Here is a 144179-nt window from a genome sequence, read left to right as displayed (position 1 = left end):
GTTGTGTCACACTTTGACATTCTTGTTGCAACATTGCTTCTTTATAGGAGATTCTACTTTGAGGGGGGCTTCATGGTCTTCTCTTCTTATCTCTTTTTTGGAGGATAGTTTTTTTCCCATTGGGTTTTGTATCTTTAACCTTTTATGAGAGATTTCATTGTACATGGGTACCTCACCAGGCTTAGTAGTTGGGACCCATTCTCTTCTTATCCTCCTAAGTTATTCTTAAAGGGGGGTGTTAGTGTATTTATTTCATTTAATTACACTGAGCTTACTTAAGACTACTTGTCATCCATTTCCTACTTGACACTTGTTCATGCAAGTTGTCAAGATCATTTAGGAGTCAATTAGAGGTGTCAACTTAGTTTCGACACCTCATGCTAGTTTATTGGGAGGCAACTCGCCACCACTCATTGAGTGTTGGGTTCGACTTTTGATTCGACCCAATTACTCTTTCTATATGTTCTCTTCTTCTTCATCTTATTTTAATGGTCAACTATGCTCATTTTTAGGTTAATCTTGTGCTTGATTTTTCTTCATTAGATCTTGGTTATTTCACACACTTACATAGACAAGTAGTTGGGATTGAGTCCATTTGAGCCTATTTTAAATCCAAAGGTCAAAATCACACTTATGCCTATTTAACTTGAGATAAGAATCAAAAAATATAAGAATCATTTTCATATCCTTCTAATATATGAAGTTGGTTTCACTAGAGGCTCTGGTCAATGGCTAACTTTTACACAAATATGTCAATTGGATGCTAGTCTTAATATTGAGAACAAAAGGGCCAAAGTGAGTCTAAAATGAATGGAAAATGTGTGCGCACATTTCACTCTTACAAGTATATTTTTTCATCAAATATACCTTTGTACTTGAGTCTTCCAAAATTTTATAAATCTCAATCATCCAATTTAACCTCTAAACAAACCAACCAAATTTATGTGATGTAAAGTTCAATAATAATTAATTTTAAAAAATGTAAACCATGAAAAAAACTAAATGATATATAAGAATATAAAGTACTTTTCAAGAAAGTTTTACTTAAACATCCAAAGATATAATAATCCAATGATCAACAATAATTTTACCTCTTATTCACATAAAAATGACAAATAAGTATCCAATTAAGGACGGTTTACTATTTGTGATAAGCACACAAAGGGTGTCCAATACATTTTCTATGATCGTTTACATCAATTTGTAGCGTGACACAATTGTAGTATCTGTGACCACAGCGACGTTGTCACCAGCAACATCAATATGAGACGAGAAAACTATTAGACATACGCCTTCAATTGTCTCTTTGCATTTGTCTTTTGTATGCCAAGTCTTTCAATCGTGCTATGACCTAATCTCACTCACTTTTCCTGTATTCTAGAGGCCTACCCTGTCTCTTCATTATCCGTTTGTTCTTGGATTTACTTCTGTATGTATCGATTTAGTTCAAACATCGAATCGTTTGCTTTCGATTAACTCAACCACCACCAGTAATGGTTTTTTTTTTAAGACTCCGAGTTGTATGCCCGAGTCTAAGCCGGTCGAACACATATTCCTGAGGTTTGCTCCTCTGAATAACAAGATTGAAATGAGCTGGTTGAAATTATTGTTGACAGTGCTTGCAATACTTGTGCATCTGCACAGGTTCAATTCCCAGGATGTTTATGTTTATGGAGCAGATACCATTCCGCTGGGAGGCTCGCTCAGTGGAAATCAAACCATTATATCAAAGAACGGAACTTTTGAATTGGGATTTTTAAGTCCCACCGGAACCAATAATTGGTATGTTGGTATCTGGTATGCCCAGATTCCAGAGAAGACCATTATCTGGGTAGCCAATAGGGAGATTCCTCTCAGAAACATGCCAGGAGTATTAAAACTGTCTACTGACGGGAATCTCAGACTGTTTGATTTAGATGGGCGATCAATTTGGTCATCCGACAACATGGTGGAAGCCTCTCGGGCAAGGATGTTGGATTCTGGCAATTTCGTCCTGGTAGGGGCGCACGATACTTCTGTGTTTGTTTGGGAAAGTTTCAAGCATCCGACGGATACGTGGTTGCCAGGGATAAAGCAGTGGAAAGGCCTTCAACTGACGTCTTGGAGAAGTAGTTGGGATCCAGCGCCTGGATATTTCTCTTTCGGAATGGATCCATCTCCACAAAGTAAGCAGATTCTGCTGCTTTATAACGAGAGCATTACATACTGGTACAGCGGACAGTGGACTGGTGACCATTTCAGTGATCTTCCGGAATTGGTAGATCAAAAGATGGTGTCCTTGTCTTTTGTGACCGTTTCTCCTTTAAAATCATACTTGATCTTCACATTGAATCCACAGATTGCAAGTGCCAAGGCGCGGTTTGTTTTGGACAAGAGTGGGCAACTGAGAATGTACTTTTGGGTTCAAGAGATTGGGTGGAACTTGGTGTGGTCAGCACCAGCAGATGGATGTAATGTGTATGGCGTCTGTGGGGATTACGGAGCATGCAACAGCAACAATATGCAATTTTGCAGCTGTCTTCAGGGCTTCATCACTAAAAACAATCGTGCCTGGAATTCCCAACAGTGGTGGGCGAGTGGCTGCGTTCGACGAGATCCCCTGCAATGCACTGTCAATGGCTCCACTGACGGTTTTCTGCAAGTGACAGACAAATTCTTGAGCAACGAACAATCTGTTTCTTACCCACAAGAAGTAATGCTTGAGGGATGTCAGGCCGCCTGTCTGAACAATTGCTCCTGCACCGCTTTCGCTATCACTGGTTCTAGTCCTCCTGTTTGTCAATTATGGTTCGGAGAGTTATTAAATGTTCGCGATTCATCTGATAACAGTTCTGTTTACATTCGGTTGGCTGCTTCCGATTTCGGGGAGCCGTCATCCATGCGAGCACGTAGAATCCGTGAGATTTATATTTCAGTTGCTGCAATTGCATTTTTCATTGCTGTTTTGGCCCTTGTGTTCGCAGCATGGAGACTTCGCCGTTCAAATCTACAGCCGCAGAAATTAGTCGAGGATGACACGCCAGCGTTCCTGAGGATGTTCACCTACAAAGAGCTGCAAACTGCGACAGAGAATTTCAAGCATAAGCTGGGAAGCGGAGCCTTCGGCTCCGTCTACAAAGGATCTCTACCAGACAATACACTTGTAGCCGTTAAAAAATTAGAGGTTTCAGGGCACGCAGAGAAGCAATTCCGTGCGGAAATAAGCACAATTGGAAGCATACAACATGTGAATTTGGTCAGCCTTCGTGGGTTCTGTGCAGAGAAGCGTAAAAGGCTACTGGTTTATGAGTACATGGCCTATGGCTCTTTGGATTCCTTCTTATTCCCGCGAGATTCAGAAGAGAAGGTGTTGAACTGGAATGCCAGATTTCAAATAGCAGTGGGTGCTGCTCGAGGATTAGTTTATCTTCACGAGGAATGCAGAGATCGCATAATTCACTGCGATATCAAGCCCGAAAACATTCTCCTGGATGTGGATTTCAGCCCCAAAGTGGCTGATTTCGGCATGGCAAAGATAGTGGGCAGAGATTTCAGCCGTGTATTGACAACTGCGAGAGGAACGAGAGGGTATGTGGCTCCAGAGTGGATCTACGGTCTGCCCATAACTCCCAAGGCGGACGTATACAGTTTTGGCATGATGCTGCTCGAAATCATTTCTGGGCGAAGAAATGTCGACTTACATCTGCAAATGAGCATGCAATTCTTTCCCACATGGGCGGCAGCTCAATTGGAGAGTGGAAACATAGTGGGTATTGTGGATGAAAGGATAGCTCATATTGTAGATATTGAAGAGGTAAGGAGAACTTTTGTAGTAGGGCGGCTATGTATTAAAGAAGATGAAAATGACAGGCCAAGCATGTCTCAAGTTCTGCAAATGTTGGAAGGGACGATGAGGTCTGAAATTGTATAAATTGTTAGATGCTCATCGACCCCAATGCTACCTTCACAATTTAGATGCTTGCTCAACTTTTTGTAATCTGCTCATAGATGATGTCTTCTAGTTTTAAAACTTTATGTAATCTGCTTATAGACGAGGTCTTACATTTTTAAATATTATCATGTTAATTTTTTTCTTTTTTCTTCTTCCTATGATAGATTGTTAAATTGATAATAGATTGTTAAAGTGCAATCTGTAATGTTGATTAAAAAATATACACAATTTTTTTCAGAAATTTATGTGCATAATTATATAGACTGTAGAAAGTTCATGCCTACTAAATTTTATTTATCATCTTTTTTATTTAAGGTAAAGAGTAATTTATTGAAATAACAAAAATAGATTATATTTTATTTTTTAGATTTTTAAATGGCGAGAGTCATAATTAAAGTAAAAGGAGAATTTTAAGAAGGTTTTTCATTATCTTGAATCTAGAGTAACAAAAATAATCAATTTTTTTGTAATAATCAAATTATGAATAAGTTTGAGAAGTTGAGAAGATTTATCAAAAAACAATGACCCTAACTTGGAAACATGTCAGTGTTTTCCCATTTGACAAGGCAATCTACTACAATGTTCCATTCCATGAAAATACGGACAAAGAAGATAGCCTCAAAATTCAAAGAGAGATAGACTATTTGTTCCATTAAAGAAACTATCATTTAAAAGGGCTCATGAAAACTTTGTAGCATAAAGATCCTTTGGAAACTCATCTTTACCCTTTGATAAAAAAGAAAATTTGCATCTTTTAAAATAAAAATATTTATAAATACATCTTTTTAGCAATAGTTAACTTAAAGCACCAATAAAATTCACGCTTAAGATATAATTTTGTATGAAATCATAGAATACTTAACATATGATTTTGATTTTTTATTTATTTTTATTGTTTTTGGAACTTCCACCTTCTTAAATCTAAACCAAGACATTTGGGTGGAATCCACATTTAAATAAAAAATATTAACAATTTGACTATCCAATCTAAACATTACCACCTTTCCATCAAGCATGTTTTTTTCATTGTCATTATTTGCCCTATCATTATCTTACAACCACTTAAGAAATATTTAACACATTTAAGTAAATTGGTTGTTACTGTTTGTACTTAAATTTAGGATTGTGACTATCTCCCAGGGAAGAATGCACTAGTTTCATTGTCATTATTTGCCCTATCATTATCTTCCAACCACTTAAGAAATATTTAACACATTTAAGTAACTTGGTTGTTACTATTTGTACTTAAATTTATTGTTGTCACTATCTCCCAAGGAAGAATGCACTAGTTTCATTGTCATTATTCTCCCTATCATTATCTTACAACCACTTAAGAAATATTTAACACATTTAAGTAAATTGGTTGTTACTATTTGTACTTAAATTTATGATTGTGACTATCTCCTAAAGAAGAATACACTAGTTCCAAGTAGTAACTGATCAAACTTTAAAATTAATCTCATTTTTTTTTATAATAATATGGATTTTGAATTAAAAAAATATTTTTAGAAGTATAAAGATTTGTTATAAGACTTATTTTGTTTTAAATTATTTACTAGTGTATTTATAACTTGTAGTTTATAAATTTCTTAAAGATGTGTGGCTAGGTAGAATCACAAAAGCTAGCATAAAAAGGAATTAGTAACAAACAAATTGGGTTCAATATATGTGTCATTCAATTTTCACTTTTGCTTCTAATACAATTCAAAATAATTATTTTTAATTATTCTATGTGAACTAAAGGGATTTCCCACTCAAGCTTGGTGAAGATAAAAATATAGAAGAGTTGTACATGTTCTTGTCTATTGGTTTAAACTAAGTATATTTTAGTTCTAAAACTCACTTAGCCATTTAATTCAACTTTGTATACCTAATGATTATTATTGAGGTTGATTATCTTTCTAACAATAATGATTTTGCTTTTCCTATCAACAAAAAAAAAGGATATTGTTGGTGTAGTAAAGAATTTCCATGGGATAACGTCTAGGTTCCTTCAGAAATGGCTATCCAACCCCTAGAATGTACCAAGGTATCATTATCCTTTACACATTATATATACATTATAATATATGTTTAGTACATTCTAGGGACTGGATAGGCATTCCTGATTCCTTCCTTCCCCATGTGAGATGGGTAAGGAGTTGTGTGTGGTTCCCCTTCTCTTTGGCCATGACTATTTTGATATTCTATACTAGTACATTTCTTATTAGGATGTTTTAAAATGCTAGACAAAACATGGATGTGATTAGAAGATGGGTTGAGAAGGAATAGAAACCAAGTACAGCCAAGTTCATGTCTCTAATATGATAAATAGTTTCCTTTGAATCTCATTCTTGAATCATGAGTACTATGTTAGGACTCTCTTATGTAGTCCTTTGTTTCTCAGTAGATATGGGCTCTTCTCAAGAAATTGGAAATCATTTTTTTTATTTAAAGAAGTAAAGCATTACCAAGTCCCTTTTAGTTTAGAATTTATAGACTTCCATTGGAATTCTAAGAGGGTAATTTATGATGGATAGTTCTGATTTATTCTCTTGAACAACTCATTACTTTTGGTATAGTGATAAAATCTAGAAAATGACTACTATTTTGTAGATTATGTGTGAACGTTTATGTGGATAAGGATCTTCCAAATATAGTAACCCTGTCCTTAAAAGTGGATACTAGGTGTAGTAGATTGAGGATAAGGATGTCTCATTTGTTTTCTACAAGTTCCATGAATTTGTTTACATTAAATTGTTACTTTCCACTTGTCAATAGAAGAAGAAACATTTAAGGAGAATGAAACAAAAATGAGATTTTCTTGCCTCAAGAAAATTAAGGGGTATTTTCCACAAAAAAGGGATAAAGAAATTAACCATATAGAAAAAATAAAGGCATTAAGAATCCCTTCAATGGGTGGGATTCGCTGTGAAGAAATCTTGTTTTCTTAAAATATTAAGACTATGAAGGCGGTTAGTTAAAAAGCAATTGAAAAATGAAAATGGTCAATTTGAGCCCAAGCGACCAATCTAGCTTAAGATTTTCAAAAATCCCTATGAAGTATCTTGATTTAGATTCAGTTGTTAAGAAAGATAGAACAACCAAGAAGGAAATGTCCTTCAATAATTCAATGGATAATATTATAGTAAGTAATTAGGGATCTCTAGAGATCTATGGTTTTAAGCCACCTAATTAACCTTATTATGGATGATACTTATTGAACTATTTGTTTTAGTAACATTCGGTGAATTTTAAGATGTTAGTGAGTTGTTTCTAAGATGTCTATAGTTTTAGCTATAGTATTGTTGATATTTGTGATCTTGTTTATTATTAGGATTCAAGGTCAGATATAATTCTATTTTTATATAAGAGTTTGGTCCCTTTGAAAATCCTTTTTACCCTTAATAAAAAAGGGAACTTCCTATCCTCAAAAAATTTTAAAATTTTAAATACATGCATTTTCTAGAAAGATTAGGAATATTCAACTTCAAACACCAACAAAATACATAATTAATATAAAAGTTTTCATAAATGATTTTGAATTTTAATTTTTTAAATAATTATATGATTACTAGGAGAATGTCACTATAGAAAAAATCTACCAATTACTACACAACTATAAAAAATATTTCAATAAGAATAAGTATTTCATATTTATTTAGTATTTTCACTATAATTTAATTGCTCTTAAGATCTCTATGTGAAAAGGAAAAGAGGCAAGACTAATACCAAAAAGTGATTGAAGTAAATAATCATTCACAATTTTCTTCATAACTCATGCTTGAAATGTAGAAGATGTGTACATGTTCTTGTTTATTAGCCTAAGTTTACTATGTTTTAGTTATAAATCTCACTTAACCATTTAATCCAACTTTTTATCCCTAATTACTACATGTGAGGTCAATTCTAGTTTTAGCAATGAAGATATTGCATGTCCTATCAACAAAAAGGAGGAGGTTATTGGTGTATTTTTTAATAAATTTCATAAGATAGCATAGGAGTTGGACTTCCTTCTTCTTGTTATGTGGGTAAGGATTTATTTGTGGTTCCCTTTCTCTTTGATGAAGACTATGTTGGTATTTCTAGTGCTTTGTGTGTAGAAACTAGGATAGTTAATTAAGGTGTTTTCCTTTGGATTTTCTAGATATTAGGGGAGCTATCAAAACAAATACATTATAGGATGAGATCCATGGATCTAATGTTAGAATTCATAAGTAGATTCTTGGCCCCAAACTTGACTTGGCTTACCCTCTAGAACTAGCAATAGATTTTGAGTTCCTTCATCTTAGGGCTCTTAATTCAATTATAATCAGATTGTCTTCTAGGATAAAAGGTGTCTTATTGAGCTAGATCAAACATTAATGTGGTTACAAGATTGGATTATGAGAAATGGAAACCAAGTCCAGCCAAGTTCAAAACTCAACTATGATAAGTCTTTCTTTTTTATCTCCTTCTCAAGTTATGAAGATATGTTAAGACCCCTTAGATGGTCCTTTATTTCTTGGCAAATATGGGCTTGTATTAAGAATCTGGAAGGTGGGTTTTAATTTAAAAGATAGTTTCATTATCAGGAGATCTTATTCAATTCAGTTCATTGATCCTCTGCACCTATCAAAAGAAGGTGTATTCCTTTTGGCAATTTGTGCAACCCTTGTATCTTTCCCTAAGGTTGTGCACCTTAGTCTTGTGAGTCCTTTCAGAGGCCATGAGCTCCTTAGCCTTGAGCCTAAACTTTGTAATTTATTTATTCATATTGTGAGTGCAATTCTCACCATGGTTTTTCCCTATTTAGGGTTTTCCACATAAATATGGTGTTCATGTGTTTGTTGTGTTATGTGCTTTCTTGTTTCATAATTGTAATGATAAGCTAATTGTGGTTTAAAGTTTAAAAAATCAAAAGTGAAGTGTTTTGAGTTCTAGACTAATTCATGCCCCCTCTCAATCTTATTGTGTGTTCAACAGTTCATTGTCGATCGTTGGCAATCTGAAAGAATGGTTCAACCATTCAACCCCACTTTTGTGAGTTAAGCTCACAAATGCCTAACCTGAAGTGTCTAATGCAGGATCATCTAGGCAAAAAATGTAATCAACATCACCTATGTCTAGTTGTTCAAATTAGCGGTTTGGTGGTTTTTATTTTTTTTTAGTTTTGTTTTGATTTTTCTCTAGCAAAGGGATAGTATATTTGATTTCTAATTTGTTATAAAAATCAAAGTTTAATAATGTTATATGTGGTATTGTTAATATCCAAATTTTATATATTTAAAAAAAAAACATAAGAAGAAGGTTGCATAGTTGGGCATATGATAAGACAAGTCAATATTTTAGAAACAAATTAAAATTGTCTAAGTTGCACCAAACCTAGAATTGAAAATGATGCATTGAAATGGGAGAGAAGGGGAAATATAAGGGTGACTTGGTGAGAGAGAATGAAGGGTGAAAAGAACAAAAATATTGTTGCGGGAAGAATTGAAGAGGAACAATCAACAAGCAAATTTTGTGCTTAAGGGAAGGTAATATGCGAAAGGGAGAAGCGTGAGAACTATTGTATCATGGGAAAGAAGAGTTGGTTGTGTGGGAAAAGGACAGTCAAGGGATTAGGGTAGAATTCAGGTAGAATAAAAGAAAAATGAATTGTTGCACAAGGAAACATAGAGGATTTTGTTGCATACAATAAGAAGAGATTAGGATAGGTGTTGGAAATACAAAGTCTGAGATAGTAAACAAACTACTACGCAAAAACTAAGAGGAATGTGGAGAATGTGAGGGGAGGTTGTAGAGTTGAAGAATAATAAATTAAAACAAACACTTATAATGAGAATGTGTTGTGAGAAGAGGAGTTTAATATTGTTAATTTATATTAAATTGCCTAGCGGTTTCTAGTGAAATATGAAATAATTTCAAGTTTATGTTTGATTATATTGTGTTTGGGGTTATTTGGATACAAAATTTCTCAATTTAGAAAGACTCAAAATTTTGATCTTCATAAAAATTTGGTGTTCCGCTAAAATTCTGAGAGGATGAGGCTATGATAAGCATTGTTAATTCTTTTGGACATCTAATTTATTTTGATGTGGTGACCAAATCTAAAAATGACTACTTTTTGCTATATCATGTGCGAATGTTGATGTGATAAGGATATTCCAACTATATTCACCTTGTCCTCAAAATATAGAGATTAGGTGCAACAAATTGAGTATGACAACTCTAGAGTTGTTTGCCAAAAGTGTGAGATGGTTTTTTCACATTGATTTTATTTGCCAAGTCAATAGGAGGAATCAACTTTTATATAGAAAAAGGAAAAAATGAGCTTTTCCTACCTTAGGTAAATCAAGAGGTGTTTTTTTATGAAAATAGGTAAAGTGATTAACCATATATAAAAAAACAAAGGTGTTGAGGATTTCCCTTCAATGGGTAGGATTAAATTTGAAGAATTTTTGTTTCTTTGAATATGAAGAGCGTGAAGGTGAATAGTGAAGAATAAAGGGAAAAATATAAAAGCAGAATTCAAGCCCAAGCAATCATTCTATATAAAATTCTACATTAATCCCTATGAAACCTCTTGATTTAGATTTTGTTTATAAAAGTGGGAGAACAACCAAGTTAACCTTACTCTAGTTAATATTTAGTACTATTTGTTTTAGTTCCATTTGATGAGTTATTTCTGAGCTATTTGTTTTCTAAATTGTTTGTATTTTAAGCTTTAGTGATTTTGATCTGATCTTATTTTTGTTAAAAAAAATTAAACTCCGTGAAACTAAAAAGTTTATAAATGCATCTTTCTTTTAAACAATTAATAATTATAAGAAGAATCTGCCAATTATCACAAAACTGTAAAAAAAATTGTCAAGCAGAATAAATTAATGTTTAGGGTTGTCTTTAAAGGCTTTTAAGATCTCTTTGTGAAAAGGAAAAAGAGGCAAGCAAGTTATTTTTGTAAAGAATCACTCATAATTTTCTCCGTAGCACGTGCTTTTAATAGGAAGATCTAAAACACCATTCAATTATAGCAATCCTATAACCCATTTAATTCCAATTTCATGGCGCTCCGTGAACTTTCAATGTTTTATTTTAATGACCACCACTGTATTTTATAATTAGCGTTTTCAATTTTTTAATGAAATCAGAAGTTCACTCTAATGCGACGCTTCGAAAAGGTCCCTCCTTATGGATTTTTTTAAATACCTTTCAAATTCGCCTACGAGAACCACAAAATGTTCTGTTCTATGTGATTGTTTCCCATTTCGAAGCTTTGGTTGAGATTTTTGCCTACTGGTTCGAAATCATTTCATTAATCATTTATCCTCTAATTTTGCGAGCAGTGAAAATGGTGAGGGTCAAGTTCAGCTCAAAGAATGAGCGTATATCCATGGTGGGATCTCTTCCTCGCCCCACAACGCCAGTCGAGGAAGATAAAAAGCAAGCTCAATTAAGTACCCTGTTAGATGAAGATCAGGAAAAGAACACATCATCATCTCCCCAGGCAGATGACGAGGAGGACGATATCCAAGCTCAATTTGAAGCCCATTTGGATGAGTCGCGCCTTAGAATGGAGCCAATGCTAGCAGATGGAAACTGTTTTTTTAGAGCTCTCGCAGATCAGATTGAAGGTGACCAAGAACAGCATTCAAAGTATCGTCAGATGGTGGTGGAATACATTATGAACCATCGTTCACACTTTGAGCCTTTCTTTTCTCAAGAAGACGACTTTACTTTTGAAGAATACTGTGAAACTTTGGCAAAAGATGGAACATGGGCTGATCATTGCGAGCTTCAGGCAGCCTCCATGCTCACTCGCACCAACATTCGTGTCCACCGCCTTAAGGACCAACCATCTGATATATACAATTTTCATCCTGCAGAAGTTCCCACCCTAAATCTCTCATACCATGATGGAAACCATTACAACAGTCTGCGCTCCATTGATGACAATGCTGCTCCACCTATTCTTATTGAGGAGGACAAGAGTACAGGCCACTCTCACAACGAGTCAGTGAAGTTTGTTGTGGATCGAACAGGGTGTGCAGATGATGAAACTCGCGTAGAAAACAATTTTCTTAAAAAAAAGGATGAACCTCAGCGAAGGAAGAGTCTATCCGAGTGGCTTCCATGGGTACCCAGGAAGAAGAAATGTGATGGCCGAAAAACAAGCAATAGTGAGTTCAACGCAGTGAATTCTGAGGATTCACCACGTAAGCATAAGGTTAAGAAATCAAGCTCTCTGAAATAACAAGATGAAACAGTTCTGAGATTGACTGAACTAATACCGATCGATGTAGAGCATAATACCAAAATTACAATGGAAGATTTGCATTCTATTTGATTTTCAGATTGTTAAAACTCGGAGGAATCGACATGTCCAGAAATGGTTATGACGAGGTTGTATTACTCTGCAATTTTAAAGAATGTCACATGTTTTGTTTCTAAGCTTTGGATTGTGTCCTGATATTCAAATGCAAGACACACGTTTAATTCAGGAGCGATATTATTGACAAGTGATGCAGTATGCTACATGATTCACTTGTCACTTGGTTTATGCATTCTCATTAATGTTTATAATTTTGAATTTTTAAATGTTAGTGATTAATTTGCAAACACTTACCAACTATATTTAATGAGAATTTATTTCTAATATATACATGATGTTTAAATTAGATATTGATTTTTTTTAGGGTTCTTTTATTATTTATAAAAAGTTGAAAGTAAATTAAAGAGTTTTATTAAATTGTGTATGACTTTTTTTTGTCTTTCAGATGAGCAATCGTAATGATTATATTTTTTATTTTAGATTAATGAATTGAATTGCCCATGAAAAAGTAATAATAAGATTTCATACATTTTAATTTATTAAAAGAAAATCATTTTTAAATATTATTCTATCATGATACAAATTAAAATCTATTTATGTATATAAAATGTTAAGAGTTCTATTTTTCATTATTTTTTAGTTCTTTAAAGTTGTGTATATAATTGTTTAAGATATTTAGATATACTAAATTTTATTAATTTATTGAAATATAATCATCTCTAATTGTTAAAACTCTAATTTTTAAATTTTTTTTTAGAAAGGGATCCAGTTATAAACATCAACATTTAGAGAACATTAAAATATAAAGAACTAGTAAATTTCTAAACTATTAACAAATAAAAAGAGAAAAAATATAAAATGACACCAACCAATAAAATAAATAAATCTATTTAGAGCACATAAAATAATCATATACCAAACCACCTGATTGTAAAAACTTGGATGGATGATAAGCAACTCCTATCATTACCACCTAAAACACCAACAACACCAACCCCAAACTTATGTACTAGTTCTATAATGTTATGTACCTAATTAGAGAGAGAGAGAGAGAGAGAGAGAGAGAGAGAGAGAGAGAGAGAGAGAGAGAGAGAGAGAGAGAGAGAGAGAGAGAGAGAGAGAGAGATAATAATAAAAAATGAATAGAGGCAATCCAGTTACCAACTAAAATTAGTGTTATGTCATTAATATTCATCTTCCTAAGTATAGTAAAGTTTAGCACTTATAGCATGTTCAACATTAATATTTTCAATTATTAGGTTTAGGGAATTCCTTACGTCAACCTAATTAGAATGAAGGGTTGTGTCCTTACTTAATTATGCCTATAAAAACGAAAAAAGATCAAATTCATAATCTCATGTTCTAATTTTTTTGAGGTCAACCCCTCAAAGTGCTATGATGTTTAATTGATTTAAGAGGTGGCATCAAATAAACAATTAGGATGTTTAATTATTAATTCTGAAGATTTGGAGCTACCCTCGTCTATTATAGAAACTTCTCTCTCATTGGACCTGGTGTGTCCCCTCCTATTTAATTGGATAATAAAATGGATGTAAATTTATGGCCTTCAACTTTTGAAGTTTAGCTTCTTGACAAGGTACTTTCTTCTCTACTTTGTTTTATAGATGTTGTTCCTTTATATAGGCCTTCTCAAGGGGCTTCTCTCTGCTCTATTCTTAAGGATGTAGATTTTGTTGACTCTTTTTGAACAATTGTTCACAAGAGGAAGAAATTTATGTCATTGTGAGGATCAGGTTATTACTGAGAGGGGGCTGAATCAGTAAGAAGCAATAAACTAAAACTTTTCACCAATCTGCAAAATACTTCACAAAACAGTTCATAACTAGTACTGGTAGCTAATCGAACAATCACTTAATGCAAATTCACCATAACATTACCGGTAGAAACTTAAGTGTTCATCATTAAGCAAATATAGTAATGACATCAAATGCATAACTCAACAATTCATCCACAACATGAACACAAGGATTTTTCAAGTGGAAACCAAAATGGAAAAAACCACGGTGGGAATTGGTACCCACAAAATATGCACTCTTTCGGAATGCGTCATGTTAGGATCCTAGCCCAGTTAGGAGCTTTACGACAATACCTGGTTAAGAGCAAACCCTGTTAGGAGTCACCTGGTCAAGGGATTTTACAACTTAGCTCTATTAGGAGCTTTACCCTATTAGGAGTAACCTCGCTAGAGGATTTAAACCCAAATTAATGAGCCACCCAATGAAGGGATTTACAAGATCAGGCCTCTTAGGACCTACCCGGTTAAGGATTTTAGTGTTGCTGCAATTGTTAGGAAACAACAGATAAATGATCTGGACTCAGCACTTCATAGCTTGCTATTACAGATTCTTGTCAGCTCCAATTTGCTTCTCTCATGCAAATATCTCAATCTAATTCGGCACATACACACTTCTCTGATCACTGACACAAATAGACTTATATATACTTTACAATTAGGTCGGTTACATAACCCTAACCTACAATTAATCTACATCATAGATCACATCAGATCATTACAAATCATTAGAACAAATTACAAGACAATTACAGTCGTTGAATGATCATAACTCATCACTGCACATCGATCTGATAAGTTGTCAAACCCTTAACACATTCTGCTAAGCACTTCGTTGCTTCCCAATAAATTTGCTCCTTGTATGCATGCCAAAACAACATCTTATCTCTTCACACAGATTTTGACACGTCATCATCAATTTATGAACATGAAAAGAATCACTGCCAAACCATAAAACATCACCGATCAAAGATCTTGTTACCGGTTCTCAAACCCTAGCTAATTATACAAGAGGCAATTACAAACATGACTTCCGGTTCTCCAAACATGATGTGGTACATGTCATAGACTCATTATGATGTCATAAACACACATTCCAAACCGCAACACCGGACTCAACATGGATCACTACCGCAACCATATCCTTCTTTGTTCCTGCTTATCGGTTCACTGTCACTTGGTTTTCCAACTCAATTAGATTCAATCCATTACCAAATAGACTTAGATGACATACCAAACATAAATAAACATGGACAAATATGGTTGCCATCAATGACAACACAAATAACTAATCATCAAGCATCATATCATAATTATATCATCACCAACAGTCCACCAATATATCATCACCAACAATCCTTTACCGGTACAGCATCATCTCCATTAGTTATGCCAACAAGTTATTCCTAAGTTGACTCTTCTTAGACATGTTCATAAGAGGAAGAAATTTATTTCTAAGTGATGCAGAGCATCTATCACAAACCATAAAACCTTCAAGGGTATTATTGACCCAAAACTAATACAAGACCTTTTGTTGGCAATTGACACTCAATTGGTTGGTTTCAATATGTTGTCATTGATGGCAACATGGCAACTTGTTTCAGCTTCATATTTTGGGTTAGTTGTGTACCGGCAGACACTTCACCAGCACCGGCGGGTTGAATAGAATTATTTGGTTACCAACAATGCAGGCCGACATGGTTTAGAATCAGGTTATCGATATTGGATACCGCCATCATTTGGAGATTCGACATCGACAATTGTTTTTGATATTCATGTATTTATGTTATCTAGTCGACATGTATGCTCATATTGTAATTATCTTTGTAAGCCGACATAAGGCATGATAATTTGTAAGGGTGTATAGGTCAGTTGGTTAGATTATTTTGTAACAGAGATGGATAGATGAATATGATAATGTTATGTAATGTGAAATATATACGAGATATCATGTATGTCAGGATATTTATGTAAAGGGAATTCCGATAAAGGGTTTAGGGTTTCAGACCGAAACAGACAAAGCTTAATCGGAACTGTATTCAAACATAGAAGATGTTATCTTGGCAATTCAATCATTTTCTCTGGATTGTAGTCTAGATTTGTATGTAGTCAATGAGGCTCCTTTTTTGATTGAGCAGTGTGCTCTAGGCTGTAAGCCTTCCTGCAAGTGCAAGCCCCTATATTTTGTAATATCTTTTCATATGGTCAGTGGATTGATATTGTGGGTCACAAATCCCACCGTGGTTTTTCCTCTTTGAGGTTTTCCACGTATAAATCTCTGTGTTATGGTATTCATTTGTGTGATTGGCTTATTGGTTGATTTACTTCTTTCAGTTCTATATGAACCAGTATACCGGTTGGTGTTTGCATGTTTTAATAAGGTTAAAATTAGTTATCCCAGTAGAACACTAATTCAACCCCCCCCCCTCTCTCAGTGTTCTTGGATTCCAACACCTTCAACTTAACTCGAGAGGAATATAACAAGATAAACCACTCTTCTCAACTCCGAAACTCACAATCTGATCATTAAGTGACAATACAAATGGTATTCATCCATTCTACAAGCCAATCACAACATAATCTTTACACAAGGAGTGTCTACCAAGTACTTCCACCATATGCCACCAATCAACCCCAAACCACTTTCAAAGGTTAGATCTCATCCCTACAGACCTTCATTCAAGATTTCAAATCATAACATTCACCACAACATGAGAGAAAAAATTATTTATTGCTATGGAATACCCTAGTTCAGGGTTTCATCATTAAAAAAACAATTTTCACAAAAACAATCACAACTTCTTCAAATCTTAACCAAATTAAGTCAGACAAAAAGCACTGGAGAGAGGATTTTGAGACCTTTCCAATGCATATAGCCTTTCTTCATTGTGATTTATCACATGGCCATACTAAACGCTGCAACAGGATTGTTCCTGCCTTTACTAGACTTCTTTTTACCATGAACTGTAACAAATAGTCATTAATAACTTTTGAAATATTGATCATGAAGCCAATCGCTCTAGTCAGACTTTAGATTGCATAGCTATAGAACGTTTCTCAAATTTATAGCCAGATCCAATAGTTAAAGAAAAATTTAGGAGGATTTTTCCAAAATGGGTACCCTTGGTAGGGTTTTGACAATTTTTTGAAAAACAAACAAATCTTGCCAAATACTCCACAAAAATAAATAAGAAAGGATTCATATGAAACCTATTTCATTAATCTATCATTCAATTAACATCTACATATAAAAATTACACCAAATGTAAGCCTCTGTGGCTCTGTGATAGTCACTGATTCCTTAAAACCTTGATAGTTTGAGGGTTTGAAGGATAACCTTTGTCGAATCCCCTCCAAACTGCTCAACCCCTTTGATCTCCATCAAACATGGTTTTATAAATCATTATAAACCATTTCCAACTCCTCCTAACTACTCTAACCACATCATGACTGATGGATTTCATTCTTACACTTTTGTTGCACTTTTTGGCAATGTTGCAACTTCGCAATTTTTACAATTTTTGACAAATTACCACTGCACTTGACCCTAGCCTTCATGAACACCCCTAACATGTTATAATGGATTAAATTTTCTCAATTACAATATTTCAAATCTTTCTAGATGTTCTTCACACTTAGACCACAATTGACCCTATCGGGACCTATTACATCTCTTGGCACAAAATGACCCATCAAGCCTTACAACATGAATTGTTTTGATACAGATGGTCTTTTGTGACCTTACAATCATTAATGCAATATTAAAAATAAATAAAAATGTGGTTTTTCTTCATGATACATCTCCATGGCCAGGTGCCCCTACACCACTAAGTTAGACTCTCTCTCGCACTTGAAGTCTTTGGATGTGAAGTTGCATTTCTCGTTTTTTCTTTAGTAAAATGTTTGCTACATCTTGTGGTTCATTTTTTTTATTTTGTTATAAGGTTGGAGCCATATCAAAGTCCAAAACTATCTTTGAACGCTCTTAGTGGTGTGTTTCCCACATGTGCAAACTGCACTCTTGCTGTAATTTAACTATGAAAAGTTGTTTTAACTTTTTTCCCTCTTGTGGGCCTAGTGATGAATTGATTTCCCCAAGATATGGAACTAGTCATAGTTGGATGTTCTTGTCACTTGTGAGATGTGAAGCGAATGGCCATGATATGGATGTGACGGGCTCTCGAGCTTAGTTGGGTTGGGTAGTTTATTGGTGTCCTTTCGAGTTCCCTACCGAACTAAGCAATGATTGGTTATAGAATAATTAGCTAGTCATAATGCTTATCATAATATGCTTATTCACTAAATGTTCATTATTTCATGTTCATGTGTATACTTCATGTCTTCATGTGTATGCTCTATGTTTGTATGTGTATACTTCATGTTTGTTATGTCTACTCCATGAATATCTATGATTACTATAAGTATATTCCTATCATTATGAGATTCCTATTTTGAGAATAACAAAAGCGAACCAAAAGGGATATGAATTCATTTAGGAAAGAACATTGTATTTAGGGTAATAGATATGTGCCATGCCCCTAACCCTCATCTTAATATATGCTAAGATCGCCCATGCTTTAAATGCAAATAGATATCCATACTTTGATGCAAGTGTCGGGTCAAGCAAATTAATGAAGAAATACCAATCTCCAAAGGTTCATTTATTCAGTTCTTAGAAACCTAGACATTGCTTGAGGACAAGCAATTTTGGGAAGGGTGCATTGTAATGTCCCCTTGTGGAAATAGGATTAATTAATAAATTAAAAAAAAATTAAAATATAAAAGAATAAAATAAAATTTAATATAATTAAAATTTAGTTAAGTTCAATAAATTGTCAAAAGGTACGAAATGAAAAGTTGTGACTTCTTCAAACATGAGATATAAAAGGGAGAAAAGAGAACTTCATTTGGGGAAAAAAGGAATGAGGGAAGTAAGAAGGGAGCAAAGGAATTAAGGAAGCATTTATGGGAAGATGATAAGGAAGTGACTCTTTCAAAGGGGCAGCAATGATGAAGGGTTGTGACCCTTTCGAAAGGGTGGTAATTGTGAAGGGTTGTGACCATTATGAAGAGGTGTGACTCTCCCTCACATTGGGGGATATAAAGGGGAGAACTTTTCATTTGAGGAGGAGATAAAAAAAAGGGGAGATCAATTTGGGGAATAATACATTATTCTCAAGGGTGGCAATAAAAAGTGGTGACTCAAATCTAATGAAAGGTGGTGACCCTTCCACCAATAAAGTATAAAGGAGAATGCATTCAATGCATTGAAGGGGACCTATCAATCAATGGAGAAAATCAATACAGCTAACATCAATTCTCCTAAGAAAGAAAAGAATATTCAACAGTCAAATATAGATCAAACCATTCAACAATACAACTCATCCAAGAGGGCGACACTCAGCTTTCAAAGAGGGGAAAACATTGAACTCAATCTGTCCAAATTACCACAACAAATTGAAAATACATCACTTGCAATAATTTTGCAAGTATAGTGAGCAAGATTTAGTGTCCTCCCAAAAGGGGACATTACAGTTTCCTTGTGCCAAAACCTCCCTAGTTGTGGTGTGTGGGCAAGATATGGTGGGGAATGAGAGTTTCTACCAACAATACAATTTGGTTTATAGATAGACCTTCCCTTCTGAATCTCCATGGTTGGGTTTTGGAATCTTGGCTACCTTTGGTTTCAAGTAATATTAAGCTCTTCCCTTGTGTCAAAGGCTTTTTTATTGCTTCCTTTGCACTTCTCCTAATGATAGAGATTTGGTGTTGAGTAAGGTGTGGGATTTGGGTATTCATTCCCTCTTGATTAAACCTTTGACAACTCTTTTGATCCTCTTACTGAACCACTCAATGTGTGTCGGGTCGGGTGGGGGTCCATCTCCCTAACCTCCACTCCAATTTTGAGAGATTCCATATTACAAGGCCATTGGCAACTCCATAGGTCACTTCTTCAAGGTTGATCATTCTACTTCCTTCATGGGGCATTCTACTTTTGCATGCATTTCGGTTGATATTAACACCTCCAAACCCCTTCATGGTGATGTGGTTTTGATTATGAACGATAGGTCATGGACTCAGTTGTTGGATTATGAGGACCTCCCTTTTCGATGTCATCACTACTACTCAATTGGGTACTTGGCCACAAATTGTGCTCTCTTATGTCGTAAACACATCGCTACTTGGTGGAAGGATGTTAAAAGTGATCACTTGACTATCCAAGCTTCAAGATCCCCTTTTGATGACTCCTAGGATGATGTTGAGCCTCTTACTACTATTGTGGTCTCTTTTGAGCTCGTGGATCCTTCTTAGCCTGTAGCTCATGTTTAGCTCCATCTTTCGATGGATGATGTTACACCTTGTCAGCACATTGCCCTTGTGTTAGCAAACCCTCTAAGGGGACTTCCCCTCTTGCTTCCCATTGTAATGGTGTTCCAAATGATTGTATTGCTTGGATTGTTGTTCGTCGAAGGAGGAAATATTGTCCTTCCTCCTTTTCACAAACTCTTCCCCAAATTGTTGTTGATGTCCCTACCCAATCTTGATGTTGGTTGCTTATTGTACAACCTATGTGTTGTGGTTTGGTATGGCCTATATTTCATTGTCGGTGGTCTATCTTGGCCTGAATTGCTTGTGGTATGTTTTGGATTTTTCCCTTAGGACTTTTGGTTGTTTAGGGTTAGCACCTTTGTTTATTTGATCTGTCTATTTTGTTGCTATTTTTCTTTTTGGATCAAGGCCCTTCCCTACTTAATTAAATCAAAAACAATTAAGACCAAGAATTATTTGTCAATATAGTTTCTGAACCAATTTCAAATTTGGGTATGATGTTTTCAGGGTTTTCAATCATATATTCAAGGAAACTACAATAAATAAAAAATAGCTTTTTATATTAATTTTTTAGTGAGTTATTAAGATTTGTTAAAAAACACCTGCTCTATAAACGACAATTTTTTTTACATTTTACATTTTTTATAGTTTTGAAAAGCTTGTAAAAATTAGGTAGTGTTAGTTTATAATAGTTTCTAATTAGATGGCAAATATATTCCATAATTTAGTGTCAAATTTTGGTCAAAGGGTATACATTAGATTCAATCGTAGCTCATGTTTTAAGATTTCATGATTGTAACTTGCACTAAATACTTCCTTCCCTACCAAATCAAAGATGTAGAGTTTAGTAAACAAACACATTAAGATTTATGCCATATTTTTTATTAGAGAACTTTTCTACAAATACTAGTTCTAATGACTCTCTTTACAATCCACTGCCTAAAATCAAGGAAAAAAATCAACCAACGTGTAAAATAGTTGTAAATTTTATTAAGGATATTTTTTTTGACCCATTTGTTATCTTCAAGGAAGGTTTTATATAGATTTGAACAAGAATTAATATCAAATTTGAAGTCCCAACTAGAGCACATGGGTAGGTGGAATCCCATAGACAAAATCAAGGAATATGGCATCATTATCAAGGTCCAAAATTAAACATACCTAAAAAATTTATTTTTTATTTTGTTAGTAGATATGTAGCTTCATGGATAAGTTTCATAGAATAATATTGCAAGTGTTATATAACATACTCAAGATTAGCTTTAGACCTTATCACTATTTTTATGAATAAAAGTCCGAAACTCAAAAAATGGTCAAGGAAACATTAGATTTAGGAATTGTTTGTCTTAAAGGAAGTGTCTTTTCATCTCCAACATTTGTTTATGATTAAAATAAAGGATGAATCGTTGAGAATGTCCCCGGATTACAAGATACTCAATAAGCACATTCTCGAATATAAGTTTCGTATTCCTATTATTGATGAATTATTAGATGGATTAAATGGTTTGTTTTTATTTATTAAGTTAGATTTGCATTCAGTTTATCATTAAACTAAAGGAGTAGAATTTGCATAAGATTATGTCTACAACACATAAGGCTCATTGTGAATTCTTAGTTATGTCATTTGGTCTCACTAATACTTCATCAAATTTTGAAAGCCTCTTGAATTTAATGTTCCGCTCATTTCTTCATAAATTTGTGTTGGTATTCATTGGTGACATTCTCACCTTGATAGTAAACATGAGAACATTTCTAAAATCTAGAGAACAATCTCACATAACAATACCCTTGACAAAAATATTGAAGGAGGATACTTCATAGTTAGAGTGAGCTACTCAAGCATTTATATAACTAAAAGAACCTATATTTCCACTCTTTTGTTAGCTAGCCCAAACTTATCTAATAAATTCATAGTAGAATGTCATGCTTCTAGACATGGCATTGGGATAGTACTAATGTAAGGACATCTTGTAAATAAGAAAACATGGATGAGTGGTCTAAGTTTAACTATGTATTGTAGTTAACAACCTAGTGTAGTACATAAGAAAAAGATAAGTTATGCAACACACAAAAGAAACAAATAACAGAAAGACACGCATATATGCACCATACACAACATCTACCCAAGTGTATTAAATTCTCAAATAAACATCACATATATGTTATACATCATATGTCCACATATCTCTTAGTTACATATCTTTTTCTCTCCCGGACATTCTTATCTACTTGTGTAGACATGTATAAGATTCTTAAGATCTAGAGACATGTCCCTAGCCTTATTCCTTCATAGTTGTTCTCCTTTAGAGTCACAATAGTTTCTAATGGTACCATAATGTTTTCCTTCAATCCTAAAATGGCATTTATCTACTTTGGCCTCTAGGATATGATCTTTCTAATTCTAGCCTTTGCATCCCTTTGTAAGTTTTGCACCATAGGCCTCTATTAGGTCCTCATTGGCTTACTCAAAAGGCTTCCTTCTTATCTCTTCTAAAAGCGAGGATGCAACCATTTGATCAATTTTGAACTTGGTTGTAGTGCTCCCAATGGTCATAACCAGGTGACCCCATGAATTTGGTAGAGAAAACAGCTACTTCATATACCAATGCTCCTTCATTGTCACTCTCACTTAGTGCAACTAGGTAACTACCTATTGAACACATTTATGTTTGTCAATAGGTCCACCACCCTCCATCCTAAGGGTACACAATTTATTTCTCAAAAAAATCTTATTCACCAAGGATTTGGCTTGATAAATTTCTCAAAGCTTCTTCCACATGTTCACCATGGTAGTCCCCTCATTCACATTCAACAACACTGAATCAACCAAACGAAGTCTAATAAGACCCTTTGTTTTTCTATCCATATTATCCAAGTCCTATTGTGATATAGTTGCAGGTTTGCATCTAGTTGTTGCAACCTGTCGATCTCGATCTATGAGTACATCCTTCATTTTAAGCTTCCAAAACTCAAAGTTATCCTTGGTATGATTTTCATCTTTTCCAACAATAACATCAAATCCCTCTCTACACAAGCTCCCACTCAAATGAAGATTAGTACAAGAACCCTCTACCAAACACCTAAAATCTAAGATGATCAAGCTCTAATACTAAATGAAAGGAAACAAGGTATGCAAAATGCTTCTTACACTAATATTTTGAAGAGTTGTACAAATTTTAATCTTTTAACAATTACATAAAGAAAAAACACAAACATAATATAAACAATATACCATAACATGGATGCACGTGGAGAAAACCTTTTCAAGAGGAAAAATCCCACAAGCCAAAGTAGGCAAATGTACTATTCAATACATCAAAATTACAATACACTTGCAAAGCAAGCCTTTACACTTGAATATCGCCAACTAGAGTTTTGAAGTAATTATGACAACTTAACAATATTTACAAAACTCACACCTAACATCCATTTCAAACACCTAACACATAGGAGATACAATACATAAATTGTCAAATGGTAATTAAAAAACCGTGAGCTAAAACCACCTAAAAAAGTAGAACCCAACATTATCCTTAGTCAAAGATACCTTATGATGTGTTATAAGATGCATCATAAGTTGGTCGACAAATGTAAGTCGTCTTTACAACTTTTATGTGTCCATCAACTTTTTACATTTCTTATGTAAACTTCTAGATGCCATAAATTTTAATCCAATGTGTTTAATTGGACCCTTTATTAAAAATTAAAGAGCTCAAAGAGATCTATACAATAGGTACATTGATAGATTATGTCATATATTCAAGAATATTTGTTTTGGCTAAAAACAAACTCTATAGTCCAAAAATTGAGTTTTCAATTTTATATTCAAATTTGTACTTTTTGTAATATTAACATTAAGGGAAAGGTTGAGATACAATGCCCAACAATAATATTATGTCACAAGGATCAAAGGTTCCGAAATTAAATGTTTTATCATTGGCCAACCTTGGAAGTTGGCACATCATCCTTGTGTAGTATGTAAGTTGATTGTTAGCATGTAGAATTGACATTTTAGATGCACTTTGCACTTGAAGTCACCATAGTTAATGCATATAATACATAACCCCTCTTAGGACCTATAATGATGTAGGCATCATTACTAATTGGCATAAGATCTAAATACTTGTCACATTGTTCAAATGATTTATCGTCCTACAATAAATTACATGCTAATGCCCAAACTAACTTTTCAAACAAATAAGATACATGCAATGAACAATAACTCTTAAAACTTGAGTGAAACATTCTAGGCACATGGTGTAATATATGATCTCAGCTACAACCAATGAAAATTAAGTATGTCACCTTGTCATATCACAAATGGCTTGATTTTTCATGTGATTACAAATATGAACCTTTGAGTCTATGAAAACAAAAGTGTGCAAAGAACTAGTGCAGCAAACTTGACTCCATGACCACACGATATCTAAAAATCTAGTAAAGCACCTACAAAACAAAACAAAAACACTAAAAAAATAGTCTCTATTACTCCCTATTCCCCATATGTTCCTACATCACACAAAACTATTTTTTGTTTTGATGAAAACGTATGCTAAATGCAAGCTATGAGTTTCTAGAGTGATAATGAGACTCTGGAAGGATGGGAGAAGGAAAATATGGACAATCTACTAATTGGGATGGATGGAACAAGGTGAGGATGGATGGGGCATGGATGAGGAAGATTGTAAAGTTAGAAAATATAATTAAATAAAACCTAAATTATTGTAATGCAAAATCCAAGCTAGCTATCACAAAAACTCAAAAATAGCATACTTGTAATGCAAAATCTAAGCTAGCTATTGCAAAAACTCAAAAATAGCATACTTGTAATGCAAAATCTAAGCTAGCTATTGCAAAAACTCAAAAATAGCATACTTGTAATGCAAAATCTAAGCTAGCTATTGCAAAAACTCAAAAATAGCATACCACAATGTGAAGATATGTTTGTATAGGACATTGTGGTGTTCATAAAAACTTCTATAATAGCTTGAAAAAAAAAGGATAAATCTATGTAGGAATTGTTCCATCACTAAGATGCACCCACCACTTTAGGAACTCCTACCTTCTATATGTTTGGTATATCCTTGTTTCCTTTTTATATGTATGCCATAGTTTTCTTATTCTCAACTCAACTTCAATATGTTTTCCATGATTTTCTTACTATCATTTCCCATTCTACATGTTTGACATGCTAATTTCAACTTCAAATTATTGATGTGTTTGGCATCCATTACTTATCGTCATTTCACATTTTACATGTTTGGCATGGCCATTTCAACTTCAAATATTGATATGTTTGACATCCTTCACTTGTCCTCATTTCATCTTCTATGTCTCTAAACATGCATGCCCTACTCATGATGGTTAAACCCTAATCATTAACTAGGTCATCATCCTTGACCTTAATCCATCAACTCTAAACCATGAAACTTAAACCTTAAACACTAAATAGATTGTCTCCATTTCACCTTTTAAACGTCTAATATATCCTCCTCTCACCTTCTATACGAAATTCACATTCTATGTTTGACATAATTTGTTTATTCTTATTTCACCTTCTATATGACTGGCATACTCATTTCGACTTCAAATTATTGATATGTTTGAGATCCTTTGTTAATCCTTATTTCATCTTCTATGCCTAAACATTCATGTCCTAATAATAGTGGTTAAACCCTAAAAACTAATTAAGTTGTCATCTTGGATCTTAGTCCTATAACTATAAACCATGAAATTTGAACCTTAAACACTAACTAGTGTGTCTTTGTTTCACCTTCTTTGTCATATATTATCATTGCACCATCTATGTGTCATAGTATTATTACTTCACCATCTTCATAACATTCACCTTATTTGTCCCTTTGATGTCGTAAATTACACCCTATGCAATTTCACATCACATACACCTTCACCTTTGGTTACAACTAAGACAAATATGCATTTCAACCTTAACCCTAATCCAAAGCATCCCTTGCAACCTTGCATGCCTGATTCCTCGTTCCAAATTTCACCTAGATATATGCACACCATAGACATTTGTGTTGGGCAAGCATCCCACAAATATCCACGACTGTGTTAGTCATTGGGATGATACACTTGCTACATTTCGATAGTGTAACGCCTCTGCCAACCTACATCGATATTAGGGGTAGCTTGTTGATAAAACCTCTTCATTTCCCTCCATTTTCATCTTTTGAACTTCAATTTAACTTACTATCACTCTTGAACAGCCCTGTCTAGCATTCTCTTGCAATTTTCTCACTGGCAACACTCAGCACACTCCATTATATTTCACCATTGCTATTGCTACAATGACACCTTATTGATTGAAGATCACCACTACTTTGTTGCACCAATAGGCTATCCAACTTTTGTGCTTGGAAGTGGTAATTCTCTAGGGTTATTTTGCATATTGTTTCAATATCTACTATTATTCTCGATTTAATTCTTCTATCCAAATCTTGTCTATGGCTATCTATGGAGGTGGAAACATCAAAATGGGGGTTTGACTAGGACAAACTCCTACATAGCCACCCAACAATTTTCTTTAGTCTTTTGTGTGTAGATAATAGTGCAGAAATTGTCCGGAAGGAGTCTTTGGAGTTACTAAGCATCTTTGATGATATTCTGAACCTTTTCTTTCTCATTTCAATCAATTAATCTTATTTAGCATTTACATTTCAGTCTGATATATGTTATATAATCATATTTTTCATAATCTTTAGCACTCAAAACGTAGTACAGAAGACTTTGCGTTTCTATGTACACTAGCATGCCACATGTTCTAGAACTGAACATTTGTCCTAAACAAAGAACTTGTCAAGCTGCCCAAGAGACCTCTGTGGTCTATGTTTTCAATTTCTAAAGTCTAAAGAGTAAAGATAATGTATATGCTTGATTAAAACACACATTTAATTAAGTAATAAGTAAACTTGAAGTTCGCAATTACTTGAGGGTTTGCATGGGTAGAGAATTGAGATTTGAATCCTCGAATTTGGTTATCCTTCGTAGCGGTTCACTTTTCATACTTTGCAGTCCCCTAGTCACATTTTTCTATGCATAATTATCTATAAATATTTCCAACCTTAGTGGTTGGGACAATGATACAATCATGGCCAAAGGATCTAATTAAGGATTACCTAACCATGCAGCCAAATGCACAAACACAATGGAACAAGCTACAAAGACTAACAATAATTGTAGGACTGCAAAATGAAGTGTGAAGTGTTTATAGCTACATTCACAAGAGCTCCGAAGTGATGCAAAATTATAAGTTCATAGCAATTTGTAGGAGATGGGAAATGCGAATTTGAGAATGCTGAATTTTGCAAGAGCTACAAATAATCCTCAGGTTGCTGTCTAGGGGACCCCATACTTACATTTGGATCAATAGGGTATTTTGCAATTAAACATGAGATAAATTGGCATTTGAGCAATGGAGTTTCTTACTCATGGATATGGTGCATTCAAGTTTACACAAGCAAAAGACTGAAATACAGTCGACAATCACTTAAATAACTTCTACAAATATAGTTCATGGAAAAAACATGACCAGCAGCATTCTTGATTGCTTCAGAATCCAAATTAAGTGCTTAATCTCCTTCAACTGTATTTCTTATTCCAATAGTTCTTCAGTTGTCTATTCAATTTATGTATTGCTACCCAAACTGTGCCTTTCCCTCTAGATTGCAGGGAAGTTAGTGTCAATCAAAAAAAATAATGCAATGGAATATACTGATGCACAAAGTCAATTGTGTCCACATAACCCAGCTAGATCTATCATAAAAAGTATAGATGCATGTTGCAGGGCAAACTTCCTAAAATCAGCCTAGATTCTGAGATAAAATATTTAACTACCATCTTTTATTACTAAAGAGATAGATCAAAAATAATGTCACAACATGGACAGAAAGTGGAATCTTTCTGGGCTTCTAGTGAACATTTCTTTAACAAAGCTAATGAAGACATGGCACAAAGTGGCAACAAAAACACTAGGTCTAGTTTTAGATATAAATGTATGAAAGTGCATAATGTCTCTTGATTTTTGTGTGTATCTTGTCAAAAGACCCTTTTGTGAGATTTCTTAGGCTAGCGATTACTGCAATGAATTAGTTATAGTAAGATAGATTCTGGAGGAGTCAACCCATGAATTTGCATTTGTTCATGCATTTTCTTTGCTTGATCTACAAGATCACCTGCTAAAAGGCCATTTATCAGCTTTTCAAATTCTTGGGAATTCAAAGCATGAAGGTTATTTTGCATGGTATCTAAAGCATTTATAGCTTTTTCATGCAGCCCTGCCCTCGAATACATATCACAAAGGCTTACAAGAACTTTGGAGGGCACTTCCCCCATTTGCGTTATCTCCAGGAAAATTTGCTCTGCTTCCTCTACAAAACCCAACTTGCCTAGCCAATCAATTAAAAGAGCTGAAGTAGCAGCCCCTAGCTTGAATCCATCTTTTTCAAGATTCATTAGCAATGATAGTGCTTTGCCAAGCATGTTTTTTTTCTCATATGCATAAACCATGAAATATGTACATTTATCATCTGGCTTGTGGCCAGCCTTCATCATGTTCTCAAAAACAGCTCTAGCCTGGTCTGCGTCACCAGCATGGGCATAAGCTTCAATAAGTAGAGTGCAGGAATTGAGATTTGGTAGAATCCCAGCAAACTGCATAGCATTGAAGACCCTTTGGGCACCAACAGCATTACCTTGCCGAGCAAAAAACTTTAGCAATGCCTTGTAGACCTCTATACCTGCATACATATCCTTTGCTTCCATCTCTCTAATCAAAGACTCTCCTGCTTCAGGCATTCCTACCCTCACATAAGCCATTATCATTGCACCATATGCTTTTTGATCCAGCTGAAGACCAGATAATCTCATCTTATCAAATGTATCTCTTGCCTTTTCGAAATTGCCTGCTTTACTGTACATCCGGATTAATACAGTAAACATAGCTGCATCACAAATGAAACCCCTATCCTCCACTGTCACAAGTATTCTTTCAGCATCTTCCAAATGGCCTTTCACTGCATAGGCATCTATAAGTTTTGTATAATCACGAATGTTGGGTTCGAATGATTCTTCACTAAGAGCAATTTCTGTTATCTGCAATCGCATTCCCATCAGTGGCATTAGTGGAAACAAATCAATCCTGACTGGAAGGCAAATCACTGAATGAGGATAACATCTTACTTCTGATTGGACTATAATGAAGATATATTCTCAAGAATTAATATTCTATAAATATATATGGTATTAATTTCACAAGCAAACTTCTGATTGACTTTAGTTAGTAAAAGTTTGAAACCACAATAAGATAAATCAATGGTCAGCTCCATTACAAAACCCAGAGTCTTAAGTAAAATCTGGTACGATTCCTAATTTGCAAAGTACAATGCTTTTATTTGAATCTAGTTTTTAATCAGTTCAGAGAATAACTATAAAGCTTCTTTTATTTCAAGGACAATTCAAGAAACTTTATTACATGGACTGTTCCAATGTATTTAGTTCTTGCAGTCTCATGGCAAGAAATCAAACAAAGTTACTTGCACAGTCCATGAAATCAAGAGCCATAATGCTATAGCAAGTATATACATTGCTATATAGCTGGTGACTTCTGTACATTGCTAGCTACGGTGGATTCATTCCTAGATCTTGATGAATCAACACTAAGTAGTGATAAATTATGGATGAAAGAATGACTGAAAGGTAATTCACTAGCACAGAGGCATGCTCTTCTCCTGCTATAGCTTCCAATCAAACAAAAACTAAGATCGATGTCCTATACTAACAGAGACTGAATTATCTGATTTTAAACCTGTTTGTAGAGATTGTTGTGACTTGCGTTGGATCTGAATCCAAAGTCTTTACACATATCACCATAAACTCTTCATGTGCTATGTCTGCCATTTGGCAGTCTGTTACTGTTTTTATTTTATTTGTAGCTGTAAAAGGGAGGCTATAGCTTCAAACTGTTCACTGCCTAATTTTGATCATGTCTGCATACAGAAGAATGTATCGATTTTGGCTGTATATTGTGAGATTGTCCTTAAAAGTGAAATAGTTTACCAGCATAAAGACATACAGGGATAGTCCACTGTCCTTATAAACATGATTTACAAAACTCACTATCAGTAACAAATGGTAATCCTGACCAAATGAAAAAACTACATTTGATTTGTTCGTAATTGAATGGAGACTACGAATCAAACAACATGCAAACAACTTGTTGGTAGTGATAAATTTGGTGATCAGATTTATAATTTCAAAATTATCTAATAGTTGCCTAGAATCACCTCTCAAAGAAGAATCAACTCGGTTTAAACCCTAGGTTCAATATGCTTTATTAATGGTGATCTGCTGAATAGATAGATCACGTCAGTGATAGAGAATATGCAGAACAAGGAGTTCGATCTGCTAATAATACCGTATGAATTTTATATACTGGAAGAGGACTATCTTTTCTTATTCTACTAATCAATCTTCATATGGAGGGAGAGATTGATATTAAATACCTAACATGATGCCTGTGCTAAACAACACATCTCTTATCCAATCATCATGTCTCTCCTCCTAGAAGCGAGTATGTATTAATGCGACTAACTACAGAAATGTTAATACATTTAAACAAAGAATCGATTCATGCATTAGTCAATTTACATATTAATAATTATTAATACCATTTTTATCATAACTAAATATTAATTAATTGGTTAACTAAGTTGTCTAATTCCGATTAGACAACTTAGTTGACTCGGTCAAATTGGAAGATTGCTTACCGACGCTAATCTTCAACACTCCCTCTTAGCTAGGGAGGAATCTTACTTAAGATCTGAGTCACATAGGTATCACCTCATTGTGATAGCAAATACCATGGCAAATCCATAGACATCACTTCATGTGATATCCACCATTATGGCTTATCCACGGATATCACCTCACATGATACCTGTTGACGTGTATTTTCTACACAATCATACACAGAATAAAATACCGACAGGCATCTTATCCTCTCTTGAGAAAATAGTCTCTAACTGCTGAAGATCTGCGAAAAGGATCAGTTAGATAGACTCCAAGGTTCTTTTAGTGGGGTCTCCACGTGTGGACAAGCTTTTTAGTGGTATGATGTGATTTGCTGTTTCCTTCAAGGCGTCTTACGGATTCAATGGCTCGAAGATTTTACTAATCTAAAAGGAACTTTCAAAAAAATGGCAAAAGGACAGGGTTTAAGGAAGTCTAATCTAGCCTAACCCTATGAACGACTTAGCATGAATGAGATTTGGCAAGACTCAACCAATTTCAATTTTGCCATAAGATAACAACTCAACTGAAATTAGTGCGATCTTCTAAGGTAATAATGGTGTTCAATGCATCAAAGACCAAGGACACTACTACGAAGGTACATGTCCTAGATGCGAAAATGCTTGAAGGTTAAGGACTCAAAATGTTTTCCAGTCGACCACGCAAAGCGTTCCTACAATCAGCAAGAAGCTAGTGGTTTGGATTGCGAATCCTACCAAATATCAAATCTCATACTTAGTCTTTCAAATTAACAAACTACTTTGATTGAGCGTGATTCAAGTACATCCACCAACCATGAAGATAACTCAAGAAATTTGCAACAAAACACCATAACTTCAATATTTTATTGATTTCCAAGTCATCACATACAACAATTGCTTGAACTTCTCTCTTCAAGACTCAATCTTGCTACAAAATAAAATTGCTTACAACTCTAATCTCTCTATTTCACTCCTTTGGGTGAGAATGGCGGCACAAGTGTAATCGGAAGCGAAGGAATATAAATAAAATGGTTTGAGATAATCAGGACTAATCAAAACTGGCGCTTCTGAAATTGTAGTCTTTATTTCTTCAAATGCCCTTCTGGCTTGTGGAGTCCATTCAACCTTTGCATCTTTCTTTAACATTTCATTCAGTGGTCTGACAATCTCGGCAAATCCGGTAATGAACTTTCGGACGAAGTTGATCTTGCCGAAAAATGATTTGAGCTCTTTCTTGCTTGCTGGCAAATTGATAGTAGATATGGCCTTCACTCTTTCAGGATCAATAGATATTCCTTTCTCTGAAATGACATGTCCTAAAAGCTTTCCTTCTGTGACTCCAAATATGCATTTCTTTGGATTAAGGGAGACACCGTATCTTCTACATCTTTGGAAGACTCTTCTCAAATCGTCCACATGATCTTCTCTCTGCCTAGAGAAAACTGTGATATCATCCATATATATAATAATGCTTTTACCAATTAAATCTCTGAAAGCGATATCCATAGCTCTCTGGAATGTGGCCCCGGCGTTTATGAGTCCAAAAGGCATTCTCTTATAGGCAAATGTTCCCCATTTGGTAGTGAAAGCAGTCTTTAGTCGATCTTCAGGTTCGACTAGGACTTGATTGTATCCTGAATATCCGTCTAGGAAGGACATCATCTGTGATCCATTGACGATCTGCAATACTTCATCTAATGATGGGAGCGGATAGTTATCTTTCTCTGACGCTCTATTGAGATTTCTAAAATCAACACACAATCTGATCTCTCCATTTTTCTTTCTAACAGGTACCAGGTTGGCGACCCACGTCGAATGTCTTACTGGGAAGATGATTTTAGCTGTGAGTAACTTCTTCACTTCTTGGTATATTAGTGGTTCCAACAAAGGATTGACGGGTCTTTGTCTTTGCCTGAATGGCTTGCTTCCTGGCTTCAACGGGATTGTGTGAGTGATAATCGCAGTGTCGTAGGTCTTAAGATCTTCATAGCTCCATGCGATGACATCTGGGAAGTCCCTCATGCTCTTTAGGATTCCATCTTTTTCAGTCGCTGTGCAGGACTTTCCAATGAAAACATTTTTAACTTGTGTCTCATCACCTAGATTGATCGCGTCACACATATTGCCTCCTATGCTGTGATTCTTCTTTTCTTTCAACTTGTCAGGATCAAAAATCCTTTCTAATTCAACCATTCCTTTCGGAATAGTGTTTGTCTTTAAGTTCAGGACTCCTTCGACATCGAACTCAGCTTCACCTACTTCATCTTCATCTATGATCTGTGTTAAGAAGACGTCCGTGCTGGTTAGGAAGTCTAGAATGTGCTTGTCGTCTTCGAAAACTTGAAAATTGGTAATGTTATCTGGGACCGAAGGGACTGATATTAACTCGATTGTAAACTTCTTTAATCCTTCCATTGCTAATGGAATCAATGAGCTCGCGGCCTGTGCAAGTGAATTGGCCACTTGATTCTGATGTCTATAAATTGAATTGATATTGAAAGCATCGAAACTTTCAATTAGATCCCAGACTCGATTTCTGTACTTAGTTAGCCTTTTGTCATGGCAAACATATTGCTTCCTGATTTGCCTTACTGCGATTTCTGAGTCTCCATATACTTGCAGTATCTTTGCCCCCTTTTGGATGGCTAATAATAATCCATGAACCAAAGATTCATATTCCGCTACGTTGTTGGTGCAAGGGAACTGCAATCTGTGAGCGGCAAGGTATGTTTCTCCCTTAGGACTAATCAATTCATATCCGGCTCCGGATCCTTGTTTGGACTTAGATCCGTCGAATCTTAACGTCCATATTTGATTTTCTTGATTGTTTGTTTCTGGACTTTCATGACTTTCATCTGTTGTATCGGACGAAACTTCATCTTCCACAGAACTCTCGGTCTCTGTAGAGCTTTCATCTTCTGAATCTTGAATTTCTTCTATAATTGGTGTCTGTGGGACCCTTTTGTATACTTGTTCCAATGCGGTCTGGCATAAAGCACAAGATAATTCTGAGTGGACGGCATTGTGAATTCTACACCAATTTGGAAGGAGCAAATCTCGGACAGATGCTAGATTGCCAAGTTGCACACTTTGCTGGATGTTTCTTTGTACAAACCTTCTGAAGTTTTCAAACATGCCTTCGTCCTCTTGATCGGATCCTTGATCGCTTTCAATGACTATCTCCGTTGATTCCATGACCTCCTGCTGGGTATTTTCATCTTGTATATCTTGTATCATCAAGATCTCCTCCACTTTTGGCTTGTATGTTCCTAGGTCGGACTCTAAAAATAGGACTTCATTGTCTTCCCCATATTCAGTTATCATCAACCTCAACCTTGGGGTGCTATCAATCTTAATCTGGTTCGGGACTCCTCTCCATGGTAGCCACATGTGTGCGAAATCGGTCGATACATATCCATTCAACTTTCGGGACCAATCTCGACTCAGGAGCATTCCATATGAGTCTGGAATATCCACCACTGATATATCTATAAAATTCTGGACTCTTGGGTCTGCGGCCAATTGCATGTGAATGTTGTTCAACTCTCCCATGACTGGAACTTCTGTCTTGTCAAGCTGAGTGACTTTTCTCTTGGTAGGTGCGGGAGTTATTCCAAGTCTTTGACAAACGGCTAAAGGCATCACGTTGTTTGAGGCTCCGGAATCATAAAGGCAATTGTGTAATAGCTTTCCAAATATTCTGACTGATAACAGGAACGGGGCCGGTTCGTCTTTTCCTTGAGAAGGAGCTGAATTTTCTTCACTTGATTCTTGATGTTTAACTTGATTAATCTTCGAGTGATCTTCCTTCGCTGGGCTCTCCTCTTTCGAGTGACTGGCTTTGCTTGTAGATTTATCCCTCTTTACAATATCTTTCTTGATTGCGACTTCCTTTTCGGGAAGAACCAAGTTAGTAGTGAGGTTCTCTTTGACTATAGGCTGAGCTTTCTTGGTCTCGCCTCTTTTGAGTAATACTTTTCCTTCCAACATATCTTCCTTTTTAGCTGGGAAGGTTATAGTTTGGACCATGCACTCATTTTGTTCGGGTTGTTCTTGAGAATCGGCCTCCTCTTGAGTCATATTGATAGTGGCTTGAACACTTGACCTTGTTGCACTAGGTTCACTCAAACTATTGATCACCGCCTCTTTAATTTCAGACACTTTGAGCAACTCGTAGAGTGGAAGGCTTATCTTGACTTTCTTAAGTTCATCTAACACCAAGGCGGCCAATCTTTTCATTTCATTTCCCGCGGGAGGTGAAATATTTCTTTGTCTGTATTCTTGAGTGTTTAGTGGATATTCAGGGACGTTACTAGCTTGGGGATCTGGCAGAGTTGAAAAATTGTTTGGAGGAATCGATGTAGTTAAAGGTTCAGGATTTCTCTGATTCCTGTGATAAACTCTTTGGTTTGCACCTCCTGACGATTGGTGGAACACTTCCTTTATTCCCTCTACTAAGACACTGTCGTTCAATGGTGGGAAATAGTATTCTGAATCCTCTACAGGTCCATTTGCAGATGCTGGCGGAAACTGAGATCCTGGTGGCACCATCGGTCCATTGGCCGATTCTGGAGGAAATCTCCCAGTTTGCACTTGATTAACTTCTTCTTGTGAATATCTGCAGGTTTCAACGATCATGGCTTGACCATACTGCGTGGTTGGAACAATTTCGTACCCTGTGGTAGGAGGATTTTCAGGTGGATTGGTAGTACGCATCTCCTGTTGGAAAATGTCGGCTGCAATTTTGAACTCAGGACACTGCAACTCGGAATGCTGGTTCGTGTTGTGGAGTCTGCACCAACTGGACAAGGCTGCTTCGGCTAAAAACACTTTGCTCGAAGAGGGGTTCTCTTGACTTTGCGCATTTGGTGGATTGTCCAAAGGCGTCACCACATTTCCATTGTTTGGAGCTGTATTCCATGGTCTTCTTTGGAAACCTTGATTATTATTTCCTTGATAATTGTTTCTGAATCCTTGATTATTATTCCCTTGGAAATTTTGGTTGTTCGTGTGTTGGCCATGGTTGGCCCTCTGCATGCTCTGGAGTTGATTATTCTGGTTCCTCAGGTGAGTTACCTCGGTTGACAGCCTCTTGACTTGTGTCGACCTTGAACTTTGGAGGAACGACCTTGAACTTGCGTAGGGAGTATTATCATTATTGTATCGCCCTGGTCCCTTGGAGAGGGACAGGAGCGATCCTTCCCTTGTGGCTTTCATCTCACTTTGCCATGCTCCAAGTTTATATTCAACGGACTCGTCCTTCTTTACTCTATTCGTCCATGCCTCGACATCATTTGTAACTTTGCAAGAAAAGCAATTATATCAAAAATCGCTCTGGTCCCTTCCTGAGGGACAGGAGCGAACTAGGCATTTAACACTGTTATGGACGTCCCAAAAATCTTCAATTTATATTCAATGCGTTCACCTCATGTTTTCCCTTGCTTTTGAACGTAAACTTGCCTTGACCCTTGTCTGGATTTTGCAAAATGAAGGAAATCGCTCTGGTCCCTGGGAAATTGGGTTGCACTACTTGATTCAATCCTTCATTCGGCAACACCATCGTACTTCATGATCATGTTTGCAATATTTTTCTCTTTTCAAAATCTTCGGACTTCGAACTTTGAAACTAAAGAGCCCCTCCCTCTAGCGCCAATTCTGTTGACGTGTATTTTCTACACAATCATACACAGAATAAAATACCGACAGGCATCTTATCCTCTCTTGAGAAAATAGTCTCTAACTGCTGAAGATCTGCGAAAAGGATCAGTTAGATAGACTCCAAGGTTCTTTTAGTGGGGTCTCCACGTGTGGACAAGCTTCTTGACTTGCTCAATCAATTCTTTCATTTCATCTTTTTCTTCTTGTGTCCTTGACAAATTTGTAGCGTTTTGCAGGTACACAGGTTGAGCGGGTGGGGCTTGAGAAATTGGAGCTCCTGGGTGAAGGACCAACTGATTTGCCGGCTGTACGTTGGGATATGTCGCTTGCGGGATTGGATTCATGACTGGAGTTTGGTTGGCCAAGGCTGTGCCAACTGCTTGCATCTGGTTAGGTGCTGCGACGGGTCCCATATGTAGTAGTGGTCCAGTGATGTTTTGTCCCATGTGCTTACTCACTTCAATGGCTCTTGTATAGGCCGCATTTAGATCATTCGGAGTTGGATGTGTCCTTACGAACATAGCTGTGAGATGATCTAAGGCTCCATAGTAAATTTCCCTTGGATCTGCAATAAGATAAGGAGGACGTAACATTGTGTATGCTCGGTGAAATCTGTCGTTGAAGGAAGTAATAGGTTCATGCTCTCTCCTTCGAACCTCAACAAATTGTCTGTATAACTCTGCTGGTGTAGTTGGGATGCCAAATTTGGCAATGAATGCGTCTTTCATCGCGTCCCAAGTCCTGATGGACCCTGTAGGCAAATGAATAAACCAAAAGTATGCCTCTTCTCCCAATGAGTAGGGAAAAAGCCTACATGCCACATCTCCATATTCAATTTGTCTGTTACGAAGAAGGTCCTCGAACATCTTGATATGATCTTCTGCCGTGCGATGGAAATCACTAACATTGAACTTGGAACAAAAGTGTTCTGGATTCTTCGGCATATCATGATAAACTGCAAATTCCAATGGTGATGGATTGTTGACTAGCCACGTCGCACCATTAAGTACATGAGGAGGAGGAGGTGGAGGTGGAGCACGTTGAGCCATTGTATTCCTTGAAACTGAACTTGATGAACTAGCTTGGCTCTTTGTTTGTGAAATTGCCTGGATACTAGATTGGATCGCCGCTTGGACTTGTTCTTGAAGAACTTGTGATGACTCAGGAGATCCTTCCAATCTTAGTTCGAACTCTTTGGGAGTGTCCTCTCTTTTAGCTCGCTTCGCCTTAGAAGTAAATTGAAGTTCGCTTAGATCTTTGATGCCTGGTGTGGACCTCAACAACCTTTGATGTTTCTCGGGTGAGAAAGAACCAATGCGATCCAGCGTGAAGTCTTGCAAGGATTATTGTGGGTTCCTTTGATTGCGAAGATCTCTAGCTATGACCCTTTGATGTTCTTCGGCTATATCTTCCTCTTGCTCTAAGATGATTCTGGCTCTGTTATATTCGACTTGACTTCTCCTTGCGTTCCAAGCTACTTGATTCAATTCGGAAATGATGTCTTCTTGGGTATTGCCTATTTGCAAATTGGGTTGCACTACTTGATTCAATCCTTCATTCGGCAACACCATCGTACTTCATGATCATGTTTGCAATATTTTTCTCTTTTCAAAATCTTCGGACTTCGAACTTTGAAACTAAAGAGCCCTCCTTCTAGCGCCAATTCTGTTGACGTGTATTTTCTACACAATCATACACAGAATAAAATACCGACAGGCATCTTATCCTCTCTTGAGAAAATAGTCTCTAACTGCTGAAGATCTGCGAAAAGGATCAGTTAGATAGACTCCAAGGTTCTTTTAGTGGGGTCTCCACGTGTGGACAAGCTTTTTAGTGGTATGATGTGATTTGCTGTTTCCTTCAAGGCGTCTTACGGATTCAATGGCTCGAAGATTTTACTAATCTAAAAGGAACTTTCAAAAAAATGGCAAAAGGACAGGGTTTAAGGAAGTCTAATCTAGCCTAACCCTATGAACGACTTAGCATGAATGAGATTTGGCAAGACTCAACCAATTTCAATTTTGCCATAAGATAACAACTCAACTGAAATTAGTGCGATCTTCTAAGGTAATAATGGTGTTCAATGCATCAAAGACCAAGGACACTACTACGAAGGTACATGTCCTAGATGCGAAAATGCTTGAAGGTTAAGGACTCAAAATGTTTTCCAGTCGACCACGCAAAGCGTTCCTACAATCAGCAAGAAGCTAGTGGTTTGGATTGCGAATCCTACCAAATATCAAATCTCATACTTAGTCTTTCAAATTAACAAACTACTTTGATTGAGCGTGATTCAAGTACATCCACCAACCATGAAGATAACTCAAGAAATTTGCAACAAAACACCATAACTTCAATATTTTATTGATTTCCAAGTCATCACATACAACAATTGCTTGAACTTCTCTCTTCAAGACTCAATCTTGCTACAAAATAAAATTGCTTACAACTCTAATCTCTCTATTTCACTCCTATCTGACTATTCGACTATTAACTATTATCAAATGAAATGAAAAATGGGGGTATAAATAGCATCCCCAGTTACAATGAAAGGTCCAGATTGAAAGTAAATCAATGGACAAGATCATGACACCTAAACCCTAATTAGGGTTTGTTACAAATGATCTCCTTTTTACTGAGCAATATTAAATACATAGCCAAATATTAAATTCGGCACAAAAATCTAGGAGGTATCAACCAATGAGAAATAAGATGTCATATCATCTGTAACAACCTTTCATCTAGAATCTTATTCCCTTTCCAATTCTCTTTCTTAGCATATGCAATGAATTTTGTCACGATTCCTTGGATTTCTGTGCTTGGAATCTCGGGAAGATTCTTGATACTCTCTTCTAAGTGGATAACCTGATCAAATGCATCTAGAAGAGTTGTGTCCCAAGTAGGTTCAAGTTCCTTTGTTCTATCAATCAGGAGCATGGTGGCATACATCTGATCATACTGCTCATCTGTAACATCTGCGTCCTTGCGAAAGATGATCGTGATTCTATCCTCAAATTCTTGTAAATCCACATCTGTCTCGACCTCGATCCTTCTGCCAAGAATGGTACGAAGTACCTCAAATACTCTGTCCTGGATCGGATTGATCACCTCCTCAACTTGACCACATCTAACACTGATGTCCTCGAAGAGAACACTCTTTATATGGAGTAAGGTTGACCACTGAAACAAACTGTGAGAATCACCTTCCAAGATCCTCTCTTGTGCTAAAATTCTTCTGGATGTGTGTCTTATAACTTTCAAGACAGGGATGACAACGTCCTTGGTATGGGCAAATGCAGCTACTGTTGCCATCAATTTGTGAATAATCTCAAGAACTTGGATAGCCTGATGGGTGATCTTCGACATCCTTGTAACAAACTCAATGGCCACCGTGTGAGATCTATCCATCCAACCACATGTACGCTGGACCAGGTTCCTGAATCTTTCTGCTTCATTGATTGATTGAAGGGGTAATGCCTGCAATGGTGATCTAACTGGATCCTGACGTCCCAAAGGTTCATTGATGTGACTGAAATATGTCCTCCATGCACCGACCTCTCTCTCAAGCTTTCTATTCTTTTCCACTTCTTCTCTAAGCTTGTCCTTCAATGCCTCAAATGTGTCGGTGGCATCATCTAAAGTCTGCTCTGCTGTGGATGGTCCTAACTCAATAGTCTGTATATGATAGTCTTCTGCTAGGATTTCACCCTCATATTTGTCTGCTGCCGGTGTAGCTATCTGCAGTTTTCTAGATCCAGTCTCATCTCGAATCATCTTGGACATCTTTGTAGCCTTCTTCTTCTCTGTTGTCATATGTGAACGCCCAACAAGGCTCTCTAAATCAATTGCACTGTCCTCGTCCTCAATTACGATCACCTTAGTCAATCTTTCCTTCAACCAATCTGGGATATTTGATCTTGTCTCTTGAACTTGAATCTCTTTATGTACTATTTCTTCTTGTCTGGGAGGAGATGTTACTTCATTATCATTATCTAAATCATAGTCTTGGAGAGATCCATCGGATGAAACATGCTGCACCTGTTCTTCCTCCTGTCTGTCATTCTGTACCATCGATTCCATGGACTCTTCCACTCGAACTGTTCTATCCTCTGGTCTGGAAGAAGTACCTGGTGTTTGATCTTTGTTGGCACCTTGCTTTTTCTTGGAAGACTCTTTCTTTTCTGATCTTTCCTTTCTCTTCGAACCTCTCGAATGGAGATTGCCCTCACTGGCACATCGAAGGTTACCTTCACTTGAATTCCTAGGATTAGGATTGCCTTCACTAACACTGGCTCCACCCTCGGCTGGCTTTTCTTCCAAAGTAAAAGACATAGCTATGCCCTGTTCTCTCAACTTCTGATGTTGAACGTCTACCCATCTGCGAGTACAAGACAAGACTGGTGCCATCAAATCATCTAAATCCACGGCCTCGGGCTCATTCCAATTCAAACTTATTGTTTTGCTTTCTCTATCATATGAAGATTGGATGTGCCTGCCGTTGTCCTGAGCTTGGTCGGCTACTCTGTAAATCTTACATTTCCTGATGAAATCCAAAGGCAATCTAGAATGTATCTTTCGTTTCACTTCGAGATCATCTAGGAGATTCATCATAAAATCTTCAATCTGGTACTCATGTCTAAATCTTCTGCCGACCGTCTCCTCTAAATGTCCATGAGGATCAAAACTATTCCTCCAAGCAAAAGATGAAAAAGGATACAAGGCTAACTCCTTCTCTGCGTCATCCATGGCTGAGACATTAGGACATACCTCAACTGAATTACCCAAAATAATAGGTACCTGAACTCCATTCTGATGTCTGTGTCTGAATGCCTTCACATATGCTGCCAACTGCCTTGTTACTTCAAGTAACACAATTCTGTCTGTCGGGTACCTCGGCAACATGTATGGAGGTAAAGGACATCCATACACTCTAATGTAAGTGAACTTGGGAAACTGAATGAACCAAGCACCGTACCTCTTGATGAATTCCTGGGCATCCTGAGATAATCTGTTGTGAATCCCTCCTTGCAACGTCCTTGTGATGTTCATCGTGAAAGTATCATTAATTAGCTTGTAGTTCTTCCCTGGTGGATGATGCAAGTAGGTATAGGATTCACAAACTCTGACCTCGCCGGGTCCTCTTCCAATCACTCCTCTGTGAGGTAGTCCTGCGTACTCAACGCTCCTGATTAAGGCATAGATGACGTATGAACTCATGTGGAAGGACTTAGTAGCCCTGAGTCTTCTCAACTGTACGTCCAAGCAATGGCTAATTATCCTAGCCCAATGTATTGTACCCTTTCCTTGAACAATCACCTGGATGAAGTAAAACATCCATTTCTCAAAATAGAAGGCATGAGGTGCTCCTGTGACTCTGTTGAGCATGGTAATCAAATCTCTGTACTCCTCTTGGAAATCAATCCTGTGTGGTGTGTTCGGTACTTTGCTCAGACGGGGACGACTCTTAAGTAGCCAGTTCTTGTTGATTATGCTTAGGCAAGCATCTGGATCATCATCGTACACTGATCTGGCTCCTTCAATGCTTTTGTATATCATGTCCCTGTGCTCTGGAAGATGGAAGGCTTCACTTATGGCTTCCTTTGAAAGGTACGCCAAAGTGTTTCCCTCATTGGACACAATTGTCCTGGACTGTGGATTGTAGTGACGGGCACACTCGATCATCAACTCGTGGCACTGAATAGCTGGAGGAAAGCCGGCCGCCTTAATGATGCCACTCTCTATTATTCTCCGGGCGACAGGTGATGGCTTGCCGATGTAAGGGACCTCCCGGAACTTCTTCGTGCTAAAGTTCCCCAAGTTTGTATCTCCAATGTTGCTCCACTTCGACACGATCTTGGTCTCCACTTCCTCGGTCTTCTGATCTTCTTTCATGAGAGCCGAGCGACTGGTGGATGCTTCCGCCTTTGGGGTCGCCATGCCTACACAACATTTCATTATAAGAAATAGATTTTGCAATAAATAGCGTAAATAAGAGATATAAATTTTAGGAAACCTCATGATAAGTCTCTAGAGTTATCATTTCCTAAAATACAACGATTGAGCCAAGAGATTCAAAATTCAAAATTCCAAAATTTGAAATATGACGATGAATGAATAAAGCAATAATAATAAATCGTCATACCTTGATAGAGAGCTAACTCTAAAATGCAAAAAGGAAATTTGCCTAGGCAAAATTGAGGTATAAAGTAATCTTCAATATGATCTCCTCAAAATTGACTTCGCCACCTCTGGAGAGAATGTGATCTTCAATTATCGCCTTGGACGTGGTCTTAAATGAATCTTCAAGTTCGCACAAATAAATCTCCAAGTCTTTAGCAAATTCGCCTTAGGCGTGGTCTTCAAATTCGCACCACCCTTGGTCTTCAACGTAATTCGCACTTTATACTTGATGATATTAGCGCCACCTTTGGTCTTCAATGCAATTCGCACTCCACACTTCAAGCACGCTTCGCACCACCTTGGGAATGTCTACGCCACCTTGGATAATATTCGCACTATCCTTACTTCTTCTCAATTCGCATGAAGGAAGGTAAAATAATAATGTAGACAATAATAATTCCACTCCCCTTATATAGCGCATTCATCCTTCACCCCTTAGGCCGACTTGATAAAAATAAAACCATTTTTTTAAATGATTTGCAATGAAATGACAAGGCCGACCCCCTTAAATGAGCGCTCAAATCGATTTTTTATTACTTAAATAATTAACTATTAATGCCTTGCGTTTTTTTTTTTAAATTGAGAATTTCGATTTTAAATAAAGGCAAAAAATAATTAATAAGAGATAACGCCATATTAAATGCCAAATAAAAATGGATTTTCAATTTTTTAAATTGATTTAGCATTTAAAGAAAATTTGAATTGTTTAATTTGGCGCCAAAAATATGAAAATAAAGGGACGTACCTTATCGCTCTGGTCCCTTGGAGAGGGACAGGAGCGATTCACCATCTTTGGCATGATTCTTGCATTTTCAACGTTCAACTCCTTCATTTCCACGTCCCAAATCGATCATCTGGTGGTCCTTCGAACTTGAATTTCTTTCTTGTGCGAGCAAATGCATCTTATGACCATTATCGCCCTGGTCCCTTGGAGAGGGACAGGAGCGATCCTAAGGTTTTTGCTTGAAATTCTCCATTTTGGTACGATCCTTTCCTTGTATCATCTTCCAGATGCCATTTAAAACCCCGTGCGTCCTTGTCTTAACGTGATTTTCAAAGAATATCATGTGTTTTGTCTAACATCGCCCTTGTCCCTTGGAGAGGGACAGGAGCGATCTCCATGTCTTCACGTTCATCTTGTATCTTTGACCTTCGAACTTCCATTGTAAGGCGAATAACACCTATGCTCGTGTCTTTTGCGCTCATTCCATTTGTCTTCATTATGTGTTTGGACGTATTAAAGGGACCATCGCCCTTGTCCCTTGGAGAGGGACAAGAGCGATCCATTATTTCTCCTTGATCTTGGCGACTTTTAAACTTCGATCTCCTTTGCAACGTCCTTCAAACGTCGTCCTTCGTACTTCCTAACCTCGCTTCGCCTTGATCTTTGATGTTATAAAGATCATCGCTCTTGTCCCTTGGAGAGGGACAGGAGCGATCCATGTTTTTTCTCCATTTTGAGCTCAAGTTGGTAACGTTTAACCTTGGTTCATTGTTTATTGCCTTCGAAATAACGTCCTTTACCTCGTCCGTCCTCGCCTTGACTTGCCTTTGAAGGAGTGTGAGTGTAATTAATAGCATCGCCTTGGTCCTTGTCCAAAGGACAGGAGCGATATGGGGCTTTTACATTATTTGGCGATGTTTAGACGTTCAAACCCTTGCAAATTATCTTCAAAACGATGCCTTGGACCATATGCTATCTTAAGACGTCTTGACTTAGCTTGATCTTGAAGCAAAACAAGGAATCCAAAGCAAATCGCCCTGGTCCCTTGGAGAGGGACAGGAGCGATTTGGTCAATATAGGTCATTCTCCTTCGTTTTTGCATCTCAAATTATATTCATTTGGCAAAGCATCTTCCCTTGGACGTCCTCAAATCATTAAGTTTTCAAAATCTTGCAAGGACAAGGCGAAATTTGAATTGTAGCTCCGGTCCTTCACTGAGGGACAGGAGCGATTTTCCTCCTGGAGGCATTTCTGTGCTCACGAAAATCTTCAATTTATATTCAATGGAAAGATCTTGTCGTTCTCCATCACTTCAAACGTAAAATTTGTCTGGACTCTGCAAGGATGATGAGATATTTGAAAATGAGCTCCCGTCCTTCACTGAGGGACAGGAGCGATTTTGCTCCTACAGGCCAAAATAACAAGATTTTTCACATTTTAACACTTCACGAGGCGAAAACAAATCAATTCCAATGCCCAGGATCAAAATTCAAAAAAGTCAAAATTTGGTCAAAATATTCAATCGGACAAAAATTCACATTGACGGCCAACACTTAGACAAATTTAAGCTCTGCATGAACATTCCAATTGAAAATTAGACCATTTTGGCGAATTCATTGCATTCAAAATTTTCATTCTAGAAAAGGAAGCTCAAAAGCTCTCAAAAACGACTGGATTTTGGCTTGAAAAGGCAAAATTTAAAACCCTAAGGCTTGGCCCTAAATCCAGACAACTAACTAACTAACAAAACCCTAAAAACGAAGGCGAAAACGAGCGAAAAACGAGCAAAAAGAGGGGGTCCCCATTTGCGATGGGGCGATGTGTGAAATGGTCACAACAATACCCACCATAGAGATCTCTTCAAATAATATCCACCATTATGGCTTATCTATAGATATCACTTCACATGATACCCACCATTATGGCATATCCATAGATATCACTACATGGCATGTCCACCGATTTCACGTCACATGAAATCCACCATGAATATCTCTTTATGTAATATCCACCATTATGGCTTATCCATGGATATCACGTCTCATGATATCCACCATTATGGTATATCCATAGATATTACTACTAGAGATATAAACCATTATGACATATCCATAGATATCACGTCCCATGATATCCATCATAATGGTATGATCAATCAATATTGTAAGATCATCACCTTACGATAATGATCAGATGTACAAGTGTTCACTATTGAGAGATCGTCACCTCACAATAATGTTCACAGAGGCTCATCAACCACTGAACCAAAATTGTCATGGAGTCACACACATGACATCCACCATGAACCATATCAGAGGGTGTAGATAAGGGCTTTCTCCTTAAGTCTCTCTCAAAGAGAAATGCAATCACAAGAGTTTACACTTTAAAACATCTTTTGAAAAGAAGAATACATTAGTGAATAGCATACCTTTCCACCATGTCTCTAACATAGTGATACCTGATCTCCACATGCTCTGACCTTCATGAAATACAAGGTTGGAGTCTGCATCACTCTTGATGTATTCCAAGCTCACCAAGTATTCATCTATCCAGGAATATCATGATCTAGAAGTCAGCATAAAGGCCTTCCAGCCTACATAAATGGGACTCCATCTCATGAATCATAGTCCTTTGACTGATCACTAGAGAAACCATCTTGACATGGTCCACTCCCTCTGAACTAATATAACCAATATCCTCGGATATCAATAGAAGCACATCCTCTTAGCTGCTCCCTCTATCACGGAAGCATCCTCTGCTCACATGGTTCAAATCATGGAAGATATCTTTCTTAAGGAGACTCATCATCTAGTATGATCCTCATACAGTTGGAAGTGCTAGATCCAAAACCACCATGGATCTACTGTCATAAGATCAAGGCCTAGGCAGGAATATGATCATCTTGAGATTTAGAACAAAATCCCCTTTCAGTATGCTCCCTCTCACTGAGAGAGCCCTCTTGTCTCAATCTTGGCTTTGTAACCCTAGATGCTATCATTACCAGCACAAGTGCCTCTATGGCTTTCACAAGTGAATTGTTGCACCTCTGCAGGTAGATATTTGTTTTATAAAAAAATGGAAATGCAAATCTCAGAATCTCCACTAAAGTCCTCTGCATATTCCTCCTGAATTTTGATCTCTTCATCACAAATAGAACTTCAAAACTCTATAGCCTGAAAAGCAACAAACTGTGATTCTAAAGATGTCCTAAATGTAAGGGACAAATTTCTCATAGTAAATTGAAGAAATTTAAAACACAAGATATCCAAATGTAGGTGTCGTAAGCGAACATCTATTGACAAAGTTGTTTCACAAATAACACGCATAATGTAATTGCATGAATTAACAAAAAGACTACATATTAAATTCATGAACATTATTCAACCATGAAATACTTATCTCTTTATTGATTCCGATGCAACCACTTTACTTTTCCTGAAAATGCAAAGGAAATCCATTCCAAGGATGCACTAAAGTCTGAATTGTCTGCTGCTCCAAAGAGTGATGTTTCATTTAAGAGTCACGTCCCTTTGAGAGAATCTTTCATTATTCTTTAATAATTATTAACTATTCTTTGCCTGATCGCACTCTTCTAATGATAAAATATGAATCCACTTGTAAAATCCCCATATGGGATATACAATTATTTTATCATATCTTTCTCTCATTTGATAATGGGAATAAATGTACCCCTTGCATTCCACTAAGGACAAGATGCTACTGCCTGTAATTTAATAACAGTTCTGATCTGATTTGATCTGATCTAATCGATGGTTATCTTCATCGATGCTTTGAATCCTCTTTATTTCACTGATTGGAGTTATATATTCTGGTCGTTCCTTTAAAGTATGCAAATAAAGGTGTTGAACCTGCATCTTATACCCCTTCAATCTAAAAGTTGGCAACCTTTGCATTCGATGAGTCAGCCCAATTCATTACCCAATTTTTACATAATTATCGATTTGCTTGACCAAGGAGTTGTAATCGTTGTTACTATTAGTTCTTGTGATCACTCCCCTATAATACATGTCTTATTATAACATACTCTGTAATGCTCAATGTGCTATGCCTTAACGATTCTTTGCTTTCTCAATTATCACTGACTAATCATGCGATTAGCATCCTCTCTTCATTTATTTCCCCCATCTGAATACGTATATCACAGCATTGAATATATGTATCGCATTTCTTGTTGTTGATGGTACGGCTACCTCATAGATGCATCAGTGGCTCATTGTTTGACCATCAACCTTCTCCAAATTGGTTGCTCCTCTGTACGTACAATACTAAGACCATTCGAAAAGTTTTAAGAGATCGCTGCATTGTGTTTTGGTCATTGCTCGATTATAACAATATCACCTTTATCATTGTTCCACATTTCCTTTTGTAAATCGATCCCTCCATGTTATTCATCGTTGTTTTGGTCTTCCATGGTTTAACGACACCTACGGAACACGATGCTTGGTGTCTATGAATTCTATCGGAAGTATTCTCTTGATAGCAATTACGCAGAAGAATATTACTTCTGACTTGATCAGTATTGTCACCTTATAGACTTGCTTGGTTTGTGGATGCAAGCCACGAACATAGAATGTCTACCTCAATACAACTCTCCATCATTAATTTAATCGCCGAGTTTGGAACTAAGTCGCTGCTATCCTCAACTTGTTTAATCGATGTATTAGCAGATGCAGTCGCTGCCTTTTATCATTCTCTCAGATTGCTCTATTAATAAATAGCACCAGTAAGATCCCAAAGACCGACCTGCTTTAATACCATGATAAACTTGGTGATCAGATTTATAATTTCAAAATTATCTGATAGTTGGTCTAGAATCACCTCTCAAAGAAGAATCAACTCGGTTTAAACCCTAGGTTCAATATGCTTTATTAATGGTGATCTGCTAAATAGATAGATCACGTCAGTGATAGAGAATATGCAGAACAAGGAGTTCAATCTGCTAATAATACCGTATGAATTTTATATACTGGAAGAGGACTATCTTTTCTTATTCTACTGATCAATCTTCATATGGAGGGAGAGATTGATATTAAATACCTAACGTGATGCATGTGCTAAACAACACATCTCTTATCCAATCATCATGTCTCTCCTCCTAGAAGCGAGTATGTATTAATGCGACTAACTACAGAAATGTTAATACATTTAAACAAAGAATCGATTCATGCATTAGTCGATTTACATATTAATAATTATTAATACCATTTTTATCATAACTAAATATTAATTAATTGGTTAACTAAGTTGTCTAATTCCGATTAGACAACTTCGTTGACTCAGTCAGATTGAAAGATTGCTTACCGACGCTAATATTCAACAGGTAGATCATCTCCAATCTATCTTGTGAAACTTCTGAAATAAGGATTCAAATTTTTAGTTCCTCAACAGTTTCATACAACATGCTCATGTAATATTAATTAACAATAACACCGTATCACATGTTCTATTATCCAGCTCCTCTCCATCCTAAAAGAGACTCAAACCGCCTATAAATCAAGTTTCTGTATTTAGTCCTAGCAATGCTAGACAAGAGCTAACAGAATGCAATAACGACATTTCATCCACAGATTCATAGTTTAAAAACTGCAAAATTAGAAAAGGTGATATGATCAACATCAGTCCTCATATGGATGGATACATATTAATGTGGAAGTAAATCATAAACAAGGGATATGGGATTGCATTTAAAATAAGCTTTTAACTTTCAGAACATAAACTGATAACAATCACAAGACAAGGAAACAAACAAAGCAGACAAGCACCTCTCACTGATGACAGTCCTAGAGAGGAGGACAATTTGCACCTCAAAGCCTGCCTCTTGATTGCAAAAGGTTTTAGTGCATGTAGTCCCATACAACCCTTCATTGTCTCACAATTATTAGCAATGTGGAGATAAACTCACATAAACAACGTTGAGTTTTTTTGACACAAGTTTTTTAATAAGTAAATAGATAGCCCGATTAATATGGAACTAATTCCTTAACAAGGGGTATGCAGCCTATTCAGAACAACCTTGTGAAGAGGCAGTCAACACTACTAGATGATTGTTGATATCTCATTTCTATAAGGAACTTCACAGCTTCATGAACGGACAATAGGCATGTTCACATGGTTATCCCAAGTTTCACCAATGGGGTTTGCTAGAGTTACAATACATCAAGCCTTCAACAGCAATTGGCTTTTCCCTCCAACTTAACTAACCATCATTTTTTCCCTATGGTAGGGGCATGCCCCATTGTCAATTTTTCTGATGTCATATGCAAACATACATGCCAAAAAGAACTATACACTAGGCCATGGACAACATATGCATAGCAAAAATCAATATTCTACATTGCCCCATGGACGATATGCATGAAAAATGACCTTACAGAATTACTAATCATAAAAATTATTTTAGCAAGTCTAGAAAAAGGCATGCAGGTTCAAAGACATGAGATAAGGGATGAGGAAAGATAACTACTCTACTATGTTCTATGAATATAACATAAAGCATTTCTTCATTAGAAAAATCTTTAATACTCAGATTGCATTCCTCAATCATTCCCTTGAATAAGCCAGCTAGGGCATCTGCAATTCCTGGTGCCAAATATTAGGCCATATTTGCGTATTAAAATGGTAGAACTGTTGGTGGATGCTTCTGTCATCATGAAACAATGGCAAGGAAGCCTCAAATCTCTCCTTTTTACTTTACCTTAATGGATCCACAAATAGGACACTCTTAATTTTATACACCAGCAATATCTGCAGGCCCTTATTTCATTGCGTTTGTAAATGATAGACATATGTATTCATCCTGACATAATGTCAAATAAAAATATGAATCAATGACACCAACTTAATGAGTAGGTGCAGCAGCACACAACCTTAATTGGTAATACCTGAATGACCTCTTAAAAGGCCCCAAACTTTTTTTTTAATAGGTGTTGAGATAGATGGATACGGCAATCAATTCATATTATGCAAACTAATATTCTAAGAGCAAAATTGTATCCAAACCACTGAAATCTACTTCAGTTAACAGAAAGTGAGGGAAATGGGTGGATACCAATCCAGTTCCAAGTAGCACATAATGTGATCCCAACTCACAACAAGGGATTGCTCATTGAACTGTTGCTGCTAAATGAGCATCTCCAGCTACCAGTGGTGTCCAACACAGCACAATCTTAGTCCCAACATAAAACCAGAATTGCCCATAGAACCATTGCAACTATGTTACCAGCTTATGCTCACAAACACACAGTATATACCATAACTTGTCTATATCCCTAACCAATTGACTAGCTAAGGTAACTTGAGTCCAAACCTATCAGGAATAAGACACAAATACCAGACACTTCTTATTGATTATTAGACTTGAGATGTATTTAGCAGTTTTTTATTGGATGGATTTGAAGCAGGCAAATTCACACTGCAAGTGACATAATTTTCATTCAGTAATAGTCAAACTAATGACTGATGCCAAAATTCACGTGTCTTCCCTATTAATGGGGCAAGAGACAAACTGTTTGCCAGAGAGAATTCTTTTTGGCTGAAACCCTAACAAGGGTTTCTAAAGATTAACTTTGACAGAGCCTCTAAAGGCAACCTAGGTCTTGCTGGAGCAGGAAAAGTGCTTAGGGAGGAGCAAGGTTGCTTTGTTCATGGTGCTTCTCTTTCTTGGATGTCAAACAAAAAATGAAGCAGAATCAAAATTTGTGGTTGTTGGGATTTCCTTGGTCTCTTTGTTGGTGCATTATTTCATTTTCTTGAGTTTAATTTATTTATTTATATTATGATATGCTTCTGGATTCAACAGTGTGAATTTTGTTTGCATCAACGTTTCGGATCACACTCCATGATTTTTGTAGGCTTGCAAAAGGCAAGTGAAGCAAGAAGAGAGAGTCAACTACCTAGAAAAAAAATTTCAATATATCAAGAACTTGAAGATAGTGGTAAACATGAGTAGGACAATAATTGAAAACCATGTTAAAAGCATTAAAATGATTTTGACAAGGAAACGAAAAAAATGCCCTGAAGTCCCCAGTTCCATAACCCATGGTCAAAAGGCAGCTAAGGTGATTGGAGTTAACAAGGAAGATGACAATTTTATAGCTAATCACCTACAATTTATAAAGGATGAGTGGGAGGCATTTGTATCTCTCAACTCTCTACCTTCTTCCTTTCAATTCTTATATGCTTTTTTGATGTTTTGGGTTGTTGTGAATTTCCAAACTTAGGTAAGCTTTGTTGTTTAGTATGATTTGCAGTAATTGCTCTCTTTCTATGACTTCTTCCCTTGGCATTTTCTATGTTCAATTGTAATTTTGGGTAGCTATGAGATTTGTCTTCTTGCAGCACTATTGTAGCTCTTGCCTGGTTCCTTTTCTCACTGCTCTTTTGGTGGTTTTTGTTACTGCTCTTCTTGTGAGCACTGTAAAAGGGTTCAGGCCCTTTTCAAAAACACATCTTTACCCTTAATTGAAAAAAAATCACGATATCTCCGTTAATATTGCTCCAAAACACTTTAAAGAGACCTAAATGTGGCATGCAACCTTCTGAAATATAGGCAACTTGTTTGGAAGAAAAAATCAACAAAACATTTCCCACGCTGCCAAAAATCAAAGTTTTGCTACTAGATATTAAGAACCTACATACAAATTATAGAAATACTGCAAATGATATTCAATATTCCCAGATGTAGAATAAATCCTTGGGATAGGGTCATACGATACTCCTTACAAAATTAACATAAGATCAGGCATGTGCAATACTGATCATGTTGCCCTTACAATGATATTAACCCCCTTTAAATAGACCTTCCCCTAGTACATAATGGAGAAGCAAACCACTAATCCCAATGAAGCCAACTCATTACCTAATATAGTTTATAACACAAGTTGTCCACGTGACCCAATTAACTAACTTATGGGATGTGTGCCAAATGTTGTCAATGCCATCAATGGATATACATTATAATATCATACCCCTAAGTACCCTAATAACCAAGAAATGACACAGATCTTGAGAAAAGCACTCCATTGTGAAGATGAACAATTTGACAAAGTTTCATTATGTACAACATACACTTCAAACGAACCACATAAAAGGGAACCATGGAACTATAGGCTATACCAATATTATTGTTGGAAGACATTAAATATGAAAATAGGTATCAATGAAAGAGGTGGAAGCCTAGTCTAGCTGAGTCTGCCAAAAATATTTAACAAACAAAGAAAAAACACTTAAAAATAATCCATTACATATAATATTATTAAAAAATCCCACAACATCCATGGCAAGCATGTAAAAGGACAAAGCAAGTAGACAGCCCAAAACTTGTTGGATATTGTTGCTGCTAGGATATGTTGCTAAGTTACCGGTACTTCAGGTTTTGCCCCCAAATCCGGATACGATACGTATCGGATTCGGATTCGCCTCGGAATCCCTGTGGATTCGGACAGGGTACTGATTTTTGCCCCCTGAAACGTATCCGTTTTTGGAGTCACGATTCCAGACGCATCCGATGTAGACGTGGCAATTTCATAGGGTTTTTTTGACGAATCCGCATCGGTCACAAATTTCGAGGGTTTTTTCATGTCTTTTCACGTTTTAAACCCTAAAGCAAAGCTAAATGTTAAAAAACGTGAAACCGAAAAACGCAGGTGAGAGGTGAGAGGAGGCGCGATGGCATAGAGGCGCGACGACGGAGGTGAGAGGAGGCGCGACGGAGGCGCGACGACGGCACAGAGGTGCAACGGAGGCGCGACGACGGCACAGAGGAGGCGAGACGGGAGGTGCCAGAGCAGGAGGGCGACGGCCGACGACCAGCCCCCAGTCTTTCCGGCGCATCCTCCATTTTTTCGGGCTTCCTGCAGGTTTTTTTTTAATTATTATCATAGGTTTTTAAATAATTAAATTTTATTATAGTTTATTTAATAGTTTATATAAAATTAAATTTAATAATTTATTTAAAATGAAAGTAATTAAATTTAAATTTTTAATTACAAAATTTAATATGGACTATAGTTTGTTAAATTGTTTGTTAAATGAAAACAAACTAACTATTAAAAATATAATTTTTTATTTTTAAATAATAATAACTAGCAAAATAGTTATTATTATTTAAAAATAAAAAATTATATTTTTAATAGTTAGTTTGTTTTCATTTAACAAACTATAGTCCATATTAAATTTTGTAATTAAAAATTTAAATTTAATTACTTTCATTTTAAATAAATTATTAAATTTAATTTTATATATTTTAATTTAACATTTAGAATCTATTGTTTACTATTAATTTATTAAATATTAATAATTATTTTTTAATTTGTTGTAGAAATCATTATGGCAACGACTACTAGCTCTACTCCTCAACGGACTTTCAAAACTGACCCAAATTCACCTTTATGGAAATATGTCAAAATAATAGACCAAGTAAAAGGTGGTGGAACATTTTTATGGATATGCAACTTCTGTAGTACGAAAAAAACTAGCTCCTACAATCATGTCAAAGCCCATTTTTGTGCCATTCCCCAACAAGGAATCAAACCATGTCTAGGAAAGAATGGAAATGGGATGTCACCTCAAGAAATAGCAGGATATATTAGAGAGCAAGAGGAAGCAGATGCAAGAGTTGGTCGTGCCTCAAACCATCCTTTGTTGACAGGAAGAGGAAGTAAATCAAAGAGGCCCCCTACTTCTCCATCTTATAGCGATTTTCCTGATATCGTGGTAGAGAGCCACCCATTCTTGGACCCAATTAGTGAAGAACCTGTTATTGTGAAGAGAAGCAGGGGACCATTAGAGAGAGCATTTAAGAATGATGCTAGAGAGATTGCAGATCAATCCGTTGGAAGATGTCTATATGCAAACGGTTTGTCATTTAATGTGGTACGATCACCATATTGGCAGGATATGTTGAAAAAGGTAAATGAGGCTCCACAAGGGTACACAGGGCCAGGTTATGAGAAGGTGCGTAGCACCTTACTAGCAAAGGAGGTAAAAAACATAGACAATGCATTGGCTCCCATTAGAAATTCATGGAAACAAACAGGGGTGTCCATCATTTCAGATGGATGGAAGGATACCAAAAATCGGCCATTAATTAATGTAATTGCAGTGTGCCCTAAAGGGGCAATGTTTCTGAAAGCTATGGATTGTGAGGGACAGGTGAAGGATGCACAATTTATTGCTAACATCCTTATACAATGCATTCAGGATGTGGGACCTCAAAATGTTGTCCAAGTAATAACGGACAATGCAAAGAATTGTAGAGCTGCAGGTATGTTGATTGAGACACGGTTTGAACACATATTTTGGACACCTTGTGCTGTCCACTCTCTCAACCTCATGCTACAAAAGATAGGCAGGAAAATAGATTGGATCAAACAAATTTATGTTGAGGCTGAAGAGATCCAAATGTTCATCACAAACCATAACATGTCACAGGCCATTTTCAGATCATTTTCACAGTTGGAGTTGCTAAAGGTAATTGAAACACTTCAATTTTTAAAATCTACATTTCACTTTGATGGTTACTTAATTTTTATTTTTTTATCATGTCTTCTTTGTATTCTAATTTTTATTTTTAATTTTTGAATAGGTTGCCGAGACCCGATTTGCATCCAACACAATCATCTTGAGGCGACTTGTGAAGGTGCGACAGCCACTTGCTAGCATGGTAATTAGTCAAAGTTGGTCCCTATGGAGGCAATCCAATACTGAAAGGGCAGCAAATGTAAGGCGCATGATCCTAGATGACACTTGGTGGGATCGAGTGGAATATCTTTTGAGTTTCACTGAGCCCATCATGAGTATGATCCATTATACTGACATGGATCACCCATGTTTGGGAGAGGTATATGATGGCATTGACTCGATGATTGAGAAAATGAAAGCCATCATCAATGCAAAAGAGCAAGATCCCGAAGAAACTTTCTTCAAAGAGGTTCAATCAATTTGTGTTGAGCGGAACAAAATGACCACCCCACTACATCTTCTTGCATTTGCATTGACTCCCAAATTTTATAGTGATGAAATGCTTGCTAAGCCATCAAGGGTACCACCATATAGAGATTCAAAAGTCAGTGAAGGGTGTAGGACAGCACTTACTAAACTCTTCCCAGATTCTGAAATGGAGGATTTAATGACAAGTGAGTTTGCTGATTTTGTAGCCTCCAATGGTCAAAGTGTTTCCGCTCTCCGTGACAAGTATAAAAAGGATTCTCATGCTTGGTGGTACCTCAATGGCCATACATCACCAAACCTTCAAACTCTTGCAATCAAAGTTTTATCGCAAGTAAGTTTCTTAATTTTTATTGCTCTCTAAATTTAGATTTTTTACTATTTTATAATTGTCCCCCTCTCACTTTGTGTCAATTATTCAATAGGTTGCTAGTTCCTCTTCATCTGAGCGAAATTGGAGCACATACTCCTTCATCCACTCAGTGAAACGCAACCGACTGGCAGCAAGTAAGGCAGAAGAGCTCGTTTATGTGCATTCAAACTTGCGCCTTCTTACTCATAAACAAAATGAGTATAAGGATGGGAGCACAAAGTTTTGGGATGTAGATCTAGAGCGAACTGATTTGGATTTTTCAGCTGCCACACAATCTTTACTTTCTGGGGAGTCTGATAGCCAATGTGCTGCTAGTGCAAGTGGTAGTGAGGCTGCATGCGGTTCCAGTACTCTACCTACATCATCTAATGTCAATGATGATGTTGATCTTGATCTTCCTAGTGACCCATATGATGCTATTGCTGATTATTAGTTGTGTCATTTTATTGTTGAACGATTGAGCCAGTGAACAATGAATTCGATATCTATCATAACATTCAAAGTTTGTAATTTTGTTATAGACTTATAGTTATATCAATATGAATCATATATGATAGTTCCAAGTTTTGTTTAGCATATGGATGATATGTGGGATTCTAAATTTAATTTTTGTTTCTACTTATTAGAGTGTATATATGTATATATTTATGATTTTTACATTTTTTTGTACGGACGTACCCATACGTACCCAGGCCCCCCCTAAAAAAAATGTCGTACCAGCATACCGTACCCACGTACCCGTACCCGTACCCGTACCCGTACCCGCAACTTAGATATGTTGTTGTCATTGATGTCAACATATTCCTGTGTCTTGGTGATCCGGTGATTGCAGAGAGTTGAGCTGGATGGTTTATCTATTTGCTATGTTGAATCAAGTAGAGATACTTCATTCTTTATTGGTTTCATGATGTTATGTAGTGATTTGATCGAGTTGTGGATTCCAATATGAAGATTGGTTTTCAAGTTCAATATTGCAGTGTTTTGGTATTTGATCCGTTGTGCTCCGGTATGATCATATCCTTGATTGCGGATTTGGGAGAGTGTTTGGGATGTTTGTGTGTATCTTCAATTCAGATAGTTCGTGATTTGGTGCTCCGCGAGTTATCTTTCTTGTTCGAGTTGTTGTTGTTGAGTGTTCTTGAGTGTTAGCGTGTTGATCGATGAAGATTTGAATAAGTGGTGTTGGTGCAGCTATTGTGGATGGTTCTAACGTGCTTCTTTGTGTTTCTAGATCGTGTCCTATTTGTTTTGGTGGTCCGCATTGATCATTGTGCACGTTGTTGAAGATCTTATAGGTCCGATGATATTCTTCGTGTCATGCGGTCTTTTCGGTAGTGTAGAGTGTTGCGGTTGATCTTGGCGGGGTTTCTGGTGGTGTTGCGTATTCAAGGATTTGATTTAGGTTCATGCTATGTTATCTATGGCATTGTATTGGTCTGGTGGTTGATTTATGTATCGTGTGATTTAATTTTGTAATTAGGTGTTAAGGGTTGAGCCGCCCTTGTAGTCAAGGTTGGTGATTTGTATAAATAGGTGTTATATTCATATAATTTGGGGATAAGAGTTGCGTCTGCATTATCAAAGAGTGGTATATGTGCAAATGAACGAATTCATCTTTCGGTGTTGTGTATTGAGCAGAGTGTTGCAAGGCAGACAAATGAGCTTAATCGGAACTGTTATCAAGCAGTAGGAGATGCTATTCTTTTAGCTCATCTTAACCGGATTGTAGTCCGAATTTCATTGTAAGGTAGTGATCCCTCCCTGAGGATTGTAGCCTTCTGGGTCATTGTATTTTGAGCAGTGAGCGCTAGGCAGTGTGTCTGAATGCATGTGCATTCCTCATTGTAATATTTACACATACTACTGCAGAGTATCATCTTATTGTGGGTAGGTTACCACCGTGGTTTTTCCCTTAACCAAGTTCTCCATGTCAAAATCTTGGTGTTATGTGTGTTGTTATTGTGTTTATCTTTATTCTTGCTGCAGTTGATCAAATCTGAGATTGTGCTTAAATTGTTTAATCCGGTGAAGATTGATTCACCCCCCCTCGCAGTTTCCCTTCATTGTTGTTGCCAACAATTGGTATTAGAGCTAGATCCTTCAAAAGAAGCTTGACCGCTTGAGGAGTCCGAGATGGCAACCTATGTGTTCAAAGAGAGTCTGAGATTTGATGGAAGGAATTACACCATGTGGAAGGATCGGTTGGACGTTCACTTGAAGTGTCTTGGAGATGATTATTGGAAGATTACAAAGAATGTCTACAATGCTCCTCAGAACGGTCCGGTTACTGTTGATGAGATCAAGGATGTTGAACAAAACATAAGAGCTAAGGAAGCATTGTTGAGTGCCTTGACCGATTCAGAGATGACAAATGTGATAGGTCTGCAGATTGCACATGAGATCTAGAAAAAGTTAGAGATCTTGTATGAAGGAGATGCACAAGTTAAAGTTGCTAAGTTGCAGAGTTTGAAAGGAAATTTTGAGACATTGAAGATGGGAGAAGATGAGAACATAACATCCTTTATGGCTAAAGTGAATGAACTTGTCATGAACATCAGATGTGCCGGTGGAAATCTTGAAGAAAATGAGATTGTTGCTAAGGTGCTGAGATCCTTGCCTCCTGCCTACAAGCCTAAAGTAGCTGCTATTGATGAGATCCAAAGTGTGACTATTGTGACAAGAGACATGTTCGTTGGTAAGCTTGTTGCATTTGAGTTGAGTGAATTTGGAGAATCACATGGTAAATCTGAGACTGCATTTAAAGCCTCTGTATCCGGAAAGCAGAAGTATGATCTGGGAGAGAGTTCATCTAGGGTTTCCAAATATGAGAGAGATGAGAGAGATGGAAGAACAAGAAAGGGAGTTGGATGAGCTTGAAGCACTTATTGCTCGAAGATTGCCTAAAGGAGCCAGTAAGTATGATGGAAAGTTACCTTTGAAATATTTCTCTTGTAATAAGATAGGACATTTTGCTTCTAGGTGTCTTGAAAGAATGTCAAGATATGATAAACATGATAAATATGATAGATCTGGTAAGAATGATAGATATGAGAAACATTATAAGTATGATAAGCCCTATAAGCCTAACCGGAAGTACGAAGATCAGAAGAGATGTTATAATGTTGTTGATGAAGGTGTGACGGACGAAGAATCTAAGAATGGGAATTCAAAAGATGAATTTGTAATTATTGCTATCAAGGAAGATGATCCGGTACCAGTGAATTCTACAAGCTACATTGTTGAGGAGAAAGTTTTGGCTGCTAAGATTGAAGAAAAAAATGAATGAGTAAGTGACAGAGGTTGTTCACATCATATGACAGGTGATAAAAACAAATTTGTGAATATGGAGAGGTATGATGGTGGTATAGTGAGATTTGGAGATGATAAAGCTTATGTGATTTGTGGTAGAGGTTCTATTTCTTTCAATGGTAAGCATAATATTGATGATGTCTTATATGTTGAAGGTTTGAAGCATAATCTTTTAAGTGTTGGACAGATGGTTGATAAGGGATATGATTTGCAATTCAAAAATAGTAAATGCAAGATTCTCAAATGCCTCTGGAATAGAGATTGCATCAAGTACTAAGACTAAAGGTAATATCTTTCACTTGAATGCTGGTGAGAAAAGCTATTTGATTGCTCAAATAGATGAAAGTTGGTTGTGGCATAGAAGGATGTGTCATGTTAAATTTTGACTGCATGATAAGGATAAGTTCTACTCAAGCTGTTAGAGATTTACCTAAAATTGAAAAGCACTCTAATCCGGTATGTAAAGAATGTCAGTTGGGTAAGCAAGCAAGAACTTCATTCAAAAGTAAGTTGTATACATCTAATGGTTTATTGGATCTTGTGCATACTGACTTATGTGGTCCTACAAGAGTGAGAAGCATGCAGGGTGACAAGTATTTCATGTTGTTAAGTGATGACTATTCTAGAATGATGTGGGTTACCTTTCTAAAGGAGAAATCAAAAGCACTGGAGAAATTCAAGATATTCAAAGCTAAGGTGGAGACTGAGACAGGGTTGAAGTTGAAGTGTCTGAGATCTGACAAAGGAGAATAATTCACATCCGGTGAGTTTGATACATTTTGTGAGAGGAATGAAATTAGAAGACAGTTATTTGCTCCTAGAACCCCTCAGTATAATGGAGTTGTTGAAAGGAAGAACAAAACCATTTTGGATGCTACTAGGACTATGCTGATTGAAGGAAATGTTGCACAAACCTTTTGGAGAGAAGCTATTAGCACTGTTGTTTACACATTCAACCGGATGCATATAAAAGGTGATTCCAAAAAGACTCCTTATGAGCTATGGTTTGGTCATGTTCCTACAGTTAGATAATTCAGAGTTTTTGGAAGCAAATGTTATATCAAAAGAGATGAGGATATAGGAAAGTTTGATGCAAGATGTGATGAAGGAATCTTCTTGGGTTATTCTACTAAGAGCAAGGCCTACCAGTGTTACAATGAGAGATTGAAGAAGATAGTGGTAAGTGCAAATGTGAAGGTTGATGAATGTCATGGAAACCAGATCAAAGCATGCGGATATGAGTTTGATGATCAAGATGTTGCTTGAAAGCCTGTGCAGACTAAGATCTTGAAGCAAAATGCTCCGGTAGAGACATTTAATCCGGATATTGTTGTTATCGGTGAAGAAGTTCAAAAACCTGAGAATCGGAACAATCAAAAGACTCTGAGGTATGTAAAAATGAATCATTCAGAAAATCAGATTATTGGTGATAAGAATAAAGATGTGATGACTAGGAGAAGACTTAATGCTAAAGAGATATGTTTGATTTCAAAAAAGATTGAACCTAAAGATGTTGCAGAAGCATGTAAAAATGAAAATTGGATAAAAGCAATGGAAGAAGAGATGAATCAGATTGAGAAGAATAATACATGGGAGCTTGTTCTGAGACCTAAAAACAAGAATGTGATTGGTACTAAATGGGTGTTCCGGAATAAATTGAATGAAGTCGATGAAGTGGTTAGAAACAAAGCAAGATTGGTATGTAAGGGATGTTTTCAGATGGAAGGTATTGATTATGAGGAGACTTTTACTCCGGTAGCTAGAATTGAAACTGTTAGATTGTTGCTTGCATATGCTGCTTAAAAGAATTTCAAGGTATATCAGATGGATGTTAAGTCAACCTTTTTGAATGGTGATTTGGAAGAGGAAGTCTACATTGAGCAATCGGAAGAAAATTCATTATCAGATGAAGGAGACATGGTATGCAAATTGAAGAAAGCACTGTATGGACTTAAGCAAGCCCCTAAAGTCTGGTATGCTAAATTAGATAAGTACTTGATGAAGTTGGGATTTTGTAAAGGTACTACTGATAATAATCTATACTTCAAAATTGATAATGACAACATTTTGATTGTTGAAGTCTTTGTTGATGACATTATTTTTGGTGGAGATGATGACTTGAGTATGAAGTTTGTTGATGATATGCAAAAGGAATTTGAAATGTCTATGCTAGGTGAGATGAAATTCTTCTTAGGATTGCAGATTACACAGACTGACAAAGGCATTTTCAATTCTCAATCTAAGTATGTGAAGGAATTGTTGAAGAAGTTTGGGTTAGTTGATTCTAAACCTGTTGGAACTCCTATGGTGACTGGATGCAAGTTGTCTAAGAATAATGAATCTCATAAAGTTAATCAAACTTTGTATAGATCTATGGTTGTTGTACTTAACTCATACTAGACCGGATATTATGCATGTCGTTTGTCTTTGTGCTAGATTTCAAGCTGATCCTAAAGAGACTCATGTTACAGTTGTGAAGAGGATTTTCAGATACTTGAAGGGGACAGTTGACTATGGTTTATGGTATCCGAAGAATGATGATTTCATGTTATGTGCTTATACTAATGTTGATTGGACAGGTGATGTTGATGACCGGAAGAGCATTCCAGGTGGAGTTTTCTTTTTGGGGAAGAAGTTGGTTTCATAGGCGAGTAAGAAACAAGATGCAATATCTTTATCTACTGCTGAAGCCGAATACATTGCCGCTGCTAGCAACTGTACTCAGGTAGTTTGGATGAGGCAAATGTTGAAGGACATTAGATTTGTGTATGATGAGCCTACTGTTATATAATGTGATAATTCAAGTGCTATTAATATTTCCAAGAATCCGGTACTACATTCTAAAACAAAGCATATATCAATTAAGTATCACTTTTTGAGGGAGAAAGTCAGTGATGAAGAAGTCAAATGTGAGTACGTATCTACAAAGGATCAGATTGCAGATATTTTCACTAAACCTTTGCCTGCAAATACATTTGTCTATTTGAGAGACAAATTAGTGGTCTTTGCCCCTCTTGACGAGAATTAGATGCGTTGAGATGCATCAATCCAGTGGACTTCAGAGTCTTATCTTCTTATCCGGATTGATAAGTTGGTGTTGCTACTTGTTGTGACGTATTCACACATCGCCCCATTGCAAATGGGGACCCCTACTTTTTGCTTTCTAGGGTTTGTTTTTCTAGGTCTTTTAGGGTTTTGTCTATTAGCCTTTGCATGTTGAGTGTTGCCAGAGGGATCACTAAGATAGTAGGCTCTGCTTGAGCCAGGGTGAGTCCACAGGGCCCCAAAATTAAGGTTTCTTTGAAAGTCTTCCTTAGGACAAAGTTTTGCTCTTGTTGCTAATTGTGTCTTGTTTGAGGAGGTCAATGAGGCTTGGTGAGTGAATATCATCCTTGAAGGTCTGAGTTAAGTCAAATTGGTGAGTGATGAAGTTTGGAATGTCATCTTGATCTTCAAATGTCCTAAAATTTGGCTGTTTGGAATGTCATCCTGATCCTGAAATTTGACTAAGTCTGGAAAATTGAAGAATCCTCCAAAAACTAGATTTTGCATTATAACTCCTGGAGGTCCGAAACCACTCTCAAACATCCTGACAGTATATATGGAATATAACTTAAAGTATTCTTATACTTAAATGTTATATTCCATATATGAATCCTGATGGAGAGACCAAAATGTCAAATTTCGCTCCTGACCCTTCCAAAGGGTCCAAAGCGAATTTCAATTTCGCTCCTGACCCTTCCAAAGGGTCCAGAGCGAAATTCTCCATAAGACATTCTACTTTGACCCAAACTTAGAACTAACTCATTCCCAGGCATTATTGAAGGCAAAACACTTGTTTGGATAAAGAAATGTGAGAAATGAAGTCAAGCTTTGAGCCTAAATATGAATTTCGCTCCTGACCCTTCCAAAGGGTCCAGAGCGAAATTCTTGAATGACCTTATTTTCTCACTTAGACCTTGAAATAAATGCCACTTTGAGAGCAATTTTACTTGATGATGGTAGGAGGAGGCCTAAGAAGTCATATTCAAGCCAAGAAAGGGAGGAAAAAGGTGAGAAATGAGCCCAAGTAGGAATTTCACTCCTGACCCTTCCAAAGGGTCCAGAGCGAAATTCACATAACCTTCATTAACTTCCTTGATATGGCCAAGTTTTGGAATTTAAGGCATGGTGGGAGCGACCTTGAGGTGTTCTAGCCTTTGAAAGAAGGTGAATTGAGGCAATGGAGTGTGAATTCAACCTAATTTATGAATTTCGCTCTTGACCCTTCCAAAGTGTCCAGAGCGAAATTCTTAGAAGACCCCTTTTATCTTCCTTGTTTGCACTGAAAGTCTTGTTCTTTGGGCATGGTGGGGGTAGGTTGATATGTTCTTGCTTTAGGGAGTGATTGAAAGTGTTGAAAAGTGAGGATCTTGTCCAAAATTGTGAATTTCGCTCCTGACCCTTCCAAAGGGTCCAGAGCGAAATTCTTCATAAGCCTCATTTGCTTCCTTGTTTAGACTACCAACCTTGTTCCTTGGGCGTATTTGGAAAGGAAATGACATGTCTTTGCCTTTTGAAGTGATAGAATGTGAAGAAGTGAAGGATTTTGGCTTAAAACTAGAATTTCGCTCCTGACCCTTCCAAAGGGTCCAGAGCGAAATTCTTAAAATCTATCTTTTCCTCTCAATTTTGTGTCTAGACAAGTGTGGATCAAGATTGAAGAGGTCTGTAGGCATGGTTTTGAGTTGCTTGTGATCACCAAATGTGAAAGAATTGAGCTAAAACTAGAATTTCACTCCTGACCCTTCCAAAGGGTCCAGAGCAAAATTCTTAAAATCACCTATTTTCCCTTCAAAGCAAGTCAAGTCTTTGGTTTTTATGGCTTGGATGGGTGTGAAGTAATGTTTCCTTGACCTTTGAGGTGAATTGAAGTGGAAAAATGATGAAGTAAGACTCAAGAAGGTGAATTTCGCTCCTGACCCTTCCAAAGGGTCCAGAGCGAAATTCCTAAAATCCACCTTTTCCTTTCATTTTTATGCCAAGCTAAGCCTAGACCAAGGTGGGAGAAGTTAGGGGATGCCCCTAGGATTGCCCTTGAATGGATTGTTGCCTCCAAAAATGAAGATTCTAAGCTTAGACAAGAAATTCGCTCTTGCCCCTTCCAGAGGGTCCAGGGCGAAATCCTAAATAGGTCCTGTCCTTGGCCATGATTTTTAGCGAATTTCTCCTAGCAAGTCATTTTGAGGTCAAACAAAGTGTTGCAAGCATGAGATAAGGATCCAAAGGGAGAGTCAAGGTAGAACAAAATGAGAAGAATGGAGCTAAGTAAGAGAACAAGCAAAGAAAGAATTTCGCTCCTGACCCTTCCAAAGGGTCCAGAGCGAAATTCCTCAAAACACCTATTTTCTCCTTGTGTGAAGCCAAAAATTTGATTCCTATGGCATGGTCGAAGGTGGAGTGAGGTATTCTTGCCTTGTAAGGTGAATTGGAATGAAGAAAATGAAGGATCAAATCTAAAACTTGAATTTCGCTCTTGACCCTTCCAAAGGGTCCAGAGCGAAATTCCTAAAAATCACCTAGTTTGCCCATGATGAAGGTCAAGGTATGAATTCCTAAGCCTTGGTGGAAAGAAGGCTAGCATGTGCTTGTCTTGGGAGGCATTTTGGAGTGGAGAATGATGGAATTTGAGCTTAGTCAAGAATTTTGCTCCTGACCATTCCAAGGTCCAGAGCGAAATCCTTAAAAACTCTATTTTGTTCCAATTTTGCATCAAACCTAGTGTTGATTGAGATTAGAAACATCTCTAGGTTTGCATTTGAACAAGCTATGGTCACAAGTTGTGAATATTTTGTCCTAAAATGCAAATTTCGCTCCTGACCCTTCCAGAGGGTCCAGGGCGAGATCCTTTGAAACTCCTATTTTTCACCCTGTTTGAGCTAGGCAAAGGTCTAGTTGTGAGATTATGATGAAATGAGGTCTAAATTGGCCAGGAATGCAAATTTCGCTCCCGAACCTTCCAAAGGGTCCAGAGTGAAATTCTTACAGGGCCTGTCCTTGGGGAAAATCTTGAACAAACTTCATTTTGATGTCTTCTTGTTGATGATTTAAGGTAGAAAATGCTATGTTAGAATGAATTTATTATGTGTCCTTAATCATCTTTTGGTTTGTTTTGCAGATGAAAGAAGACCAAGCTAGGACAAGGACGACCTCTTCCAGTCCATCGTCATCAAGGACGTTCCACAGGCAAAAGGGAAGACTCAAGGTGCTTTGAAGTGTTGGAAGACCAGGGGTGTTCAAGGAGTTCAAGTTAGCCTCAAGACCTCATTCTACCACAAGATGACAAAGAAAGGCTTCGCCAGCACTTCAAGGCAAGGTATGCTACCGGAGAAGGAAGACTTGACGATAAGAAAGCCTCATCAAGCACTTGGGAGTAAAAGAGATACACCATTCATCAAATTGAGACAGATAAGAGGATCAACCAAGCCACAAGCGTTAGACAAGGTGGCATCCCAGTCATCATTCTTCCAGTCGGATTGGTCCACCTCAGCATGACCAGATTCAATGTACCTAATTTACCGGAGGCGGCACAAACTTCGATGTACCTACCCCTGCTTCTTATTGGTCCTCACTCCTGAGATGTAATTTTCTAATTGGCTAAGGAAGTTTGTTGTAACAAACCCTAATTAGGGTTTCTATCTTGTAATCCTAGCCATTGGTTCTAAGTCAATTAGAGCCGACTGTTTGTAAAGGGTTCTCTATATAAAGCCCTGGCTCCTCATTTGTAAAGGTTAATAGTTGGTTAATAGATAATAGTCAGAGATTGATTAATAGAGATTAGGTAGTAGAATAGCAAATAGTAGATTAGGAGGACAAGGCAAGAAATTGTTGCCATTAATTATAAATAAACTCCATTTTCATTGAAGTTATGGTGAAGTGTGTTGTTTCTTTGCAATATGCATGGTCTCTTGTTGAATCTTCATTTTAGATGATAGATAATTAAATTGAATGAAAGAAGTTATTGAATGCACTCGCGTGGAATCCACCTAGTCCAAACCACTAGCCTTTTGTTGACTGTAAGAGCACCTTGCATGGTCAACTGGCATAGAACGAGCTTAATCCCGAGTCATAACACCTCTGTTGTTCACGCATTATCTTGAATGGTGATCAATATCTGATGGTGTACAATTTGGACATATTTGAAACATCCCTTAGAACATCGCACTGAGTTGGTGTTGAATTGTTCAACCTGATGGTGAGACCCAGCCCAGTAGGACTCCACCTAGTCATTCATCCATCTTCTCGCATTCTAGGTCTTAGAGTAGACTTCCTGAACCTTGTATCTTTTGTCATTTCTTTATCTTCCAGTTAGTAAATAGGACTTGTGATTCCAGCAAATCAGACGTTCAGGTCGTCGAAAGTAAGTCCCCTTGTGATTCCAGCAAAATCACATCGTACCGCAAAGAGCTTATCCACACGTAGAGACCCTACATACAAGAACCTTGGAGTTACTCCGATTGATCCTTCGGCGAGATCTTCAGCAGTCGGAAAACTTTGGTCAAGAGAGGATAAGATACCTTGGTATTTTATTCTGTGTTCGCATGTGCATGAAAAACACACCAACACTACTCAGCCGAAGTAGTCAGTGAGTGGTTTAGATGTTCAGAGTTGTGAGTTTATCCAAAGGGGGAGAGATTGTTCTTCTTAGAGGGAGAGAAGCATGATTTGCATTTTGTCTTTAGCATTGTTGTCAAAGGGGGAGTGAAGCATGTGAAAAACTGCCTTATCTTTGGAACTTTGTGTGCATGATTTTAGGGGGAGATTGTTGGTGTTGATTTATTCCTTTGCGTTGATTGTTTTTCACATTCATATGTTGCCATCAATGCCAAAGGGGGAGATTGTTGGATATTGTTGCTGCTAAGATATGTTGTTGTCATTGATGTCAACATATTCCTGTGTCTTGGTGATCCGGTGATTGCAGAGAGTTGATCTGGATGGTTTATTTGTTTGCTATGTTGAATCAACTAGAGATACTTCAATCTTTATTTGTTTTATGATATTATGTGGTGATTTGATCAAGTTGTGGATTCCGGTATGAAGATTGGTTTTCAAGTTCAGTATTCTAGTGTTCTGATATTTGATCCGTTGTGCTCCGGTATGATCATATCCTTGGTTGCAGATTTGGGAGAGTGTTTGAGATGTTCATGTGTATCTTCAATTCAGATGGTTCGTGATTTGGTGCTCAGCGAGTTATCTTTCTTGTCTAAGTTGTTGTTGTTGAGTGTTAGCGTGTTGATCGATGAAGATTTGAATAAATGGTGTTGGTGCAGCTATTGCAAGATGGTTCTAATGTGCTTGTCGGTGTTTCATGATCGTGTCCTATTTGTTTTGGTGGTCCGCATTGATCATTGTGCGCATTGTTGAAGATCTTATTGGTTCGGTGATATTCTTCATGTTATGCAGTATTTTCAGTAGTGTAGCGTGTTGCAATTTATCTTGGCAGGATTTCTGGTGGTGTTGTGTGTTCAAGAATTTGATTTAGGTCCATGCTATGTTATCTATGACATTGTATTGGTTCGATGGTTGATTTATGTATTGTGTGATGAAATTTTGTAATTAGATGTTAAGGGTTGAGTCAACCTTGTAGTCAAGGTTGATGATTTGTATAAATAGGTGTTATATTCATGTAATTTGGGGATAAGAGTTGTGTCTGCATTATCAGAGAGTGGTGTATGTGCGAATGAGCGAGTTCATCTTTCGATGTGGTGTATTGAGCAGAGAGTGTTGTAGGGCAGACAAATGAGCTTAACTGGAACTATTATCAAGCATTGGGAGATGCTATTCTTTCAGCTCATCTTAACCGGATTGCAGTCCGAATTTCATTGTAAGGTAGTGAACCTTCCCTAAGGGTTGTAGCCTTTCGAGTCATTGTATTTTGAGCAATGAGCTCTAGGCAGTGTGCCTGAATGCATGTGCATTCCCCATTGTAATATTTACACATACTACTGCAGAGTATCATCTTATTGTGGGTAGGTTCCCACTGTGGTTTTTCCCTTAACCGGGTTTTCTACGTCAAAATCTTGATGTTATGTGTGTTGTTGTTGTTGTGTCTATCTTTATTCTTGTTGTAGTTGATCATATCTGAGATTGTGCTTAAATTGTTTAATCCGGTGAAAACTGATTCACCCCCCCCCCCCCCCCCCCTCCTCTCAGTTTCCCTTCATTGTTGTTGTCAACAAAACTATCAAAGACATGCCATTAATAGAAAGGCAAGCCAAAATATTGAAGAAAAAGGGTCACAGCTTGAAAGAAATCTCTAGACCCAAGAGCATAGCAAGAATAAAAGGCCATTCAATGTGTCAAGAACTCTTAGCCAATCCCATGCCTTACAAAATAGCAATGATATTATATCAGCTCTTGATGAAACCTATTTGCTCAGGACACACAATGGAAGGAAAAAGGTGTTGGATGCACAATGCCAAGGTCTTGGCCAAAATCTTGTAGCTGGTTATAAGTTTAGGGCCCCAAGTTAGGGGATAAACTTGAAGTTGCCATGGTTGATAGACATAGAGAAGGTAAAGACCAATGAACTGCCTTAAAGAATTCAAACAAAAAGGAGCTCATCCAAAGTGAGGTGAGTCACAAAATTCTTTAATACAATGTCTCAATTTGGAGAGAGCACCAAGTGGAAACCCTCACAAATTCCTTGGTCGCAAAATTGTGACTCTTGCATACTGCCACCAATCTATTATAGAAAGGTGGTAGTGCTCATAGCCAAAGCTTCCACACCTACACAATAAGCTGCATAGACCCTTTGTGAAGAAGTGATGTGATAAAAAAGAACTATGCTTGGGAATTTTGTCCCATGCATACTACTAAGCATAGAAACAAAAATCGGACTCGGTGCAAACTCGGCAAGGGTGATTTGACTCGAGATTCGAGACTTAGCAAAAAAATTCGGCGTAGACTTGACAAGACTCGACAAAGTGAAAAACCCAAGAAATTTAGAGATTTTTAACGATTTAAAACGTGTTTCATGCACTCTTTATTTAATAAACCTTAACTTTAGGCACAATAACATCATCAAATAGAAGCTAATTTGATCACATACGTATACATCGATCACATAAGTATAGACGCAAATTGTACTTGAACAAAATAGCAAATTTAGTTATATAAATATTGTCAAACGTATACAAAACGCATTAAATATAAAATCCATGACATCAAATGTTCCACACAAATATCAAAACAATAACTACAATTCTTTGACTCAAAGGAGCCGGCATCCCTCCTATGAAGGCATTTAAGGTAGGTCCTAGATGATTCAACGGTCATAGTCTCTGTCGGTGACTCCATGCCACCCTCACCAACATCAGTTGTGCTTGTGTTTGCTCGTGCTCTAGCCTCCTTTGCCATGGCTACAACCTCAACCTCTCTATTTGCTTGGTTGACCCAATCAAGGTCCTCGTCACTAAAGATAGGATACATAGCCTCAGTGATCCACATAAGGTGTTAGATGTGAGAAAAACCCAACAATAGAAGGGTTGCGAGGAAACGCACTTGCGTTTCCTCGCGGGCCAGGAGTGGGGGTTCGAGGGCATAGCTCCCCCAAAAAAAAGTAGAGAAAAACATCAAATTATGTCATTTTTTGAGATTTAAAAAATAAAATTTATTTTGGTCTAGCCGAACCCAAGCATCAGTACCCGCCGTGTTTGGTCAAGTCTATGAATCCTTGGACTCGCCCAAATCTGGGACAAGTCCGAGTCCAGGCCCCTGGGACTCACCCAAGGTCTCTCGACTCGAGACTCGCCGAGTCTTGGCAAGTCCTAGAACTATGCTACTAAGTTACTAACAAAATCCCTTCTCTGACTAGAAATGGCTTGACAAAGAGGTGACGTTCAAATTCCTTGGCCTACCTTTTGTCTTTGACAATTTGCCCATCACTCTTTGGCAATAGACCATGCAAAGAGTTGAGAGAAAGATATCTCTCTCAATCATTTGGCCTCTTTTCTTTGGCAGATTAATTCTAGGTATGTACCCAAAGTGTTGGCAATCATGCATGCTCTTGTTGGGCCCCCCTTCTAAGGCTACCTACGATAGGCTTAACAAACTTCTATGTGAATTCATTTAGTGTTATGCCAAGAAAGCCAGAGGTTTTCACAAGGTGACATGGGATATTTGTTGCCTTCCCCGAGATAAAGGACGTGTGGACATTGTTGATGTTTACAAGAAAAGTATAGCACTTTGTGCAAAATGGGTTGTTCATGCCATTAAGGGCCTTGAATCTTAGAAGCTTCTTCTCAGGCATTACATTGCCTCTAGATTGCCTTATGGAAAGAAATGTTGGCAAAGAATTGGCCTCACACTCTTTTCACCACAAATACCCCTATCAAGATCAAAGGCTCCGTCGAGGCTCATCTAAAAGGCCTTCAAAGCAATTAAGCTTAGTATCAAATGGGTTGGTGACCGTGATGGTTTCAAAACCAATCTATCCTTCAATGACCATTATGGTGGCCACCTTTCATCAATGATTCCTAGTTGCCTTGAGTTAAAACTGCTAGAATCAAAGCTCTTAAACTCTTTCATAAAAGCACTCGTACCATTAAAGGCTTAGTCTCTTCTTGACTAGACCGACCCCATATGCATGTAAATCCAACACAAATGACTTCTTTGGGTCATGCCAAGTCAAGCCACTAAGTAGTTGATGTGTTGTTTACTGTTGTCGTGAAGACAATTAAATAGGGTTGTTAGGTGGATTTGGTTGATTTGGGAAACTTGGTGAGTTTATTTGGAGAAAGGGATGTGATTGACTAAGGCTGAGAGGCAAACCAAATGAAGGCGACCTATGCCTTTACCTAGGCTTGACAACCAATTCATCCAGGACATTGAGTTCATTGATGATGAGTGGAAAAAATAGAATGGATGCAAGCCAACAACCACATATCACTATCAATATCAATTTGTGCTTGATAAATTCTAAGTTATCCAAAGACAATGGTAACAAGAAGGGGAGTTTACATATGGTGAATAGCTTGCTATTGACAAATGTCGACTTAAATGTTTGCTCAACAATGTGTTTAATGTGTTGAATACATGTTGAAGAATGTTTGTAATGTTAAATGTGTTGTTGCTTGTCATGTTTAAATGTTATTCAATTATTGTGTTGACGTGTGCTAAGATGTTTTGTTTTGTTGTTTTTGTGATTTCGTAATGTACATGTTTTTTATTTAATAAATGATTGCTTGAAAAATAAATAAATTAATCAATCAAGAATATAAAAGCAAAGTTACTTAACTTGCAAGATATTTAATCTAACTACAAGACATATAAACTAGAGCTACTTATGCTCTCTTTTTTATGTAATTAAACAATAAAATTCAACTAGTTGATTGCATGCAATTAATAAAATACAACCATCTTAACCTTTAAGAAATGAACTCTTTTTCTAAAAAAAAATATCACAAAATGTAGGAAAAGCAATTCAATTCTACATGATAAAACAATTCCTTTTCCCAAACAAGTATACAACCAATTATCAAAATGTAAATAGGAAGAATTTCCCAAAAACACAGTGCATGTGTCTTCTAAATATTGCTGAGCTTTTTAAAATAAATAATGTGTGTTACCTAGATCCATTGTATATTTTCTAGAACCCTTTTTGGAAGGAGATTTCCTCGAAGATGTCTATAGAAGTTCTCTAAAAGAATTAATTGAGGAAGGTCCTCCTTGGAAAACTTATGCTCTTACAAAAGTAAGAAATTCCCTTAAAAACAACAAAATTCCCTTATTATAAAAGGAACCTACTCTAACCTGACACAAATTGTACGTAAGGGAAAAGCTTATGGGGTTTAAATCATGAATTGATCCAATCCAAACCTCTAGATCCCTCAAAGCTTTTGAGATATAGCAACGATGCTGATTTGTGGAAATAACAAGCAATTCAATCTACAGAAGGCAGCTAATTTATTTTGGAAACAACAACAAAGAAATTGATTCCAAATCTAACCAACACAGAGAACAAAACTTGACTAACTATTGAATAAAACAACCTAAACTAATTGATAATGAGAAGCCTAAACTAAACAAATCACACATACTAAACTAATTACTAATTAAAACGAACAAACTAATCTAAGAAAATAAGAAATTCCACACCAAAAGCAAAGTGCTACAACTGTAGAGCAGAATTTTGCTTGGAGTGTCTCCTCAGATCCTAATACATGTGAATGGATTTCCCCCTTGTTGTCAGTTGAATATGATTGAATCTCCAAAGTAAAGCTAAGTAAGATGGTGAACTTGGATACTAGAGAATGGCAATGGCTATTAAATGCTTAGTTGAATTAGGTAAATGGTGTTCATCGAGTAATTTGGGCAAAGTCTGGTTACTTTTTGTAAACTTCTTGGACACTAGAAAATGGATAGGATTTCATATTTTGTATAGGAATGGTTGGTGAGGAGTGAAAGTGCAAATTGTGAATCTTGAGTGAATGAAATAGAAGAGGGAATGCATGACAAACTCGCATTTTGGAAGCAAAGCATGCATGAAACTAATTTTGATGAAATCACCACTTTGCGCATAATTACTATAATGAAAATATTCTCACCACTTGCTAAAAGCAACAAGTTCTACACAACAAAAACGTAGAAAAACAATACTAGGTAAATGGAAAATACTTGAGACAACTATAAGGTCAAAGGGGCTCAACAAGCAATTTTTTACCTTGGAGACATGTTAGCTACCACATCATCACTTCTATACACCATATTGGCTTTTTGCAGATTTATGTGATCACTAGAGAAGAAATATTAGCTCATATGTTTTGGGTGCATATAGACCTTACATACTACCTTGTGTTGTGATGTATTCACACGTCGCCCCATAGCAAATGGGGACCCCCACTTTTTTTTGCTTTCTAGGATAGTGGTAGAGTCTTTTGCTACTAGCCTTTGTATTGAAGAGGTGTAGTTTCTCAAGTGTCCAGGAGGAAATCAAGCCAAGTCTCTCTCTTGATTAAGTGAAATTAGTCAATTATCAAAGCTTAGGAAATGAATGATTATATGATGATCATTCCATTTGATCATCATCATTGGCTTGTGAGATGTGAGATGAGGTGTCTTGGGCGAAATTTGACGAAGTATAGGAAAATTTCCTTTGCTCTTCAATGGCACTGACAGTGACTTCCTTTGCTCTTCCAAGGCATTGACAGTCACTTCCTTTGACCTCATAGAAGCCCCGATTAACATAGAAAACCTTTTGATCAAGGATGAGCATTTGATATCTTGTAGCATTCCTTCTCTTGCAAATTTGAGTAAATAAGGTTAATGTGTGGTCATCAACCCGATTGATCAAAGCCTAGGGTGGCGAAAGGTTGAATGGAAGGTGTCAAGTAAGGTCAATTTGAACAAGATAGGCGAGGAGGTTTGAGAGGTCCTTGGATGAAATTTCACTAAGTATAAAAAAAATTCTTTGCCATCAAAAAGGTCTGATTGCACTTTATGGAGAAGCAAGTCGCATGGGCAAAATTTGGCTAAGTATAGGAAAACTTCCTTTACCCTCTTGGAAGAGTGAACTCATTTCCTTTGCCCTCTTGGAAGAATGGCCTCATTTCCTTTGCCCTCTTGGAAGAGCGACCTCACTTCCTTTGCCCTCTTAGAGGCCCGAAATGACTTCCTTTGCCTTCCAAAAAGTCCGAAATGTCTTTGCTCTTCATGAATTATAGTTTAGTGCCTTTGTTGAGTAATGATTTTGATCTTCTAACCAACGATTAGGTCTAGTAGACATTTTTTTTAATCATCCTATGAGATTTGATGTAAATGCAAGACGTTCTTTGAAGGAGAATTGATAAGCTTAGGCAAATGGAGGAAGAAACCTTAAGCATTTCTTATGCTTCACCTTAAATACTACCTTGCCTCTGCTCATTGACAGGACATTAATTTGGTGAAAAGGGACAAATTAATGAAGAAGTTGATGAGAGCAAACTGGAGATGGCGAGTTTAATCCACTTCCATTGTCCTCTTGGAGGAGTGATCCCACTTCTATTGCCCTCTTGGAAGAGCGATCCCACTTCCTTTGCCCTCTTGGAGAAGGATCCCACTTCCTTTGCCCTCTCAGAGGAGCAATCCCACTTCCTTTGCTCATTCAAAAGCCCGGCATCATTTCCTTTGCCCATGCAAAACCCCGACCTGCCTTCCTTTGCTCATCAAAAGGTCCGATTTCCACTCTATGATCTCACCAAGCAGCAGGAGGAATTAGTATTATTGGCACCAAGAGTTCAAATTTAATAGAAAATGTTAAAATGCAACCAGGTCGGCCCCCTTAGGAAATAATATTGATTTTATTTAAAGCCTTGTCAAGTCGGCCTAGGAATGAAAGGACACATCTTTTCTCTTGCATACCTATAAACGCCAAGTCGTATTTAGTCATTTGATCACTTAAACAAAGCGAATTCCCTCTCTAATAAGAGCAAAACAACAAATTTGATTATTAGTGCAGCGAATTTGATCATAGGTGGAACGAATTTATTCACCTACCTTCAGCACCAGAAAATTTCCTAAATCTTATCAGCCACATCTTTTGATTAGGTGCATCAATTCAAGGTCAAAATCGTCCAAATCAGAGATGCAGGCTTAATTCACAAATCAGACCTAAAATCTTATTTTCAGATTTGAGAATTACTAAGTGTTAATGATTATCTTTTGATTTAAAACGTATTGGTTTTTTTAGGTTTGATGTGAGGAAAAATATCCTACAGCTATAAGTCATACAAAGAAGATCACTCACATGAAGAAGTTCAAGTTGCACATCCAAGGCATGAAAGAAGGATATCACAAAAAAAAACAAAGATTGCACTCAAGTTCAAGGAAGTGGATGATAGGCATCTATAAAAGGATAGGAAAGCATTCACACATCAAAAAGGAATACAAGAAGCTCATAAAAGAAGGTTAAGGAAGGCAATACTTCAAGATTCAAATATTGAGATTAGGAAAACATCACAAGGAGGAAAATTTCCAAGTTAGAGTAAAGAAGAGCAAACACGATCAAGAAAGTTTTAGATGAGCAAGCTGAGAAGGCATCCCAGTCATCACTCTATCAATTAGAGGGTTCCATGTCCACATGTCCAAATGCAATGCACCTAGCTCATCATGGAGGCACAAACTCTAATGTACCTGCCCTCACATTTCATTGGTTCACATTCAATATTGAACCAAAGAAAATTTCATTGGCTAAGAATAGTTTGTTATAACGAACCCTAATTAGGGTTTTCATCTTGTAATCTCGATCGTTGATTCCGAATCAATCTGAGCCACTCATTGTAAAGAATTGTCTATAAAAGGCTCAAATCTTCTCATTTGTAAAGAGGTTAATAGTGAATAGCAGATTAATGTTAGAAGAGTTGAAAAATAGAAAGATTAGAAGTTAGCAGTTAGAATAGAGTAGGAGAAGAAGAAATTGTTGCCAAGGTGTTGTGACCATTTCACACATCGCCCCATCGCAAATGGGGACCCCCTCTTTTGCTTGTTTTTCGCTCGTTTTCGCTTTCGTTTTTGGGGTTTTGTTAGTTAGTTGGTCGTCTGGATTTAGGGCCAAGCCTTAGGGTTTTAAATTCTGTCTTTTCAAGCCAAAATCCAGTCGTTTCTTTGGGGGCTTTTGAGCTTCCTTTTCTAGGATGCAAATTTTGAATGCAATGAATTCGCCAAAATGGTCTAATTTTCAATTGGAATGTTAATGCAGAGCTTGAATTTGTCTAAGTGTTGACCGTCAATGTGAATTTTTGTCCGATTGAATATTTTGACCAAATTTTGACTTTTTTGAATTTTGATCCTGGGCATTGGAATTGGTTTGTTTTCGCCTCGTGAAGTGTTAAAATGTGAAAAATCATGTTATTTTGGCCTGTAGGAGCAAAATCGCTCCTGTCCCTCAGTGAAGGACGAGATCGCATTTTCAAATATCTCATCATCCCTGCAGAGTCCAAACAAATTTCAAGTTGGAAGTGATGGAGAACAGCGATATCTTTCCATTGAATATAAATTGAAGATTTTTATAAGCACAGAAATGCCTCCAGGAGGAAAATCGCTCCTGTCCCTCAGTGAAGGACCGGAGCTACAATTCAAATTTCGCCTTGTCCTTGCAAGATTTTGAAAACTTAATGATTTGAGGACGTCCAAGGGAAGATGCTTTGCCAAATGAATATAATTTGATATGCAAAAACGAAGGAGAATGACCTATATTGACCAAATCGCTCTTGTCCCTCTCCAAGGGACCAGGGCGAGGTACCTTGTAGCTCCTGTCCCTCTCCCAGGGACCAGAGCGATTTTCTTCATTATGCAAAATCCAGACAAAGGTCAAGGCAAGTTTACGTTCAAAAACAAGGGAAAACATGAGATAAATGCGTTGAATATAAATTGAAGATTTTTGGGACGTCCATAACAGTGTTAAACGCCTAGTTCGCTCCTGTCCCTCAGGAAGGGACCAGAGCGATTTTTGATATAATTGCTTTTCTTGCAAAGTTACGAATGATGTCAAGGCATGGACGAATAGAGTAAAGAAGGACGAGTCCGTTGAATATAAACTTGGAACCTGGCAAAGTGAGATAATGGCCACAAGGGAAGGATCGCTCCTGTCCCTCTCCAAGGGACCAGGGCGATACAATGATGATGATACTTCCTACGCAAGTTCAAGGTCGTTCCTCCAAGGTTCAAGGTCGACACAAGCCAAGACAAGGTGGCGAGGGACATTTCAGGGCGTTTTCATCATGCGCAAACACTCAAAGGACGTTAAAATGAAGAGATTGACACCCTATAACATATATCGCTCCTGTCCCTCAGGAAGGGACCAGGGCGATGTTAGATGCATTGGCCGTTTCATGCAAAATTTACGTAGGGACAAGACATTGCAATGTTTTAGAGGGTCCATGGTATGATAAAAGATAATATACAAGAGTTTTTGAACGTAAAATGATCGTCATTTTGAGCATGGAGACTATATCGCTCCTGTCCCTCTCCAAGGGACCAGGGCGATTTGCTTTGGATTCCTCGTTTTGCTTCAAGTTCAAGCTAAGTCAAGACGTCATAAGATGGCATATGGTCCAAGGCATCGTTTGAAGATAATTCGCAAGGGTTTTGAACGTCCAAACATTGCTAGTCATGCTAAAGGCTCCCATCTCTCCTGTCCTTTGGACAAGGACCAAGGCGATATCATCAAAAGCACGCATAGATCAAAGCCAGGCGAGGATAAGCAAGGCAAGGGACATCGTTTGGAGGGCATTGCAAAGGAGATCAAAGTTTAAAGTCGCCAAGGTCAAGGAGAAAACGTGGATCGCTCCTGTCCCTCTCCAAGGGACAAGGGCGATGATCCCTTTAATGCGTCCAAACACATAATGAAGACAAATGGAATAAGCGCAAAAGACATGAACAAAGGATGTTATTCGCCAACAATAGAGATCGAAGTTAAAAGATGCAAGGTGGACGTAGAAATTTGGAGATCGCTCCTGTCCCTCTCCAAGGGACAAGGGCGATGAACACTCAAAAGGCCTTTAAGTACGCATGCAAGGCGATCAATTTCGAAGGACCATCAAAATGATCGATTTTCAACACGAAGATGAAGGAGTTGGACGTAAGAAATGCAAAAGTCAAGACAAAAATGGTGAATCGCTCCTGTCCCTCTCCAAGGGACCAGAGCGATGAGGTGCGTCCCTTCCTTTTTTTTTCAGTTTTGGCGCCAAATTAAACAATTCAAATTTTCCTTAAATGCTAAATCGATTTAAAAAATTGAAAATCCATTTTTATTTAGCATTTAATATGGCGTTATCTCTTATTAATTATTTTTTTGCCTTTATTAAAAATCGAAATTCTCATTTAAAAAAAAACGCAAGGCATTAATAGTTAATTATTTAATTAATATAAAAATCGATTTGAAGCGCCCTATTAAGCAAGTCGGCCTTGTTATCTTATTGCAAATCATTTAAAAAATGGTTTTATTTTATCAAGTCGGCCTAAGGGGTGAAGGATGAGCGCGCTATATATGAAGGGTGAGAGGTTTCATTTTCACATAATCATTTTTACCTTTCTTCATGCGAATTGAGAGGAGGCGAATATAGTGCGAAGTGTGTTCAAAGGGGGTGCGAATTTCATTCAACCAAGGGTGGCGCTTTATACATCAAGGGTGGTGCGAGCTTCATACATCAAGGGTGGCGCTTAGTTATCAAAAGGTGGTGCGAGTTTGAAGACCACACCAAAGGCGAACTTGGAGATTCATTTAAGACCACGTCTAAGGCGATAATTGAAGATCACGTTCTCTCCAGAGGTGGCGAAGTCAATTTTGAGGAGATCATATTGAAGATTATTTTATACCTCAATTTTTGCCTAGGCGAATTTTGTTTTTGCATTCTAGAGTTAGCTCTCTATCGAGGTATGGCGATTTAATTATTATTGCTTTATTCATTCATCGTCATATTTCAAATTTTGAAATTTTGAGTTTTGAATCTCTTAGCTCAATCGTTGTTTTTTTTAGGAAATGATAACTCTAGAGACTTATCATGACGTTTCCTAAAAGCTTTATCTCTCTTATTTACGCTATTTACTGCAAATATAGTTCTTATAATGAAATGTTGTGTAGGTATGGCGACCCCAAAGGCGGGAGCATCCACCAGCCGCTCGGCTCTCATGAAGGAGGATCAGAAGACCGAAGAAGTGGAGACCAAGATCGTGTCAAAGTGGAGCAACATTGGAGATACAAACTTGGGGAACTTTAGCACGAAGAAGTTCCGAGAGGTCCCTTACATCGGCAAGCCATCACCTGTCGCCCGGAGAATAATAGAGAGTGGCATCATTAAGGCGGCCGGTTTTCCTCCAGCTATTCAGTGCCACGAGTTGATGATCGAGTGTGCCCGTCACTATAATCCACAGTCCAGGACAATTGTGTCCAATGAAGGAAACACTTTGGCGTATCTTTCAGAGGAAGCCATAAGTGAAGCCTTCCATCTTCCAGAGCACAGGGACATGATATACAAGAGCATTGAAGGAGCCAGATCAGTGTACGATGATGATCCAGATGCTTGCCTAAGCATAATCAACAAGAACTGGCTACTCAAGAGTCGTCCCCGTCTGAGCAAAGTACCGAACACACCACACAGGATTGATTTCCAGGAGGAGTACAGAGATTTGATTACCATGCTCAACAGAGTTACAGGAGCACCTCATGCCTTCTATTTTGAGAAATGGATGTTTTACTTCATCCAGGTGATTGTTCAAGGAAAGGGTACGATACATTGGGCTAGGATAATTAGCCATTGCTTAGACGTACAGTTGAGGAGACTCAGGGCTACTAAGTCCTTCCACATGAGTTCATACGTCATCTATGCCTTAATCAGGAGCGTTGAGTATGCAGGACTACCTCACAGAGGAGTGATTGGAAGAGGACCCGGCGAGGTCAGAGCTTGTGAATCCTATACCTACTTGCATCATCCACCAGGGAAGAACTACAAGTTAGTCAATGATACTTTCACGATGAACATCACAAGGACGTTGCAAGGAGGGATTCACAACAGATTATCTCAGGATGCCCAGGAATTCATCAAGAGGTACGGTGCTTGGTTCATTCAGTTTCCCAAGTTCACTTACATTAGAGTGCATGGATGTCCTTTACCTCCATACATGTTGCCGAGGTACCCGACAGACAGAATTGTGTTACTTGAAGTAACAAGGCAGTTGGCAGCATATGTGAAGGCATTCAGACACAGACATCAGAATGGAGTTCAGGTACCTATTATTTTGGGTAATTCGGTTGAGGTATGCCCTAGTGTCTTAGCCATGGATGACGCAGAGAAGGAGTTAGCCTTGTATCCTTTTTCATCTTTTGCTTGGAGGAATAGTTTTGATCCCCATGGACATTTAGAGGAGACGGTCGGTAGAAGATTTAGACATGAGCACCAAATTGAAGATTTTATGATGAATCTCCTAGATGATCTCGAAGTGAAACGAAGGATACATTCTAGATTGCCTTTGGATTTCATCAGGAAATGTAAGATTTACAGAGTGGCCGACCAAGCTCAGGACAACGGCAGGCACATCCAATCTTCATATGATAGAGAAAGCAAAACAATAAGTTTGAATTGGAATGAGCCCGAGGCCGTGGATTTAGATGATTTGATGGCACCAGTCTTGTCTTGTACTCGCAGATGGGTAGACGTTCAGCATCAGAAGTTGAGAGAACAGGGCATAGCTATGTCTTTTACCTTGGAAGAGAAACCAGCCGAAGGTGGAGCTAGTGTTAGTGAAGGCAATCCTAATCCTAGGGATTCAGGTGAAGGTAACCTTCGATGTGCCAGTGAGGGCAATCTCCATTCGAGAGGTTCGAAGAGAAAGGAAAGATCAGAAAAGAAAGAGCCTTCCAAGAAAAAGTTAGGTGCCAACAAGGATCAAACACCAGGTACGTCTTCCAGACCAGAAGATAGAACAGTACGAGTGGAAGAGTCCATGGAGTCGATGGTACAGAATGACAGACAGGAGGAAGGACAGGCACAGCATGTTTCGTCAGATGGATCTCTCCAAGACTATGATTTAGATAATGATAATGAAGTAACATCTCCTCCCAGACAAGAAGAAATAGTACATAAAGAAATTCAAGTTCAAGAGACAAGATCGAATATCCCAGATTGGTTGAAGGAAAGATTGACTAAGGTGATCGTAATTGAGGACGAGGACAGTGCAATTGATTTAGAGAGCCTCGTGGGACGTTCACATATGACAACAGAGAAGAAGAAGGCTACAAAGATGTCCAAGATGATTCGAGATGAGACTGGATCTAGAAAACTGCAGGTAGCTACACCGGCAGCAGACAAATATGAGGGTGAGATCCTAGCAGAAGACTATCATATACAGACTATTGAGTTAGGACCATCCACAGCAGAGCAGACTTTAGATGATGCCACCGACACATTTGAGGCATTAAAGGACAAGCTTAGAGAAGAAGTAGAAAAGAATAGAAAGCTTGAGAGAGAGAGAGGTGCATGGAGGACATATTTCAGTCACATCAATGAACCTTTGGGACGTCAGGATCCAGTTAGATCACCAGTGCAGGCATTGCCCCTTCAATCGATCAATGAAGCAGAAAGATTCAGGAACCTGGTCCAGCGTACATGTAGTTGGATGGATAGATCTCATACAATGGCCATAGAGTTTGTTACAAGGATGTCGAAGATCACCCATCAGGCTATCCAAGTTCTTGAGATAATCCACAGATTGATGGCAACAGTAGCTGCATTTGCCCATACCAAGGACGTTGTCATCCGTGTCTTGAAAGTTATAAGGCACACATCCAGAAGAATTTTAGCGCAAGAGAGGATCTTAGAAGGTGATTCTCACAGTTTGTTTCAGTGGTCAACCTTACTCCATATAAAGAGTGTTCTCTTCGAGGACATCAGTGTTAGATGTGGTCAAGTTGAGGAGGTGATCAATCCGATCCAGGACAGAGTATTTGAGGTACTTCGTACCATTCTCGGCAGAAGGATCGAGGTCGAGACAGATGTGGATTTACAAGAATTTGAGGATAGAATCACGATCATCTTTCGCAAGGACGCAGATGTTACAGATGAGCAGTATGATCAGATGTATGCCACCATGCTCCTGATTGATAGAACAAAGGAACTTGAACCTACTTGGCACGCAGCTCTTCTAGATGCATTTGATCAGGTTATCCACTTAGAAGAGAGTATCGAGAATCTTCCTGAGATTCCAAACACAGAAATCGAAGGAATCGTGACAAAATTCATTGCATATGCTAAGAAAGAGAATTGGAAAGGGAATAAGATTCTAGATGAAAGGTTGTTACAGATGACATGACATCTTATTTCTCATTGGTTGATACCTCCTAGATTTTTGTGCCAAATTTAATATTTGGCTATGTATTTAATGTTGTTCAGTAAAAAGGAGGTCATTTGTAACAAACCCTAATTAGGGTTTAGGTGTCATGATCTTGTCCATTGATTTACTTTCAATCTGGACCTTTCATTGTATCTGGGGATGCTATTTATACCCCCATTTTTCATTTCATTTGGTAATAGTGTAATAGACAATAGTCAATAGTTGATGTAATAGAAGAGAGATTAGAGTTAGAAGCAATTTTTATTTTGTAGCAAGATTGAGTCTTGAAGAGAGAAATTCAAGCAATTGTTGTATATGGTGACTTGGAGATCAATAAAATATTGAAGTTATGGTGTTTTGTTGCAAATTTCTTAAGTTATCTTCATGGTTGTTGGATGTACTTGAATCACGCTCAATCAAAGTAGTTTGTTAATTTGAAAGACTAAGTGTGAGATTTGATATTTGGTAGGATTCGCAATCCAAACCACTAGCTTCTTGCTGATTGTAGGAACGCCCTGCGTGGTCAACTGGAAAACACTTTGAGTCCCTAACCTTCAAGCATTTTCGTATCTAGGATATGTACCTTCATAGTAGTGTCCTTGGTCTTTGATGCATTGAACACCATTATTACCTTAGAAGATCGCACTAATTTCAATTGAGTTGTTATCTTATGGCAAAATTGAAGTTGGTTGAGTCTTGCCAAATCTCATTCATGCTAAGTCGTTCATAGGGTTAGGCTAGATTAGACTTCCTTAAACCCTATCCTTTTGCTATTTTTGAAAGTTCCTTTTTAGATTAGTAAAATCTTCGAGCCTTTGGAATCCGTAAGACGCCTTGGAGGAAACAGCAAATCACATCATACCACTAAAAAGCTTGTCCACACGTGGAGACCCCACTAAAAGAACCTTGGAGTCCATCTAACTGATCCTTTTTGCAGATCTTCAGCAGTTAGAGACTATTTTCTCAAGAGAGGATAAGATGCCTGTCGGTATTTTATTCTGTGTATGATTGTGTACAAAATACACGTCAACACAAGGCTTGTAAATGGATATACTCTTTTCATTGAAGATATGGTTAAATGTGTTATTTTGACGAGCTACATGATTTCTACTTCTTATTTGCTTTCATGTTGATTAAATGAATGAAAGGAATTGTGAATGATCAATGATGAAATTCATATATCCATCCATACCACTAGTGATTTGCTGATTGTAAATTTGCCTTGAGTGGTCAACTGGAATTCTTAATGAGCTTAATTTCAATTGCTATTCACACTTTGATATGCATTCCTTTGATGGTGTCTTTGTTGTTGATAGTGATTTGCACATCACGTCCCTCCCTTAGGAGATCGCACTAGCTTTGTAAAGTTGTTTGTTGATGGCGAAGTGAAGCTTGGTTGAATTTCACCTAATCGTTCATTGTCTCTTGCATTCTTAGGAGTAGCATAGTCTTCCTAACCCATCTCTTTTGCTCTTTTTTATTTTCCAAGCAAGTACATAGAATCTAAGTTCCAACGACATCTAAACGTTCAACATTCAATTATTCAATGTAAGTCCCCTTGGATTACCAACAATCACATCAACAAATTGAGCTTATCCACAAGTCAAGACCCGACAATAGGAACCTTAGAGTTGTCTCATTTGATCGTGAAGCATAGCATTTGAGAGACTTTATTCAAGAGAAAATAAGATACCTTGTGTTGATGTGTTTTTTTACGCACATACGAACACAAAATAAAATACCAAAGGTATCTTATCCTCTCTTGAACAAAATCTCTCAAATGCTGAAGGTTAGCTTAAGGATCACTTGAGAAGACTCTGAGGTTCATGAATGTAGGGTCACTACGTGTGGATAAGCTCATTGGTTGATGTGATTATGCTGGAATCACAAGGGGACTTACATTCAAATGCCTGAATGTTTGATTTGCTGGAACTTAGATCATCTGATATTACAATATGGTGATGCTTTTGATCCTAAACTAGCTGGAGTTTTAAAAAAATGGTAAAAGATGAGAGGTTGAGAGTCTATTCTAATCCTAAGAATGTAGGAAGATAAGTGAATGACTAGATGGAATCCTACCGAGCAAGGTCTCACCATCAACTTGAACAATTTGACACAAGCTCAGTGCAATCTTCTAAGGACGTTTCAAAGATATTCAAATCAACACCATCAAACGTTGATCACCATTCAAGTTAATGCATAAGCAATGAGTGTAGAACGATTCGAAGTTAAGCTCATATCATTCCAGTTGACCACACAAGGCACACTTACAATCATTAAGAGGCTAGTGGTATAGACAAAACGGATTCCACATGAATACATTCAACAAATTCTTCCACTCAATTTAATCGTTTATCATCTAACATGAAGATCCAACAAGAAACCATGCACATTGTAATGAAACAACACACTTACTATAACTTCAATGAAAATGGAGTTCATTTACAACTTAGGCAACAATTTTTGCCTTCTCTTCCTACTCTACTCTAACTTCTATTCTACTCTGTTAAGACTATCTATTGACTATTAACCTTTACAAACGAAGAGTCTAAGCTTTATATAGAGAGTTCATTTACAATGAACGGCCAGGATTGATTCTCCATCAATGGCCAAGATTTTACAATGAAACCCTAATTAGGGTTTGTTACAACAAACTCTCCTTAGCCAATGGGAAAATTACATTCAATGAGTGTGGACCAATAGATAACAAGGGTAGGTGCCTCAGAGTTTGTGCCATCACTAGTGAGTCAGATACATTGCATCTAGACATGCTGATGTGGAACCCCTCTGATTGGTGAGCGGTGACTGGGATGCCACCTCAATTCGCTTGTAGACTTAGAAGATTTGATACTCGACATTACAAGCTTGCTCAAAGTAGTGATGATGGGATATATTGAGGTAACTGAGTCCTTCCTTCATCCTCACTTGCTTGCCTTGGAGTGATTGTATAACTTCTCTTTCGCACTCCTTTGATCTCTTCATGTCTCCATGGTGCAGTGAAGGTTGAAATTCCTCTTGGGCGTGAAGTTTCTCCTCTTGCACGGTGGTGTAGGTCTTACAATCTTTCTCCTTTTTGCTTTGCAATCACCATCCTCTCCCATCTGCAAAACAAAACAAACATGATATCAAATGCATAATATATAACTTCGATAGTTCTTCTTAGCTTGAGATATCCCTTGACTTTATGTGTTTTACAGGTTTGATAAGAAGATCTAGAGGAATTCGCCTTCATGAAGGAGCACTTTGAAGTTGACTTTCGCTCATAGAAGGGGGTCTTGAAATTTACAGTTTATTTACTCCACTCTTGATATTCATTAAGTTGCCCTTGTCTTTTGAACTTCATCTCCTTCATTTTCCCTCAACTCAAAATGGCTCTTCCAAATCTTGCAACTTTGCCTTCTATTAAGAATACATGGAGTAGAGTTCACTCATTTGAAATTTTCTCTCGAAGCTCAATTTGTGGAATTCGTTCATATCCTTCAAAATGTGAAGTTCGCTCATGTAGGTTAAATCATGAAGTTGGCTTATGTCTTAATTCTTGAAGTTCATTCGTATCCCTTGGTTTGTAAAGTTGGAATTTGCCCTTGAAGACCCCTACATGAAGTTTGCTTATCTCAAACATGAAGTTAAAATTCGCTCATGTAGCTTGATTCATGAAGTTCGATATTCGCTAATGTAGCTTGATTCATGAAGTTCAATATTCGCTCATGTGGGTTTGAACATGAAGATCACTCTAAGTGGCATGTACATGAAGTTTGTTTCTCTCACCTTGCTTATTAAATTTGTTTTCCCTCTCCAACTTATGAAATTCGCTCATGATCTCTAACTCACGAAGTTCATTTGTATGAAGTTTGCTTGTGTGAAATTCGCTCCATTTCCTCAATTCATGAAGTTCGCTCCTAATCACTCAAACATGAAGTTCGCTGCAATAGTCCAACTCATGAAGTTGCAAAATCCGCTCCACTAGTCCAACTCATGAAGTTGAAAAATTTCATCCCAACTTTGCTTTGTTGAGCTTGCTTGTAATGAAATTCGCTCCAAAACTCTCCAACTTGAAGTTCGCTCCAATACTTCAACTCATGAAGTTGCTTCAAACATGAAATCTACTCCAAACTGTAAGATCATGAAGTAGGGATTTCGCTTGGGTTACTCAACTCATGAAGTATGTTTTTTCGCTCCACTTGCTAAACTCATTAAGTATAAATTTCGCTCCAACTTGTGAGATCATGAAGTTCGCTTGCGAAACCCAACTTGTGAAGTATGAATTTCGCTCCAAAGTGCAAAGTCCTGAAGTTGTAAATTTCGCTTCAACTTGTGAAGTCAAGAAGTATACTTGTGCTTTTCAATACTCTTGAATTCGTTTTGATTATGAGTTGCGCTGACTTTTGGGATGAATCTGCTGTAGATATTTGTTCTTTCAGATGAAATTCGCTGATCAATACACTTGAACCTGCAACTTGAATGGATGAATTCACTCTGCTAATGACTAAATTCGCTGCTCTGCTCTTAATATTCAACATGAAAAAATTCGCTCCAAAATGTCTAAGCATGAAGTTGATTCTTGATCTCTCCAACATGACGTGAATGCTCACAAATTTCTTTCATTCCTCCATCTTCAACATGAAGAAGTTCGCTCCAAATCTCTCCAACATGAAGCTCGCTCCAAGATGGCAAGTCATGAAGTTCGCTTGTGTTGTTGAGTTCGTGAAGTTCATTTCAAATTGAATCCATTCAAGGCAAGTGCTATCAATCATCCTTCACTCTTCTATTTCCAAACATAAAATTCGCTCCTATCAGCCATCACATGAAGTGCGCTTCAAATCTCCAAGTCATGAAGTCGCTCCATTTCTCCAAGTCATGAAGTCGATCATGTACTCCAACTTGTGAAGTGCGCTCCTCCTCCAAACATCATGTTCTTTTTTTAAAACGAAGATGCCCAAATCAGACTTTCAAGGAGTCAATATATAAATTCTATGCCAGATCGGTGACTGAAAGGATTAAAACCATTTGTGTGAGTTGATCAAATCAGATCATTCTTTGATTGTTTTGTTGACACAAAGCAAATTGGTGTTTTAGCTTCCATTTGCATTGGCTTATCTCTCTGATCAAGTGATGATTGCCCTTCCCTGCTAAGACAGATCGGTCTTTTGGCTTCATTTGCATACAATGATCTGATTTATCAAGTTTTGCTTGCCTTCACCTTTTGAATCCTCCCTGATTTGGGGCTGCCAGCTATATCCTGCAATTTCAACATCTTAAATTACGGTATTGAAAGGATATTGAAAGCAAAAAAAAATGAAGGGTTATTACATTCTGAAAATCAGAGAATTATAAAATCTAATAGTCATTCTGAGTTCCAGCCTTAGACTCATATCTTGGCCCTTCATTAAACTCAAATCATGTTAATACAATTCCATCAATAATAGAAACAAAATTTGATAATTGAAAGCCTAGAAACGAGCCATCCTAAGGTAATCACGATGTTCAAAACTCTACATGTCTGCTCCAAACTTGCACTAAAGATGTCAACTTAAATCAGGTTGGGATTTAATGAAAACATCTTAGAAATCTCAGCAAATGATGTTTCCAGGTCTGAGATTGCTCAGAAATTCTCTCTAAGAGATGGTTAAATTCACCTTAGTGCTGTGATGCTTGGATGATGTTTTGAAAATGAAGTGAAATACCTTCTTTATATTGAGCGTTGGATGTTAGAGGTCTTTTACTCTATCCTCCTTAAAGTGACACATTCTTATTCAAAGGCCAGCTCCCTATCGTCTGTGTTGCCACACCTTGCCTTTATATTTTACTGTGGATTAAAGGGGCCTGAGCATACATGTCATAATGGTGAGGTAGATACTAAAAAATTTGCCTTAAAAAATTTTCTCCATCTTAGAATTTGCTGGGGCCCAAGTAATGATGTGGCAGAGCATGTGAGGACTTCTAAAACTTCCAGCTTTCAAGTTTGTGGGCCCAAGTAATGTAATACGGTAGAGAGGGAAAAGAATGAAATACTCTATGCCTTGAAAGAACCTTTTTTAAAATCTCCACTTCAGATTTGGTGGGGCCCAAGTAATATGTGGCATGGTAATTAAAAACACTTAAAATCCCCAAGCTAAAGCTCGGTAGGTCCCAGCAAGGAAAGTCCTTACAAATCTTATTTGATTCTCCAATTTTTTAGTGTGTGGGGCCCAAAAGATGATGAGAGGAATGTGGGGGAAGTGGTAAGGGAATGCCACTACGTGGAGAAAGAGGGGGAATGGGATGTTGGAGGAAAGGGGGACATAAGGGATATAAATGATGGAAGTAGGAGATACGTGGGGTTAGGAGGTATAAGGGGTAGTGGATGGAGTTAGGGGAGGTTAAGGAATAAAATGTAATGGGAGGTATAAAGGGGTAATGAAAGGGTAGAGGGGGTGGGATGGAGGGTAGAGGATATAGGTGTGAGTGTAGGTGAAGGGTAGGGGATGAGTATGCTAGGATGGGAAGAGGGTTAGGTAGATAAAGGTATAGGTTAGAAGGTGGGAGGTGAATGAGACGGAAGGGGTGATGGAGGTAAAGGTAATGGTAGTGGTAGGGGTAGGTTATGGATGTGGGATGGAAGGGAGGAAATATAAGGTAGGTCATCCAGGTGAAGTAAGTTAGGATATGGGAATGGATGAAGAAAGGGTAGATAGAGGATAGAAAGGTAGGTGGGTAGAGGATATGGTAAATGGAAGTGAAGCGTGGTAGGGGAGGTGGAAACGGAAGGAAATGGAATGGTGAAATGGTGATGGCGATGATGAGAAATGGAAATGGAAGCGATCGGGTTTGGGCACCCACTGACAGGACTAGGAGAAGTGGAAGGGATTATGCTTTGGCTGGGCAAAGGGAGTGTTTCACTTCATTCTTAAGAGAGGGACTTGATCAGCTCCTGAGCAAAAACAAACAAAAGGTTAATAGCAAAGACTAGACAATAACTAACAACTAAGCTAAGACAACTAACCTAGAAAGCGAAAAAGTGGGAGTCCCCATTTGCGATGGGACGATGTGTGAATACATCACAACACCTTGGTATTTTATTCTGTGTTTGATTGTGCATAAAAAAACACATCGACACCTTGCAATAGAAGCTCCAAATTTTCAAAGTTGTTATGCCTTCCATCGTTTGAATACAAAAGTTGATTCCAGATTTCATGCTTTACGAGTTGGGGACTTCAACCTCCTTTAACTTGGTGGAAAGACTGGCAGTGCAACTTGGACACTACATTCAGTAGCTATAACTTGGGCCCTCTTTATAGGGTGATTCATTTCTTCCTCGGCCCTTTTTAAGCTTAACAAGTAGCGGTGATTGAATACGTCCCTGCACATTTGGCCTTTAGAATTAAAAGAATCTGGCAGTACAAAATGAACCCAAGTTTGCTAATTTAATTTGGTATTAAGTCTGTCAAGGGCTTTTTCTTGGTAAAAGACTTATGCACATTGGTTTGAATCATCCTGAGTCCCTAGCCAGCCACAGAGTAGAGCGCTTCAAACACCTGTTTTGGACATTCCCTCATGCCCAAGATGCTTGGACACTATTTTGTTTGGGGATATAGCCATGTCACCTAGTAAAAGTTGCCATATTTTGAAATTTCTTCAGAGTTTTTATTTTGTTTCAGCACTAGAAGTCTAGAAATTGTGCTATTTTCAATGCAAAACCTTAAATTGTTGTTTTTCTCTCAATGAGAAATGTCATGTGCTTACTTCTACTTACTTTCAGATCCAAGAACCACTAGAATTCCAATAGCTGCAAAACCTCCTCAACCATTGGGGAAGTGCTCCATGTACTATTAGAAAAGCTTGGGCCAAGGGTGACACTCAAAGAATATTGCTACCAAATCCCCACCAGCAAATCCACCCACATGGTCAGAGCCGATTCTCACAACCTTCTTAACTGATGCAAATAAACACCTCTGTGCCTGCAAGTCAACTCTAACAAAAAACTAAAGATCTAATTTTATAAATACAGAGACAAATAAGGAAGAGAATGCTCCCATATTGTCTGAGAAAACATACAAACAAACAACAAAATTCTGCATTGTATTTCAGTTAACAGAAAATCAAAACTGATTACAAAAACCATGGCGAAGCTACTCATATTTTTCTCACAGCCCTCTGTACACCTCCCCCACTAAATCTGACCCTCTAAAGCCAAAAAACCCAAATAAATACCCAAACCTCCACCTCACCACTAACAACCCAAAATAGAATTGATGAAGCAGAAAACAAAAAGGCAGCGACAACTACAAGCCAAAAAAGGATCACTAGAAAAAGAAAATCAGGAAACTGACAAAGATGCCAGTCTGGGGAATCATCCGTTGCATTATCTTCCCCATCAATTTGAAAAGTCAAAACCTCATGGTTTAGAAGTGCATGACACAAACCTCAATTCAAAGGTGTGTTAAGGAATCCCATATTTTCCTTCATTCCAATAATGCTTCACATTACTGCTGTCATACCGAGTTAAATAGTTACTCTTCACCAAAAAATTTATCACATTCAAGGCAGATTTTTCATGATCATGCTCATATCCCCACAATTCACTATTCCCTCCAATTACATCACAAACAACTGAATTTCATCATCTACCTTTGAGGTTCACCAATAATTGTATAAGTTGAATTTCATTGCAGCTCTGCCTCAAATTTTGGTTGAACTTCACTCTCCAAATAATTTGTCTCTTTCATGCTAAATTTTTCCTTTGATTCCTGTTGTGACCATTTCACACATCGCCCCATTGCAAATGGGGACCCCTGCTCTTTGCTTTTTAGGGTTTGTTTTCTAGGTCTTTTAGGGTTTTGTCTGTTAGCCTTTGCATTTTGAGTGTCGCCAAGGGGATCACCTAGATAGCAGGTTCTGCTTGAGTTAGGTCAAGTTGATAAGTGATGAAGTCTGGAAAGTCCTGATCCTGAAATTTGGCTAAGTCTGGAAAGTCCTGATCCTGAAATTTGGCTAAGTCTGGAAACTGAAAAACCTCCAAAAACTAGATTTTGCAATATAACTCCTGGAGGTCTGAAACCACTCTCAAACATCCTGAAAGTATATATGGAATATAACTTAAAGTATAAGTGACATTTCCTTCTATCTTTCTTCAAGATAGAAGGAAATGTCACTTATACTTAAATGTTATATTCCATAAAATTATCCTGTCGGAGAGTTCAATAAGGTCAAATTTCGCTCACTGACCCTCTCAGGAGGTCCAAAGCGAATCTCGCCCTTGACCCTTCCAGAGGATCCAAGGCGAAAATCAACCTAGGACTCATTCCTGGCCTTATTCGACCAAATTTTGATTTGCAAAGCATTTTGTTTGGACTTTGGGATTGATTGAAAAATGAGTAAATGATGAATTTTTTCCAAGATTAGGAATTTCGCTCCTGACCCTTGCTGAGGATTCAGAGCAAAATTCATTGTAGACTTCATTTGCCACCTTGTTTGAGCTTGAAATCTTGTTCCTGGCTTTGAAAATGATCTTACCTCGCCCTGTGAAGTGGTTTGAAACTAAAAGATTGAGCAATTTAGCCTAGATTGTAAATTTCGCTCCTGACCCTTGCTGAGGGTCCAGGGCGAAAATCTTATTTAAGTTTATTTTAGCACTAATTTTGGCTAACTTGTTTTGTGCAGGGTCTCCCACAGAGAAGATTAGACATCACTTGATGCAAATTGAAGGTTGGAAAGCATTAAAGATGATAAATTTTGGGCAACAAATCAAAATCGCTCCTGACCCTCTCTGAGGGCCCAGGGCGAATTTCTTGTGGACACACTATTTTATCCTTTTTTGGACATGAGAATTTATTCATAGCATGAAACAAGATAACATCTTCCTTAGCCAAGGAATTTAGAGATGAAAAGTGAAACAATTTGATCATGATGGCAAAAAGCGCTCCTGACCCTCACTGAAGGTCCGAAGCTTGATTTTCAAATTTGCACTGTTCTTGCAGGATCAAAGTGATTTTATGATTGGAAGAGATCAAGGAAAGCATGTTCTATCCGTTGAATATAATTTGAGTGGTCAACAAAGGAGGAAATCAACCCAAAAAAACAAAAGGCGCTCCTGACCCTCACTAAAGGTCCAGAGCGATTTTCTTGAAAGACACATTATTTTATCACTTGTTGGGCTTAAAGATTTATTCATGGCATGAAAAAGGAAAGTTCTTCCTTATCAAGGTGATTTCAAAGGGAAAGGTGAGAGAAAATAGCTTAAATTTGCAAAAGCGCTCCTGACCCTCACTGAAGGTCCGGAGCTAGATTCTAAAAGTACAATTTTCTTGCAAGGACAAAACAAGTTTTGTGATTAAAATAAATGGAAGAGGGTGTGTTCTATCCGTTGAAGATAATTGGGAGAAACAACAAGGCATGGACAAGCTTAAATTTGCAAAAGCGCTCCTGACCCTCACTGAAGGCCCAGAGCGATTTTTGCAAAAAACTACAACTTTTCTTCAAAATTGTGCTAAGGCAAGGATGAGATAAGGCAAAAGGACCCCAAGAAACTTGATGAATATTGTATTGCCTTTGAAAATTGAGGATTTTAGTCACAAAATAAAAAATCGCTTCTGGCCTTCACCAAGGGCCCAGGGCGAAATTTGTGATATCCTTCATTTTCTACATTGCTTGAGCGTTGAAATTCTTAACGAATTCACCAAATTTGCTAATTTTGAGCCCTTTGGAGATTTTGAATCAAATTCACATTAAATTAAGGCATTTTGAATTTAATAAATTAATTTTTAAGCCTTGAAATTAATAAAAATTCCCTTGGAGGCATTTAAAATTAATTTTTATTAAATTAAAATTAAATGTGGAGTGCACAAGGCCTTATTTTCACTTATTTTGCCAAGTCGGCCCCCCTTTTTTTTGAAATTTATTTATTTTTAACCTCTTTTTGCCAAGTCGGCCTAGAGGGAGCAAAGGGGTGAGCGCTCTATATATTGGAGGTGTTTTTTCGCAATTCAAATCATTCAATCATCCTTTCAAGTGCAAATTTGGAGAGCTAATTGAAGGGGCGAAATTCATCTTGAAGGCTATTGGAGAGGCGAATTTCTTGCTAGATTGGAGGATAATTTCCAGATTTTTTGAAGGTATCTGAAGGCGAATTTCCAGATTTTTGAAGAGGCTAGTGGAGTTTATTCTTTTCCAAGCTAGAGGAGGCGCAATTTGTTCAAGAGAAGGCTTTGATCTACACTTTGCCTAGCGAAATCTATTTTTTTACATCATTTCTTAGAGTTTAAAACTCAAGAGGAGGTATGGCAAAATCATCTTAACGCCCTTGTTCAAGGTTTGATTTTTAGACATTTTTTAGAAAAGTCTAAGTATTGCATGGTTAACTAGGCAATGATAACTCAAGATTTATCATGAGGTTTCCTAAATTAAAATCTTAAATCTTCCTCTTGAATCTTAATTTCTACACTTAAAGATATAATGCTTAAGAACTAATTTTGAAATGTTGTGTAGGTATCAAGATGGCGACTCCAGAGCCCGGAGGATCTACAAGTCGACAGGCTCTCATCAGAGAAGATCCGGTCCAGGACAAAGATGATCTCCTCCAGCTCAGTATCATCAAAGAAGATCAAGCAAGGATAAGGGCGACCTCTTCCAGTCCAATATTCCAAGGCGAGGTACATCATCATCCTGCAAATCATGGACACAAGAAGTCAGAGCAAAGGGTTCGTTGAAGAAGCAGATAATTCCAAAAGAGTTAATTAAAGCTAACTTCTCAACATTAACAAATTGAGTATCAACCAAGTGTCTAACAAGTTGGCATCCTAGTCATCATTTCTCCAGTCAGGGTTGGTCCACCTCAACGTGTCCAGATTCAATGTACCTAACTCATGGAAGGTGGCACAAACTTCGATGTACCTACCCCAGCTATCCATTGGTCGAATTTTCCAGAGAAGACATGTGTCCTAAAGATGCAATTTTATCATTGGTCAAGCATTAAATGTTATGTAATGGTTGTAACAAACCCTAATTAGGGTTTTCATTGTTGAATCCTGGCCATCGATCTCAAATGGATCTGAGCCATCGAATTGTATTGTGGGCACTATATAAGCCCCGACTCTTCATTTTGTAAAGGCAATAGAAAGTAGTTAGAGAGAAGTTAGTGAATAGAGAATAGTTAGAAGGTGATTAGAATAGCAATTAGAGTAGAGTAGAGAGAGAAGGCAAAGATTGTTGCCAAGATGTTGTTGTAAGAGACTTGTAAAACTTCATTGAAGAAATGGTGAAATTTATGGGTCCAGTCGACAATTTGCATCGTCTCTATACTTCTCATATTTGATTTCATGTTATTAGATGAGTGGAAGAAATGTGCTTGATTGATGGTGAAATTCGTATATCCATACTACTAGCAGTTTGTTGATTGCAGACTTGCCTTGTGTAGTCAATTGGAATCATTCAGCTTAAGCTTAACTTCAATTGTCGCTTATTCATTGATATGCATTAGCCTGATGGTGTCTATGCCTGTAGTGATGATTTGAACATCATAAAGCTTTCCTTCGAAGATCGCACTAACCTTGTGGAGATGGTCCTGGGATGTTAAAACAAGACTTAGTTAGAATTTCATCAAAGATCATTCATTGCTCTTACATTCTTAGTGTTAGGATTAGATCCTTTACTCGCCCTCGTCTTTTTTCCTTTTTTTTCAAATCTAAGCCGGTAAAATCTTGTGATTCCAGCAAATCAGACGTTCAGTCATCAAGTGTAAGTCCCCTTGTGATTCCAGCAAATCACATCATACCACAGAGAGCTTATCCACAAGTAGAGATCCTACAACGAAGAACCTTGAAGTCACCCTGATTGATCCTTTTCGTGATATCTTCAGCATTCAGAGGCTTTACTCAAGAGAGGATAAGGTACCCTTGGGTATTTTATTCTGTGTTTGATAGTGTACAAAATACACATCAACAATTCCCCACTTGACTGATTTTCTCTTTTCTCTTCAAGCTCAAATCTAGCTTTTGTTAGAAGAGCTACCACTCAAAACACTCCTTCCTCTTTCCACGATTTTAAGATAGTTTTCTTTTCTTCATGACGAACCTCATAAGTATTCTCTCTACCTCAGTAGATTACATTCCAGTCATATTGCCATGGCCTACCCAACAATAAATGACATGCATCCATTGACACCACATCATGGAGCAGTTCATCATCATATGGACCAATTTTGAAAGCAACAAGACAAGACTTATCCACAAGCACACTATGACTCTTCTTTAACCAAGAAACTTAGTAGGGGTTAGCTTTTGTAATGCAAAAAAGCTGTAATTTATCAACCATTTCTGTACTTACTCAATTGTCAGTATATCCACCATCTATGATAACTTTGCACGCTTTGTCCTTACATTTGCATTTTGTTGAGAAGATGCTCTTCATCTTCCAATCAGCTTCAAGGGTTTCTTTGTCTCCAGATATTAAGGTTCTTCTCAACATCAGGTTCGGGCAATCTATAGGATTGTGGGCTTTGTCACAAATAAAACGCTTCAAGAGCCTTCGCTCTCCGGACAACAGTTGTCCACGTTCTCTACCTCTAAAGCTTCCACTTCCTCTAAAATCAAGCTTCACATTCTTACCTTCTTCTAGCTCTTCACTCATGGTAAGTTCTATAGGAAACCCCTTTCCCTTTGAGTTGATAGCCTTCACCTCTTTTACTCATTATTTTGTTTTTCCAATTTAGTTTCTCCTCAGCCTTCAAGGCATATTCATATGCCTCATCTATATTAGGAACTTTTACCAATGCAAGTTCATCTTGAAGTTGGAATTTGGGTCTATTTACATATCGGGCTGCCACTTGTCCTTCACTCTCTTGGATATCTATTCGAATTTGAAGCCTCTTAAATTGTTTAGCATAAATCTGCACTGATTGATCCATTTGTTTTGGATTCTAAAATCCTTTAAACAATTTTTGTTGGTAACCTGAGGGCAAAAATCTGGCTTTTAGATATTTCTTTCAACATCTTAGTCCAAAGTCAAATTTCATCTTTTCCCTGTCTTCTTCTCGAACTCTGCACCTTTTCCCACAATAGGGCTGCATATGACTTCAACTTGGAAGCAGAGATCTTTACTCTTTTTTGATCATCTTCATTTGCATCTTCCATCACAAAGTACTTCTCCAATTCTTGGACCCAATCTAAAAATGCATCTGGGTTGAGCTCACCTTTAAAATCAAAAATACCAACCTTTAGCTTAGAACTCTATTTTGTCAATGCCTCAATAAGCCTCTCCATAGGATCCAACATCCTAGTAGCATTCACCAAGTTTTTTTGTTCCTCTTCAGACACCCAATTCTAATCTTGCCTCAAGGATCTCTAATCTTTGAAGCAATTCACCAGTGTTCCTTCGAGGGCTTGCATTCCTCCTTCGCCCCCAATTGATGCTATGGGCCATCGTGAATTGCTTTGATACCAAAAACTGATGCAAATAAACACCTTTGTGCCTGCAAATCAACTCTAACAAAGAAATAAAAGAGCTAATTTTATAAATGTAGAGACAAATAAGGAAGAGAATGCTCCCATATCATCTGAGAAAACATACAAACAAACAACGTGTTGGCATGTTGGCATAACTGATGGAGATAATGGTGTATCGGTAAAGGACTATTGGTGATAATATAATTATGATATGATGCTTGATGATCAGTTATTTGTGTTGTCATTGATGGCAACCATATTTGTCCATGTTTGTTTATGTTTGGTATGTCATCTAAGTCTATTGGTTAAGTCTAACTAGTAATGGACTGAAATGGATTGGGTTGGAAAGAAAAACTGCCAAGTGATAGTGAACCGATAAGCAGGAACAGAGAAGGAGATGGTTGCGGTAGTGATCCGTGTTGAGTCAAGTGTTGCGGTTTGGAATGTGTGCTTATGACATCATAATGAGTCTATGACATGAACCGCATCATGTTTGGAGAACCGGAAGTCATGTTTGTAATTGACTGTTGTATAATCAGCTAGGATTTGAGAACCGGTAACAAGATCTTTGACCGGTGATGTTTTATGGTTTGGTGGTGATTCTTTTCATGTTCATAAGTTGATGATGACGTTTCAAAATCCGTGTGAAGAGATAAGATGTTGTTTTGGAGCTGACAAGAATTTGTAATAGCAAGCTATGAAGTGTTGAGTCCAAATCATTTATCTGTTGTTTCCTAATAGTTGCAGCAACATTAAAATCCCTTAACCGAGTAGGTCCTGACAGGCCTGATCTTGTAAATCCCTTCACCGGGTGGCTCATTAATTTGGGTTTAAATCTTCCAGCAAGGTTACTCCTAAGAGGGTAAAGCTCCGAACAGAGCTAAGTTGTAAAATCCCTTGACCGGGTAACTCCTAACAGGGTCTGCTCTTAACCAGGCATTGTTGTAAAGCTCCTAACCGGGCTAGGCTCCTAACAGGGGGCATTCCGAAAGAGTGCATATTTTGTGGGTACCAATTCCCATCGTGGTTTTTCCCATTTGGGTTTACATGTGAAAAATCCTTGTGTTCATGTTGTGGATGGATTGTTCATTTGGTATGTTTACTATATTTGCTTAATGATAAACACTTAAGTTGCTACCGGTAATGTTTTGGTGAATCTGCATTAAGTGATTGTTTGATCAGCTACCGGTACTGGTTATAAACTGTTTTGAGAGGTATTTTGCAGATTGGTGAAAAGTTGCAGTTTATCCTTATTACTGATTCACCCCCCCCTCTCAGTAATAACCAGATCCTCACAATAACAATTGGTATCAGAGCATTAGGTCCTCTTTGTGCAAAAGCTTAACCGCTTGAGGAAAAGATCCGAGGAAGATGATGAAGAAAGAGGGTCCCAAATTCACTAAGGACAACTACAAAATATGGAGTGATAGAATGAAGATATATATCAAAGGTATGGGTGCTCAGTTCTGGCAGCATGTTATAACTCAGTATGTACCTCCTACCAGTCCTCTGACTGCAAATCAGTTGAAGGAGCAGCAAGAAAACATTCAAGCACTGGAAGCCATAGTAAGTACACTGGATGATACTGAATATATTGATGTCCATGGTTTAGAGACTGCTTTTGAAGTTTGGGAGAAGTTAGAATTAATCTATGGTGGTGATAAGCATGTTCAAAAGGCTAAAGAAGAGAGTCTTAGAGGAAAGTTTGATGATATAAGAATGATGGAAGGAGAAAATATTACTCAGTATGGACAAAGCATAAAAGAAGTTGTCGGTGGAATCAAAAGTGCTGGTGGTACTATAGAAGAAGACACTGTTGTGAGTAAGATGCTTAGAACTATATTGCTAGCCTATGCCATTAGAGTGTCTGCTATTCAAGAGTTGAGGTCAGTTACTAAGGACAAGGTTATTGTTGATTCTTTGATTGGTAAGCTCACTACTTTTGAGTTAAATAGTTTTGATAACAGTGTACCTAAGACAGAATCTGCTTTTAAAGCATTTGTATCTAGTGTACCGGTGAGAAAAGGAAAAGATGCTTGTCAAAGTCATGAATGCAAGTCGAGTCATCTTGGTGGTAGTAAAGCTGATGTGGATGACAAAGGTAATCTAATAGAATTTGAAGCTCTATTGGCTAAAAGACTTCCTGGAGGCACTGGTAAGTACAAAGGTAAGTTGCCTCTCAAATGTTTCTCTTGTAACAAGATAGGACATATTGCTGCACACTGTCCTAATAATGATCAAAAGGAAAAGTTTAAAAAATATAAGGGAAAAGGAAAGAAACAGTGTTATATTGCAGTTGATGAAGGTGCTACTGATGAGGAATCTGAGGATGAAGACAATGAGGAGATTGTTTTTGTTGTTGTTAAGGAAGATCTGTCTGATAAGAAGGCTTTAGTATCTCGTATTAACAACAGCGATAAATGGATTATTGACAATGGTTGCTCACACCACATGACCGGTGATAAGAACAAGTTTATTTCTCTTAAAGAATTTGATGGCGGTGTAGTAAGATTTGGAAACAATTTACCTTGTATGGTTAAAGGTAAAGGTTCTATCTCTTTGAATGGTACAAGTAATGTTGATGATGTATTTTGGGTTAAAAGTTTAAAACATAACTTGTTGAGTATTGGTCAGTTGAATGACAAAGGTTATCATCTTGAGTTTAAGAGTGGAGTGTGCAGGATCTTAGGATGCAAAGGAGAATTAATTGCTACTGGTAAGCAAACTAAAGGTAACTTATTCCATCTAAATGCTAATGTGAACAGATGTTTGGTTGCTAAGGTTAAAGATAGTTGGTTATGGCATAAAAGATTTTGTCATGTGAACTTTGATAAGGTGGTTAAGGTCAGCAAATCTAGTATGGTGAGAGGTATGCCCCAGCTTGTTAAACCAGAAAATGTGTTGTGTAAAGAATGTCAATTAGGTAAGATGACTACATCTTCTTTCAAGAGCAAATCTTTTTCTTCTGAGCATATTCTAGATTTGGTGCACACTGACTTATGTGGTCCTATGAGGACTAGAAGCTTTTATGGTGACAAGTATTTCATAATATTTACTGATGATTTTTCTAGAATGATGTGGGTTACTTTTCTGAAGGAAAAGTCACATGCTTTCAGCAAGTTCAAGGCATTCAAGGTCTTAGTAGAAAAGGAAACCGGTAAGAATCTTAAGTGTCTGAGATCTGACCTGGGTGGAGAATTTACATCAGATGAGTTTGTGAGATACTGTGATGAAAATGGAATAAAGAGACAATTATCTGCTCCAAGGACACCACAACAGAATGGAATTACAGAAAGAAGAAATAGAACCATTGTTGAAGCAGCAAGGACTATGCTGATACAGGGAGATGTACCTAAGATGTTTTGGAGAGAAGCAGTCAGCACTGTTGTTTACACATTGAACCGAGTACTGGTGAAGAAAGGTAATGATAAATCACCCTATGAGTTATGGTATGGTAGAACTCCTAGTGTTAGTTACTTCAAAGTTTTTGGCAATAGGTGTTTTATAAAAAGAGATGATTATACTGGTAAATTTGATGCTAAAAGTAATGAAGGAACATTTCTTAGCTGCTCCACTAAGAGCAAAGCTTTCAAGTGTTACAACAAAAGGGCAAAGAAGATTGTGGAGAGTGTGAATATAAAAGATGATGAGTACTCTGATGAACCTAACGATACCAACAAATCTGATCCAGCAGATGATGAACAAAAACTTGTGTTTATTGAACCGGAAGTGCAAAAAGATGTTGAGCAGAACTGTGCAGATGAAGATGCTCAACCGGTAGATGAAGAAGATGAAGAACAAGAAGAGGTTGTTGCACCGGAACAGGTAATTCCTAGGTATGTAAGGTTAAATCACTCTGAAGACCAGATAATAGGTGACAAGAATGTTAGAGTACAGACTAGAAGGAAAATCAGAGAAAGTTCTTGTCTAATTTCTACAGTTGAACCGAAGACGGTTAAAGAAGCTCTTAAGGATGATGACTGGTTAGATGCAATGAATGAAGAACTTGATCAGATTACACTTGGTCACTTGTTCCTAGACCTGATGATAAAAATGTGATTGGTACAAAATGGGTATTTAGAAACAAGCTGAATGAAGACGGAAAAGTTGTTAGAAACAAGGCAAGACTAGTATGCAAAGGGTATGCACAAGAAGGTGAAGATTATGGAGAGACCTTTGCATCGGTTGCTAGGGTTGAAGGAGTTAAAATGCTACTTGCATTTGCAGCTTTTAAAAGTTTTAAAGGTTATCAAATGGATGTAAAGTCAACATTTCTAAATGGTATTCTTGAAGAAGAGGTGTATATTGAACAACCGGATGGGTTTGCATTGTCAGAAGATAAGGATATGGTATGCAAACTGCATAAGGCATTATATGGATTGAAGCAAGCACCAAGGGCATGGTTTGAAAGACTTCATGCACATCTGATAAAGATAGAATTTCAGAAAACCACTAAGGACAGCAATATTTATTTGAAGACTGAAGGAGACAAGAAGTTGATTGCAGAAGTATTTGTTGATGATATCATATTTGGAGGAAATGATGATATGAGTATGACTTTTGTAAATGAGATGAAGAAAGAATTTGAGATGTCTCTTATAGGTGAGAAAAAAATTCATTGGATTGCAGGTCCAACAGCTGAAAGGTGGTATTTTTGTCAATCAGTCCAAGTATGTGAAGGGAGTGTTAAAGACCTTTGGAATGGAAGACTGTAAACTGGTTGGAATACCTATTTACCGGTTGCAGATTGTCAATAGAAGATGATTCACCCTCAGTGGATGAGAAGGAATACAGGTTCATGATTGGGAAATTGCATTATGTTGTTCATAGTAGACCGGATGTTGCCCATGCAGTTGGTTTAGTAGCAAGATTTTAGAAGAGCCCTAAGGAGACACATATGATAGCAGTAAAGAGGATATTCAGATATCTTAGAGGGACAGTTGATTATGGATTGTGGTATCCATACAGAGGCATTTTTTCTTCGTAGGTATTCACTGATGCTGATTGGGCAGGGAATGTAGATGACCGGAAAAGCACAACCAGTGGAGCATTCTTTCTAGGCGGTAGACTGGTAGCTTAGACCAGTAAGAAACAGACTTGTATATCTCAGTATACAGCTGAAGCAGAATATGTGCCTGCATCCATGAATTGTACACAAGCTATATGGATGAGACATGTCTTGGAAGGATTCAAAAAAGATATGACAGAACCGGTGATCATACATTGTGATAACACTAGTGCTATAAACATTTCTAAGAACCCAGTACTGCATGCTAGGACTAAACGTATTGAATTGAAGTATGCAGGAAAAGAAAGTGAGATTGGAGCATGTATCAAGTAAAGAGCAGTCGGCAGATATATTCACTAAGCCATTACCTAAGGCTACCTTTGAATATCTTAGAGGTAAGTTAGGGGTTATACCCCTACCCAAGGTCAACTAAGAAGATGTGGAAGCACCAATCCAATGGACTCATTGAATACCTTTCACTATGGATTGATGAGAAGTGGGCTACTCCTCAAGGGGAGCAGCTGAGATGATGACAGAAGATGCCTTTGCACCTTTGGCATTGTTGTCAAAGGGGGAGAAAAAATATGATAGGGGGAGAAGAGCAATAAAGAGCAAAGGAGAAGAACTGATGACCGGATAGTGATGTACAACAGACATAACAGGTTTCATGATGAGATTTTGGAGTTGCAGTTTTTGGTGTTACTATCAATGCCAAAGGGGGAGATTGTTGGCATGTTGGCATAACTAATGGAGATGATGGTGTATCGGTAAAGGACTGTTGGTGATGATATAATTATGATATGATGCTTGATGATCAGTTATTTGTATTGTCATTGATGGCAACCATATTTGTCCATGTTTGTTTATGCTTGGTATGTCATCTAAGTGTACTGGTTAAGTCTAACCCGTAATGGATTGAAATGGATTGAATTGGAAAGCAAAACTACCAAGTGACAATGAACCAGTAAGCAAGAACAGAGAAGGAGATGGTTGCGGCAGTGATCCGTGTTGAGTCAGGTGTTGGGGTTTGGAATGTGTGCTTATGACATCATAATGAGTCTATTACATGAACCGCATCATGTTTGGAGAACCAGAAGTCATGTTTGTAATTGACTGTTGTATAATCAGCTAAGGTTTGAGAACCGGTAACAAGATCTTTGACTGGTGATGTTTTATGGTTTGGCGGTGATTTTTTTCATGTTCATAAGTTGATGATGACGTGTCAGAATCCTTGTGAAGAGATAAGACGCGATTTTGGAGCTGACAAGAATATGTAATAGCAAGCTATGAAGTGTTGAGTCCAGATCATTTATCTGTTGTTTCCTAACAGTTGCAGCAGCATTAAAATCCCTTAACCGGGTAGGTCCTGACAGGCCTAATCTTGTAAATCCCTTCACCGGGTGGCTCATTAATATGGGTTTAAATCCTCCAGCAAGGTTACTCCCAACAGGGTAAAGCTCCTAACAGAGCTAAGTTGTAAAATCCCTTGACCGGGTGACTCCTAACAGGGTCTGCTCTTAACCGGGCATTGTTATAAAGCTCCTACCAGACTAGGCTCCTAACAGAGCGCATTCCGAAAGAGTGCATATTTTGTGGGTACCAATTCCTACCGTGGTTTTTCCCATTTGGGTTTCCACGTGAAAAATCCTTGTGTTCATGTTGTGGATGGATTGTTCATTTGATATCTTTACTATATTTGCTTAATGATGAACACTTAAGTTGCTACCGGAATGTTTTGGTGAATCTGCATTAAGTGATTGTTTGATCAGCTACCGATACTGGTTATGAACTGTTTTGAGAAGTATTTTGCAGATTGGTGAAAAGTTGCAGTTTATCCTTATTACCGATTCACCCCCCTCTCAGTAATAACCGGATCCTCACAATAACACAATGAAATTCAGCATTGTATTTGACTTAACAGAAAATCAAAACTAATTATATAAATCATGGTGAAGCTACTCATCTTTTTCTCACAGGCCTTCGTACCTCTCTCCCACTAAATCTGACCCTCTAAAGCCAAAAATTCCAAATAAATACCCAGACCTCCGCCTCACCACTAACAACCCAAAATAGGACTGATGAAACAGAAAACAAAAGGGCAGCGACAGCTAAAGGCCAAAAAAGGGATCACTAAAAAAGGAAAATCAGGAAACTGACAGAGATGTCAGTCTGGAGAATCATCCGTTACATAATTAACAGAGGGATTGGAGCCCCTCTCCCCAAGAAAAGCTTATTGGCAAATGCAGGGTGGTTTCAAGACCCCTGTTCTACCTCCACTGCCTGATGATGAGTGTTGGTGCTGCTCACAGTCCCGGACCCTTGCAATGACTGGGAAGTCCCTGATCCTCTTCCAAGAGTCATCCCCTTTGGTGGTTCCTTGACAGGACGATCCTCTTCCCCTTCCCCTAGCACGGCAACTCATGCTTAGAGTCAGCAATGTTGTTTGTTAGCTGGCAGCCTTTAAATTCTACATTTTTATCGCTTGTGTTTTGATAGGCCATGTATACTTATCAGCTGCTTCTAATTGTAAACCTTGTAATCATTAAATTTTATAATTACTACATGATATTCATAGAAGCGTTTCTCGTACTTTAAATCCCACAATTTTTTCCTGAAACTTCAAGGCGGTGTCAAGAAAATTAGCCTACATAGTATTCGCACAATCCGCATCCCTGTGGTTCGTGTAAGCTATTCATATTGAGCTATAGTAACCAGAAACCCCTAAAGCCCATATCCTATTGAATTGAACTTTCGAATCCCACGAACCAAGAGACAAATAGTTCAATATAGATTTACGATATGTGGCAGCAAAAATTATTCGGGAGAAAACAAAATGAACCGACCTTGAAGAAAAGAGGATGATCATACAAATTCAACTGCTTGAGAACTGCAAGCCAATCTACTCTTTTGGGCTTCATGATCTTGACCCATTTCATCAACAACGGATATGGGTCATCCTCCCCTGTCATACAGATGATATGTTTGATAACAGCCTTACTTCTTCCGCTCATTTTTGGAGGCAGCTCTTCAATGAGATTCCTCTGTGCAACGTCCAGATTTTGGACTTGTACATCAGTCCACCTCAACGCATTTTCCTTTGCTTTTACTTTGTGGGAGGAGATTTCTTCAGCTCCTAAATCCAAAGAATGCCCGTCAGCGCACGTTGGATCATCCTCGTGGTCTTCCGTTGCTGCTGTCAATGAGAACCCGGTACAAGAAATTTGACGGCAGTGTAATTTTCTGCTTCGCCCTATAATGTGTTGATCTTTTGATTGACATGCTGCTGTTTCGGTTATTTTTTTGGTAAAGCGGAAGGCTGATCCCCGTGTGGGTAGTAGCACTTGTTTGATTTGAATACTAACTAGCATATAGCGTTGAATGCAAATCACTCCTTCCATTGGCGAGATGCATCCCGGCATATGGGATAAGATTTTATCCAACAGTCTATATTTCAAAATCAATGCCTGCCGATATCAATCCAGGTATCTCATCAATCAAAAGAAAATTATGCTCGTAAGCAGCAGTAATGCATTTATTAGTCCCTGCCTATATAGGCAGGAGACTAATGTTTTCAAGCAAGTTAATTAGTTTGTTCTTGGAAATCGTGTCAAAAAGAAATTAAGGTGATTTACAATAGTTTACAACACTTTGTTTTTTAAAAGTATTTTTTGAACATTTTAAACTTTTTTTTGATTGGTCTATTACAATTTTTCTAGGGTTTTAAATTTTTTTATTTAGAAATTAAAAGAAAAGAATATGGTGACCAATAAAAAATGAACAATGAAATATCTTTTTTATAATTTTGTAATGTTTTGCTGAAATTTTTTTCTAGAACTTTCTGGCATTCTATCGTGGCAAGATGAAAAAATCTAGAAAGATCTAAGATAATTAGAAATTACAGAGCTATAATGTGCAGACATATTACAAGAGGAACACAGTCTATTGCTTCACTTGAGCCCAAACGTTTTAGCGGTGCACCAAAGTTGCCTCAAATCCCCTTTTTCCCACGCTAATCATTTCCAAATTTCACCCTGACGCTAACCATTTCCAAATTTCACGACTCCTTTAAAGGTATTTGCATGTATGTTGCTACCACTCATACTGCTTCTATACATTTTTTTTATACATTGTTGGATTACATACTTATTCTTGTAAATGTAGGCGTCATGTTGAAACATGCCTATGATGCAATGCCTTGCAAATGGACAGTTGCGATGGTGGTTGTATGATTGAGATAATGTCCAATATCTGCATGCATTGAATCACACAAAAGCATCAAACCCTGCATTCACTTTCTCATTCGTTATTTCCACTCAATGAGTACAACCAAAAGGTTGACTGGGTGATTGGAGCCTTAGGCGGATGGCATGCTCCAACTCTACTATTTAATAACACCTCCTATAGTGGCCATGTCGTCACTCATGTCAAATGGTTGCGCTGGAAGGTACTATCACCATTCAAACCCTACCAATTACTAAAAATTTGTTTCTAGAACTTTTCTAGAATTAAAATTGTTTGCCATCTATATGTTATTAAAGAAAATTCCAGAATGTTTCTGAATGAAGATTTGTAATACATTACGTTTGAACAAAAACTAGCTTCCTTCATTTCCAGGCTCTATGCTTCCACATTTTTGCATGCGTTGTAGTCCATGTACCTTATTTATGTAGCCACGTTTTCCATACAGGTCGAGCTACGACAGACTCCTTACATATTGAGAAGGCCTATTACTTGAGACAATCTATCACCATCCAGTTGCTTGAACCCATTACAGAAATATTTCCACAGATTTCATATCCTAATTTTTCCAAGTGAGGCTTTGCCTTCATGAGATGTGTTTACTGTTTAGAATTTCACGTATTTTGCAAGATTTATTTTTTATTGAAACATGGAAAATTGCCCCTTCGTGTGTAGCTTGCTATTGAAATCTGTTTAGATTTAAAGCATTTTGCTATTATTTATTTTAAATCCATTTTTTTTCCCACGGTTGCCAGGACCTCTACTTCAAGCGGGATTTCCAAGTTTTTAAGTAGAAATGGGAAGGGAATTTCAGAATCACAATTGTAGAGTACCCATTTTTCAGAATTTACTGTAGGTACATTGATCATTGGGTCAACGAATTCAGTGCTGGTTTAATTTTGTTGGCAAGATTATGATTTCTTTGTGGCGTGGAGGGGAGGTTCTGTAGAGGAAAGAAACAGAACCTAAGAAAAAAAGGGCAGATTCAGAGCCTATCCAGCCTAATTGCTTCAACCCGAATCTTCATTGGCCTCATCCCCATTCATCATTGCCCTCGTGACAACCAAAACTTCCGAGCAATGCAAAAAAAAATTGTTTAAAACGGTAAACTCTATCCTGGAGCCAAATGCAGCATGTTTTGTTTGAGAATATTTTCAGATATTAATTGTGCTGAATTTTATTTTTTTTCGTGCTTCAAAGAGGGAGAATTGGTTTTATTTTGTGGCTCTTTATAGGGGAAAGTGAAGCTTAAACAAGATAGATCCACAGAGGAGAGGAAAACCCTACTTCATCTGATTAAAAAGGTCATGGATTGTTAACAACTGTTTGACATTTTTCACCACGTAGCTATTAAAAACAACAAAAACTCAAATAATTATGACAAATGCAGGGTCTTAAGGAGAGTAGACAAACCTAGGGCTGCAACATGACAATCCATAACACTTTTAAGTCCAAATTTGTACACACTAATATAAAGATTCAAAGATCCAATCTCAAATAGATCATATGGGTAACACTGGATAGCATGTGAAAGTCGAGATATCTTATATGAATCTCACAACAGTTCAACAAATCATGTAAAAGTCAGGATATCTTATATGAATCTCACAACAGTTCAACACAACTTGGCAACTAGATATCGACAACAAGTATTTGAGATGCTTCCTGATGACCTGAATCCAATAATCAAAACAGAGTATTTGAGTATTCAATCAATTGCTCACTCAAAAAAAGAGTTTGGATCAAGTGTTAAAATAACATCAATCAAATACACCGCTGGAATTGTCTCCTCATTAATCAATCTACACACCGCATTAAGTGCAATGGAAGCAACTAGATAAGTATCTGATTTCAAACCCTTTTGTATATTATTCACAATCAGAATTATAAGATCATGATCCTCATTCAAAAATAGCGTAACCTCAAGATATCCTGTCCTCTTTAGCAACAAGGAATCATCATGTGTCATCTTGATGCGTGAATGTAGACAAAGCCAGGATCATGCTCGAGCATTTCAACATACACCGGACTAATAATGTACTCCATTTTCTTCTTAGGCACGTAGGGTCTCAATGTCGTGCAAAACAATTCATTCTTCCTCTGCTTTAGATCGGGCCTCTCCGATAGCATTCACCAGGTCCAGAAATTCCTTAGCCTACCCCCATCTGCCCTAGGAGCCCTTAGTGAGCTCCCATCCTATTGTCTTTAACTGCTCCAACTTGAATGCTAACCCTAACAACTCTAATTTTTCCTACCAGCTTGAATACTAAATCTAAAAACTCTAATTTTCCTTTCCAACTTGAATAATGCGTGAATAATGCTCTGAAATCAACCAGAATTGAATCCGGATCTACACTAATTCACCTAAATTGTGACATGATTTCTTTCCAGTTCAAAAAATAGCCTCTTACAGGAGCCCTTTAATACTGGAATTCTTATTTTACAATTATTTAGAAACCCTGAATTGATGCTCTCTCAATTTACCTTAACCCTAAATAATGGCAATTTGCAGGTGTTTAATTTTTTTTGATTCCAGTGTTGTGCTTGAAAATTATATCTATAAACTGATCTGATCTGGTTTGCTCTAGTTCTACTTTGTACGGGTATTTTGTAATTTGAAATGAACAGGAGTTGAGTGTAGGCCAAGAAGACTACAACAGGTTGAGGCCCCTCAGTTACATAGGTGCGAATGTCTTCTTCTTGCATTTTTTATGTTATGAGAATATATCAAAGAAGATAATTCCCACAGTTTCAATTTTGTTTCTTTATTGCCTTAACATTGATAGTGGTGTTGGAGTAGGGTTTCAATGAGAAAATAGTCTTGATTTAAGACCCGTTGAGTCAACTTGTATTTTCAGAGATTCATCCATAGGTAGTTACTTCCGGGGTGTTTGTTTGATCTACTCGTTGTTGGGATTTTATTTTGGTTGCAGTTTGGTTGTTGGCAGTTTGTTGTTGCTGTTTAATTTAAAATATCTAATATTTGCTCTGGTTATGCAGAAGATAGATGTCATTTCTGGTGGTAAATTCACTATCGAGGCATATTTCTATGGACTACGTATTCATACATAAAATCATGATCTTTGTACCATAAAATCATGATCTTTGTACCAAGACAACGTGCTCTCTAATGGAAGGGAGCTTCATTATTACACACTGGTAGAGTTTGCCAACATTTACACCACTTGTGAGTAATATAGATTGTGGATGTTTAGGCATTCTTAAATATCCTTATATCCTATATGAAGTCTTTGCATCGTACTAAGTAAGATTTGTGAGTTTTGTCTCTACTTTTTATAATTTTATAATAGTCAGTCAACAGTGTTTTTACTTTCATGCGTTGTATTTTCAGACATTTGTGTTTTGGCTGGGATAGGCTTTGAACCTAGGCCTCCCCTCTGAGCGTTTAGTTTAAGGATATTCTTAGTTTCGAGGGCAGCTATCAGGACTAATTTTGTTAATTATAATAGCTCTCTTCCTTTGCTAGCGAATTTAATGATGCACTTAAAGCAATGGGAGATGTGATGGAAAAAGTTTAGGATTTTAACATATACGCTTCATAACCAGAATTTGCATTCCGCGAATCCTAACAAGATTATATCAGTATAAATGGGATATTAATAGAATTGAATTCATGTTCCTTTAATTCTTAGTGCTGGAATCATGATTGTAGACATATCAAGAAGTTGAGCAAGTGAATGAGTGAAAAAACACAAAAAGAGAGATAAATACGAGGAATTGTCATGGATAAAGCTATTATGTTAATTAATTACTAACCAGTTTTGGGCTATCCATTATTATCTCAATTAAATCAATAAGAATTACAAGCAATCAAGTGGAGTAAGAATGAGACAGCCCATTGGTAACCCTAAAAGACAATAGAAAAAGATCTGAATACCAAGGCCTGCATACATCTAACAGTCTATATGTTAGTCCATTGTGAATAGTATTAGAAACTCACAAAATTCCAAAGAAGCATAATGAAAGACTAGAAACAGTAGCAATTGACTGTCTTATTAAAGAGCAGCAATCAAGAGGCATGCTACAGTGCATTCAAGGTAAAGAGAAATGGCACATAGGATTAGTCCCAGGGCGTTGAAAGATTACATTCCTCAAGAGCTTAATGAAGAATAAAAGATATAGTTGTGGCTTTAAACATATCATTCACAGCCAAGAATCTTCATGATAGTTGTTAACAACAAAGGCATAAAGGAAGCTAGAGTCAAGGGGTCACTGTCAAACCAAACCACTAAAAAGTAATGTAATATAGTCACCATCAAAACGTAGTTAAGAGGTTAGGATTCCAAAATGTTGGAAACATCTCCAAATGGATAGTAGGACCATTCTAGAAACCGAGATATAGTGAAGACAAGGACAGTGACAGAGCCAATTTTACAGCCTTCAGGAAAGACTAATGCACAGATGAGGAGGTTGTGTTCCACTTTCATAGCCTATACATAGCATCTCACACAAAATATCACTGGAAAGCACAGCCATGACAAGGCTCTTTTCATTCCCATGGTCAAGGTGAGTTAGGAGTACAAATATGTAACATTGCGGTGAGTTAGGAGTACAAATATGTAACATTGAGGAGATAGTGAGGGTTTCATGTGACAGTTTATAGTCAACAAACCATGAAGACACAGAGGTGTCCTTCTCAAAGACCAATGTCAATTCAAGACCTGTAATCTTCATTTGTTTATTCATTATTAGATTATTTCTCTCTTGGCTTTGTGTGAAGGGTGAATTCTGAGCCCCAAAAGTTTGAAACCACTTCTCTTGCAGTGTATCCTTAGTTAAAATCACTTCCAGAATGAACAATCTCTAAAGTCTAGTCAAGTTTTTTCAGGTAAAGGCTCATATGGAAAATCGAAGAAAGTTGTTAAGGGCGTTGCTTTGAAACACCCAAATAAAATAGTTGGTAAGTTACGTATACATTACATTTTATCTCAATATATTCCAACACAACATGTAAATTGAGAACGATTTAAGTCTCTTGTCCTGATTAAAGTTTGTGTCTTTGTAGGAGTTTTCTCCTGTTGTGCTGTAGGGCTTGTAGCGGATTTGAAGCAACTTTCATTGGATGTCACTTGTAAAACTAACACTAGATATGACTTCCACAAAGAAATTTTTTGATGAAATTTGTCAAAGTGCTCATTAAGCAATAGCTGTGATTTAGTGATCATTTCTTTTATGGTTTAGGTTGCAACCCATAATAGTTTCCAGAGATCAGCTTCAACAAAGGTTTTCATTATAGCAAATATTAGCTTGAAGTCCAAGATTTGAAGCTGTGTACATGAAATGATGTATATTATTTAAAACTCTTTTTTTTTAATGTAAAATTGATGTTGATTTCTTATGTATCAACCTGTGAAAAGCATTCCATCATTTAACCTAATAATCAGGAGCAGAAAATGTACAGACCAATTGCCTGAAACAAAGACACAATTTATTTTTTATTATTTTTAATACTAATATAATTTTGTCGTGTATCCCTTATGTCAAAGGTTCTTTAATGCATACTCAATGGGAATAATATTTAGGCTCATGTGGAGCTAGGGGGATGTTGCAAAATTTATCAGTAGTTAAGTTAGATATTACAATGTTAGAAAATAAATTGTTTATTGTCAAGTTTGTAAATCATTGAAATGTTGCAATCTATTTTATTTCCATAGAAAAACTCAAGCTTTGGCAAATATTTTTATCCATGTTTCATGGATGTTGAGGCCCTGTCGAGGTTTTGCATACATGTCTAGGAAGCTCACTATAACATCCAGCAAAATCCGGATCAAACAAAAACAAAATTGTTCTGCCACTCTTTTGGCAGGAACTTCAGTGCTCTGCAGCTCTTGTTTATATATGCCAAGGTTTTAATAGAGTAGGCAATGCTTGTATTGATTCGAGCTCTTTTTTTTAAATCATCACTAGAATTCTAATGCATATTTGTGGGATGAACAAAATTTCAGTTCCAAAAAGACAAATCATGGATCTTGATCATTTAGGACTAATTACAACGAATTTGAGTAGCAGTGGAGATACATCAAAAAGTTGCATGAATCATTAAGTTTAGAGTTTGAAATGGGTGAAATTCTGTAGTTATTGTATTTCCGAATGTAACAGTTTTTCAGGAGGTGAAAGCCTTGTATTTATGTTGTTGCTTTTAGATGTTGTATGCACAATGTTGAATGGATTAGAGTTTTTAACATGAAATATATAAATGCTTGTAGTTGGTAGCATTAATTAATATTGTTGGCTTGAATGAATCATCAGTTTGATGATAGACTTTCACAATTTGCCATTCTATATCGAAATGACTACAGCTACTAGTGTTGATTAGAAGTATAGATTTTATTACAATTGATTGAATTCTGGAAAAAGAAGAGGGACAAAAAACAGACACAGTTGAAGGAGAAGCTATTGTAACATTAGGTATTAAATTGTTTAGAGTTAAATGAAAATTTGAAGGCGAGTAGCTATAATTTTATGTGGCCAGTCTTAGTGTGATTTATTATATTTCAAATTTGTTCATCAAAGAAATGATTCTTTGTTGGATTTGTCCAAATCTTTAGTAAGTGTAATATATTCATTCTTGGTATGTGATAAATGTACAACCTTCTCTAGAAAATAATTCCCCAAGCTGTGATGTCGCGGTGGACCTTTTGTATCATTTTATTCGAGCATTAAATAATGCACATGTCTAGGCTTCTTTCTAGTTAGCTATGTAATTTATGTGCTGCCCTGTAATTGTAACTAGTGCCTATATTTTGATATTTGCATTGGGGACCACAAATATTCAAGGTTTTGGTAACTTGGTGCTTATAGTTGATATCTGAATCTTAATTTTCAAGGATCAAAGAAAGCACCTATTTGGGGCTTCATTCCCCGTTAGCTATGTACTATACTATTCCTGTATTCCTCTGTCTCTTATTCAAACATTAAATAAAGCACATCTTGGGCTTCATTTCTGGTTAGATGTATACTACATTATACTATTTTACAATTTCCACTGGTGCTTGTATCTTGATCTTTGAGTTGAAGACCACAAAGATTCACCATTAAGATATATTAAAGATTTTGATGACTTGGTGCTTTATTTTTGATATCCAAATGTTAATCGTTCAATCTTTAGTTACAGTGCCTGTCTGAGGCATCATTCTCACTTAGCTATGTTTTATGCTAAGTATATTCTAGCACTCATGCTTGTATTTTTATATCAGAATCAAAGACAACCAATTTTCATCACATAAGGTTTTGGTAGCTCAGTGCTATTTTGATAGCTGAATCTAACCGCAAATGATGTGCCAAAGTCTTTGATGTTTTTTACGATTGTAGTATCTTTCCCTTTTAATGGAAAAATAGAGTGCACATCTGAACAAATGTTTGTGATCTTTCAGGTCTAACATTTCTTTAAACATGAATTTTTTCCTTTATAAGAGAAGTAGTTTTCAAATTTGATAGAAAGCTTGGCACTAAACAAGCCCAAGTACGTTTTTATAAAACCAATAGTCTCTAGCATTTTGCAGCTAGTTATTGATGAGCAATCTTTATCGAATGGTATGAATATATTATGAATTTAAATGAATACTTATTGTAATAAACTTTGTAAGGCCAATATAAACCATTTTTTATAAAAATATATATAAGATGTATTGTGTTTGATTTCTACACGACATCTGATAGTTGAAATCATAATTGGAGTGGATGTTATTAGTAGCTATTCAATTGTATAAAATAATGCACTATAATGGTTATTTCTTAGCAAGAAAATTGTCCAAACAAATTTGCAGATATTAGATTAATAAGATAAAGTAGAGAGGAACGGTAAGTGATTCATATGAGAGGGTTTTGATTTCATGCTGAAAGCAGAGACATATTTGACTATCTGTGATTATATTTGACAGGTTAACACATTTCTAAAATAGTTTTATTTCAATATATTTACTGCTAGCTTTTGCAATTGGCAAGGACTCTAGCTCTCACAGAGCTCTTGTTCAATAAAATGTTTTTTTTTTTTTTTATTATTATTGTTATTTTATAAGATGAAATGGTTGAAATTATATATTTGTGTTCTTTGATATAGGGGTGTACATTTGATTTCAGAATTTTTTTGTATTTTAGACATTATATAATTTTAATTGAGTCAATAAATATATGTATTCTACGTCAATACATGTTCACGATTAAATGTGTAATTGACCAAAAAAAAATAAACAACTACTAATACATTTGTAATTCCAATAGAAGTCAAATTGCACAAAATAACTCACTTTTTATTTATTAAAAAATTTATGTTTACAATTACCACTCTATGCAGTGGCCAAAAATTTAAAATGTATTTATTTATGTATACATGTGCACAATTATTGATGCATAATTTGTCATAATATAAAACAACAATTATCAACTTTATGGCCCACTTGCACTTTTTCCCAAACTTCCTTTCACAACTTCATGTGTGTTAACTCCATTTGTGGTTGGTCTCTACATGTATAGTAAATGGTGTCCCAATAAACAAAAAATAAATCAAATATAAAATTGATTTCATTCAAGCCACCATAGATGTCAGACATAAATGGCAAATATGTAAGGAAGTTAAGTAGCGGAACAACTTCCTACACTAATCTTGAGAGGAGGATAATGCAAAACCTTTTACAGATCATCACAATAGTTACAGTAACAAAAATAGATATAATAACATTCAAACCATAACACAGTGATTTACGTGGGGAAAACCCTTACGGAAGAAAAAACCCACACTCCAAAAGCCACCCAATATATTATTCAGCAATCAAAACATATTACAATATATTTGCAGAGCAAGCTCTTCATAGGAGTACCACTAATCAGAGATTCAGAGGTAACTCAATAGCCATAAGACTCTTACACTCGACCTCTATCTCACACGCCTCATATATAGGAGATACAATACAAGAAACTGTCAAACAATATTACAAAACTATGGGCTAAAACCATCCAATAAGGTGTAGCCGACTTTATTTTCCTTCTATATACCTATGGCGTGTCTCTCCCTTTTTACAACTCATTTATGTGTCTGATGTTTTTATATTTCCTATTTCAGGACTACAAACTTCTGGAGGCCATAACTTGAGAACTGTGTGTCCTATTGACGAATCGTTTGAAGCGTCGGAAAGCTCGTGAAGTGCTCTAATGCCTTGTAAGCCACTGCGCCGCTTATTCCCACTTTTCAAGGCATTTCAAGGCCTCTAAAATCCTCAAAATCAAATTTTAACCTTTCATTGGGCCCCTCCAAAACGAAAAAACTAATATCTTCAAAACTAGTTGTGATCTTGTGACATAACTTTATCGGAATGCATATCTAGCCAACCAGAAGCTTCGAGGGGAATTTTGCACCATTTCATGCTCAAATGAAAACTTACTATAAATAGTAACCTTATGTAAGAGCAATGTTGAGACAACATTTTCCCAACAAAATGCAATATAAAATGATCAATAGTAACCTTATGTAAAATGATCGAAATCCCCTGAAGTAGCAAGGAGCAAGACCAAAACAAATGCAGAGACATGAGCAACTAAGGGAATAGGCTCAGAAACAGTAATGTTGGGTGTTAGAGCCACAGTAGTGGACTGTAAGACAGTGTCACGCTCTTGAGCTCGGTCCCATCAAAAGCGTTTACGCTCACGCTCACGTTGATTACAACAAAGGTGAGGACCACCAACCAGAGTCGGAGAGGATTCAGGAGCATCGTGCTCCATAGAAGAGGCCTCCATAATCATGTCAAGGATGGGATAAGGCCTAACCGATGAAACAAGAGGTCCATCTTGGAGAGGCACCACATCCACAACCACGGGCACCCGACCTTATTTCGCTTGCGGAGTGGCCAATGGAACAAAGGGTGTCCACACAGGCTGTCACGAAGGGACACAAGAAGAGCACTTCATTTTCTCATAACAAGAGGGTCAAGGAATATCAGCCATGATCAAGAGCTCGAAGGGAGAGCGGTTCGCGGAATTCAACAGCATGGGTGTCTTTCCCTTGGTTGTGTTAGCCGCATTTGCAAGAACAACAGACACCATTGGAGGTTGTGCGGTCCTAGGCGGACACAGAGGTCTATTCGAGGGAGAAATTTTAGCCTCGACCCCCAATTATAAAGAGACACGAGGCACTACCCATTCCAAGATCAAAATCGATGGAGGAGGGGTCGATGTAGGAGGTGGCAGTGAAACACTAGGTTGCATAGATTTAGGGGTCGACTCCCCCGTTTTATACTAATAATAAGTGTGGTACATAAAATCACTGCGGGGAAGCATGTGCCCCACCGGAGCAGGCCAAAAGTAGTCCAACGAAAAATTCCCACGGGCGATCAAGGGTCAGTATAAAGTGTCCTATATGACATGCATCATGCTCTCATAGGAAAACCTGAGACATTTGTGCACAACTGAGGGGACTGCTTCCATAGCAATCAACCAAGGAGTGTCGAGCTTAACTCAGAGGATGTCTAATTCAGGAATGATGATGAACATAGAGGACACCACTTTAGGCCCTACGAGGACCATCCAGATGATACTAACCAAGGGGCGAATAGAGAACCCATCATGCGTCCTCAAAGTTGTACGACATTCATCATATGCCAATCTATGCTAGTCGTTCACAAAGAGAGTCTCCTATGTGATAACATTGACTCTAATAGATGGGTCAACCATCACACATATGACAGTTTGACCATTCATCTTGGCAGGGACGTAAAGAGGAGCATGTTTTCCACAATATGAGGCATCCAAAGGGGTAAATGATAAGGACAGATCAAATACCTTCCCCTTCTAGGCTGGAGGTAAGCTAATGGGGGTGATGGTGACCATGTTCACATATGGACCATCATTCAAAGAAGGATCCAATGCAGAGATAAAGTTTGTCGAATGCAGAGTGAAAGGATTGATATAAATATGCAAGTTGTTGTTGGTTTTATCAACAGACTTGTTTGATTCGTGCTTCTGTGTGTCCACCTTGATTGCACCATTGTTGATGTGGTCTTGGACAACATGTCGAAGATGATAACATCGCTCAATGTCGTGACCAGGCACATGATGATAATGACAAAACTTTAAACCATCATACCAATGCGGATAAGGTCGACTATCAAAAAACGGTTTTATTTTTGGAAGGGTAATAAGGTTGTCTCTCAACAACCATTGCATTATGCTCAAGTAGGAGTCATTCAACTTAGTGAAGACTCTATTTTGTTGTGGGGTTTGCACAACAACCATCAAAGGAATTGTTGCAATATTAGTGACAACCTTATTCTTTTGGGACCCATCTATGGGCGTTCCTACAAAGGACCCACTGCGAGGATTCAAAGAAGTATCTCCGAACTGCAACACATTGTGCTACATGTTAGCAAAGTTTTGATATCGGTTAAGAGATAGTTTCTCCCTCAATGTCGATTGTAGATTTTTGATAAACATCCTCTACAGATCACTATCTGTTAGGACAAAGGGAATCTTGGTGGAGATAGCTTGATATCTTGAAATGAAATCAATTATATTTTCATTGGCCTTTTGTTTACAATGAACAAGGTCAGCGATAGTGACCCTTCTATCAATATTCGCCTGAAACAGTTTAAGGAAAAGGTCCATAAGTTGATCAAAGGTATGAATAGAGTGGTCAAGGAAGGAGCAATATCGTTCTAATGTTGTCTCCTTGAGGGAGCGCAAGAATAGCTTCCGTAAAACAAAATCTAGACTATGATACTCACTACACATAGTCATAAAGGAATCTATATGCACGTTTGGGTCCCCATCACCATTGAACCTATCGAACTTCAAGGATTCAGCGACAATCGGAAGGATGGTATTCAGGATGGTGATATCAAGGGGACTCTTCCTGTAATATGTAGGCATAGATGATTGACCAGAAGTAGAAGCTAAGTTCATCAGATGCAACTGCAACTGCCCCATGTTCTGCAAGATTGTATTCAAGACAGGATTAGAAAGTGAAGGAGGTGGAGGTGGGCCAAATTTGTTGTCGCCTCCACCAGAACCTCCAGTAGGACCAGTGCTACCGGTAGATGTAGTGTTGGTGCTAACCGTAGACATCTTAGCCATAGCAGAAGCAAAGGTCGAGCCACTAGACATGCATGTATAACCCAACAGAGTAGTAGAGGCATAAATTTCGTGAATAGTGGGCCCAGGGTCGACCATATGCACTGTCAAACTAGGTATGTCGACACTCGGCTAAGAGCCATAAACATCGAACTGACCATCCTGAGGAAAAGCATCTGTGAGGGGTACATGACTCTTCACAATCATGGACAACACTCTCAACATCTTTAGACCTCTCTTATCCGAGATGAGCATATCTCTCAGGGTATTGACTACATTCCCCACCTGGGGGATAACATTCTCTTGATTAAGGAACCCTTTGAATTCTCTCAGGTTCTCCTCTAAAGATTGGACCCATTCAAAGTCGATAGCGATAGCAGAATCATGGTCAATAGCGGGAGGAGAAGGTGACAAAGAGTTTGTTGGGGAATTCTTCTAAGAACTAGCAGCTGAAGAGCCACCCATGAAAGGGATCCTCAGAGCATGGGAAGTAAGAAAATCATTTGGATTAGAAGAAGGATCCTAGTTCATCACGTCAAGTAGAGGAGGACTATAACAATCAAGTAGAAAACTCCACCTAAATGACCTCCTAAATATGGCTCTTGTGGCAGTCTGGCTCATAAAGCTCATAGATAGGCTATATGACATTCAGGACCACACTACAGGGACACGAAAAAGTCTAGAGTGATAAAGTTGAAGTTAAATGCAAATGCTAAAAAGAAATGCAGAAATTTAGAAGCGAATGTTTGTTCGTTTTGTTTTTAGTTTTTTTCTCTTCTTCTTTTTTATAGATTTTTGAACCTTTTGAAAAATTTAAAAGATTAATGCAAATAGATGAAATAGAAAGTAAATGATGCAAAGACAATCCTATTTCACGTCAGGTTCACCAAAATGTAATGGAGGGAATTTGCCACCACAAGGATGATGCATCCTTGAGGACAAAAGGACAAATTATCCTTTTGATTACCTCTGCGAACTGGCACTAGGATGAGCCAGGGGATGACAAGACCTAAGCTAAGCACGATGGGCACTTGAGACAAGTCTTTGAACGACCCCGCAAGTCTTTGTTCTCAAGACACACGTGCAAAACTGGGACACTAGTGCGACGCACTGTCATCCAAAATGGACAAAGTGCAGAAATAGACAAAGAGCTCGGGACACACGAGTAGAACTTGCAAAATGATCAAACAAAGCTAAAATGTCTAGGAAACATGAAGTACAAAACAGAATGAAAAGAAATGCTAGAAAGAAGTTAGTGTAGACACATAAAAATGACCACATTCCTAAATGAATATTTAATATTCGTTTTATTCTCATTCCTCTATTTAGTTAAATCTAATTCAATTAAATCACTCACATTCTTCTATTTGATTAAATAAATTATTCAATTTATTTATTTAAATTCACCTAAGCCTTTTATGTCATTTAATTGAATAAATCATTTTATTTAATTAAATCCCTTCTCTCTACTTTTAATTAAATTTACATTTAATTAAATTATTCACTCCAAATAAATAAATCTAATCCTCCACTTACAACCACAATTAACATAAAGTAATTTATTTTAATTAAATTCTATTTTTCCCACCCACTTGCAAAATCCTACATATCCCACTTGCCTCCAAAAACTTTTTCCAAATTCTTCTAGAACCCATCTAATCCTAATCAATTAGCCTAAACCTTTCAATTATCCCTTTCCCCTAAATTTGAGGATGTCACTTCTCAAATTTGGAGTAAAGTCTTCCAAAGTCATTAAAGCCTTTATGCCTTCAACAAGCTAACTTGTTGACTACCCCCAAATTTGGAAGGACTCTTACAAATTTGTTCCCAAAGTCTTCCAAACCATTAATGGTTAACTAACCCTTTGTGGCATGGTTAGAGACTTTTTGCCTAACTCAACCCTCATCTAACCCAAGGGTCTCATAAAGCATTCATTGGTTTGACCATGGTTATTCCTTTAACCCTTGCACAAGAGTTTATCCTTTGGGTAAAAGCTTTATCCAATGGGTAATCTTAACCTAACCTCAACCCTTACCTCCTAAGGTAACCATGAGGTCTTCTCAAGCATTTAATACTTCTTACATCTCCTCTCAAGCAGTCTTATGTTGACAATTCTCACCATTTCATTGGTGAGAATTGTAAATATGGATTGATAAATTTCAATCCTGACCCTTGATAAGATCATCCAATCTTGACCATCCATTGCCCTATTTTTCCTATAAATAGAGCCCCCATTCCCTCATTCTTATAATCCAAGTTTTTAGCATCACACTTATACTCATTTTTAGCAAGCATTTAATTTTTATTTGAAATAGAAATAATCTAATAAACATTTTAGAAGCATTTCTATCATCTTAGTTAATCATATAAACTAGTATATCATGTTAGGATAGTCTTGTACTAATCTTTTCATCTTATCATCACTAGTTTAGTTCATATTTGTTAAAATCATGCATAGATAGGATTGCATTCATACTAAGAATGATCAAAAGCATCCCTCATTCTCACGATTGTCATCCCTAAGTCACTTTGCTCAGTGATCTGAGAGAAAAGGCATTGGCTTGAGGGGTCTTGTGAGATAGAGAACAATGGAACACCCCTTGGGAAATTGAGCTATTCCATATAGCTCCATAACTTGCACCAAGAGTCCCATTGGTGTGTGGGCAAGTCATTGAATTTTGTAATTTTTGTTTCATTGCATTGCTTTTCCCACATACATTTTTGGCGCCCACCGTGGGGCATAATCCCATTTATCAAATTATTTTTTGTGTAGGACTAACTCTACAGGTACACGGGAAACTGGAATCGGCGCGTAGCGAGCATGATCTAGCGCATTCGGTCGATACTTCAGCACATCTGATTAACTGTTTAGCGCGTCAAAACCACCTCTTAGCGTGTAGAAACCAAACTTTAGCACATAACCATTTTACTGTTTCCTGTAGGTTTTAGCGTATTAATTAAATAGTCTAGCACATCTAGACAACAGTTTAGCGCGTCAAGGCTTTTTAGTAGCGCATCAGTGCCTTTCTGTAGCGCATCAAGTCCATTTTGTAGCGCATCACAGGCATAGGAAGAAAACAAATTTGTAACAAAAGCTTAAAATAGACTTGTAGAAGTCCACAAAACAAAAAAATTTGCTAACTAGTTTTACTGCAGGTGACTAACGATTTATTTGCAGGGTGGAGAGTTTGTTTTATCAAAGTTAGGATTGAAGTAATTTAGTTTTGCTAACTTTGTTAAGTTAGTTAAGTTAAAATTTTCTTCATTTTCTTGTTGGATAAAATTGAACTCACATTTCACTTGGGGTGCCTAAAAAGAACAACAACTAAAAACCATTTTCTTGCTTTCTTAGGAGAAAAACACTTCAGTTTGGAGCTATAAAAAGAACCAACAAACTTTACTTTTGCAAATGTTTTAAAAAGAACATCACCATCCTTTGGTGTGTAAAAGGATTCACTTTATTTTTGCAAGATAAAGAACCTCATTTGTCAAAAGTTTTTAAAAGCCAACCAAAAGAGGGAAGTTCTTCCCCTTTATCGATTTCTTTTTGTTGACCAGGATTTTTATACTAGCTTAGAAAATCATTGATTTGGAAACTAAAATAAACACCATGCTTTTTTGGGGCAACATCTCCAAATAGACTTTAGCAAATCACTGCATTGAAAGGATAAAAAGAACCTTGTTTGCCTTGTCTCGAAAGTAGAAGGTATATTCTCTCCCCTTAATTGGGTGATCAAAAAGCCAAACCACTCTTACACTTTCAGTATTTCAAGCAATAAAACCTTTAGCAGGCCTTCCCTCCCGAGGAGGTAAAAACTCTTAAAGCCACTTTTTTGGCCGGTGTGAGGGGAATGACCTAAGTGGGGAACTACTTTGACGCTAAGTGTTCCAACCCACTATAATCAAAAGTGGAAGGTGAGGAAAGTCCCTTTCAACGGTTTCGCGTAGCGATTAGCCTCCCCCAGTATCTTTACGATACGTAAAGCCTTTGTTCTAAAGGTTGGGAAAGCCTCCTGAGGGAGTTTATCACTGACGATCGAACAAGAAGCCTGATTACGAACCTTAGCAATAGAAACTTTGAGCTAAGTCAATATCCAGACATTGGCACTATCATAGTGCAAGGAAGGGGAAGAATCTACCCCCAAGATTACTCACCATATATCTCCCAAGATAGCTACTCAATTGTGAAGCAATTTACTTTGGGTTAATTTTTGGCAAAAGGCAAAGAAATGGGTGCCTCCTAGGGGGTGACAAGGTTGTTTGAGCTGACGGAGTATCGAGACTAGTGGGTTATGATGTTGTTGATGACCCTTGAATAAAGAGTCTGATTGAATTGCATTATCTATATCCAACCTGTTAAAACACTGGGGATTTGAACATATCCTCGTAGAATATACACTCTTTGTTTAGAATAGGCGAAAATGGTTATCTTTTTCATGTTGTGTTTACATTTCATCTTTCAAAAAATCATCCATAACAGTTGAGAAAAAGTTAAAAATCATAGAAAAACCAACAAGACAAAACAAACAGGGCAGTTTAGCGCATGAAAGCAACATTTTAGCGCATCTGAAGAAAAACTTAGCGCTTTGAAACCATCTTTTAGTGCGTCCAAGCTTCAACATAGCACAAACATTTTGAAAACTAGCACATAAACAACTTACACATTTGGCAAATAAAACTTAGCGCTTCTTAAGAATAGCTCAACGCTTTGGAGAAACAGCTTAGCACTTTGGAAGCAAACATTAGCACTTTGAGTTCAAACATAGCGCGTAGGAAGGACATATTAGCGCATAAATTTTCCAAACTCAGTCAAAACCAAACAGTGCAAGTTAGCACGTAAAAAGGGCAGCTTAGCGCGTTGAGATCTTTCTATAGCATATTGATAGCATTTGCTAGCGCATCGAGTCTCTGGCTTAGCGCATAGTCGAAACTGAGAAAACAGAGGACAAACATAAACTTTTTTGAAAAAAATTTAAAATAGTTTGGGAAGCCATTTCAATCCTCACTCAACTCCGTCAAGCAGAAATTCAAATCAGAGTGTCAGAACTATTCCAAAACAATCAAATCAAGATATTCTTAGAACAAAGTTGTCACATTTTCCTATCAAAATCAGGCAACATCATCACACACATCAAAAGGTCCTCCAATCAAACCGATTTCATCCTCAAAAACATACTTGTTTCAAACTAAAGTTGTCAAATCAAGTTTCCATAATAGGAAAGCTCTTATTCCATAACATTTGACGCACTTTGTCGTGAGGGGGCATCTAAACCTTCATTTGATAAAAGTAGACTTAAGTTTCCAAACAAGGTATCTTCATCCAAAACAAATCAAAGGAAACCATTGATCACCTGTGCATGACCAATCCTCATATTTTGAGAAGAAAAAGTATTCATCACAACACTAAGTTAAGGAAACAACAACCCAGTTCCCAGAAACTTGCTAAAAGGAATAGATTTCTATACATCAATCGCCAACTCTTCAAATCTCATCGCACATTCCTTTGTCATATACGCTTGTATCTTCAAAACAAATCAAACGAATTTGACAAGGAACCATTGAGGAGTAGAGCATTCTGCCAAAAAGCAGCATTCAACCAATGCTTAAATCGTGGAGGAAAAATCAATCCAGCTTTCTTCCCAGAAGTTTGCATCACTTACAACATACCTCGATTTGAACCACCAACTTCTGAGCAAAACACAGAAGAGGAATTCATTCCCTTTATCATCGAAAGTTTCTACTAGATGCCCATTGTCACTCGCTCTCAACAAAATAAACAAAGCGAACCACAACCCGAGTCTAGTATGGGTCAAAGATTATCAAATCCATTTGAGTATCCAAATCTAGAAGACACAGAGATCACTGAAGAGATCCTCCAAGAATGTCAAGAAAGTGCTTCATTTCAAAGACTTATGGAACACCTCATAGAGGCTGACAAAGAAAAATACCTACTCATCCTTACAAGCAAAGGAGTTAGGATTCTTGAAGACTTTGATACTAACACCTTTAGAACAAGGTCTTGGCATTATACTTATCAGGAAAAAACAAAGAGGAGGACATAGGTGACCCTGAGCAAAACATACCTGAGTCACACATACCACAACACATGCCTACCCAAACTAGAAATAACGAGAGGGAAGAACTCTTTCCTCGGAAAGCAAATGCACCCTTGGTTGCTCTCACACAACAAATGCAAATGCTACAAAAGCAAATGCAGGACATGAAACAAGGAACAACAACACGATATTCATTAAACAAAATTTGTCCTTATCCTTTTGACAGAAGATTAAACATGGTACCTTTTCCCCCAAATTCAGACATTCCCAAATTTGACAAATATGATGGGAAAAGCAATCCTCGTGATCATGTTCCAGAATTTTGTACCATGAGCCTGGAATTTGCCCATGATGACACCTATTTGATTAGGTTATTCCCAATAAGCTTGGGAGGACAACAAATGGAGTGGTTATCCAAAATCACACCTCCTGTCAGATCCTTTGATGAATTAGTCAACAAATTTATCACTCAATACTCCTACAATATTCAACATGCCATCACCATGATAGATGTCTACAATACCAAATAGAAGAACAAAAAACATTCATGGTGTTTCTTCAACGTTGGAGATGGATGGTTTCAAGATATCCTCGGGATGTGCCCGAAAAGGAAAAGATGGAAATTTTCATCGACAATTTGAATAGCGAGATGAGTTACATACTCAAGCTCCAATGCATACCATCGTTTGCTAAATTGATTGAAAATGGCATCCAAGTAGAGGAGGCATGTGTTAAGAAAGAAACACTAAAATTCTTCAAAGAAGGAACAAATTCACCCAACTCTCATTACAATAACCAGAACAACAACAACAACTTAGACAAATCTAGGTTTTGGACCAGAAACAAAAGTACTAAAAATGATGGAGGAAATGATGCTAATGATATAAAGTGCAAACAACCAGTATTAGCCTTATCGGGCAATCCTTAGGCTACCAAGAATCAAAAGGGTGCTAACCATGGCACTAACACTTATGCACCAAATAACAATCTAGAACATCCCGACACAAACAACACCAACAATACCCAAAACAACAACACAAATCGAGGACCTAATGCAAACTCACAGGGTAACACCAACAACTTTCCTAAACACATTTACACACCATTAGGGCAATCATTAGAGTCTGTATTCAGAGAGCTCCTGACAAACAAAAGTATCTCATTACCAACAATCAACAACTTTGACCCACAAGTAAAACCACCTTGGTGGAATGACTCACACTTTTGTGATTTTCATCGAAACAAAGGACATCAAACAAATGATTGCATGAGGTTGAACACCATTGTTCACGACATGATTGATAGAGGTGATTTAATAGTCGGTGGTCTCAAAACAAATGGTGACCATGGCACCTTTAAAAATCCTCTTCCAAACTACAACAAGGACGAAGATTCAACATCAAACGATACATGTGGAGCTCGTATCAATCACATATACAATAACACCATCAATCATATATCAACAGATGACAATCAAGTAAGTGTCATTACAATCAAGGACAAACGCGAACATGAATCAATCAATGTAACCACCAGAGCTCAAAAATATGTCTTGAAAGGGCATACATCAGTAACAAACACCATACCCAAAATTCAATATGATCTAGTCAGTCAGCTGCGCAAAACTTCTGCTCAAATATCTATACTTGAGTTGCTGAAACTTTCACCAAAACACAAGGACATCTTGGAACATGCATTATTGGAAACAAATGTACCTCAAGATCTGGATATTGACAAATTCAAAGCCATGGTAGCTCACATGAAAGGACCTCATAATCTCACCTTTTCTAAGCATGATAATATTTCATTGAGCCATCCACACAATACTCCACTCCACATTGAAGTCTTGGTCTACAAACATCGAGTTAAAAGAGTATTAACAGATGGAGGAGCTAGACTCAATATCTGTACCTTAAAAATTATATGTGCATTAGGCTTCTCTGAGCAGTCTATTGATCCACGCAAAAATATCACTATCAAAACATATGATGATGAAGAAAGATCATCCAAGGGAACCATGATGTTGCCAATTCAAGTGGGACCGATACAAAAGGACACTATGTGCCAAGTTTTAGACATAGACCTCACATACAATATTTTATTGGGTCGACCTTGGATACATGAAATGCAAGCAGTACCCTCGACTTACCACCAGTGTGTTAAGTTCCCATACAATGGGCAGGAGATTTCTATATCAGTAGATCATAACCCTTTTCAACATTGTAATGCTATGGGGGCAGCCCAAGACAGTTCGGTTCCACATAACAGAGAAAAACAAACTTCCTCAGCACCAGATCTTCAGCAAGAAAAGCTTAAATCTTTATCCATGGATTTTAAACAAAAGATGAAAATCAAAGAACAAGGCATGGGCTAGTACTCTTTAAACCCTTATGTCTAATCAACTTACCAGCATCGCCTAAATCTCATGGGCTACCTTCGGCATCAATACATCAAACAACACAACCAATCACCAAGTTTGATGGCAAATTTATTCAACTAGGTGCACTAGCTCATGAATCAGAAGAAAAGGACATCCTTAGTTGGTTATGCAAAGATGAAGAAGAAGTCAAAGTAGCTACTATGGAAGTAGTTATACGAACACAACTGTATGGAAAAGGCTACCTGATCATGCAACAAATGGGATACACTGGCAAAGGACCGATCAACAAGCGTCAGGAAGGTGTCATAGAGCCATTGGATCCTCCTTCACAGTTTTTTAAAGACAAAACAGGATTGGGCTATGAACACACTCTACCCCTAAAGAAGACACCAAATAAATATCAAAAACCTCAATGGAAGGCAAAGAAGAAATACAAGGAGGACTCATGGCAGGAGGCACTATTTGAATCAATAGAAACAATACGAAAGGAACGTGAATACTAGGAAAAAGAGACACAACATGAGGAGTTGGTCATTCAAAGAGAAGAAGCATCTTATACAGAAGTACATCATGTTTAGGAACCTGTTTCAAACAAAGAAGAATCACCCCCTGGTAAAATCATTACTCCCCGAGGAGAGACAATATATGAGAAAATGCAAAGAGTAGAAGCAGGATCTGATACAGAATCAAAGAGAACTATCAAACTAGTATCAATCATCAGGGACCTATTTTCACCCTACAATATACCTGTCCACAGCACTGAAAGAATTTGGGATAATACTTCTGAAGACTAATTCAAATGATTATGAATGGGGCAGTTGTTCAAATGTTACTGAAGACATTACTGAAAATGCTAGTCATACACCCCTTTCTCAAGAAGAACAAGGCGCAGAGCCTAGACTACTTGAATTTGGTCCACAAAATATCTATGACACCAAGGAAAATGAGCAGTGACATTATGATCAAGTCTACACGGAAGATGATACCATCTAAGACCTTGACAAATTCATTAACTTATTTAATATCCCAGCCAACCTTGATGATACCTCCATCCTAACACTTACAACAATTGAACTCGACCCACCCAATGACTCTTTACCACTTGTCTTTCCTGATCTCATAGATTGGGATGAACCTGAAAGTCATGACATACCTATTTTCCCAAATGATGATTCCATTATCCATTACTTAGGTACTCTCAACCTAGAAACAGACTCTACTAGCAAACAAAGTAATGACATCTACAATCAAGGGAGTGCCAAGTCTCTCAGTTGCAAAAATGAAAGAAAAAAAGGATCTACTACTGAAAACCAATCAATGGTAGCACTAGATCACAAAAAAGTAAAAATAAAGGATGCATCTGCGGGTGAAAACCTTTGTAAGGCACCCAACGATGAGAGACTTGACACTCTTCTTGAACACTATTAGGAGCAATCACCCATATTGATTGAGCCCACTCAATCAATCAACATCGGTACAATAGAAGCAGCCAAAAACATACACCTAGCAGAATCTCTAACAGAGGAAGAAAAATCAGAGTTTATCAAATTTTTCAAAGAAAAGAAAATCAATTTTGCTTGGTCATATGCAGATATGCCCAGGATCGATCTACACTTAATCATGCATCACTTATCCATTGCTCCAGGAGCTAATCCAGCTAAGCAAAAATTGAGAAAGATGAATCCACATGTGGCATTAATGGTCAAAGCTGAGCTAAAGAAACTATTAGACGTCGGATTTATTCGACCTATAGACTATTCTGAATGGATTTTAAATATTGTACTAGTTTCAAAACCAGATGGCAGCATCAGGATATGCACCGATTTTAGGGATGTCAACAAAGCTTGTCCAAAGGATGACTTTCCTTTGCCCAGCATCAACATAATTGTAGATCTCACAGCAGGCCATGCAATGTTATCATTAATGGACGGTTTTTCTGGCTATAATTAAATCAAGATAGCTCTAGAGGATCAAGATAAAACAACATTTACCTGTCCTTGGGGAACATATTTTTGGAATGCCACGCCTTTTGGCTTAAAGAATGTTGGGGCAACTTATCAACGAGCAATGACGACAATCTTTCATGACATGATGCATACCTTCATGGAAGACTATGTGGATGATTTGCTAGCTAAGTCATTTACCTGAGCAGAACATCTAGGAGTCTTGGAGAAATTTTTTTGAGAGGTTGGAGAAATTTCAAGTCAAGCTCAACCCTAAGAAATGTGTCTTCGGAGTAACATCAGGCAAGTTATTAGGCTAGATCGTGTCAGCAAAAGGCATTGAAGTAGATCCAGCAAAGGTACAAGCCATTATGGAGATGCCACCACCTAAAAACATTAGCCAACTTAGATCCTTGCAAGGACGACTCCAGTCAATCAGTCAGTTCATCGCCCAACTAGCAAATAAAAGTCTACCATTCAATCATTTGCTACACAAGAATGTACCATTCAAATGGGAAGCCAAATGTGCAAAATCATTCTATCAAATCAAGCAATACCTAAAGAACCCACCAGTTCTGGTACCCCCAATAGCAGGCAAGCCACTTATTCTCTACATATCAACAACAAACATATCACTGAGGGCACTACTAGCACAATAAAATCAAGAAGGCAAGGAATGAGCTATCTATTACATCAGTAGAACTTTGAATGGCTATGAGCTCACTTACACATTCATTGAGAAGGCTTGTTTGATAGTGGTATTTGCTTCTCAAAAGTTATGACACTACATGCTAGCTCACACAATAAAGCTAATAGAAAAAATTGACCCTCTAAAGTACTTACTCAACAAAGCAACTCTCACAAGCAGATTGGCTAAATGGGTTATGATTCTCAGCGAATTTGATATCCACTACACAAAGCGTCGAGCTATCAAAGGATAGGTAATTGCAGATCAATTAGCTGATGCACCACTACTAGATAAACAACCAATGGAGATTGAATTTGCATATAGGGATGTTCTTACAGTTACCACCAAGAAATGGACCCTATACTTTGATGGTTCCTACACTCAACATGGCTCAGGTGTCGGCATCTTGTTCATCACTCCTAAAGGACACACCATACCAAGATCGTATAGGCTCATGTTTCCATGCACAAATAACATTACTGAGTATGAGGCACTGGTTACAGGAATCAAAATGGTAGTGGAATGGAGAATCACATAATTGAAAGTCTACGAAGATTCACACTAGTCATAAATTAGATCAACAATGACTATCAGACTGTTAGTGAACAGATTTTGTCTTCCTTTTAATTGAATTAATTCAAAGCTTTGTTAGCCTCTTTGAAAAACAAAAGTTCAACTAAACAGTTGGGTAAGTGTGGAATACATCACTTCCCTCTGAATTTTAGATAGCTACAGCTCCCTCCATTAGTTATTCAAACAATAATCTAACTAAATAAAACTGATATGCTTTTAACCTGAAAGCACGTAAGGCCGCCTACTTCATTCTTAGATGAGAGGTCGGTAATATGCAAATCTTTCAGATATTTCAGAAAGAGCTTTCTTCAAGATGCTTCACCACGAAAATCAAAAGTAATCAAAGCAAAGTTCAATAACACTGATTTCAGCACTTCATAAAAATAAACAAGAGAAACAAAGTCTCTTTTCAACCAAATATCTTTCTAAACAACACAGAAAGAAGCTCCAGATTAATAATAGCATTCACCATCAGAAAGATAATCATAGACAATTTGACTGGATTCATATTTGCAAAGAAACATTACTCCATGGATTCAAAATTGAAGATTTAAAACCTCAAAATGCATATGATCTTTATATGTATATTCCATGCAACAAAAACATAAAGATACACACATAAGTTCCTTCCAATTTCTGATTCTGGAAAAACTAATTACTCCCTCCATACAATTTTTTTCTAAAAATCTAAGTCTACTGTTCCCACCCACTTTAAATCTTTTTCATCTAACTTATAGTAGTCTTTTTTAAGAACAAAGGAGGTCTCCCTGAAAACCCGACCTCCTCTGAAACAGTTATAAAACTAATAGAGTATTTACGGGACAGATGTCCCGAAGTAATTGCAAGGGTTTTGAAAAGCATTTAAAAACAAAAACAAAGCATAAGCATCAAATTATGCTTCATCTCCAGCGTCATCTCCTCTTCCAATTTTCCAGGCATCATGGGTGGTTGTAAGCTCCTGAATCATAGAGTGACTCAGATTCTTCATGGCATTAGTTTCCGCCTTTGCAGCTTCCTTTTCCCACCTATGTTTTACCATTTTCTCGACATGTTTAGGTAACTGACCATTGCCAATGAACGTCATGGATTCAATTCGAGCAATCTGTGTTATATCTTTAGAAGTAAAGTTTCCTTTGGCCCTAATTTTCTCCATGTGCAATTTAAATGCCTTTACCACGTCCTATGTATTCAGTCCATAAAGTCCTAGTTGCCAATCATGATCTTGGTTAACCACTTTATTATCAATGACCAAGCTATATTGAAGTTCTCGAAGCTCGTAAACAGAGGCTTTGGCATCAAAGATTACAGCCTTGAAAGTAATTACCCGCCACGCTATGGTTTTCTTCAACACAAAGAGCTGGCACTCATCAGTTACCAATTTTATTGAGTTTTCTGTTAAAAACTCAGTGGCTCCATATTTTTCTATCTTGACGAACATGGGTAATACGTTTTCCCACTTATGATCCTCCTTTTCCCATTGCACAACCTGATTTTGGATCTCCACAATGAGGTTTTGAATCTCATCGCATAGCTTCCTGGAATCTGTAATATATTTTTTGCCATCCTTAATCACCCCTTCAATCCATTTTTCTACTGCCCCTGCGATGCTCTTGGCTCGTTGAACTTGATTAATCAGTTTCTTGATCTCTGGTGAAGTGGGATTGAAGTTTTTTGAAGCTTGCAATATAGGGAGTGCTCCAAAACAACCTAGGCTGTCAATGAATTGGGCTAAAACCTTGATGTGTTGTTTCAGTTCCTTTTTCTCTTGTTCGTCTTTCTCTGACCTGGTGAGAATTTTCTTAGCCGTCACATTGAAAAGGTGGTTATCAGAGTCCCTGCTCATGTTTCCCAGATCTACTTTGGTGACTTCAAAATCTTCTGCATTTATTTCTTTACTTTCATCCTTGGGTTTATAGAAAGCCATTTCAGCAACCCATCTCCCGGCCTTTTCATCAGCGTCCAACCTGGTGGTTGTTTTGAACTTCTCTGTTTAGGACCTTTTTCCATATATTTGACCACCATGTCTTGAATTGGGATAAACACTGGGATCGAGCTTCATTTCTTACTTACTGAAGTAGTTAACCATTTGGGAGTTGTGCTTGAACTAGTTGTTCTTCCAATTACTTTAGGTGGCGGTGTCATGGCTACAATGATTGCATGGGAATCCGTGGTGTTGACAATATCACTATCAAGGTCTTCGACCTCAAAAATGTGAGGGTCGAGGGTCTTGTCTTTCACCTTTGTGTCTCTGACCAGGTCCATTTTCTTCTGTGCACCACTCCGTGACTTTGTAAATCGAGGAGCAGGATAGTTCAAAGCAGGATTAGGCTCGTGCTTGGTGTGAGATGACTTCTTATTTTTACGTACATTAACAGGCATAAAAGTGGAGTTAGAAAATGTTTTTGGAGAACGTAGAGAAACCACATTATCTCTTGCAGGACTGATCCTGCCTGATTTCATTGCTCTTTTCTTATTAACCCAATCTGCAGTTCTCTCCAAGACTCTCTTTGTTTTGAGTTGTATATCATCTTCTTCGTCCACATCCCAATTAATAGAGAATGTTTCAGGTTCAGTTTGATCTAGATACCCAGGTTCAAATAGCTCTAGATTATCTTCTTTGATCCCACTTATATCGATTTTCACCTGCAGTGAAACTATCTGTCCCAGAACCATTCTCATATTTTCTCTCCTGAACACTTCAAGTTCATCACAACAATCTTCCCAAAAGTCTTTCAAGTGTGAGATAGGAAGGTGCACCATCAAACCAAGGCCTCGTGAAAAACCTTTATTATCAAAGCCATTCCTTCCTTGATACAGTTTGAAATTAAAATTCTTCAGGTTAGCTCCTATGCTCAACGCATCTGACATTGAACTACAAGATAAAGTGCCTAAGTGAACAGGGAAATGATCATCCCATTTATCTTTGGGTTGAGCTTTCTTAATTACAGCAGACAACTGTCTACAAATCTCAGCAAGGACAAAGCAATCTGAACAAAAATGAGGAAGTCTGAAAGGTTCCTCTTCGAAACCACCTACCCTTATACAACAGAAATGAGGAAATTGAACAAAGAAGCTACCATATCTTTTCACCAAGGCCTGGGCATCTTCAGACATTCTTTTTGATTTCATGTTCTTCAATTCATAGCATAGGTCCCCCAGGAAAGAATTATGCACTCTCCTAAAATCTTGTAATGCATTATCTCTTTGCAGCATGGGGTAAAAGTCATATACAAAAACATTCCCTTCAGCACGTTGCCTAGGAATTCCCATTATCTCTTTGGTACATGCCAAACAATATATCAAATAAGAAGACATGAAGAAATTTTGTTTGAACTTCTTTTCCATGCTCAGCTGTTCTCTCATAGAGTCAGCAATAAGCTCTGCCCAGTCAAGGAACTGCTTTCCCTCCAACACTAGTTGCACATAATAGTAAATCCAGTCATCAAAGTTGTAGGCTTCAGTTGAAACTCTAACTCGGTGTAACAACAACATAACATCATGAATATGGGGAAGCATGTGATTTTTGTTGGGGTGTTTAGGTAGCCTAGAGCCCCCTTTCCGGGGAACTATCAACCAATGCTTCGCTATATTGTTTTGTTGTCCACTCTTGTCTGCATTGAACTCTGTGATTGATTGGGTAGGGGAAAATTTGAGAACTTGTAATCTGGCAATTTGAAAATAGAAGAAATGACTTCCCTATTTATCGCGAGGAGGGTTTCACCATTGTCCATCTTGATAGATTCAAAAATAGGGTCATATCGCACAATGAATTCCCTAACTAATTTTGGGCAAGGAATAGCAGGTGGGAAAGCTGCTGCCTCTATCAGGCCACTACTTAGAATTTATAGACCAAAAGAACCATCAATACCTTTCAATGTCCTTTCCTTCAAGGCTTCCAAATTATCCCCTTCCAGGTCTGTGTCACTGACAATGGGTTCTGTGCAAGCAAGACTAAAAATATTTCCGAAAAGATGCAGAGTGGACTTCATAATTTATAACCAACAACCCTTATCTCTCCAAGCAATTTTATTACGAAAGAGAAAAATAACTAAAAATCACTGAAGAAGAAAGGAATCAAAACTCACCTTCATGGCTGAAACCAATCGAACAACTACCACCAGACAAACCTTTGACCAGACACTCTGCAACAATGAAGAACAGGTTTCAAAAATAAATGACTTCATACCTTATAACAAATGAAGCGCCAAAAGCTCATTTAGTGCATTAATTTTGGTTGTCAACTCAAATGAGCCGAAGCATTAGGATTTGACATCACGTGTGTGTATTGAATGCACGATAGCGCTCGTTGGCATAACTGCCAATTCCCAAAAATGATTACTTGCCTTCAAAAATCGCCTGGTTGGCGTCACCTGAGATATGGCCAGATCTTCATCACACTTAGCAATAAATGCACCATCACGTTGTTTAGTCTTTTCTATGGGACCCACCTGATTGGAACATTCATGAACCATTTGAATTGACTTCATGAGGGTTCAGGTAGTTCAAAAAATATTCTACGCCAAGGAGATTTTTCTTTGGAAAAGATTAACTTTGTTGACTGCCACTGGTCCTTTGAATTTCATCGAACATTTTGAAAATCACTGAACTGTTTGAACTAGGTTCAAATGGTTCACAGTCTGGAGAAAGAGTATATGAAACATCATCTGCGACTATGAAATAGAGGTGTTGCAAAACACTTGATATGAATGTTAGCCTGAAAATGTCTTAGACACAACTTAGAACCTGCGGTACCTAAATGAACACTATGAACTCTTTTCAGGATGGTTCGAGGGGTTCATGAGGTTCAACATGACCGTTGAAACGTAATGCTAAGGATTTAGAAATGATTTACAGGAGGATTAGGAATTTAACCAACGAACTTTTAACAAGATTTTGGAAAAAGAGGGAGGAAAAGATTCAACTAAAAATTTTGCAAGGAAACTCACTCTTGTTATGAGGGACGAATGACAAGGTAATATTGGCTCTGACTGGGGATTGCATTTTGTGAAAAGTGCAAAGAACTCTAAATCTCTGGTTTCACATAGCAAAATGGAAAGAGGACAAAAAGACACACACCAAAAAGACAAAAACCAACAACTAATCTACTATGTACAGGAACTCTTGATCATAGATTTCAAAGTTTATAGAGCTTCAGGTCTTGCCCATTATAGGTATAGGTCATAACCGTTCCATCAGGATAATTCAGTCTGAATGCATTCAGTCCCACCACTTCATGGATCTTTAACGAACCTCTCCACAATGAATCAAATTTTCCATGGGCACCCTTTGGTTCTCTTCTCTTGTCCCACAACAATACTTCATCCCCTTTGAGGAACCCCCTTGGTCGAGCCTTCATATCAAAGATTTTCTTCACCCTGTTCTGATGTTAAGTAATTCTGTCCACTATCATCTCCCTTTCCTCTTCCAACTTCATCAAATACATGACTCTCTTTTCTAGAGCATTTTGGAAGAAGGAGTCCTCAATTATAGTTTGAAGCTTTGTTGTTGCCAATTCCAGAGGTAAAGAAACCTTTGCACCAATCCCATACACCAGTTCATAAGGTGCCATTCCAATTGCTCTTTTAGGGGTAATTTTATCTGCCCATAAGGCTTCATATAACTTTTTATGCCAGTTTCGGGCATTATCATCAACTAACTTCTTCATGATTGCTACCAGGTTCTTGTTGCTCAATTTTGCCAACCCATTACCTTGCGGGAAGTAATCAAAGGAGTGTGAAAGAGTAATTTGATGTTCATAACAGAATATGGTCAATTCCTCAGAAGAGAAATATGATGCATTATAAGTGACAATCTTCTGAGGAACCCCAGAATGGACTAAAATGCAATCTTTGAGAAAATTACATACTACCTCTGAGTTCACCTTCTTAGTGGGGATAGCCTCCACCCACTTAGTAAAATAATATGTTGCTGTTAGAATATACATATGGCCAGCACTGGAATGAGGATTTATTGGGACAACGAAATCAATACCCCATTGTTTGAAAGGTTCATCCACTACCACAGGTTTTAAAGGTAGAGTCGTCAACTGTGATTTTCCAAAAAAGAGTTGACATTTTTCACATCCCTTGACATAGGTATATGCATCACGGAACATACCAGGCCAATAAAAACAATTTCTTAAAATCTTAAAAGTGGTTACTGAGGATGAGAAATGTCCACCGCAGGCTTCATCATGATAAACTTCTAGAAGCTTCCGTTGTTGTGGCTTATCTACACATCTCAAATAGGTACCATCCAAGCCTTTTTTATACAAAACATTTTGCCAGATAACATACTTAGCTACTTTTAATTTGAGATTCCTTTTTTCTTTAGTTGACAAATGACTCGAGAAACTACCATAGGTCAAGTAATAAGCTACGTCAGAAAACCATGTATCTTGCAACCCAACAAATAGAGTCAATGGTAGCTCTTCATCTGTTTCCACCTTATTCTCTGCTATCAATTTGCATAAACCCTATCCTTTAACCATCTTTGTAGGATGAATATCTAGATCATATTCCTGGATTTTGGTTACCCATGTCACTCTTTTGTTGAGCCCAACTTCCTACTGAGTTAAAATACTTTTCACTGCAGAATCTAGAACAAACACCACAGAGTGAGAATGCAAAATATAATATCTGAATTGTTTTACAACTTTAACCACGACAAAGGCTTGTTTTTCTGGGAGTAAATACTTAAGTTCATGTTTCTTAAGAGGGACACTCATGAATGCTATGGGTGCTTCAGTCCCAGATTCATCTACCTGTAATAATATTCCCAACATTGTATGTTCTGAGACATAACAGTATATGATAAAATCCTTTTTAAAATCTGGGTTGATGAGGGTTGGTGCACTGGAAATTGAACTTTTAATCTTTTCAAAAGCTTCTTTGGCTTCATCAATCCATTTAAAAGGATACCTCTCACTCAACAAGCTGATGATATGCTTAGTAGTTTCTACAAATTCAGGTACAAACCTTCTTAGGAAATTTACCTGACTGAAAAATGACCTTACTCCAGTCCGATTTGAAGGCAGACTAAGGTGTTGGATTGCATTGACTCTTTCAGGATCAATCTTGATGCCTTCCTTCGAAACAATGTTCCCCAATAGTTTGCCTTCAGTTACACAGAACACTGATTTTTTTGGATTCAAGGAGATACCATGTTCTCGACAACGTTGTAGAAATGCCCTCAGATCTTTGAGATGATTCTTCCTTTCCTTAGAGAACACGGTCAAGTCATCTAGGTAAATTACAATAATCCTGTCATGGAAATCCCTAAAAGAAGAATCCATGGCCCTTTGAAAAGTTGCTCCGGCATTAATCAAACCAAAAGGCATACGATTATATGCAAATGTTCCCCAAGGGGTGATAAATGTTGTCTTATGTTGTTCATTTTCTGCAACACCAATTTGATTATAGCCAGAAAAACCATCTAACATTGACATCATTTCTGATCCAGCTACTGTCTGCAAAATATGATCCATATTGGGTAAAGCATAATTATCCTTAAGACTTGCCTGGTTTAGATTGCGAAAATCTACACAAATCCGGATTTCCCCATTTTTCTTCCTTACAGGTACTATATTGGCTACCCATGTGGAGTGATGGATTGGGTATATAATTATGGCTTTTAGCATTTTATCTACCTCTTTGAAAATTGCTTCTGCCATCATGGGATTGAAATTTCTCAATTTTTGTCTAAAAGGAGAAAGACCAGGCTTCAACGGAATTTGATGTTGAAACTGACCATTCCTAAATTCCTTCAAATCGTCATAACACCAAGCGAACACGTCAATGTATTCTTTCAATAACTCAATGAGCATTCGCTTCTCTTCAGAAGAACAACATTTGCCGATTGTTACCATTCTAGGATTAGATTCATCACCAAGATTGATCTTTTTGCAACCCACCTTACTGTCATCATCAGGAATTTTCTTGCCGGTGAACACATCATTACGGGTGAAAAACCTCTCTAGAGTCACCAAACCTTTCGGGATTTTGTTCCCCTTAAGCTGAATGAAATTCTTATCAGAATCAATACCAGGATTTGAACAAAATTCTTTACACATATCCTCAGAACCCTCAAAATATGATTGGACAAAGGAATGGGCACACTCCAAAAAAATTTTAAACTGAGCATCTGTATCAAATACTTGCCATTGATACACATTGTCAGGAACACTAGGTCTGTAAATCATTTCAATTTTATAAGAATCATTCTTAAAGTCTGGGTGTAATAACAAGAGAGAAGTTGAAATAGCCAATGAATCCGCCCTAGTGTTCTGCTCTCTTGGTATAACTTCAATTGAGAAAGCATCAAAAAACTCTATCTCATCCCAAACTCTGTTTCTATAATGTTTCAGTCTATCATTTTTAACAGAATTGATATTTCTTACCTGTTTAACAATCAGCTTAGCATCACCTTTCACCTTAAGCAATTTCATGCCTTTACATTTGGCTTCATTCAACCCTAAAAGTAATGCCTCATATTCCGCAGTGTTATTTGTATTCTTGAAATCCAATTTGAAAGAAAAAGGAAAAACATTACCCTTAGGCGAAAGTAGAACTGCCCCTACTTCTGAACCAGAGTTGGCACAACTTCCATCGAATTCCATTTGCCACAGTTCATCTTGTTCATCAACTGCTTCTTCTAACTCTTTTTTATCAGGTGCAAGAATGAGATAATTTCCAAATTCACATTCTTGGAACAAAATCTGGGCTTTGGGATTATCAGAAGGAAAAATTGTATATTTATTTTTCAATTCAGGTTCAAGTTTGATCTTTTATTTTCCTAGTGGAATGATAGCCTCTGACCAGTCCATCTTGATCTCACCTCCCAGATCTCTATAGAAAGTCCTACTTAAAAGCATCCCATAACTTGCAGAAATGTCAGCAACCAAAATGGTCAGCTTTAACCTTTTATTAGGACACGTTGCGAGTACTGCTTGAGCATCCTTTACTTGCCCAATGAGAGGGACTTGCTTCCCATCCATTGAGTAACATCTCCCAAATGTCTTGGTAAGTGTTAAACCCAAAGCTCTGGCAACAGATGATGGCATTATGTTATCTGACGCCCCTGAATCTATAATACAATTACTAAGCTTCTGACCATTCAAGAGGAGAGAGATATAAAAAGGTTTGGGTTTCAGAACTTCAGTGTCAAGCTTATCTTTGACACTGAGAGGCACATGGATTAATCGAATCAGTGGGAGGGCTAGAAACCGATGTAGGTTTTTCAGCAACAAACAAACCATTATCAACCATAAACTCATGCACTGAGGACTCCGAGGTAGGATCTCCTTTTACATATTTGACCAGCTTGTTTAATTCCCCTGGGTTCAGTTTCAAATATTCGACAGTGGAAATTTGAACAGTTGAGGTTTTGTAAAATTCAATTATGACAAAAGAGGGAGAGGGAGAAGAATTATTTTTACTTTCAATATTTCTTTGCAAAATCTTAACTTCAGGAGTTTTTGCATGAAAGGGAGAATCATTACTTGCGAGACCCTTACCCTTGAAATTATTTCCAAGAGAGTTTGCAACAGGAGCAGGTTGTGGGGTTCGTTGATTCCTTGTAAGGATTGCACATGCAGGGTCTTCAAGAGTTACCAAAATATTACCACCTCTTTTTGAATCTGATTCGTATTCAAGGTAAAATGATCCAAAGTCGCCAGGTACTTCTTGAATCTTCTCTGCTTCAGTGAAGTCCCCTAGTTCATCCTTTGTGCTTCCCATTTGGACATGCCTTATCATGTCAAGACAAGAATTCCCATCATGATCTGAAGTAAGGTGAAAAGAACACATAACACCTTTATCAGGAGGACCTTCTATTTGCAATCTTTGAGGGGCAACAAGGAGTTGCAAAGTTTGCCCATAATTGTGTTGTTTTGGTTGTTTCCTACTTATATCTTGATAGGGTTGTGGGTAAGAACCTCTAGTTTTTGGAACTTGCCTCTTCAAGGCAATCATATCATTGACTAATGTTTGGACAACTGGGTCAATTGAAGAAGTGGAAGCTTGAGATTGACCTTGAGGGATTTGCACATCTTTTCTCCACTTCCTTGTTGTTATTAAATCATCTTCAAGATCTATAGCTTGGTTCTGTGTAGTATCAAGATTAGCTGACCTATTTCTTATGAGATGGAAACCAACATCAGGAGGCATAGAGTTGATAAAGAAACATTGTTGGTTATCAGCAGTTGGTCTTTTAGCAAGGGTAATTTTATGAATAATTTTATTATACCTAGCCACATAATGTCTCATTGGCTCATGAATCTCTTTCTTCATTTGTGTGAGCTGAGCCAAAAGTGAGTGCTCATCATTAGCACTCTTGAACCATTTCTCGAAAGCAGTTTTCATTGTTAGCCGATTAATTATAGATCCTTCCTGCTGACTGAACCAATCTGTTGCTCCCTTGGTAAGAGTTTGAGCGAAAAGCCTAATAGCCACATCTTCGTGCTGTACTGCCAGTATCCCAGTCGCTACATTAAAGGAGTTCAAATGTTCTTCAACTAATATTTGCCCGTCTTCATTGAACTTAGGTAAAACATCCCTAGCCCCTTTGGGGAGAGGATTATGAGCACCGAGAGCAAGAGGCCCGACTGCAGCGCCCCATGGTTGAGCCATGATGAAAATAGGGAAAAAAGTTACAAGAGGAGGAGCTTTAATTCCAGAAAGCATTAATGGTTGCCAATTTCTAGAAGAGAGAGGTACTTTGGGAGTAGTTTTAGTAGGGGAAGAAGGTCTACTTTTAGCCTTCCTGTTGGGAGTGAAATTTGTAGAGAGTGATAACCCTTGCAGTTCTTCGAAAAAGCTATCAAAAACTCCCTCTCTCCTTTGTGATATAGTATAAGGACAAGAATCTAGTATTATTTCTTCTAGGGCCTCTGAACAATTCTATCAACCACAGAAACTTCTTGGGCTATGGGAATCCTTCTCAACCGTTCACCTATTTCTTCTGCTCTTTCCAATACCAGGTGATCTTGTTGATATTGTTGGTTATGAGTTCTAACTTTCTAGGCAACGTTGAGGTCGGCAATTATATCTTCTTAGGTGTCTTCAAAATGTAAGCCAGGTTGAAGTATGCATTATCGAGAAATTTTATCATTAGGTAAAACCATGACTTACTCAGTTTTGACAAATATATAACATACTGATCAATTGAATGTTGACGTCCCCAACAGAGTCACCAAAAATTTGTTAGTGAACAGATTTTGTCTTCCTTTTAATTGAATTAATTCAAAGCTCTGCTACCCTCTTTGAAAAACAAAAGTTCAACTAAACAGTTGGGTAAGTGTGACATACATCACTTCCCTCTGAATTTTAGATAGGTACAACTCCCTCCATTAGTTATTCAAACAATAATCTAACTAAATAAAATTGATATGCTTTTAACCTAAAAGCACGTAAGACTACCTACTTCATTCTTAGATGAGAGGATGATAATATGCAAATCTTTTAGATATTTCAGAAAGAACTTTCTTCAAGATGCTTCACCATGAAAAATTAGAAGTAATCAAAGCAAAGTTCAATAACACTGATTTCAGCACTTCATAAAAATAAACAAGAGAAACAAAGTCTCTTTTCAACCAAATATCTTTCTAAACAACACAGAAAGAAGCTCCGAATTAATAATAGCATTCACCATCAGAAAGATAATCACAGACAATTTGATTGGATTCATATTTGCAAAGAAACATTACTCCATGGATTGAAAATCGAAGATTTAAAACCTCAAAATGCATATGATCTTTATATGTATATTCCATGCAACAAAAACATAAAGATACACACATAAGTTCCTTCCAATTTCTGATTCTGGAAAAACTGTTTACTCCCTCCAAACAAAATTTTTCTAAAAATCTAAGTCTACTGTTCCCACCCACTTTAAATCTTTTTCATCTAACTTATAGTAGTCTTTTTGAAGAACAAAGGAGGTCTCCCTGAAAACCCGACCTCCTCTGAAACAGTTATAAAACTAATAGAGTATTTAGGGGACAGATGCCCCAAAGTAATTGCAAGGGTTTTGAAAAGCATTTAAAAACAAAAACAAAGCATAAGCATCAAATTATGCTTCATCTCCAGCATCATCTCCTCTTCCAATTTTCCAGGCATCATGGGTGGTTGTAAGCTCCCGAATCATAGAGTGACTCAGATTCTTCATGGCATTAGTTTTCGCCTTTGCAGCTTCCTTTTCCCACCTATGTTTTACCATTTTCTCAGCATGTTTAGGTAACTGATCATTACCAATGAACATCATGGATTCAATTCAAGCAATCAGTGTTATATCTTTAGAAGTAAAGTTTCCTTTGGCCCCAATTTTCTCCATGTGCAATTTAAATGTCTTTACCGCATCGTGTGTATTCAGCCCATAAAGTCCTAGTTTCCAATCATGATCTCAGTTAACCACTTTATTATCATTGACCAAGCTATATTGAAGTTCCAAGAGCTCGTAAACAGAGGCTTTGGCATTAAATATTATAGCCTTGAATGTAATTACCCGCCACGCTATGGTTTTCTTCAACACAAAGAGCTGGCACTCATCAGTTACCAATTTTATTGATTTTTCTGTTAAAAACTTAGTGGCTCCATATTTTTCTATCTTGACGAACATGGATAATACGTTTTCCCACTTATGATCCTCCTTTTCCCATTGTACAACCTGATTTTGGATCTCCGTAATGAGGTTTTGAATCTCATCACATAGCTTCCTAGAATCTCTAATATATTTTTCACCATCCTTAATCACCCCTTCAATCCATTTTTCTACTGCCCCTGCGATGCTCTTGGCTCGCTGAACTTGATTCATCAGTTTCTTGTTCTCTGGTGAAGTGGGATCGAAGTTTTCTGAAGCTTGCAATATAGGGAGTGCTCCAAAACAGCCTAGGCTATCAATGAATTGGGCTAAAACCTTGATGTGTTGTTTCAGTTCCTTTTTCTCTTGTCCATCTTTCTCTGACCTGGTGAGAATTTTCTTAGTTGTCACATTGAAAAGGTGGTTATCAAAGTCCCTGCTCATGTTTCCCAGAGCTACTTTGGTGACTTCAAAATCTTCTGCATTTATTTCTTTACTTTCATCCTTGGGTTTATAGGAAGCGATTTCAGCAACCCATCTCCCGGTCTTTTCATCAATGTCCAACCTGGTGGTTATTTTGAACTTCTTCTATTTAGGACCTTTTTCCATATATTTGACCACCATGTCTTGAATTGGGATAAACATTGGGATTGAGCTTCATTTCTTACTTACTGAAGTAGTTAACCATTTGGGAGCTGTGCTTGAACTAGATGTTCTTCCAGTTACTTTAGGTGGCGATGTCATGGCTACTGTGATTGCATGGGAATTTGTGGTGTTGACAATATCACTATCAAGGTCTTTGACCTCAAAAATGTGAGGGTCGAGGGTCTTGTCTTTCACCTCTGTGTCTCTGACCAGGTCCATTTTCTTCTGTGCACCACTCTGTGACCTTGTAAATCGAGGATCAGGACAGTTCAAAGCAGGATTAGGCTCGTGCTTGGTGTGAGATGACTTCTTATTTTTACCTACATTAACAGACATAAAAGTGGAGTTAGAAAATCTTTTTGGAGAATGTAGAGAAACCACATACTCTCTTGCAGGACTGATCCTGCTTGATTTCATTGCTCTTTTCTTATTAACCCAATCTGCAGTTCTCTCCAAGACTCTCTTTGTTCTGAGTTGTAGATCATCTTCTTCTTCCACATCCCAATTAATAGAGAATGTTTCAGGTTCAGTTTGATCTAGATACCCAGGTTCAAATAGCTCTAGATTATCTTCTTTGATCCCACTTATATCAATTTTCACCTGCAGTGAAACTATCTGTCCCAGAACCATTCTCATATTTTCTCTCCTAAACACTTCAAGTTCATCACAACAATCTTCCCAAAAGTCTTTCAAGTGTGAGATAGGAAGGTGCACCATCAAACTAAGGCCTCGTGAAAAGCCTTTATTATCAAAGCCATTCCTTCCTTGATACAGTTTGAAATTAAAATTCTTCAAGTCAACTCCTATGCTCAACACATCTGACATTGAACTACAAGATAAAGCGCCTAATTGAACAGGGAAATGATCTTCCCATTTATCTTTGGGTTGAGCTTTCTTAATTACAACAGACAACTGTCTACAAATCTCAGCAAGGACAAAGCAATCTAAACAAAAATGAGGAAGTCTGAAAGCTTCCTGTTCAAAACCACCCACCCTCATACAACAGAAATGAGGAAATTGAACAAAGAAGCTACCATATCTTTTCACCAAGGCCTGGGTGTCTTCAGACATTCTTTTTGATTTCATGTTTTTCAATTCATAGCATAGGTCCCCCATGAAAGCATTATGCACTCTCCTAAAATCTTGTAATGCATTATCTCTTTGCAACATGGGGTAAAAGTCATATACAGAAACATTCACTTCAGTAGGTTGCCTAGGAATTCCCATTATCTCTTTGGTACATGCCAAACAATATATCAAATAAGAAGACATGAAGAAATTTTGTTTGAACTTCTTTGCCATGCTCATTTGTTCTCTCATAGAGTCAGCAATAAGCTCTCCCCAGTCAAGGAACTAGTTCCCCTCCAAC

General features: G+C 37.5%; 3 protein-coding genes across 3 annotated transcripts; 2 read left to right on the top strand and 1 right to left on the bottom strand.

The window, feature by feature from the left end:
- The first annotated feature begins 1546 nt into the window (after positions 1–1546).
- Positions 1547–4008, top strand: LOC131070730 (G-type lectin S-receptor-like serine/threonine-protein kinase At2g19130). The gene has a single exon (XM_058006347.2). The coding sequence runs from the start codon at positions 1589–1591 to the stop codon at positions 3908–3910; it is 2322 nt and encodes a 773-aa protein (XP_057862330.2). The 5' UTR covers positions 1547–1588; the 3' UTR covers positions 3911–4008.
- A 7232-nt stretch (positions 4009–11240) lies between these two features.
- LOC131070712 (OVARIAN TUMOR DOMAIN-containing deubiquitinating enzyme 7-like) lies at positions 11241–12143 on the top strand. Its single transcript, XM_058006316.2, has one exon. The coding sequence runs from the start codon at positions 11241–11243 to the stop codon at positions 12141–12143; it is 903 nt and encodes a 300-aa protein (XP_057862299.2).
- Positions 12144–28341: 16198 nt separating this feature from the next.
- LOC131070715 (pentatricopeptide repeat-containing protein At1g01970) lies at positions 28342–105179 on the bottom strand. The gene is made up of 2 exons (XM_058006320.2): positions 104476–105179; positions 28342–29478 (listed from the first exon to the last, which is right to left on the bottom strand). Exons 1-2 carry the CDS (start codon positions 105049–105051, stop codon positions 28477–28479), a joined length of 1578 nt encoding a protein of 525 aa, XP_057862303.2. The 5' UTR covers positions 105052–105179; the 3' UTR covers positions 28342–28476.
- Between the last annotated feature and the right edge of the window lie 39000 nt (positions 105180–144179).

This window comes from Cryptomeria japonica, chromosome 6 (genome assembly GCF_030272615.1).
Source record: "Cryptomeria japonica chromosome 6, Sugi_1.0, whole genome shotgun sequence".
NCBI classification, from domain to species: domain Eukaryota; kingdom Viridiplantae; phylum Streptophyta; class Pinopsida; order Cupressales; family Cupressaceae; genus Cryptomeria; species Cryptomeria japonica.
This window is presented reverse-complemented; position numbering and strand designations above follow the sequence as displayed.

Excerpts from the sequence above, each read along its gene's own strand:
- LOC131070715 (XM_058006320.2), bottom strand. The coding sequence starts at position 105,051 with ATGCCGGGATGCATCTCGCCAATGGAAGGAGTGATTTGCATTCAACGC. Across the intron at positions 29,479-104,475 it reads ATCATCCTCTTTTCTTCAAG|ATAACAGAAATTGCTCTTAG; the intron begins GTCGGTTCATTT and ends ATGCGATTGCAG.
- LOC131070730 (XM_058006347.2), top strand. The coding sequence starts at position 1,589 with ATGAGCTGGTTGAAATTATTGTTGACAGTGCTTGCAATACTTGTGCAT.
- LOC131070712 (XM_058006316.2), top strand. The coding sequence starts at position 11,241 with ATGGTGAGGGTCAAGTTCAGCTCAAAGAATGAGCGTATATCCATGGTG.